The sequence below is a fragment of the Pseudopodoces humilis genome, chromosome 3, assembly GCF_049639895.1.
Source record: "Pseudopodoces humilis isolate 2021_Gansu_Grassland_sample_001 chromosome 3, ASM4963989v1, whole genome shotgun sequence".
Taxonomy (NCBI): Eukaryota; Metazoa; Chordata; class Aves; order Passeriformes; family Paridae; genus Pseudopodoces; species Pseudopodoces humilis.
Genome location: NC_142202.1, coordinates 94,600,022 through 94,744,200, shown reverse-complemented (window position 1 = coordinate 94,744,200; position 144,179 = coordinate 94,600,022). Strand labels below are relative to the sequence as shown.

Sequence of the window (144,179 nt, the reverse complement as noted above, 5' to 3'; positions counted from 1 at the left end):
GTCAAGGTCACTCATGTTCATTCTGTCTTCCAAAGGACAGGATGAACATCTGGGTGAGCATTACAGCTACCCAGCTGCCTTCTGAGTGCCTGCCTCCAAATCAATCGATACCTGTCTTAAATCAATACTTGTCCTAATCATGGCAGCCCGCCAGTTCATCACTCCAGAGTAATGTACCTGTGTTGTGATATCTTCAGTGGTCCTGTGCCTCTCTTCACTAGGCACAATTCCACTGCTGGTACTTGCTCTTCATTGATAAGTACATCTCTTTCATTTTTTTTTTGGCACTCAGTTTTGCAACTCAGCAGGGGTTCATTTCTCAACAATAGCAGTGGAAGGATGTGTGAATCAGATAGCGAAGGATAATTTAAACCATTAAATTAACCCATTGCCCTGCCATCACAGGATCAAGCAGGAATCAGTATAGTAGATAAGGTATACTGCCTTGGAGCAATTGATTTTGTGGGTCTGTAATGCAATGACATATTTTTGCTATATATGTCCAATAATGTACTTTCTGGAAACACTAACACATTATCTTCTGCTTTAGTTTCATTGGTTCTAAAACTGGATTTGTGTTATTGTCCAGATTGCTGGGTCTGGATCTAATTATATATTTCTAAGAGTATGTAGTCCACTTTTATTTGGATATAAGGGTTTGGATGAATCCTTTTTAATATCTTCTTTTATTCAGGTTAAGATACAGAGCCAGAATACTCTCAAAATTAATGTCTTTCCTTTCTTAAATCTTGAATGTTATGTCAACCAACTTGATAGACTTCTACAAAGAGATGCTGGCTTTATGAACAAGGGGAGAACAGCAGAGAAAATGCTGCTCTCCACAGCCTGGAGAACTTCTGGAGAGCAGATGGCTCAGGAGGTGGAGATCCTATCAGTGTATATAAATGCACGATGAAAAGGAGGGGAGAGAAGAGGAGCAGGCTCTTCTCAGTAACACCCAATGACAGAACATGGGACAATGGGCACAAACTGCAACCCAGGATGTTCTCTATGAACATAAGGAACCTTTTTACAGTGTGACAGTGGCACAACTTGTCTAGAGATGCTGTGGAGTCTCCCTTCTTGGAAATGTTCAGAAAGAGACTGGACCTGGTTCTGAGCATCCTGTTCTAGGTGACCCTTGTCTAAGCAGGTGGTCAGACTTAAAGGTCTCCTGAGGTCCCTTCTAATCTCAGCACTTGTGCAATTCTGTGTCCACCCCTCTTTCTTGCTCACTCACATCTTCTGTTGGTTTGTACTAAAGTCCATCAAAAGCAGAATAATTTTAGGAGACTTGCACTGCTCTCAGAATCAATGAAATTAAAATATTACTTACTAAACCAAATTCTCCAATTTATATGCTAAATATATACATTGAATAGGAGCACATGTATAAGTGAGGGCATAAACAGCCCCAGGTACTGTACATTATTTATGATGGAGTTCAACAGCTTTTTGTATTTCATTTCTCCTTCATCATTTAAGCCAGAGTGCTACTACTGAAGGCAAATGAAAATATTTACAGTAGATGATCAGGAGGGACAATTTTTTTTAGGCTCATGATAAAAAAACAATGCATAGTTTTATGCTTTGGGAATTCATCTCCTGTCCTGCAAAATATAGCACGGGAACAGGTTATAATGGATCCAGTTTACCTGGTGCAAATACTGTAAGATATGATTTCCCCTTCAGCTAACAAGAATTTGCTAATTATTATCATGGATGATTAAGTGTTTTGAAAGAACAGGGAGAAGGAAATTGCAGCGAAAAAAATCATATTAGAAACTTGCAGCAACACTTATTATTCCCATTAAATATGAATCATTTATTAGGAAAAGTGACTGTAAGTGATACACATGCATTCACAGATAACCGAGTGTGAGGCTTATGAAATTAATGGGAAATAGAGCAATCTTTGTAATGTTCTGTGTAATGGCTAGATGGCTAGTCCCTGCTAATATAGCATGAAACACTTTGAAGGGTCACGGCCTTATCTCCTTGCCTCTCCTCTTGCCACTGTACAGCAAACTTGATACTGTGACTTGCGCAGAAGTACCCAGGATGTGTGTCTTTTCCTTGATTAGATACACTGTATAGAAAAAACAGTCAGACCTGGTTAAGAATGAAATTAGAATGAGTAAAATTTTAATCAGTTGCCCTGGAAACAAGCAGAAATGCTAGTGAGTAAGGGCCATATCACAGCAGATATTTGGGGTGACCTACCTTTTTTTAAAAAACATATATAAGGAACTCAAGTTAAAAAAAAATAATTATTTATTCAAATCATATTTCACTAATATTATTAAGAAAGAAGATCATAAAATCATAGAGTGGTTTGGGTTGGAAGGGACCTTTAAAGGTCATCTGATCCAATGGTGCTGCAATGAGCAGGGACAACTTGATTCGGTTGCTCAGAGCCCTGTCCAACTTCTGAATGTTTCCCAGGGATGGGGCATGTACATATGGATGTACCATGGAAATGGTAAATATAAAGATTTTTCAAAGGATATAGCGTCAAATTACTCTCTCTGCATCTAACAGAGGGTGGCCATACATCTGCAATATTGAAGTTGTGTTTATAAGCATTTTGAACCTTTTAGATGAAATTATGGAGATGTTTTCCCTAGGTTTTCAAGCACCACACTGAGGCTTTTTCCTCCAAAAGATGGGTGAACACTGTGATATTTGCCAATACTGTGGAGGGAAGCTTTTTATATGTTGTAACCACTGGGCTGTTTCCTTGCCTTTAATCTCGTGTTCTCTGTACAGCTCCTGACTAGACACAGTCATAGACCTAAGGACTATTATTTATATTTAAATATTTATAATTTTTGATGAAAACAACACATGAAGAATATAAAGTAAAGCATAAAAAAGAAATAGCAAGATGATCTGACTTGAGCTCACTCTAGTGTTTGTTAGAGAAGTTATATTTGGTTCATTGAAACGTGTACATCTGTAAAAGGGTGTGGGTGCCAGGGCCCCTGGCAGCAGCGGTGGCTCAGCGAGGGGAGGCCGGGGCTGCCCCAACCAGACACAGCCGGACACAGCCGGTTCCAGCTGGACACAGCTGGACACAGCCGGTTCCAGCTGGACACAGCCGGTTCCAGCTGGCTGCCCTACTGCATGGCATGGCTGAGGACAGTGACAGCCAGAGGGGGGTGACTTGAAGATTATTTAACAAAGGGATTAGTACGCTGCACAGGCAGTGAGGAGTAAGGGAAAAAAGTGAGAGAAACAACCCTGTGAGGAGGGGAAAAGAGGAGAACGAGAGGAGATGATCCAGGCACCAGAGCAGAGATTCTCCTGCAGGGAGTGGAGGGAACATGGGGAGCAGACACCTACGCTGTAGCCTGTGGAAGACCCCATGTTTGGGCAGGGGTAACATTTATTCATTCATTCATTCATTCCCTGAAGAACTGCAGCTCATGGAAACCCCCGCACCAGAGCAGACTGAACCTGAGTGACTGCAGACCATGAACAGGACCCATGCCAAAGCAGAAGAAAAGAGTGAGGAGGAAGGAGCAGCAGAGAGGAACCACTGTTTACTTACCATGGATCCCTGCTCCCCATTTCCCCTGTGCTTCTCAGGGAGCAAGAGAGGAGTCAGGAGAGGGGGGAGGAAAAGTTTTGGTTTAATGTATGTTTCTCACTATATGAATCTATTTTTATTGGCAACAAGTTAAATTATTTTTCCTCAAGTCAAACATGGTTTGTCTGTAATGGTCACTGGTAAGTGATCTTGAATTTATCTCAGCCCACAAGCTCTCTCATCCTACTTTTTGCCCTGTCCCACTGAGGATGGGAAGTGAGCGAGCAGCTGGATGGGAGTTTGGCTGCTGGCCAAAGCTAATTTGCCATTGTACGTGAGTCTTTTTCATCTTAGAATTTAGCTGACAGATGAGCAATCCTCAAATCAAAAATATTCCCACAAAGATTTCTCTGTAAAATGCTCATCAGAACATGAATGCTTTCCCTTGTGACAAAAAAAAGGTAGATATTTTATGTCTTAGATCCCTTTCTGCAAACTAATATGGTTTAGATTTCATTAAAGCTTTCTCACAGGCTTTGGTTTAAGAAATAACATGGTTGAACAGTGAAGAATAATAGGGTTATGGTGTCCAGAAAACATTTCTAGCTCAGGAATTTTGTTATTAGTAAAGCTTGTCCTTGATTTTTTTTATAAATCCAGATATAAAGTCTGCCTTCATTATTCCCTTTCATTTATAATGACCTGATTTTTTAACAAAACATGAGTAATTACGCTATATTTTATATTTATTTGTCTACATTTTGTATCTGACTCTTTGCATCTGAGTGGACTGTTTACATTGGTTTGCGTCTTTCTGTTACACACCATTTTTTTGATTTATCAAAATGGTTATGTGCCTCTCAAGGTTCTTGTGAATTCTCCAAAATCGGCCTCGTCAATAAATTTTATCAAGCACTTTCATCTTTAAATCACTAAACACAGAATTTCTATGTAAGAAAAAGTATAAAGTAGAGCTTACATCTAGGAATTCCTCTGTTACAATGTAAGGAAGAGGCTTCTGTTTACATTAAAACCAAACATTTACTTTTATATCTAATTATAGTCAAAATTTGAATAAAAGTGTAACATAATATGTTGGAACTATAGCCATAAATGGAGAAGTGGTAAGGTATGCCCAATTCTCCAGTTTTTATAAGAATTATACCAGCCCAATCAGTGGTCTTTTATATTCCCTCATCTGGTTCTTCATTAGAGGTTCAAGACTACATTGACTCCTTTAACAAATTGAATCATAAACCAGAACAAACATAAACAAAAACATGTACTTTATAATAAATTTTGATCCTTCTTCAAATGCAAAAAGTCTTCCCTTATCAGGAATTTAGGCTATCAATTACCTTCCATGCCTTTCTCATTCATAATCTGAATCTTGAAATTATTATGAAGTCAAAAAAAAGGTGAGGACAGAATAAGATCACAAAACCCAGTAATGAATACATGGGCATGTGTGTTGCTTAGGGAATCTACCCAATCTGAGAAGTCCCTATTTATGGTTAAATGCAACTTCCTTCAGCATAAGGGCTAGTGTATGCAGATGACATACCCCATTCTCCCTCCCCTCCTACCAGCTGTTCCTTCCTACCCTACACTATCTCACAACAAAATCACACAGCTGTTTGGGAGGTTTCCTGTTTTATCATTTAAAAACTTGGCACCAATGAAAAATAACCCTTTAAAGATGACTCACTCAAGAAGAAATTGCTTCTGGCATTATTTTATGTCTTTTACTCAATCTACTCACAGTTTGACATTGAGGATTTGTAGAATGCTGGCCTCAGGTCCATGAGAATGTCGAAAGAACAGCTATTCCAGCTGAAGAAATTATATTCACATGTACAGAAGCTAAGGAAGTCTTCTTCAGGGACATTAAAAACAGGTTTCAGTTCTCAGCAATAAATCTTGCCTCTGTGTGATCATTTCAAAAATCCACAGATACACTCACTGAAAACTGATATATTCAGTATTCAGCAACATTACATTTTTTTACAACATATACATCAAATTTCTGTATCTATTCATCTACAGGGAATTCAGCTCTATTAGAACAGGCAATTCAAGGACACATAAGTGTATATATATATATATACGGTGAAGAATACTGAGGAAAATAGGAAGATGGTCATGGTGTGGTTCTAGCTAGAAAATATAAAAATATTTGAGTAATATAGGTAAACTATCCTACATATATATATATATATATATATATAGGGAAATGGGAACAAAGAAGGCTGGTATCATCATCAGGATAAAGGAAATCCAAAGACCTTGACAAAAACTAAGAGTAGAAGTTGGCAGCAGTGTAGCTTGCAAATTTCTTCCAGAGACTTCTACTACATGCCCTGGGATGCATTTTTATATGTTTCTTAGACATGTATGACTATAACCACAGACATGGTGTTACACATATTTAAAATAAAAAAAAACATGATATGATCCCTTGCAGTTAAAGTATAATGCAATGATCTGAGGAAGTGGAGAGAGCGTGAAGACTCTCCCTTATCATAGATATTTTCATTTACTGTGATATTGCAGCAGAGATTTTAATGGAATGCAAAACACACCTAAGTATGCAACTGATTTTTGTTTCAGAATCAAAATCAGATACAATTTCATCTGTCTTTATTTCACTTATACTATGGCCTACATTTTGATACACATCCATATTTGTACTTCTAAATATATTTACCTAGGTTTTTACTAAATGCATCATTTAAACCACCACAAAAAGCATACAAGAAGAAATTACTGTAAATAAAATTGTACTCAGAACTTTTCCACTGAAATTCTGGTTCTGAACTGTCTTTAGTTGAATGACTTTAACATTTTTTTTTAACCATTCAGTAATCAATACTCCAATCAATAATATTAGGCACTCAGAATTTTAATGATGGAATTATTAAGGTTTCCTTTCTTTCATACTGCCCAATTTCCATGGATGTTTTTAGGGGGAGAGTTATTACCTGATATTCTCCTGATTATGGAATATTTATTTCCATATCATCTTCATCTCCCAACATTACATTTTCTTCCTCTGTCTCTGATACTCATCCCATTCCCTGTTTCATTTTATCTATAACAGAACAACTTCTTCTCTTGAAATCTACACTAGATTTGGGTAGGGTAGAATTAATTTTCTTCTCAGTGGCCGGTACAGGGCTGTGTTTTGGATTTGGGCTGAACACAGGGTTGATAATACAGAGATGTTTTTTTTGTTGCTGAGCAGGGGTCAGACAGAGCCAAGGCCTTTTCTGCTTTCTGTGCTGCCACACTGGTGAGGAGGCTGGGGGTACCTGGGAGGCTGGGAGGAGACACAGCCAGGACAGGTGATCCAGATTGACCAGAGGGATATTGCAGACCATCATGCTTAGTATATAGAGTGGAGGGAAGAAGGGAGATGGGGGGGACATTTGAAGTGATGACATTTGTCCTCCTAAGTAACTGCTGCGTGTGACAGGACCCTGCTCTCCTGGAGATGGCTGAACACCAGCCTGCCCTTGCTTTGCTTGTATGTGTGGTTTTTGCTTTCCCTATTAAACTACCTTTGTCTCAGTCCATGAATTCTCTATCTTTTACCCTTCCAGTTCTCTCCTCAGTCTTGCTGGTGGGGGAAACAGCAAGTGGCTGCCTAGTGGTTGCTAGTCGGGACTAAACCATGACAACATCCCAAATAACCTGCTTAAAACACATCCATTGCTACAAATAAAATAAAATGACAGAATCTTCCTCTGCTGATAAAGCAAAGCTAGCAGTATAATTTTTGTTGTCCTGGTGGATCCAGGAAAATGGCTTCACTTGCGGTATAATGATTTGCCTCTACTTTCATTCAGATAAAAGCAATCAATTTTTTCTCTAAATCTATGACAAATTTGTATTATGAGTCACTTTCTGTAAGGTCACTGTAGGTGCATTACATCACAGGGAGAGGTACAACTCAGCATTGCATTTTTGTATTATATCACTGGAACAATTCTGCCAAGATTTGTCAGCAGGATGAAGGGTCAGTTTCAAAATCTGTGAGTTCTTTGTAAAATTACAAAACAAAACCAGATGAGTATTCATTCGAGCACCTGGGAAAATGAAACCCTCTCAAGGCCAAAGGTAGTCAATACTTTCCTCTTTTCGAGAGTTCATATTTTTGTGCATTTAGTAAACATAAAACAAACCAAAAGCATTGATATTAAGGTGAAAGAGAGCAAAAGCAGCCAGGAATTAGCAAAATGTAATGTATAAAGCAAATAGCCCAGAATTAATTTTGACAATAAACTTTTTCCTTTGATTCTTTTTGTACTGACACAAGTATCCATTGAATAAATGTCCTGTTGACACACTTATCTGTTGTTTTTATTTTCTTGTGACTTGGATTTATTTCTTTTAGTTAGTGAATGGTCAAACTCAGGAATTCACTTCCATGGGCCCATTTTGAGCTCCTCAATGGAAAAACTCAACGGCTTCTTTGGACATGCATACACAGCTCTTCTGCTCTCATTAGCAGAGCTTTACTACTAAAGTACCTAATTTATGATTAGCCCAGAGCCATTGTGTACATGGTCTGCTCACACAATGGACAGAGGGTCATTCTAAACTAGCTTCATAAGTGAAGTACACCCATTAAATGACCTCTGGACCACATCTTCAAGCATCTTTGCAATAACCATGAGCATTTACTTTCAGATTTGTAAATACTGTGCAGAAAATTGTTTGTATTTTTCCCCAGGTGCACTGCTGTAGATAACAATCTGTTACAATTTGCAGCAAAGAAATACCCTTTTATTTTTCATGCCAAAACTGTGCTGATTTTAGCTCTGTGCTTATTTTGAGAACTGGTTTAAATTCTTATTCAGCTCTTGATGCAACTTAGAGCAGAATGTGTCTTCCCTGTGATTTCTCCTCTTGATTCAGCTGTAAATTGCAGAGTACTCATGGTTTTGACCCATGAAAACAAATGGAGAAAAATGGTCCTTAGCTGCCACACATTTGCTTTTTCTCATTTCTTTCAGCTGTGTCTAGAAGTTAGAAGATGGCAAATCTATTTTCTTCATTTGGTGTGGAAGAATGACTATCAAAAGCTGAAACACTATCAGTCTTTAGACCATTCAGATTGGAAATACAGAATCAGTTCTGAGGTTTGCTGTTTGTATTTGTTGCTTCATATTCCAGTTCTGACCATAGTCTAAATTAACCAAATGTGATCATCTAATAGGCCTAGCAAAAGAATAAGAAACTGAAATATCATTATTTCAAGTTTCCACTGAGCCATAACCCATATAACCTCTGATACTAGAAATGCAGTTGGCAGCTTTCTATCAAAGAAGGTAGTTTTTCCAAGTTAAAAACAAAGCTACAGTTGGTTTGGGTGGTAAAGACCAAACTGTACATGTTTACATCTTAGAAGTGAAGGTCGGTTTCTGTTTGACCTCCTAGAAAACCTAAGGTTATAGTTGATTTGAAACAGATGATGCAGAAAGAAAAACAATGATACCACCAACAGTTAAAGATTGGGAATGAATTAAGGCTTCTTTCCATATGCTCTTCAGGAGGTAAAGGCAAGGTTCTTGGACTCACAGATCAGCAAATATGTTCTACTTGGTGGACAGTTTAATTCTTCCTTCATTGCTTACCTTCATTTGGAGGGTCCATTTTGTAGTGTGACAGCTCTTTTTGCTGTGTAAATAAAATGAAATAGCATAAGGCAAAAGAAGTAAATGGAATTTTAAGAAAATTATTTCCTTAAATGCTTTTCACTTACACCTTTTACCATTTTGTAACACTCTTATTTATGCTTATTTTCTACATGATACCTCATGAACTTGTATATAGAAATGAGAAATAAGTCACTTTCAAATCTGGAGAAAGATTTCACTTCAATACAAGGTCTTTTATAAGGATTCTGTTCATTAGATGATCAAAAGTTGACTATTCTGTTTTGAATTAATAAAAGGGATGTTTCTGCTATCAGCAAACAGTGTTTATTCCCTCTTTTCTGATAATCACAAAAATACTTCCTTCAATGCTATTGTTTGTTTTTTTTCTGCAGGGCACTACTCTGAAACATTTCCTATGATTTTTTTCCTGATCTATTTTCCTCTTTTCTAAATAAGCATGAAAATCTAGCAAGAAGATTGAAGAGATGACACGGTCTAGGAAGCATGTTTAGCATTGTATCTCTTCTACCATATCTATCCAGAACTTCTGAGTGACTCAGAATGTGGATGAAACTGTAACTCTATGAAATGAAAAGGTATCATCTGTATAAAACAGAAAGCTGGTAGAATTGACAAGAGGCAATTGTTATTGTCACATGAACCACTTTGCCTGTAATTCTGTGAGCTTTTTCACGTTTTTTTAGGCTGCAACCCATTGGCCCTTCAGTTCCTGGTAGAGATGGTTTGCCAGCCGTTCTGCATATCTGTTGTCACTACATCAGAATTAATAAACTTCTGAGGAAAGAAATACTGTCAGTAACCCTCTTCCTCCAAATACACCCTATTCTATTGAAGACCATGACTCAACAGTAATTTAAATAATTTTGGATAGGGGAGGACTGTTAAAGCTATTCAGGTCTCATGTTTTTTTACTGTCTTGACATTGTCTTCATTCACAGCAGAAGGTCACATTTTTTTTAAAGTGTATACAGCCTGTGGAAACAATATTTTAAGAAAACTCTCAAGCCCTTAAACATTCTGAAAAAACTATTGAATTATGTACAACATTTCAATGTGTAATTCTGACTTTGAAGATAATTTTATTTATTTACTACATATTATCTTTATCGCTGTTTTCAGGTAACTCAAGATCTATACAAATCTTACTCTTGTTTCCCATCTTGGTTAGCCAGCTGATCACAAACTTCTCCAACTCTCACCTCTCTTTGCCAATTTAAAGAACTAAAAATGTTGAAGCATAGTCTAAATTTTCAAAAGTGGATAATGATTTAGGATTGCTGAAACAGCTGGGAATCAAGCACATGAAATTTTATAGATGCAAGAGCTAGCTTTCAACCAGTGAACTGCTGAATGTTTTGGGGAAAATAAGCTTAAAAACAACACAAAAACTGAATTATTCAAATAATGCACTAGTAAACTCGGAAATACAACTGAGCATACCTTTTCTGTTCTTTATTCTTGTTCTGAATTGTTGTGCAGTACAAATTTACCATACTGACAGCAGTGGAAATATCAGGAACAGACAAAACAACAATAGATGTCATTTTTGTGTTCAAAGTGGCAATAGCAAAAATTAGGGATTGGCATAGTTAGCAGTCCAGTCCAACCCATTAAGGGATTAACTTAAGGATAGAATTTTGTGAAAACAAAAACCAAACAAACCCAAACTAACCAATCAACTAAAAAAAAAAAAAAAAAGAAGGGTGTACCAGGTGAAAACACAGCTTCTCTGTTTGATATCCCTTCCAGGTTTTAAATGCAAGCAAATTATAGTAGTCTTTTCAAAGCAGAGAGCAGTAGTTGTTTGCAGAGCTGTCATTCACAATGGCAATATCTTTTTAAAAATGTTTATTTTTACAGCATGGAAAAAAAATATTTCCTGTCTATCTCCAGCAACAGGAAAGAACTGTGGCATTTTGTCAGTGCAAAAAATAAAGAAAGATTAGAGCTACATCAGTCTTTGGGAGCCATGGAGAAAGTACTTTTGGACACTTGAAGGAATGTAAATTGATTTCTAAGGCATCCCTGCTCTTTTCTTGAATTGGTTTGGCAGGAGGAAGGGTTGGGAGGTTGGGACTCTTCCCCTTTTCTAGTCTCACTGAGACTGGCATTCCAAAGATGGATGCAGGTAAAAATCGACACTGATGGCATTTGTTTCAGACCCTTCTCTGGTAGAACTTGAGGAACAACCTCAGTTTCAATGAAAATTCACCTCCACAGCTAACCCAAATTTAGGAGCACATTAGATTTTTTACATTTATATACACTCACCTAAGATGACTGTTATCAGATGGCTGAGTTATCTAATCACCCAGGACTTTCTGCTTCAATGGTGAAAAGAAATAGTTGAATACAGTAATACAGTCTTACCTAAGAACACAGATCAGAGTGAAGTGCCTTCTGAAAATAACTGTCATTTCCTCTCATCAGTGAACAGCAAAGTCCCTCAGTTAAGCAGTTGAAATTAGGAGAGGTAAATCTGGGCCTATTAGTCCCAGAGGCACTACAACCTTTAAACTTCTACTAAAGGAATACCAGGGTTTTGCTCTTCTGCTTGTTCATGGTTAAATTGTTTTCTTAATGATCTTCTTTCTAGGATAAAAATTATAATTTAAAATTGTATTCTCGCTTTCCATTTGCTAAGTTTATGCTTTATACTGGATACTAACAACATTTGTTACTTGGAAATCCAATACTATGAAAAAGTGATGGTAGCACAGGATAGGATCTGCATTTGTGGGACAAAGTGCTGAATAAAAGCAATCCATTTTACTAACTGAGATAATCAGTAATTGTAACAGGTCTTGTTAATAGAGAACAGAGATGATTCTTTGACAGTTAGATCTAACATGTTAACATCAAATTGTGTTTGACTCCTTTTTGAAAGTTGATCACCAGTGAAATAAAGCAGCTGACTGAAGAAAATTCGTAACTTAAATTCAGTTGTCCAGGGTTTTTCCTTATAATCTCAAAACTCAGTCCAAAAGGTTGTCTACATGTGGAAGAAGGAAAAGTCACTGTCTTAGAGAAAGCCTAATGAAATGAATGACTGTTTTTTCACACTAATCTGGTACATTCTGATTTACAACATCCATTTTTTAGTAACAGTAACAGTTTCTGGGAGATAATAATCAACTGGGCAACCAGTGAGAATACATTTAGGTTTTTCCAACTCACAGTGTTGTTGTACCACAAATAATGATCAATAAAAATATTTACTTTGTGGATGATGTGTTTATTTAGGCACTTTTACAGTTTAACCGCTGGATTGAAAAAAAAGACATTACTGAAATAATAGTGCCCTTGAATTTGACACTCTCCAAAATTATAAGCATAGTCAAAAAATCAGAAAAGTGTTAAGTTTGGATGGCATCTCTGGAGATAGCCTAGTCCAGCTTCCCACTCAGAGGAGGGTCACCTGGATATGGTGCCCAGGACTGACTAACCTGTCGTCTGTGATAGGGCCGTCTGCATCAGTGACTAAGGAAGAGTAACTGATGCTTCTGTAAGGGCTTTGGCATGGTCTCACTCAGCATCCTTGTATCTAATAGGAAAGATGGATTTGAAGAAGAGCTGCAGTGATTTGATGTCCAAAAACAAAACAGTACCAAGTGGTGTAGCTCCACGTCAGGACCAGTACCGTTCAATATCTTTATTAATGATACAGACAGTGATCAATAAAATCTCTTCAGTAAGAAACTTGAGGATTAGCACTTGTTTTCCATTTTTTTTTTTCAGAAATAGCTAGAGAATGAGATTGTAACAATATTCTACTTGCACTACAAATACTGCAAATCTATGTGCACCCGTGCACTTTACCTTTACCTGCATAAGCATTAAAGATCAATAAACAGGCTTACTTATGCTAATCTTGAATGGAACTGGTTTTCTGATCCTTACCGTTTCTTTGCTTTTGGAACATATTACTGAGACTTTCTAACAAAGCACATGCTTCACTCACCTCATGTGCTAGCCTGCATAAAGATGAGTAATCTGCTATTGCCTAGTGTTAATGAAGACGACTGTATTACTTTATTGCTTGTTGTTATTACTGTAGATTTGCATACCTTCCAAAATGCAGTCTCATCCCTTAATATCAAAGGGATGATTTGTGATTCATCTTTATTTTTTTTTCTACTTAATGTGATAGAAAATTGGAAAATAATCTGTGTTCAGACTCAAGTTGGTAAAAACACATGGTTGCCCATATGCTACCATTAAAGTACTTTAAATATAGAAGTTTACCCAGGTCCATTCACAAATGATAAGAAATTCCTGCTTAGTGCTTTCTCTCAGTAAATCTGCTGAGTAAATAAAACCTTCATAGATTTTTTGGTCTTTTCTCCTTTGTCCTGTATTGTGGCTGTATAAGTAAAATCCTTGGACTGTGTAATCCCTATCTGTAATGTTCAAAAAGATCTTTACCTAAAAAACACATATCCAAATGTGTTTCTTTCCAACAGTTAGTAAAGAATTACATCTACAATGAAATGCATTTTTATGGCATTTTTCAAAGTATGCTTATAAACCCTGTCTGCTCAGTCATCCAGCTGAGTACTCATCCAGTTGAGTAGTGAACAAAATAGCAAACAATTTTAAGCTGAATTTCCAGAATGTTCCCCACAAATCCTGTCTATTAATGAAGTTTTTCTGACATATGAGCAGTATCACTTGCTACAACAAAGGCAGATAGACTCATGAGGCCATAGAAGGCACATGGCCTCTTCCAGCTGCAACAAGGCTGAAGAGCATTTCTAATACTCAGGCTCTGAAGAGGTTTTTTTAGTTCCAGTTATTTTCAAGACTTGATATAAAAATAAAGGCAGGTGACAGAATCAGAGTAAATCTAAAGTAGAGAAGACTTTTCCTGCTAGCAAGCAAGCAATCAAAGGAGTCAGCTGAGCAGAATGATTCTACATCAAGTTAGAATAAGCTGCTGGAGATATCCAGTGTACCAGAGTCTAGCATGCACTTAGAATTCTGGCTTTTTCAGCTTTGAACAAGAATTGCTCTTCATCTACAAGAAAATTGAGGAGACAGGACACCACCACTTAAATTTACCAAAATAGCAAGTGTGGCAATTTTAAGTCCCAGAGAGGTTTGAAGAAATATTAAAGGTATATAATTTTATTTTTGATTCCTAACTCTTGTAACTGGGGATAAATCTTTGATCACCAGCAAGTCCCACAGAGAAAAAGCCATGTTTTCTACCAGGACCAGGAACAGTCCTGTTCTGTTTAAGTTATCATGCAATTTCTGGATGTCAATAGTCCAAGACTGAGAAGCTTTACCTGAATTTTCATGTTTTCTTTATCTAAACCTTTTCTTGTACCTAATTTGTTCATTCATTCCTTATATCATAATCCAGATTTTACTCACCTCAGACTTTAATCTTTGGATTTTGTTATAACCTCGCTTACTCGATTTGGAAAGCTTTCAACTAGCAGTTTTCTGTTCCTCATAGACAAAAGTCAAGCCTCTCTTTCGCCTCTTCTATAGGCAACTCATCTTAGCATACACCAGAAACATCTGAGCAGACTTTAGTTAGTTTGAGCTCATCATTACACACTCTCCTATGGAATCATGACCTGATTTTCCTCTAAAAACTTCTGTTTCTACAGTATAGATGTGCATTGTCAATGACTTTCAGTCTCTTGTTGAAAGCACAGTATCAAATATAAGATCTTAGAGGAAACAAACATTTTACTTTCTATTCTAGAATTATGAAATTTATAACTCTAAAGCCAAACAATTTCTGTACAAATACCTTTTATTTTCAGTGTTTTCTTTTTCACTGTCTTATCTTTTTTTTTCTTTTTTTTTCTTTTTGTGAGAAGGGGGTTAATTTACAAAATCTTTTTTCCTTTCTCAGAATTCCTGCCATTCCCCATTCAGATTGATTCAACAGCTATTCAAATCAGTTGGAAAATTAGGCTCTTCTTTGGTGGGTTTCAGGCCAAAAATAAAAGTAGTTTAATTTTAATTTTTTAAGTTTAAAAATCATAGTATTTACACTATGATACTAAGTTATAGTGTTAGTTTTGAATACAAAGAAGATTAATTTCACCTGAAAATCTGTGTCTAAAAAGTTAGATGCTTGAGTCCAACTCAGTTACTCTCTTTATATATAATGGTATATAAGAAGTATCTTCACCAAATGACTCAAAGCATCATAAAATAGGTGTCTAAGATGAGTTAATTACCTGAGTCACCCTCTCTAAGTAGATTTTTCTCTTCACTGGCTATGGAAAGGATTATTATCCTAGATTTAGAAGAACGGCTTTTAGGTTGTTCAGGAATGATTCAGTTGCCTATACAGAGATGCTGAAGATTATCTGAGCTATCCTCATGGAGCCAACAGAGACAACATACAAGTGGAGGCCCACACCCATCTGCAGCACTCTGAGCACTCAAAGGTGAGTCTCCTGAGGTTTTGGGAGGGTAATTTGACCAGATCCATGAAGGCCATAAGCACAGTGGATGTATTCAGATGCAGGTTTGTGTGCCAAACCAGCCACTGAGCATAGATTTGCGTAGGTGTGCAAGTTAAAGCAACTTAATAGGAGATAAAAGCAAGGGCAGGTTTCCTCAAGATTAGTGCTCCACAAACACAGCTGTCCTCTGCCTGAGTGGTGGTATTACACAGTGCTGTGCTCTGCAGATTTACTGGTCACTAAGACTATGCACTACATATTAGTTAAACTTGAGGCATATAGAATCAAGCATTAGAACCTCAAAAGCTCTGCCTTATCTAGCTGATTTCTTGAGAAACCTACATTTATTTTAATCCACTTTTCTTGAATTAAATCACTGGAACAGTGAAGCAAGGATGAAAAAAGTTCTCTCATAATTCAAATAAATTGTCTGACCACTGGAATAATGATTCATTTTTTTTCCTTTTCCTCCTTCCCTTATGCTCAAAAACTAGCAATTAAATAATTTGAAGTAGAAGAGTTTTGCATTTCCTTCTGGTAACAAGAAGAATGCGATTAAATGGACAGGTTTTGGTCTCTTCCTACTCAGTAGGTCTCTTCCTACTCCTAACTCAGGGCTATTTCTGGTTTAGGCACTTAAATCAGGGACCAGATGAATAAAAATCAGCTCTAACTTAATATTATTGCTTGAAAGGATGCTAAGGCACATGGAGGACAGGAGGTGATTTGAGATAGCCAGCATGGCTTCACCAAGGCAAATTCTGCCTGACCAACCCTGTGGCCTTCCTTCAGTGGATTGACTACATAATTGGACAAAGCAAGAGCTACAGATATCATTTATCTGAACTTATGTAATGACTTTAAGTCCACAAAATATCCTTCTCTCTAAATTAGAGAGATAGATTTGATGGATGGACTATTAGATCAATAAGAAAGTGATTGGACAACCACATCGAGTGGGTAGTAGTCAAAGGCTCAGAATACAGACACACATCAGTGAAAAGTGGTGTCCCTCAGGGGTCCATATGGGAACCAGGATTATTTAATATCTTCATTAATGACACAGACAAAGTGATCAGGTGCACACTCAGCAAATTTGCAGATGACTCCAAGCTGAGTGGTGCAGAGACACTCCTGAAGGACAGGATGCCATCCAGAGGGACCTGGACAAGCTTGAGGAGTGGCCCATGGGAATCTCATGAGGTTTCACAAGACCAAGGGCAAGGTGCTGCACCTGGGTCAGGGCAAACCCCGGTACCAGCACAGGCTGGGGATGAACAGAGCCAGAGCAGCCCTGCTGAGAAGGACTTGGGGGTGCAGGGGGGTGAGAGGCTGGACATGACCCAGCCAAGTGCCCTTGCAGCCTGGAGAGCCAAATGTGCCCTGGGCTGCACCCAAAGCAGCGTGGGCAGCAGGTGAGGGAGGGGATTCTGCCCCTCTGCTCTGCCCTGGTGAGACCCCACCTGCAGTGCTGCATCCAGCCCTGGGGTCCCAGCACAGGAAGGACATGTTGGAGTGAATCCAGAGGAGGCCACCAAGGTGATCAGAGAGATGTAACACTTCTGCTTTTAGGAAAGGCTGAGAGAATTGGGATTGTTCAGCCTGAAAAAGAGAAGGCTTTGAGGTGACCCAGTTGCAGCCTTCCAGTACCTGATGGGAGCCTGCAAGAAAAATGAAGTGGGACTTTTTACAAGGGTGTGTTGTGGCAGGATAATGGGGAATGGTTTAAAAATAAGAGAGAGAAGGTTTAGTTTAGATATTAGGAAAATACTCTTTACTTTGAGGGTGGTGAGACACTGGAACAGGTTGCCCAGAGAAGCTGTGGATGGCCCATCCCTGGAGATGTTCAAGGCCAGGTTGGATGGAGCTCTGAATAATCTGATCTACTGGAAGGTGTCCCTGGTCAAGGCAGAGGGATTGGGATTGGAACTGGATAATCTTTCCAAGATTATCCAGTCCCTTCCAACTGAGGACATGGTTTGATGGATCAGAGTGAATCTATTGCACTGAGGTGCCCAACTCAATGTGCATTACTAGGCCATCTCAAATGTGTTTAAAGTGCATTAGATTAAACTTCCTTCTCTGAAAATTAAAATAATACATTTGTCTTACATCTCTGATGAATTAAGACTGTGTAGGTGGCAACATAAAACATATGGTTGACAATAGAGGTCTCTGCAGAGAGTCTCTCTACCTGCTACCTAGCCTTGAAGAAATTCAGTCCAGAATTAAGACATCCAAATGCAGGTGTTTACACATAAATGTCTATATATATGCTGTTACTTAAACTTTCCTTCAATTCAATACACTACTAGTCAACAGAATCAGTCAAAATTAGAAGTTACTCAGCTCACCATAAAATAGGTATCTGGTGGTATATTATGGAGTTGAATTTTGAATGCTCTCACTAAAGATCAGCAGTTGAACTACCACCATGAGGTGATTATTTCTCTGTTATGACTGCAGAGAGATCCTAGACCAGTATATTAGCTCAGAAGCCTAATTCTTACATGGCTGGAATTAGACAAGATGAATCTCACTAGTTTTATTGCAAGTTTTTTCCTTTGCCTCACTCTTGTATTCACCCTTTGGCCATTATTTCTGCAAATTTCTCTGCTACATTGTGAGTAACATTGTTAGCAGTGGTTGAAAAAAAATGGGGACATATCCTGATTGTTTTAATTTATTTTCTCAAGTTCCTGCAGACCATTTTCAAAAGGCAAGAGGTAAGCAGGTCTTGGCTTCTCAACGGAAAAATAATCTGATAAAGTGCTGTTTCCCTAACACGTATTTTTGGTTGCTCAGGACAGTCAGACTAAGGGAAAAAAAAGTCTTTGAAAGCAAAATGACTTGCAATGATGAATCACAGCTGAGAAAGGGGATATACCAAATCAGCTTCTTGGCTGTATTGATTTCAGTGTACAGACAGCTCAATCTCTGATGTAATGGGAAGCACTGTCCGTGGCATTTCCCTAAGGACTAAGAGGCTTTATGCTATTACATGAATGTCTCCTAAATGAGGATGAGGATTAATTTTCAGAACTCTGAAACAAAAACTATAAGTAAGTTTTGTTCTCTCACACTCAGTTGGATCTGAGTTACATAGTAACTCCTACTACGTTATTCTCCAAATTGCAGTAAATTGGCCCTGACTTTTTGAGAGTTGGCTTTAACTCATGCAACCCACAGATAAACTATTTTATTTTGTATTGTTTTTCTAATTTAAAATAGAAAATTATACAAATTAAAGTCCCCCCAAAGTGTTCTGTTGAAATATGCACCTAGACATTCTGAGTTGGGAAAAATATGAACTCTTGATCCTTTTCTCAAAATAGAGATCTGAAGTCAACAAATTTTGTTTTCAAGAGATACAGGATTTAGGTTTGTGTCTTTACTGTTGGAAAGCCATTGATTAAATTAGATACAATGCAATTTGGGATCTAGTCAAACCAAGCACAATGCTTTTCCACAAAGAAATCCTGAGTCCACTGTTTCCTTAATATGTTAGTGTTCAAATATATACGTACCACGTATAGCACCTTAATGCTGAAATTCACAATATCCATTTCCTGTCTTTGTCTTTCTTATTTGTATATAGTTCAGGGAATGGAATATAATAATATAATCTGTTGAGAGCACTGAATCTCCAAATAAAATGTTTCAAGCAGCATGATTCTTATTGGCTCAGCACTACTGAACTCTGACTTGGATACCCATACAAATTCAGGCTGTTAAATTATACGTTCATGTTTGATATTGTTAATGGAAATATATTTTTATGTATGTACAAATATAAATCAATGGAAAACAGAACAAAAGCCATATGCTACTTAGATTAAACCTTTATCTGAGTTAAAATCATGTTATCCTGAAACTTGGTCATTTATTTTTCTTTTGACTGAAATATGGAGATTTTTCTCTTTGTTGGATGTTTTGGTAGATATCTTAGAGAGAGGTTAGAGAGACTGACAAGGGAGACTCACACAGCATAAATTAAAAACAAAAAGCAGTTTTCATTTTAACAAACACAGATATTTTTAAAAGGAGATACCAACAGAGCTATGTTACTCTGAGTCTTTCATTAATAGCATGTGAATTGTCTTTCAGTATTAAGGCAAACACAGCTGAAATTCATTCAATATGCAACAACAGCCTGATGCTTCTATCACTCCATAGGAACCATGATACAGTTTCAGAATTGCATACAGCTTCATATAAATATGTTACTGAATCATTATTTTAAGACAGAAGTTTAATCTTCATAGCTATCTTCGTGATTAAACAGGCTGGCAAATCAAAATGAATGCTCTTTGAAGAACAGCTGAAGAATACTCTAGGAAATCCCAGGTGAGTTTCTGATCATGCATGAGATACTGCATGACTGACAGGCTTGTTTTTCCTTCATGTATGATGCATATAAAAGATCATGTTGGGTGACTTCAAACAGTAGGTAAAAGTCATTCAGAAGTTCTAGGAGGCAGATCTGTAGGAATTTCTGTATTTATGGCACTATAATAAGACCACAATTAGCCATGCTTGGCATGGACATGGAATTTATATTCTGATTAAAAGTCTATCATATAAAAAAATATACAGTTAAGAAAATATATCTTAGTAAAGTTATGGATTGGTCAACCTTAAATTGTGCCCCCATCTGTCATTTTTCATAAATCTCACACAGAATGGAGAGATAGTGACATTCCTGCCTGACTAGTGTTTAAAAATTATCTACCAAAATTCATTTTGAAATCTGGCATGGAAGACCAGATATTTACAGCAGCATGAGATCTTTTCTCCCCACATTCAGTGTTTTATGCACTTGTACTCAAAGACAGTCAAAAGTGCTTGCAAGGAAGTTGCCTTTTACACAAATTTTCTTAGAAAATTTAAGATGGCTACAAAAAAGGAAGGGATTCTACAGTGATTTTACATTAGTTTCACCTTCATATGAATGCCACAGGAATCCAGTATTACTAGTTAGATTGATTAGCCACTTATTCAGACTGAGTAAGAGAACTTTGGGAGAAAAGACCTTGTTAAGTATCTTTATCCTGATACAATTAATAACACTACTAAATTGGTCTTGCTTCTTCACTTGGGTTCTTCAACATTTGAACTATCTTCTTTGTAACTCAGATCCCTAAAACCTTGATTTCCAGTCCTTGCAGTAAAAAGCAGCTAATAATTATAATACTTTCTCAAATATACTCTTAAACATTCAACTTTTCCATCTCAGAAAACCTCCAGTTTCCAAAGGAAGAAACCAGTGTTTTAAATTTTCCAAGAAATAACTTCCACGTGGGCTGTGCTGAACTTTGAAATGTCTGCCTTTTATTTAATGATATTAATGATGAACTTGGAATATTTCAGCTTCCAAAACTGGCTTGACCTGAGCATGGGACTTTGCAAGAGAATGAGCTAAGATTGTGTTAGAGAAAGAAGGAAACAAAAGTGTGGAAAGATGGTTAGAGGTTAATTAGAGAACACTGAAAAGTTATGTTTACATCCTAAGAATTTATAAAGCTACAGGAATTTTAGGGTAAAATACAGTTGCCTTTCCCTGTCTGTAATGCAGTTGGCATGCTCGAAACCTATTCCACAGTGGTTCCCATTCACACACACCTGTTAAGGGGATGGAACAGAGGCTGGAGCAGAGTGGAGACACTGTGGCCAGGCTCTGTTGAAATCCTTGAAGGGAAAGGAACCTGATGGTACTTTACAGCTGATAAACCACACAACACCTGTTGGCCAGGGCAGAGAGGGGAGATGTCCTGCTGCTGAGCCAACAGTTGTGGCGAAATCTCTCTCTTCAGATGAACTTGGTTCATAATGGGAGCATGGCAGACATAATGGGACACTGGCAGACTGGTTGGGCACAAGGGTCTCAGTTTTCCTGGAGTGATGACAGACAAACACTAAGGGTCGAGGATATTTCCCCTTTTTACATGAAAAACAAACATGACCAGAGATTTCTTTTTTGGAACTCCAGATTTAGATATGATGTTTTCTGTTGCCTTTTTCCCAACCTGGAAATGAAACTCGAGATTATTTTAGTAAGGAGATACTGTAAAGGAGGATCTTTAATGAAGACCCTCAGGGACAGTTATGGAAAGATGCCCACAAAAGCCCGCCCCCCCAGGGTTGAGTACATTTTTATAGGTTTTAGAAAATTAGAACAATTGATAAAAATCACCAATCAGGAGGACAAGTGATGATGCAATTCCCCCCCAAGTAAAGCCCCTTCTCTGGAGTTCCCCCCTCGGCACTAGTTGTACTTTGTCCATGAAAATGTATCTCAAAGAGTTGTTCTTGGCCTTGGCTCCCAGGAAGAACCAAGGTTGCACTGGAGCCTTGTACCCACTGGGGCTTGGAGCTCTGGAATTTGTTTTGTATTTCTGCCTAGAGAAAGCCCATGGAAAAGTAACTACTAATAAGATAGGTGACAGAGTTAATGTGTGAGGAATACAGAGAACACATAACAGAAAAAAGACAAAACCCAAATGGCATCTTTTGGGCTGGTAGAAGCTAAAGGAACTAATGAGTTATAGCACACAGAATATCAGATAAGATGAGAACACAGCAGTAGGAGTGGCCAAAGGGGAGTGGTACAGGTATGGAAAGAGACCAAGACCTGGAAGAGAGGCTGGATGGGCGAGGCCAAGGCAGGCAGATCCAGGTCAGCAGAGAATACAGAAGAGTAGCTAAATGTTTTGTTCAGGGCACAATTTTTTTGTGCACAGATTTGAGAGCTGACTGAACAGGATAGGGTGTGACCATCCCAGCATCAAATCCCATGACTTCTCTAGATGTCTTGGACTCGCTAGAAAGGCTCAAAGTTCCTGCTTGTCCCAGGTGTCTTTCAAAAGGTATGTGAGCACCTCTGTGACTGTCAATTGTTACCTGTTTGTGCATCCCCAGATTGCCTGCTGTCATGACAGCTACAAGGACCAACACTACATATGGCTGAGTACTCCAAGGTCCATACATCCAGGCATTATATTCACAGACACCTTCTCATTGCTGATAACAAGTCGCCTTATTGGGGTGCACACCTAATAGTCTGACCCTCAGACTGTTATGTCACTTTCTGTTTATATATGGACATCAGGACTGTCATTCTTAAAATAAGTATTATCCATTAATAAGGAGTCAACAAAGGCCTTGCTTTCGATATATCTTGCTGACTGAATATCATACAACACATCAGAAGCATTCTCTGGAATCTGGTAACAATTTGAGTAGGGAAATATCTGTTCTAAATTTTGACGCTGCACTAATTTAGATTGTGCAGAAATACCCAGAACATAACCAATGTGTGGCCAGGTCTAGGATGATTTTCATTTGCTACTAATGAAAAATTTTTTAAAAAGACCATAAAGTAAGATTCTCATTAGCTAAAATTAGGGACTGCCTTCTTAAGAACAAAGCGAAAAAATCATAAGAAATGGTTAGATTATTGAAGTTCTGCTTGAAAGTGGTATGTTCAAAGTTTTTCCCACAAGTCATCTGAGATAAATGAAATTACATCTATTGTTTAATCAGACAAACATTCTTAATAAAACCAGATGCACTAACAAAAGATACTGTATACACCTATAACATATCTGCATCAATTTCTCCATATGAAAATAGAAACATATGGGCAGCATTACATAATTAATTCTGTAGTCACTTCTCAATTTTCAGTAGTAATCTACAAAGATCTGTGAACAGTATTTGACCGCCTTATGTATTAATGTGTACAATAACATTCTGCATTTCAGACAACCTTTTCTCCAAACGTCATAAACCTAGAGTCCTTATGCATATCATCAGTTTGCTAGAGGAAAGGATGGAGAACCTTCCTTTCCAGAGATTCATCATCTCAAAAACAATGATGTCCTGTCAATCAGCAGTACATACCATTTACTTTTAACATTGTAATTTTTGTTTCAATCATGTGCCAAAGAGGATAAAAATACTCAGGGTAGAATTATAATAAACAAATTACAGAATGGATGACATTGCAAAAGACCTGTGGATACTGTCTAGTCCAACACCTAGCTCAAAGTAGTGCAGGTAATTCAGGACTATGTCCACTTTGGCTTTGAATATCTCCAAGTATTAAGCCTCCATAACCTCTCTGGGCAACCTGTTGCAGCATTTGACTCTCACTATAAAATGTTCTTTTCTTATATTTAAACATCTTTTTCTCTGTGTTTCAAGTTATGCCCATTGCTCCTCGTCCTGCCAGCAGCTGCCAATGAGAACAGTGTGTTTCCCCTTTTCTCCATCTCCTCACATTGATAAGATCCCCCTGAGTCTTCTTTTCCCCAGGCTGAGGAGTTCTAGTTCTCTTACACTCTTCTGTCTATCTGACAGCTACTCCAAGCCCTAAATCCTATGGCCCTTTGATGGACTCTGTCTGGTATGTCTGTGCTGTCTTGTATTAGGGGTACCATAACTGGACATAGTACTCCAGTATGGCCTCAGCACCAGTGACTCAGTCATGACATTCTGCCAGGCCCATTTCTTCAGCTTGCTGAGGTACAGTACAACCAGCTGGTGGAACCAACCACTCTTCTCAGTTTTATATTGCCTGCAGATTTGCAGAGTGCAGTCTGCTACGCCATTTAAATCATAAAATTAAATGCCAAACAGAAGTGGGCCCAGTATTAATCTGTGGGGTACACTGCTAGTGACTGGTGTCCAGCCCAACTTTGTGTTGCTGACTGTTGCCCTGAAAACTCAGCTTCTGAGCTTGCTGACTTAATTTTCTAAAGACTTTCCCAGGACAGTAACTGTAAATATAGATATGTATACATTCTTTCTGATACACGTCTTGTGATGGACATATCTCATGGCCAGTGTGGTTGGGAAGGTGTTATCCTGACTATCCAATCCCTGGCCATGGTCAGAAACCTATAAATTCTGAGAGAAGAAATAAAGCTCTCTCTTCCTTTCACCACACCTCAAGCTGTGTTTATGTGATTTATTTCGTATCCAGCAGCAACAGCTGACTACAAGCCCTTTGAGTCCAGCAATGCAGTTTTCAGTCCTCCTCACTGTCTATTTCTTTAGCCTATGTCTCATCAATGTTTCTGTTAGGATTTGATGGATATAGTGTCAAAATCCTCATAAAGTCAAGACAGGCAACAGTCACTGCCCTCCCCTTATCTACTGACACAGTCATTTCACTTTGGAAGACTATGAGGTTGCAAAGGCATTATTTCCCTTTTGAATATCCATGTTGACTACTCCAAATAATTTTTCTGTCCTTCACATGTTTGGGAATGTTTACTCCCTCACCTTCTGAGGCACTGAAGAGAAACTACCAGTCCTGTAATTCTGTGGATACTCCCTCTTGCCCTTCTTGAAGGTAGGAGTGTTATTTGCTGTCCTTCAGTTGGAATGAGCCTGCCCCAGTTACCATGACCCTTTAAAGATAACTAAAAGTGGCCAACACGGGCATTGGCCAGTTCTCTTGACAGTTGTAGGAATATGCCATCAGATCCTGTAGACTTCTGCATTTCCCATTTTTTGGAAAGCTGGAGGAGACACAACCTGGACAACTGACCCCAGCTGACCAAAGGGATATCCCACACCATGTAGCATCATGCTCAATATATAAAGCTGGGGAAACAAGGAGGAAGGGGGGTACACTTGGAGTGATAATGTTTCCCAAGTCACCATTATGCATGATGAAGCCTGGCTTTCCTCAGGATTGCTGAGCACCCACCGGCTGACGGGAAGTGATGCATTAGTTCTTCATTTTGCTTAACCTGTGTGTGCAGCTTTTTCTTTCTCTGTTAAACTGTCTTTATCTCAACCCATGAGTTTTCTAGTTTTCACTCTTCCAATTCTCTTTCCATCCCACTGGTGCCGGACTGAGTGATCAGCCGTGTGGTGCCTGTTTTCCAGCTGGGGTTAAACCAAGAAAGTGCTACTGCAATTATGTATCTTTTCCTTTGACCATTGGGAGGTAGAATTTCTAGTGACTTCTTCCCACAAAGGCTATAAATATTATGTCTCAAGCCCCCTGAAGAAAACTGAGAAAGTAAACAACACTGTGTGGTTACTCAATAATTAATATTTCCTCACTTGAAAAAAAGCTTTATTTTGTTTGAATGGACAAAATAATCTCTATATATAACTATTAGAATATTTCCTGTTTTGTAGTCTATGATGGAGAAGTCCAGCTGCTGTACAGTTTTATCTCTCGCCCAATCATGATGTTACCACCATCATCACCACTTTACTGCTGTACTTACCACCTTACACATCTGCCCATTTTCTTCCAGCAAATGCAGCAGGGTTTCCTTGCAGAGGAACCTGAGGGGCTTGACTAAATTCTTAACATGACAGAGAAAAGAAATTGGGTTTTCCTTCACATTTTCTCAATTTTAGTCTTTTAAAACTTGATCCTGTCACAGGCTGCAGCATTTATGGGCAACAAAAACATCTGGCAGAACTTCCAAAAAGAGGCAGAAACTAATAAAAAACCCAACCCAGCAACTGTGCTGAAATCAGCTCTAACTGGGTAAAAGGAAATTCTGGCAGGGGAGGTCTGCAACCAGTGACTCTGGGGCAACTGACACCAGAAAGCCACTGACACAAAAGAAGAGAAACACTGAGTGTCAGGACTAATTAGCATGAGAGGCGAGACAATCATTAACCAACAGAAGACAGAATACTAATTAATAAGAGAACTAAGTAATTTGTAGCCAATGATCACTAATTCCTTTGTTTGATAAAATGTATAAATAGTAAAAAAAGTTTTGATAGTTGGCATACTTGATTTGAGGAATTCCACAAGCACCCAGGCTTGCACAACTCTGAAATAAATAATGTCTCACATAAGTGTGAATTATTGGCTTGTTGCACGCCAGGTAACAAACACAGTTCCTGCAGACAGCACATGAACTGAGATGTCTTGCCACGGGTTTGCAATGTGAATAAAAATTCGACCATGAAAACATACTGGAATGTTAAAAATGCCTCAAATCCTTACATAACTTGCTTTCAACTGGGGATTAGCAGTTACCTTTACTTACCAGAAGATGCTGGCAGAACACGTTTTCCCTGGGGAGGTTTCTCTCCATCTGCAATTTTAAGTAACTTTGTATTCCTCTTTTTATCCATTTATCAACAAAGGTCAAAAGCAAACTTTTTGTTTAATGTTGCAAACCAGCATCCTAGTAGGCAAAAGGGACATTATCACTGGGTAGTAGATATGTGTAATTACATACCCTTACTGGTTTTTTTATACTATAATTTGTTGCTTTTGTCTCGTCATTGGCACAACTGCTGGAAGAATGGATAAGGTTGTTGCATCTGCTCAGTCTTGTGGCTGGTCAATCAGGATATTCTACTAGGAAACTGAAGTAAGATGTTAAAAATGTTGGAAAGAACAGAAAGAGAGTTATTCAAATTCTAAAAGTGAGCACATACCTCTAAATCCTTAAGTTGTAATGTTTAGTCTAGGAATTCTTCTGCCAGGCTCACAACTAACACCTGAATGGATCTCTTCCTCTCCTCACTGAGCATCTTCCTGAAGGACAAAGACTAGCATTGTGAGTTCTGTGTTGGACTCTGGGCTGGGGATACATGCTAAATGTGTATTTTTTCCTATTGTGGCAGTAAAGACAGCCAGCCCTAGAGGATGGTTCAGTTGCATCAAGATAGGACAAGCAAGAACACTACTGTAAAAGTGTTCTTCCTTATACCTTTTACCTGCCCACTACTTCCTTATTTAGAGGCATTGTAAATTTCTGATAAACTTCAAGGTAAATTTACAGCTCTGGCATCTGCTAAATCATTTACATGTATACACTACAATGTCAGCTATGTTGTGCTTGTGATGATTGATTCTGTGCTTATAACGTTCCAGCTGACAGATAACACAGCTGAACAGATTGGAAAGATAGTCTTCCCTTAAAAGTCTGACTTCTGTGATAAAATAATAATTAGAGAAATTACATATTATGTTTTACACTGATGTCTCAGTACAGTTTTATATTTTCAATATTACCATTAGGTAAGCACCCTTCACAGTATGCCATTATTTACACTGCAGTATCTTTGAGGGTAGCATCCAAGAGCAGATGTCAGACATTCTAGCCTTGCAGCAAAAGCCTTCAGCATATGATAAACATATAAAAAGAAATGTTCTTAAGAAGGCTGTCAGTTCCCTGCTTTTCTGGAGCCTATGAGCCACATGGCACCCCGTGGAGCCAATGGAAATCTTTCCATTAACTTCAGTGAGCTCTGGATTAGTACTTTCAGTTTCCTGAGTCCTCATCAGCCACTATACGAATGTTAATGAGATGAACTGAACAATGCCCTTAGACACTGCAAAGACTGAAGGTGTTGTTTTATCCATCCCTTTCTGACAAGGGTAAAGTGCCATAATGGAGGATGTAAGGAGATACCACACAGTGTCTCAACACGGGAAATGAAATTGCTTATTATACTCTTTAAAAATCCTAAGGGATTTAGATGCATGAGTTTCTATTGGCTCCCTAATAATTTATCATAAGGATAAATCCATAAGAGGAATTAGAACTGTGATAATCACTGAGGTTGATATACATTTGCTGACATTTTTTTCTTGTCAGGAGCATGTCTATAGCCTTTTAAACATTTTAGTACCACTCCTGAAGTGGAAAATCATAAACGAATACTTGGAAGTAAAGTGATCACAGATGATCACTTTGTATTCTAAAAAACATTCTGTTTTCTCACAATGCTAACTCATTGCTACAGGAAATTCTGGATAATAAAGAAATAAAAATGAGTTCAAATTTTTGGCCTATTTTTGGAAGAAATGTTCTTCTAAGAGTATTGAAAATAATGGTATGGATACTGAGCCTTGTGAAGTTTCTATGAACAATGTCCATGTCAGGTCATACTTAGGAATACTATTTCCTAAGCACACATTCTTGGCTTCTATCACAAAGAGGCTGGAAGTCTTGGTTTTCAGTGCAAACCCTGAACTGTCTTCTACTGGGACAAAGAGCACATCTTAAATGTTGTGATTTTTCAGGCAGCGAGACAAAAAATAAGGAAGATAGTACAAAGACATTTAAAGACATAAACAGAACAATAGTGCATTAGGTGGAGGTTTCTCATTGACATACACAATTCATGTTACTCTTTTGCAACAGAAAACACCATGAAAACAAGGCAAGAAAACCACCATGCTGAAAGCAATAAAACTTGAATAGAATTCACATTCAGTTTAAGGTAAATAGTCCTATATGTCTATACTTGGTAAGGTTTTGTCCATTAGATTGTCATTTGCCAAGATCATATGTCCTGAAATATATATATTGTTTATATCTTGGAAAGCTTACAAATTGTTGTGTCCCTCTTTCAAGCAGGAAAGCCTCAGTGGAAGAAGTTTCTCACTGTTCTCATGTTAAAACTTCCTGTGTAAAAACAGAAAAATGTCACTGTACCTATTAATTTTGTGAACCCTCCAACCATTTCCTAATATGAAAAAAGAGGACACTTCAGAAAACAAAGACCTTCAGACTATTATAACATGAAGTATTGGTGATATCATGTTTATTTATTATTGGTTTAATGTTTGTTTATCTGTGCACTTCCAAACAGATTTTCTTCCAGTATGTAGTATATTTTTTTAGTATACAAACAATTAAGCTATTGGAACAAACTCTGTCAAAATTGTGAGAAAGTGAAAAAATACATTTAATTAGCAAGCAAGATTGAATGATTAAAAAACTTTATTTTAACACGAGAATGACTGGATGAAATTCTGCATACCAGCTGAATTAATTCTGTAATTTTGTTAGAATATGCTAGATACCATGCAGGAAAAAGAATTTGGAAATTTTAAACATACATGGCTGGAACTGGCTGTGTCTGGCTGGAACCGGCTGTGTCTGGCTGGAACCGGCTGTGTCCGGCTGGAACTGGCTGGAACCAGCTGTGTCCGGCTGGAACCGGCTGTGTCCGGCTGGAACCGGCTGTGTCCAGCTGGAACCGGCTGTGTCCGGCTGGAACGGGCTGTGTCTGGCTGGAACCGGCTGGAACTGGCTGGAACCGGCTGGAACTGGCTGGAACCGGCTGTGTCTGGCTGGAACCGGCTGTGTCTGGCTGGAACCGGCTGGAACTGGCTGGAACCGGCTGTGTCTGGCTGGAACCGGCTGTGTCCGGCTGGAAGAGGCTGTGTCCGGCTGGAACTGGCTGTGTCCGGCTGTGTCTGGCTGGAACTGGCTGGAACTGGCTGGAAGAGGCTGTGTCCGGCTGTGTCCGGCTGTGTCTGGCTGTGTCCGTCTGGAACTGGCTGTGTCTGGCTGGAACTGGCTGTGTCCGGCTGGAACCGGCTGTGTCCGGCTGGAACGGGCTGTGTCTGGCTGGAACCGGCTGGAACTGGCTGGAACCGGCTGTGTCTGGCTGGAACCGGCTGTGTCCGGCTGGAAGAGGCTGTGTCTGGCTGGAACTGGCTGTGTCTGGCTGGAACCGGCTGTGTCTGGCTGGAACCGGCTGTGTCCGGCTGGAACTGGCTGGAACCGGCTGTGTCTGGCTGGAACCAGCTGTGTCCGGCTGGAACCGGCTGTGTCCGGCTGGAACCGGCTGTGTCCGGCTGGAACGGGCTGTGTCTGGCTGGAACCGGCTGGAACTGGCTGGAACCGGCTGTGTCTGGCTGGAACCGGCTGTGTCTGGCTGGAACCGGCTGGAACTGGCTGGAACCGGCTGTGTCTGGCTGGAACCGGCTGTGTCCGGCTGGAAGAGGCTGTGTCCGGCTGGAACTGGCTGTGTCCGGCTGTGTCTGGCTGGAACTGGCTGGAACTGGCTGGAAGAGGCTGTGTCCGGCTGTGTCCGGCTGTGTCCGGCTGTGTCCGTCTGGAACTGGCTGTGTCTGGCTGGAACTGGCTGTGTCCGGCTGGAACCGGCTGTGTCCGGCTGGAACCGGCTGTGTCCAGCTGGAACCGGCTGTGTCCGGCTGGAACGGGCTGTGTCTGGCTGGAACCGGCTGGAACTGGCTGGAACCGGCTGTGTCTGGCTGGAACCGGCTGTGTCCGGCTGGAAGAGGCTGTGTCTGGCTGGAACTGGCTGTGTCTGGCTGGAACCGGCTGTGTCTGGCTGGAACTGGCTGGAACCGGCTGGAACTGGCTGGACCCGGCTGTGTCTGGCTGTGTCCGGCTGTGTCCGGCTGGAAGAGGCTGTGTCCGGCTGGAACTGGCTGTGTCTGGCTGGAACTGGCTGTGTCTGGCTGGAACTGGCTGTGTCTGGCTGGAACTGGCTGGAACTGGCTGGAAGAGGCTGTGTCCGGCTGTGTCCGGCTGTGTCTGGCTGGAACGGGCTGTGTCTGGCTGGAACCGGCTGTGTCCGGCTGGAACCGGCTGGAACCAGCTGTGTCCGGCTGGGGCAGCCCTGGCCTCCCCTCACAGAGCCCCTCAGTTGTCACGGCTGCCTGGGCCCCCATGTGAGAACTCTGTAGAGCGTCTCTGGAGAACATGGAACCAGCAGCTCTGAGCACAGACACCCTCTTCAGACCGGCAAAAGCCACTTCCTTGACTAGAAGAGATTCTTTAAAGTATGCCTTTGAGGATTACATATCTTCTAGACACCTGAACGATTTTCTATCACTATGGATACAGCCTGCCTACAGCTCAGCATGGATACAGTGTGCCCAGAGAAGTGAGGCTCTGCAGTAAAAATTAAGATGATTTTTTTTGTAACTGCACTGCCCACTGTATGATGGGGCCTGGGACCTAGGAAGGATGTTGTCAGGAGGCTGTCACTGCTTGTCCAGCCCTCAGACTGTTCCCCTGATTGCTCCACTGGTATGGACATGCTGGTCAATAAACACATTACCAGGGAAGACCCAGAGTATGCCAAGCATGACTGCAAGACTCTTGTGGCAATGGTCAAGGGCATGATGGCCCAGAGTTCTTCCTCTGTAAATCCTCCTGGGTGAGAGGGAAGAGCTCAAGGATGATTGGAAGGATCCTGTGGGTAAACAACTGTTTGCAGACCTGGTATCACCATCAGGAATTAAGCTTTCATGACTTTTTTTGAGGATTTGAGGACTGCTAGGAAGATAGAGAACCCCCTGAGCAAGTGGGACAAAAGTGTCTTTGCCAGCTGGCTTGCTAACCTGCTGAAGAGAGCTTTCAGCTGGGAAAGATAGAGAAAGGAGGTAATGATCAACCATCAGATGAGGAAATCAAAGATGGGTGGCAAGCAAAGGATGCAGGGTAATGTGGTCAGGAGAGATACAGTAATCAAATCAAAATCATTACGGTAATCATGATGGTGAGATTCAGGGCTGAAGAAACAGGGCTGAAGACACTATTTATGATGCCATAAATAAGGGAATTATGAGAGGGCTGCATTATGGGAGAAGATGTCACACTTCTGGGAAATCAGCACAACCATGAGCAGTACACTAATTCACATAGCACGGGGAACAAGCAGGAGGAATTAGAGGACCATGTGCAGTCTCTAGGCCTCTACAATGCTCATTAAAAGAAAGCACTCATTCTGATGATTCATATGTACTTTGTAACTTTGTCTCATCCACAATACTGTTGTTTTGAAGATATATCAATGAAGTGGTGCTAAACTGAACTGTTGCTACTTCTTAGACTCTGATCTAGCTTCTTTTGTTCTCTGAAGTTTTGAATGACTTCTCTGTGGCTACAGCAAAGGATGAGCTGTATGAGTGTTGTTAAGTTGGGTGGAAAAAAGAGATAGTGGGAAAGAGCAGATGTCCTTAGAGACAGCATCCTTTTAAAGTTTGGAGGACTATAACTGACACAATAGAAAAGGTTTAAGTCACAAGGACCTTTCTTCAGATTTAAACTAGAATCCTTAATCAAAATTACCTCATCCCATTAACACTGTCAAATGTCTAAAGACACACAAAGTTCAGTTTTAAAGACAGAGATCACATCTATAAAAAAAAGGAGCTTTTGCAGATTAGTCCATATTTTGAGGCAGCTCTTTTTAGATGAAGTTCATTCTTTATCAGTGTACTGGATCTGACAAGCTGGAGCTCATTTTCACTACAGCAGCCCTCACAGTGCTGTGCTTGGTATTGGTATCTAGAAAGGTGTTGATTACACACCAGTGCTTTGGCTACTGCTGAGTAGTGCTGGCACAGAATCAGTACTGTCTCTCCAGGTGGGCTAGATCCATCCCCCCCTTGGGAGGAGACACAACCAGGACAGCAGACCCAAACTGTCCAAAGGGACATTTCATACCATATGATGTCAACTCAGATGCAAAAGCATTCATTATTACAATGCTTGTCTTCCAGAGCAACTGCTACACATACTCAAGGCCTGCTTCCCAGGAAGTGGCTGATAAGAAGAAGAGAATAAAGCTTTTGTTTTCCTCTGCTTCTGTGCCCAACTTGTTTTCAAGTTTGTTAAATTGCCTTTATCCATGAGGTTTTTCCGTTTTATTGCTTGGCACCATGGATAAGAGCCCACATCCATCCTCTGACACCTCCTTTCACATACTGACAGACATTGACAAGGTCCCCTCTCAGCTTTCTCAACTCAAGCCCAACTGTTCTTTGTAAGAAAGATGTTCCAGTCCTTTAATCCTCTTCACAGGCTTCCGCTGGACTTGCTTCAGGGACTTCTTGGCCTTCTTGTTCTGTGGAGCCCAGAACTGGATACTCCAGATGGAGCCTTACTAAGGCTGGGTAGAGGCAAGATCACCTCCTTTGAGCTGCTAGATAAGCTATGAGGAAAGTGTTTTATGAACATCTCCATAGTCTAAATTGTCCCTGCTGTGCTTATTTCCACCCCAACAAAGAGATGAGGGATTTAATGTCTTATTCTAGAGAAATACTAAGATTGTGATCTCTCTGTCTTTTCCTGATTACTGCAGACTTGCATGCACATCACTTGTGAAATGTGGACTTTGCTCCTCAGTTTGGATGGACCTTCTAAGGAAACACACACACCTTAGAGTGACTCAGGCAGTTCTCTAAGAGTTGCCATTTTGCAAGAGGAAAGGACACTCTTCATATCTCCTGTAGATTTTTTCCTACCTTGAAGGATTTAAAAATCATCCATGATTTCTAATTTCTGAAACAATAAATATTTAATCCAAGAAGTAAAGATATAACATTGATACCAGGCAGCTAGGACAATCTTCTCTAAATGAGGAGGGTTGTTTATTGAGCTGGTAACTATCTAATATAGAATTTAGATGGTGAACAAGGAGCAGAATTACAAAGGAGTTGTCTTCTCAGAAGAGATGCCTGGTCACTAAACTATGAAAGCACAGTGCATCCTCTGGTCTCTCTCTCACTCTCTTAATCTTGAACCATTTCTAGAATGGAAAAACAGCTTCTGTAAGGATGCAGAATGCCTGGTCAACACTACCCAAAGCAGCCTTAAAATAATATTGTCATGGAAATGTAATCTCCTGGACCACATGATTTCCCTTGAATTGCCCATGGCATACAATTCAGGTTCTCTGCTTTCTTGATGGAAGCTGTAACTATGTGCCATTATACAGAGGGGAAGAAAGATTGGACTGAGCTTGGTTAAGCTTGGCACAAAATTGTGCTCATGTTTGCAAAGGCTTCAGTTTGTACAGGGCACCTTGCACAAGCACAGCATCTACCTAAGCCACACAATGGAACAAAAGTAAAGGTTTAGGCTCAGAGTTCTCTACATTCATCTAAATGTTTTAAGCACGTACAAAATGGCAAAAGTGCAGGGAAAAATACATGTCAATTAAGCATTTAAGCTGTTAAATTTTGTCTTTCTAAATGAAGAAATATATGAATGCATGAAAATATTTAAAAATAGCTAAAATGAAAAAGTTTTGCACCATGCTACTGAATGTGAAACTGGGGGCAGATGTGAATTTTAATACAAAAAAGTTGATAGGGTCAATCTGAGAAGTAAAATTGTCTACATAGAAATTGGGCAGTTGCTAGAACTAATACAAGTATTTTACACGTAACAACTAATTATGATAGCTGTTACTGCTAGAAGAGAGCTCTGCACACTTAGAATGTGATTATTTTAATTATTTCAACTCATTTTCATTAAAAAAACACAAGAGGCTTTTTTTTTTTTGCTCAGAGGCAAAGAGACATAAAGAAACACCCACTCTTTAGGGGTATAAAGTAAATATTAAAACAGAACTCATATCTCCCCAAGATGAAATATATTGGCTCTACTTAAACATTCAGAAAGCTCTAATACAAATAAATAGCTTATTTTCAGATACCTAAAAGAGCTACAGAAAAAAATAACTCTACTTTAGTTTCAAAGTCAAACAATCAAAAACTTGGAAACAGCTACATTAGGGTTTCCTGTGCTCTCTCAGTTTAATTCTTTATATTCATATAATGATAATGTTTTTCCTAAATTTATTTTGTTGAAAACAAAGCATAAAATGACATGCAACTATTTTTAAGTGCAGACTTAACAGATGTTTTTACTAACATTTATTTGTTTATTGACACTGAAATTGTGGGTGGAAATGCAGTCTTGAGAAGATTTTCTTGTCAACACCTGTTAGTTTGCTAGGACTAAATTAATATATTAAATAGGTCATTCTTAGAATTGTGTTCTGCTGTTGAGGGTAATTTTTAGGGAAGGCAGTTGGAGAAACACTAAAAAAACAAACAAAAAAAAATTAAATGTTAATAAAGTCTTGCAATATTTCATAAGATCTACAAGCAATTTTGGATTTAGTTCAACACACCAGTAAGTCATTTTAATATATGTAACATATATTGGCAATATAAAGATCTCAGAATCTAAAGGTCTAGTTCTCAGTTATTCAAAAACAATGAGTGTTTTGATCTGTCAGATAATAAATCCAAAATTGGTTTAGTTACACAGTCTAAGGTAATGAAGGAAGTATTTTATAACTCGGTATTTTATCATAGCACAGAATGTATTTATATATACTCTACCATAGTGAAGTGAAAGGTAGAATTTCATCTTGACATTTTATGTAGTAAGCATTTACACAAAGTTCACACAGGAAAAAGAGAAAGTCACACCCACATCTTTATTTTGTCCAATAATTCAGAGATTAGTGTTACTTTTTTTTTTGTTTCTTTAATAAGCAAGCAAAAGAATGTAAGTATTTTTAGTAAGCATCAATTCTGTATTCTGAAGTCTCTTGGGCATGTTATTTTATTTAATAACTCACTCATGAATAGAAAATACAAGGAAGCATCTGTTAAAAGATAAAAAACTTAACTCTGATACAGAAAGCATAACACAATTTTAATTAAGTTAGGCAACTGAGTACTGCATTTTTATTCTAAAGGTGAGCAGCACACTTGTTTAAACAGTGAATTGGGCAGGCAAAGTCTATTATTTAATGCATGTGAGAAGTTTTGACTTCAGAACATGGAATATTTTAAAACAGTCTTATTACTAGGAAAAAGAGATTAGTGTATTTTGTAATGAGGATATATACACATCTATGATAAGGATGTAAGTATAAGATAACCCCTGCTTCACACATTTTTTTTCTTAAATAGACTCCAGCTGGGAGGGAACCTCACAATGCACTTCAGAAGTAAACTTACCATAAGTCAGATTTCAGGCAAGCCCTGTGGCTGAGAACAGAAATGAGACTTAGCGCTGTGCTCCCTGGAGTAGCACTGGCAAGCTCCTGACACTGACGCCACGTTTGGTACCAGCAGAGGTTTATGCAAGCACCAAAAATGCTTAAATTACATTTAAAATAAGCTTTTCATTGGACATGAAAAATCTTTATTATTACACATTTCCAGGTCCTAGGGAGAAGAATCTGAAAAGCTAATTTAATTGCATTTGCAAGGCCCATAATGTTGGTACAACAGTGAAGGCCAATAATAATTCTAGCTAGTTCCTTATCTTTTTGAGATATTTGCCTGCCTAAATTTGGAGTTACAGTTATAGTTGGACTGAAGATCTAGTTTTATTTTTGGATTCTGAACACAGATACCAGAGAACATGAGAAAATAGTACTAAATGAATTAGGGAAGGGAATTCAACCTCTTAGTAAGGCTAAGGCTGGTTTAGAAATAGATTTAACATCTCAGAAGAGAAGGCTGAAGATCTAGGTTAATTTCTGGATTCTTCAGTGCCTAGGGAGCTAATCCAGGGATATATAAACAGACAATGGCTTTTGCATACTTTGGAGGCAGATGTGAACTGCTGGTTTAAGAAAAGTTGTTCACCCCAGGAGGGATGAAGTACCATAGTGTTATTGGCAGCACTTGAAAAGCACAATGGGCTGTGAAAGACTTGGTGCTAGAGAAGCAAATTGGTTTTGGTTAATTGTCTAGATGTTATTGCATTCTGGGTTCAGTTATCAAAAGGAAAAAATTTAGCTCTGAGAATATGAGCAGAATTTACCAGCATGTGAAGGGTTTACCACCAATGCCACATATGACAAGTATGAATTAAGTTTATCTGAAGAAAGCCTTGATTTAATGTTGAGAACATGAAGAAGTGAAAAAGATTCTTTTCAGGTTCCTGCAGCTCTGCACTCTAGAATGAACAATATCAGAGGTTTGAAGTGGGTCACATACACAATATAGTATAGTGCACAACTGTAGAATACAAATAAAATTTATATTTTGTGTAGCAGTTTAACTTTGAAAGCAGGAACTAAATTCTTCTGTTTGCTATGTGTGATTTACAGGCCTAGGATGATATGTGTAGCAGAGTCAAACATGTCAGAATGAGATGGGCCTGGCCAACAAGTCTATTGTTTGGTTTATATTTCATTTCAGTTCAGAGATTCAGACCAAGACGTACTGAAAATGTGGGCTATGTGTAACCCCTAAGGCTCACAGAGTCAGGGACAGAAAGGGTTAAATTGCTAAGACTATTTTTGGAAGAAGCACAAAGGCAGAAAACAAGATCCAAAATTTGTAGAAACAAATTTCTTTTAGTTGACCTCCTGTCTTTAAAAATCCTAACTGTAATAAATAACCTTTTACCAATAATCAGTGCCCACATCAGGATTAGACAGGCTTTCCAAGGCCATCCCTCATCTCATTTTAGAAGATCCTGATCTATACTGTTACCAGTTTAGCTCTAGAGCATTTCCTTTATAGCACCATGAAACAAGCAGAATTATTGCTTTAAATAAGATATACAATGTAAATATGCTTCAAACCTAAAGAAAACTCACTCACCCCTATTGCTAAACATTTATTTCAGATCTGTGAAACTTGTAGTTCCAGTATAAACATAGATTTTGGGTATCATACCTTCTAGTTCCTGAGACATTCACCCTTACTCTAGCCTTAAACACTGTTTTCTTTAAATACCAGCTGTTTTAGTCTATAGAGACTGGGCTAATTAACTTTTTTTCAGCTGCTGATGACCTGTTGTACTCCCTTACAATCATACACTCATCCTAAATGTATGTGATATACATTTGAACAAGAAATAAAAAAGTTTATCCAGGCCACTTGTGGGATCACCCTAATTCTGAAAGAATTAAACCAACAAAATTCCCAAAAATTTTCAGCACCTCTTGCACAGAACCTACATTTCCTACATTTAAGGACCCATAAACTCCTTTACAAAACCTCTTGGTCCTGTGTGCTCTGCTCAGTTTCACAATAGGCTTAATTTCTTTCTCTGATCCTCTCACCTATTTCTATTCCTAAACCTCATTAGAACAGTAAATTCTCCAACACAGTCATCATACAGACTCAAAAGAATTCACAACATTCACCTTCATTCAGCCTCTTCAAATTACATCTTAGAAGACTTCAGTCCCTGTTGTTCTTAGTACTACCCCATATCATAAAACCAGCCCCAGACTTTACCTTACACAGAGAACTATACTGCCTTCCCTTGCAGAACTAAACTTCTCATTCACACCAAACTCAGCTATAATTTGTCTGGTCCTACAAATTTCTCAGAAAAGATAAAGCCAAAAGCCATTATCCTAACTCCGTAGTCATTGCTACTATAAACCTTCTTATTTTTAAACTTGTTAACATTAGTGTGTTCCATAGAAAGGAGTCTCTAGAGTACCTTCTAGAAGAGAGCTCTGTGGCTACCCCAGCCTGCTACAGTGCAGTTAAGACAAAGGAAGAGATTGTGGTTATGGAAAAATTCATTATATTATCAAGGAATGCTACTTGGTAAACTGGGACTTGGGCTGGAACTGGCAAGATCTTAGATCTTACAGTTAAGTTCTAGGTTATTGTAGGCTGATAAGTCTAAGAATAAGATTTGACTTTGGTGTTGGTAGTACTACGGGGGAGAAGAGATCATAGAAATTTTGGTATCTAGCCACATTGCTTTCACCTGCTCTCCTGGCACCTCTATGTGCAACTCTCTCCCAGTTTTGAGATTAAATTTAAGAATAGGGGTGATTGATTTCCTGAGGTTATTGCTGGATCTTGATAAACATGCAAAAATTTGATGAAAGCTAGGTCTGGAATGACTGTATCCTTTTTCTTCTTAACCTGATATTAAAGCATATATCTACCTTTAACCAAAAACAAAAATGAAGTGCTTCAACTTATCTTAGGTCTTTATGGCTTGCAAGATGTCTTCAGTATCAAGTTCTTCAATATCTCTGCTGCCTGCATTAATTGCATCACTGTTCCTAATCCTCGGTCTCACTTCACATCTATTAGTCACAACTGCCAGAGAATGAGCCGTGACTCCCCCACACCTGTTGGCACCAGCTTTTATTCCAAGACTCTGAGCCTTTTTTCCAATACTGTACTATTAACTGTGTGGTTCCACTTTATAACACTTCATAATGTGGTGGGCACTACTATCTTACATAAGGTTTAACGAAGGAACAAAATCTTCTGGCTAAGTGTCTATGCTTTTGGAAAAGGTGTGAGGTTCTCAAATAAGACACAATAAAAACTTAACTTTTCCTACTCTCAAGGGCCAAAAAAGCAGAACTTTTTGAAATGACAGAGGTGGGTGGGTGCCATTTAGTAATTTCCAGTGTTTAATTCCCATCTATTGAATTCTCAGTGTTATTGATTTATTGAAAAATCTGTTTATGGTTTTAGTAAAGGTTCTACTTTAAAGCATAACAGATATAAACTCAAAATGAGATGTGCTGGATGTGATACACATACATGTTTTAGAGCTGTTTATCTACTTACTAGAAGTATCCTTTGGTATAGTAAATAGGTAAGGGTCTGATAAAGACCAGGGACAAGGGCCTGAACTGGAATTCAGCTCCTGAGCCAGCTGAGGCCTCCAACACAGCTTCTCACAGCTCTTTCACAAATCCTTTTGCAGCAATCTGATACCAGGTCACACAGCTGCACTGTATCAGAGATATCCTTGACCATGCGTGGTCAAACATCTCGGAGAGGGGAAAGGAACGAAGGGGTTGCTGTTGGCACTCAGGGCCCTGACAACAAGGGTGGGTGGGGAAAAGGTATCCATGTTTTTTAGCAATAAACTCTTACAACGAGACTTGAATGAATGAATTAAATGAATGCTAACAGAAAAGAGGCACCTAAGAAAGACGATCAACCTCACAACTCATTTCTCAGTTGTTATTTGCTGTCAACATTGTTGCAGTCCATGCAAAAGACAAACCCCAAGTTAGCCTGCTGATACTTCATCTGAGATAAAGACATCCAAAAGTTCCAACATACACAAAAGATGATTGTGGCATGGTCAATACACAGTCATATCTCCTGTCACACTTCATAACTAATATGGTTCGTCTAATCTATTCCAGATCTAAATTTTTAATGTTCTTAACACCTGTCTTTTGCTATTGTTTTACTCTATGCTGTAGGCTTTCTATATTCAGAAGTTCTGCAAGTACCTGTAAGAAGTGTCCAAAAACATGCATGTCTTTTATCACAAAATAAATGTCTCTGAAAACTTCGGAGGCAACTGTTTATCTTTTCTCTTATCCCAAGGACAGAATCTTCATGACTATTACTGTGCCTCATTCCTGAAAATCAGATGCCAGTTAAGGCATCAACAACTTTCTAACCATAAAAGATCCAGGCCTTGTATATTATAGCCATCCTTTACAATATGCCACAGAATTCCATGAAGATCAACAAATTAATCTCTCTTAAAGAAGTAAAATACAGAGTTGGTCCATGGATGTTGTAATAGCTCCTGAGAATGCTTTTCATGTTCAGATCAAGTAACTAGTAAGATCTAGCCTTTGCTTTTCGTCAGTGCTAGACCACATTTGACATGTGACCTTACATTCTCTGCATGAATTCCTGCAGCAGATCTGGGATTTTCCAAACTGTCTTCCACAAACTGGACAGTTTGACAACCTAAACGTGTCTGGATCAGATTTAGCCACTTGAAAGCTCTACAAATTCTTCCAGTCTACCTTCAGGATGATTTTATTAGGAGACAACAATTCCCTGTGAGTTTCAACATCATTGTACTTACCCTGTGTGCTCGTTTGCTATTTTATTGTGGTCTGCTGATCAGAGCAACAGCTTTCAATCCTTTACCTTACTTCTGTAGCCTCTTCTTTTTAATATTTCTCCTGTAGCAATTGCTCTTACTGTGCTGTAAGTTCTTGCAAGTGCTCACAAGTTCTCAAAGCTTCTACTGGGTCTGTTGCTGCCACCTTTAACTGCACCTGTAGGTACATTTGCTGCAACTCTTGCTGGTGGTTTGCTGCTACCTCCTGGTTTTCTCACCAAGGAACTCTGAATCTGCATTTTCTATTGGTAACAGCCTTGCTGCAGACATTCTTCCTCTCAGGTGGTCTACCTTTGCCTATGGTCATCACAGGATCACTGGTATCACTCCACTAAACAGTTCTTGATCAGTGTTTCAACACAAAGTAAATGCAACAAGGCTACCCAGGGAGCAACAACAACAAAATCCTCCTTCCTTGAGTAGACAACGTTTTTCCACATATTACAGAAGAATCAGGACACACACAATGACAGTCCCACACATTTAAAATCCAAAATACTTGAAAAATTGGTATGCAAGCTCTTCTACTCCTTCACTGGGGTAGGAATTGACAAGCATGTGTGTCTCATTTTATTATCAAATACAAACAGTCAATTTGCTAGATTCAAAAAAAACAAAACCAACACATGAACTCCATTTGAGGGAACTAACAAAATTAGTTCTTGTGAGTCATCACTGTATTGCTGGCAAAGTGAAAGTATTCAGAACAGGAAGAATAGATTGATTAAACTTGAGCCCTGCAAAGCTCACATGGCTAAGATAAAACCAGGAAGCAGCAGGCATAATGTGGATTTGATTTTATTTTCTAGCAAGTATTGATAGGTGGTTTATAAGGCTACCAGATTTGAGGAGAGGAGAGGAGATCGGGAAAAGAATCAAAATCATTAGAGTCTTCAGCTAACAGACTTCAATAAACTGCAAGCATCAAAAACTTCATTTGAAACCCAAAAAAAAGATCTGCTGCTCCTGCCACTGTCACATATGTTTATTGCAGTCTGTACTGAAGTCAACCAAGATGGCCCAAAAAGAGACACATAACTGAGACTGACAAGCTTCCTCTCATGGATAACATTGCCAGGAACAAGAAAAACCACAAGGAACCTTTGCTCACCACACAGAGGAAAGTGAAAAGAAATCACACAGAACTGTCAAAGGGCGTCAAAGGATCTACAGGAGATGTCACAAAGCATTGCCCAGTGCTTTCTTTATTAAATGCTACCTTCAAGTAAAGGAGGCCTCTAATCAATTCTGAAAAACAGTATTCAAAGGAATACTACTTAGAAAAGACCAAGAGGCTGAAGCATAAAGCTGATGCAATGACTGACAAGGCTAGAAATGCCCTTAAGTACCCATCAGAAGCTGCCCTTTTATTCACCAAATATGGGACTGCCTTGAAACTGGATGCCCTACAATCAAAATCAGTTTACAGCGTATTTAGCAACACCATAGTTCTCATCAAATTCATTATGACTTTGAAACCATTTGCAGACTCCTCAGTATCTTCACATGGAAAAATCTTTGCCATGTTATGAAGGTGCTGCCAGTCCATTTTGCAAATAGCCATGTTTGGTTACATTATTCCAGGCTCCTGAATGACCACTTCAAGAGTAACTCTACAGTAAAACAAGAACCTTCTCCAGATGCTGCAAGAACAGACTTGCGTCCTCCTCTTTATCCAATACCCTCTTCCTGCTGGTTTTGTGAGTTCTGTGATCAAATATCAACAACAGCATTGGCATGAATGGCATTGTCTAGAACATCTTCACTTCTGAATACATTTAAACTCTTACCATTTTTCTTGTGTCAGAGTGTTTTGCAGATAACCACAGGTTAAGAAACAGTTCCTCTCACTGGTTTTGAATCTAAGGCCCTCAAAGCTTTCACTGGATTTTGAGCAACAGGATGACATTCTTAACAGAACAATTGATTTTAATTCAGAGACAACATTCAAAATAGTAATAAATTCAATCTCCTTTCTCTGTAAAATCTGTATTATTTTCCCCATATATTTTGCTGAATATCAGACCTATCTGTACTGAGTTTCACCTGCCATTGCAATGACCATGCAGTCTTATATGGCTCTTTCCTACTTTTTTGATGGTCAGGCTTTCTGAATACTTTAGTATCAGTAAACACTGTCACATTTCCCAAGGAATGGCTCATTTACAAATATGCTGGAAATTATCGATAATAGCACAGATTCCTGAAGGGCTTTTTCAGTAATTTTACAGAATCACAAATTTAACCAGGTTGGAAAAGACCTTGGAGATCATCAAGTCCAACCTATGACCTAACACCACCTTATCAACTAAACCATGGCACTGTGCTACACCCAGTCTTTTTTTAAACACATCCAGGGATGGTGACTCCACCATCTTCCTGGGCAACCACTCTTTCTGTAAAGAATTTCTTTCTAATGTCTATCCTACCCCTGGCACAGCTTAAGACTCTGTCCTCTCATCCTATTGCTGGTTGTCTGGGAGAAGAAACCGACCCCCACCTGGCTACAACCTCTGCTCAGGGAGTTGTAGAGAGAGAAAATTTACTGCTTACTCCAATTTATTGCACTGTGAAATTTTACTGCTTACTCCAGTTTCCATTTTCTGCTGTCTACACATCTACATGTGTAGCAACTTTTGTTCTTATTCAGTGGATGTTTTATTTATGTTGGAGGCTTTGAGATGGTTTGTTGACAATATCAGTCAGATTTCCCCGATGTGTGCTTGTTTCTCCAACAAAAGCACAACAGGTATTATGTAATTGTAAGGTATGACTTTCCTCTGCAAATTTTGTGTTAATATATTGCAACACAAAACCCACCTGAAATAAAACCACCTGGACCATAGGAAAGCTAACAACAACAACAAAAAAAAACCATCTGCAGCACAGCTAAGAGTGAGGAATTCTAATGCACTGAAAAAGAAATGAATCACGGCAATGAAACGGCCTTTTAACTAGACATGGATTGTTAAATTATTAATAGTGTAGAAAAGGAACATTTATTCAATTAATACTTTTGTTCTGTCTTTAAAAGAAAGCCAGATAAGATACATGGGTCACGTAGGATTAAAGGAAAGATTCTTAATTCACTAGCAGCTGAGAAAGATATTAGACAACATTACAAAGAAATAAGCATCTTACAGGTGCATAAGATGTTTCCAGTAACACTAAATTGGTTGCTGAGGAAGTATCTGCCCTCCTAATTTGAATTTTACTTATTTATTACAGTTACAATTAAACTGTAGAAGTCTGAAAACACTGATTATTTTTTTTGTCACCATTCCAGATGAGGAAATGGAGTGTTAATTGATTAGTCTGATTCCAGTCAGAAGTAAATTAATCAAAAATCATTTCAGAATCAATAAATAAAGAATTAAAAGACAGAATTCTAGTTAATCTCAGTCAAGAAATATTTTATTTTAAAACACATTTTTTCAAACAAGAGGGGATGTATTTTTTTAAATAATATAGATCTATGGATAATATTGATAATTTAAAGTATATCTATTTTAGATATTATATTTTACAAAAGTCTGTTAACCAGATACTGTATCATTAAGGAATTAAGTATTTGCTATTAACATAATAACTCAATGACATCCTGTAGCAAAATGACTGAATGAATTGCACTTTGGTTTACTAAAAAGAGATACACAACTGGAAATCCAGATACAGGAGTGGTGAGACTGTTACTGTCATATTATGACCACATGATATTTCCTTTAAGAAAAGGTTGCAGGGAAAATATGGAAGTCCCAAAAAAGAGGGAACATAAAAATAATTAAAGGGTTGTAGAAAGTGTGAGAAGAAACATTCTACATAAATTAGAACATGAGTCAGGTGCTCTTGCCTCAAATAAAATGAAAATCTGTGAAAATAGACAAGTGCAGTAACTTATCTCTGTAATCTTCCATTAACCCATGATTAATCCACTGATGTTTAACTAGTTAATTGGGCTAGCTTCATTAAGATCTTTTCTGGAGTCATAAAATATATGGATATTTCATCAACTGAGAGAATTAGGATCCAGTTAATGTGTAAATATTACTGAGTTTGATTTTCTCTATGTATTCTTTTGGGTAAGATAAAAAGGAATCACCCAACTTTACTCTCATGGAAACAAAAATGTACCTATTTTACATATTATCTGGAGCAACTAATCAAAGCATTCATTTGTTCCAGACATGTATATTATCAATATTGGAATAATGTTTCTTTTCCAAAATATGCTATATAAAACTGCTTGTCATTCTTGTGGGATATACTGGTGACCAGGTCATCTCACCTTGAATATAGATTAGGATGAATACAATGAAAAGGCTGATTTTTTTTCATGAATATAAGAACTTTTTCTGATATTTTTCTGATTTTTCTTCTTACTTTCTGTTCAATACGTAACTTCTTGCCTACACAAGGACTTGCTTGTTCAATGCAATGCATTTTACTTTGTGTCCAGAATAACAAAAAAGCCACAAACAAATAAACAGTGGCGACATTTAGTGTTCTGCTACTAAGAAATACCCAAAGTGGATCATGCTTATTTAATTTTTTTCCTTTACTCAGTTTCTTGGACTGAGAACTTCCTACTACATGAAGAGAGCTAGTAAGAAATTTTCAAACATGGTAATATTTCATTCGAGGAACACTTCCCTGTTAAAGTGGTGCAGAAATATTTTGCTTTCTATCAACCTCTGATGAATCACAAATGCTGCTTCCTAGTAAGCTGCACGAGACAGATCACCTCAGAATCCAGCAGCTGGGCACTCAACAGATGGAACAGCCAATCTCAAGTATCTGAGCACAGTCAGAAGTTGCAGAACATTATGCAACCAAGAACACAGCAGCCTTGGGAAATCTATATTCAAGCTTTAAAGAACCTGGAAATATCTTCAAGGCATCCTGTTACACATGTTCATTGTGCTAGTCCTAATTCTGGGGAATTCACAAGAATGCTCCCACTTCTGAATGAGATGTGTGCACTGTTTAATTTTGGAAAAATCATAGAATATTCTGATTTTCTGAAATTATTTTAATATTTATTTTCCATTGTCAATATCTTTGAAGGTTTTTATTTGTTTGTGAGATTGTCTCAGATCAAAACTAAAATATTTTGAAATGTTGGACTTTTTCAGATAATGGAAGTTCCGTATTTTATCTAGCTTCTAATCATTATTACTGTGGTCATGATCCTTTTCCTTTGAGTATTGTCCTCTTGCTGCTCTAACGTGTGAGGAACGGACAGAGAAAAGGTGATAAATAGCTTCATCTGAAACAAGGTGTTTTTTTGTACTATTGTGAACCTCATGTTTTCAAATAGAATAATTGCAGAGCTCACAGTTGCATTGCACAGTACTGCCCAGGGAACATTCTCATTCTATGACAGCCTCTAACAGAAACATCTGCCTGCAATTTGTTACTTAACCGACACACCAAAGTAGTTAACACCAAAGTGGTATTTCAACTAAACTAGCACTGCAGAGTAAGATGGGCATAAATATTGATATCAAAGTACAGTACCTGATGGCTGTGACAGAAGTCCATCTGCATTCCTTTAATCACAGAGACAAATTCTTTGGTATATCAGAAGAACATTTTACAAAATTTGCATATAAGAGAATTAATATCCTAGCCAGAAATTAACATTTTAAGACAGAAACCCTTCTCTTGTGGTATTTGTCACTAAATCTAAACAAAAATGGATGAAGACTTCCCCAAATGAGTATGCCAGCTGGAAAAGGGGAAAATAATTGCGCTGCTTCTATTACTCAGGCTGACCTCCATGTAAAATTTAAATCAATGACATAAAACTGTGAATCATTAATTCCATTTTTATCTTTTACGTTAGCCATATAGATAATAATTCAGCAATACTTCTCAGCAGATCTTCTCATACCTGTAGCTGTTGCTGTTCCATGCTAAATAGAGTGAAAATTTTAGAAAATATTATTATAATGTGATTTTTTTGAATATGACACTGCAACACCAACAATAAAACAACCCTTAAAGATTAGTCCGGTTTTGGTAGGAATGACAGACTCAAGTCAATTTCCAGTTTCAGAACCATTTGGCATCAATGTTCTGAGACAAACCTGGGCACATATGACATTTAAGCTTAGAAAAAGACAAAACCAGAAAGTGACCAATACTACTACTACTACTACTACTACTACTACTACTACTACTACTACTACTACTACTACTACTACTACTAAATGACCTCTCAAATGAATCAAATGTTTTGACTGGCCTCAAAATGGCATTATTCTTTTATGTGTGAAAATTTCTCCATTAAAGAATATCTGATTAATTTTGGTGGGGACTGGGGAGGGGATGAGGTTAGGAAAGAGGCTGAAAGAGCAGTCATAATACCAAAACGTTCAGTAGGTGTGTGGCATGGTTTGACACTGGCCGAACACCAGGCACCCACAAAAGCCGCTCGCTCACCCTCCCCTGCCACAGCTGAGCAGAGGAGAGAAAAAAAATTAATGAAGAGTTCATGAGTTGAGATAAGGAACAGGAGAAAACACTTTAAGGGCATAACAGGCTCAACTAGAAGTTGTGAAGTGAATTTATTACTAACAGAATCAGAGGAGAATAATGAGAAGTAAAATAAGACCTTAAAACACCTTTTTTCCCCCCTGACCCCTCCCACCAACAGGGAACAGGGAACAGACAGGGTGTGGGGGTTTTGGTCGGTTCATCACCAAGATTTTCTTCTGCTGCTCCGGGGGAGGAATCTTTCCCCTGCGACACTGTGGGGTCCCTCCCACGGGAGAATTCTCTATTAATTTCTCCAACGTGGGTCCACTCTCTCAAGCAGCAGTTGAGAAATTCTGCCAAAATTGCTACAATGTGAATTCTCCCCTTGGGCACACAGTCCTCCCAAAACTGCTGTGGTGTGGCTCTCTCTTCCACAGGGTCAGTCCTCCAAGGACAGGCTGCTCCAGTCTGGGAGCAGGGCCCTCTCTCTCCAGGGGTCTCCCACGGGGTCACAGCCTCCTCCAGGCACCCACCTGCTCTGGTGTGGGCACCTGTCCCACTGTGGGTGGATCTCTGCATCCCCCGTGGATCCCCAGGGGCTGTGGGTGGATCTCTGCATCCCCCGTGGATCCCCAGGGGCTGTGGGTGGATCTCTGCATCCCCCGTGGATCCCCAGGGGCTGTGGGTGGATCTCTGCATCCCCCGTGGATCCCCGGGGGCTGCAGGGGCACAGCTGCCTCACCATGGTCTCACCACGGCCTGCAGGGGAATCTCAGCTCTGGTGCTTGGAGCACCTTCTGTCCCTCCTTCTGCACTGACCTTGGTGTCTCCATGTTGTTTTCCCTCACATGTTCTCATCTCCTTCTCTCTGGGTAGAAAAAGCTGTATGACTTTGTTTTGATTTTCTTCTTTACTATGTTATCACAGAAGTGTTACCAACTGTGCTGGTTTTACACCTGTTTGCATCTAAACCACTACACCAACCTCTCTCCAATTGTCCCAGCTTTGGCCAGCAGCATGTCCATCTTCAGAAGCATCAAGGATTGGTTCTGCTGGACATGGTGGAAGCTTCCAGCAGCTTCTCAAAGAAGCCACCTCTGTGCCCCGCCCCCCCCCCCCCAAAAAATAAACCCAGCCATGCAAAACCTATACAGTATGTTATAGTTTTTTAAAAATAATGTAATGTGAAACAAAGTAATTCTCTGTCTTAGGAGAAAGACCAGATTGTAATGGTCATATAGATTTTTTTTTTTTAATAAAACGAAAGATATTGTTAATTTTGGCCCATTGCCATACAAGATCTAAAATATCTTACATTTATAAAAACAGAGGATTAGAGGGCAAAAGAAAAAAACACTTTTTATTAAGTTGTGTAACTAAGTTGATTTCACTGTGGTTCTGCCCAACTTGCATTGATTCTTTGCTGCCTCCAGTGGAAGCTGTGTACAACTGCCTGACCATGAAGACATGGAATTATTTTTTAAAAGTGATTTCAAGTCTTGAGGTTACTTTTTGAACCTGCTGCAGTTCCCTGATTCTGATGCTTATTTCATTCTAATTATGACATGATGCAAAAAGACTCATGTCAATTCTACCAACTGGTAAGAGTTCCCAAAGCTTTTGCCTCTACCCCTTGCAATACAGGTGGGACCCACAGGTTGTGACTATACCGGAAGACAAATATGAAAACTGCCAGGGACGTTTCCTGGCACTGGAACCCAGCTGTCAATACAGTTAAATTGTTAGGGCAGTCCCTGGAACGTGGTTAGTCTGTGACAACTCTCCTGATCGATCCCTGTGTACTGTTGGGAAGCAAGGCTGCCCAGGAAGTGTTCCTAATGAGTAGTTTGCGTAAGGCTGTCCTCTTGCTGGCAGTAAGAAGGATGGACAGAATGGATGTGGCCTATCCTGTGCCAGCTGGCTTAAGTGCCACAGACTTTCTCAGTGCTCTTGAGCGCATTATATTTATTCCTGCAGATGTATCCTGTGTATTCCAGATCCTTGGCTTCCCGCAGTCAAGCTGAACCAGGATGTATTCTCTCCTCTAAAGAACAGCAAATTCCCATACACAAAGAGACAATATTCACAACCTTCATCTTGTGGATGTACAATGCAGTATATTGTAAATATAGTCTGCACTTTAATATCTTTGCATCACCTCAAATGCAGAATCAAGAAAAGGTACAAGTTTGACTCTGAAATCTAAAGACAGCTCTTAATAGCCATCTGTTGCTGTTGAATAACCTTTCCGCCTTTACTGTGAAGACAGCTTAATCACATTATGAAGCTGGTAGTGAGGAAGCTGCCCAGGTACAATTTGGGACTGCAGTGCTGTTTTCTGTGAGAAAAAAAACTCTGGTCAACAGTGAACATGTGTAGGGAGCTCAGTGCTGCACAGTAGTTGTAGAACTGTTTATGGCCTGAAAAATAGCTGCCTAGAAAGGGACTAACCCCGCTTCCTTCCTCAGCAACTTTTGTAGGCACGTGATCTTCCACAGGGTATGCTTGCCTACAAGAGGTCTCTGGAATACAGTCTGGCCAAAGGGTCTGCTCTCCATCTGATCTGTAAAAAGTCATCCAGCTCTCCACTGGATAGTCATGAGGCCTGCTCACTAAACCAGCAGTGTGCCTGCCTACTGATGACCTGCAGAAGGAAACAAGTACCTCGGCTTTTTATAGTTCTCAATGTTTGTACTTAGCATTCATATGCTGATGGTGAGTCATATGGGATATCCTTATGTTGCCTGAGATGGCATTTGTTTTTCAGCATAAATTTTTTAACAAGTGGTGCAAAGACAATGTGAGATAAAATTCTCAGATTTAGAGTACACTATCAAAACATGCCATCATTTATCAGTCATGGCTGTAAAAAACACATGTGATCCACTTGTCTCTGAGCTGAGAACCATGGCTCTGATGAAAGACGAAGATACTCTGCTTCTAAAATTACTAAATTCTTACCTACACTGAAGCTATCCTCTTTCCTTTGGCACAGAAAGACCAGAGTAGGCCAGAAAATGTAATGCACTCTATCAGCTAATGAGACATCAGCTAGAGCTTTTACTTGTAATCTTAATTTGATGTAGAAAGAGTTTCTGTGGCTGCAGCTATATAATTCTAAGTGAACAGAGAGGAGTCCACAGTAAACCCACGTGTAGCAGGCTCAGAGCTGCACAGTAGCTATGGAAGGTAGTTTTGTGGAATGGCATTAACCCCTACCCTCACTAACCTGCTTGAAAGTTTGGGGTCTGGTCTATGTTAGTGTATTCCTGTAGGCAATAGTCTACAGTTGGAGAGGTTTGACTTGCTTCGCTGAGGCATTTATCTTTACTGTGTAAAAGAAAGTATTCTGGAAAACCTAAATACAGAATAATTCAGAGGGATGGTCTCTGGAGATTTCAGGGGGTATCCTGAAAACCATGAAAAGCATCTAAAAAAGTGAGACTATCCTCTCAAGACTTAAATTTCCTCCTGATGGTTCAGTAGGATTCCCAGGGGAGCTTTGTGCTGGTGCAGCACTGTTACCCTGCTGCAGCACTGCAAAGCTGATTGAACATAACTTTAAAACTGTCTCAATAACTGTCTCAATAACTGATGCATTCGCCAACTTAGAGCTGTCTTTAGCCTTGAATTTACAGGCAGAGAAAAGTTCTAGCCAAAAATCTGGTTGGGAATTTTTGTTGTGGTTTCTTTTTTTTAACTTACTACCAAATATGAAGCTGGCCCTGGCTGCAGTTCTGATGAAACATTTGGGAACTGTATCAAAGTTCTTCAGTTTTGGTTGCAGTGATGATTAATTGGAGTATAATCTTGTTGGCATGTGCATCAGGTAGGAAGTGGGGAAAGCCCTTAAAATGCTCAATTGGCTTTAATGCCCCTAACATCTGTTGAAGTTTTTGTTCTAGTTATATACGTTCTCTGGCTGATTTCAGTGCTATAGGAATTCTTACTGCCTCATCTTTAGTCTCCCCAGCAGATGTCATTGGGCATTGCCTCTGAGAGTTGGAGGCTCAGAGAGATGACCGAGCCAGGTGCATAAATATTATTTTATACTTATGTACAATACATTATATGGAAAACATTCTGCATTTTCATTAACTAGGAACAGAGATTGTGGAAAGTATCGTCAGTTCTGTTGGATGCAGTGCATGTATTTTTCTGTAGATTTTAAAAGTAACTATCACACATGCAGATTCCATGTGTGTGGTCAACATCTTGTGAGTTGAATTGCCATGTCAACCGATACCCACTCAACCCAGCAGAATTACCATCCCCATCTCATTCCATAATACTAACCTCTACTGGGATTGGTGTGTAACCTGAAGATTAAATACGGCTTTTCTTTTCTGAGGAGTGAAAAGTCTGTTTTTTAAACCAAGAGTTTTGTAAGTTGATGTGATGTTTAAGAGAGAAAATGTATTTCAAAACATTTTTTAGGTTCTGAGGTCAATAAAGAGCAATGCAAGAAGCATTTATTTAGCCTAGTCAAATAAAATATCCATTGGAATTTTCTTCTAAGCGTACACTCAGTTCATATATTGGTTATGAGCCTGATTTAGACAATCATCTCTGCTCTGCAATCACTTCAGAAAATGTTGCACTTGCTATTATTAAATATAGATAGGAACCCTTATGTCTGTTATAATCAGCTGGAACAAGAGCATGCTTAAAACTGTAGGGCTCTTAGCATGAAAATTTCACCAGTCTTAGACAACAGAACCAAAGAGAACACATTTTCTTGTTTTCATGTACACCATGTAAGTAAAGGAACTCAAGATATCTTTCCATTTCTGTCTTAGCGTGGTATACTAGAATGGAATACAAGAACGGAATTGGTGAAAACAGTGACTAATGCGTGTTATTTAACAAAACTAGAAATTCTGCCTGGCATGTTCCAAATCCCAAATGTAGTGCCTTTGTTTCATAACCACGGGAACAAGGAAGGGTTCACTGGCTAAAACTATCCACCAAATGCTGCATTTGATCTCATTTGTACATGCTTACTTCATGAAGCCCTTATCCTGAAGGTCACAGTGTTTAGTTTAAAGACAGCACATTTTTAGTAACATTGTAGATCAATCTACGCACAGATTTTGATTGTGGAAGGGTTAACTAACTTGATGTCCTGTCAAAATAAGACAAAAAAACATCCCATCGCTTTTAAATGAAAACCACTCCTCCAGGACAAGCCAAAAAAACCTAATTGCATAGCATTAACTCTAGGGATTTGCTTTCCCGGGTACATGTTTCTTTTTGAGACTGAGTTTCATATGTCCCTCTCCACCTTCTTTCAAGGAAAGCAAGCAGGTTTTTGTCCTGGCAGGGAAGGTATGTTCATCTTTCATCTCTTCCTGAAGGGATTAAAACTTACATCTTGCAATTCCTGGAAGAATGCTTCCTTCACCATCCTGGCTGTTTAGTGTTGACAAGAGTCAGGCACTTCCCAGCATCCAGGGAAGAAGTCCAAGAACCTGTGAGCAGCCATGACAAACAGTGCACCTAATCACTTTAGAAGCCTCAGGAGTCACACTGAGGGTGGATGGAACGCTTGGGGATTGTAGTTTTAGGCAGAGTAGGAGCTTGGTAGCATATAGGCATTTATCAAGTAGATGGCTAGCTTAGATGGAGCCCTAAGAAAATATACTTAAGGAAATATAACCTATTGGAATACTAATTACCATCCTAAACCTATCAGCGGGAATTTCAGTTTAATTCTAATGAAGTCATGGGAGCTATTCTGTATCTTTGTATAATTTAATGTAAACAAATCAGAACAGACCCTTGCCCCAGAGTCTACATGCAGAAAAAGACAACAAACTGTTCATCTACCTCATATCTCAGCTAATACCATCATTGTACTTTGAGTCTATGTTTACATTAGTAAATTTAAAAGGAGTATTCCTGACCATTTGAATTCAATTGTTTATGACATTAGCTTGTCCTTGGTGTGTCTTAGGGCAGTTCCAGCTATCCCATTCTCAGAGTCATGGTAGAGATATCTCATAAGACGGATTAATGCGGTTTCCGCTAATGTCCACTGTCTTTTCAAAGGGAAGACAGCTACATAAACCATATTATTCAACAATTTTCTGGTTGTTCCTTGACAGCTGGTCTCCATGCCAGACATAAACAGGCATGTCTGGATACATCTAAGACAGAAGAAAACATGCAGCCTAGTATTCCTGACTTGAATTGGTGTGTATTCAAAACACAGGCTGCTCCTTCCTTACATGATGGTGACCAAAAACAACATGGAAATTGTAGCTGCAAGGAAGGGGAGAATCAATCTAGGTGTTTAGCTGAAATCCCCTTTCAATTCTTGTCTTTTCCCAAAGAGATTAGTTTGGGTGAAAGAATACTTGCAATGTAATCTTAGGAACAGAACACCAGGCTGCGTTCTGCCTGCCTCGTTTTCCATCTTCCCTGTCTCCAATTGGTGACCTCAATGTGTCAATATTTGGAATGACTAACATGTAAATACAGCTATACCAAGTTATGTCATGCAAAAGGACATTCTTTCTAACTGTTGCACTGATTGTTAAATTTCTTTTCTCCCCCCGTGTCTTAAGGTGACTGGAAACAAACCATGAAGCCAAGAGGAGGAAGGATTCTGGAAACCTGACAAAGCAGTCTTGCTCAGTCTTGCCCTGGATCTCTTTCTTCATCGTGTGGTGTGTATTTTTTATTTTTTATATTTTTAATGTTTTTGTACCTTCACTGTGACAGCACAGGCCGATATTTATGTAGTTAGAGCCATGTGCCATCCACATATTGGTTTTGAAGACAGATCGATTGATATGATTCAGTAGCTGGGGGCCCGCCTGCAGGCACTCCAGAGGTGTCCGTGCGGCCGCCCCGCCCGTGCAAGCGCCGCAGGCCCGGCCCGCCCACAGCGCTGAGGGGCGCGGGGCGCCCAGCGCCGCCTGGCGGCGGGCGGAGGCAGCGCCGGGCGCGCGCGGGGCGCCGGCCGCTGGGGGTCGCTGTTCCCGCGGCGCGCGGCCACCGCGGGGGTCGGGAGGCGCGCGGGGCGGCACGCGGGGCAGCTGCGCGCGGCCGAGGGACAGCGCGGCCACACAGGAGAGCGAACACCGACAGCTCCGCCGGATCGGGTTTCACCTCCCACCGCCGCGCCCCGAGGGGAGAGCGGCAGCCTGGGTGTGCTTTGGGGAAGGGCTCTCGTTGGAGGGGGCTCGGCGCTCTCCGCAGACTGCCCCGCGTTTCCAGTGCCCTTCGCTCAGGCTGTCACCTCTGCCGAGGAGCCGTCAGCTGCCAGAGCGGACAGGGCGCTCCCGGCGATGGCACTGCCTTCGTCGTCCTCCTCCTCTTCCTCCTCCTCTCCCGGCCCCGCTGGGAGCGCTTCCAGGCGGCGCCGCGCCGGGAACCCAGGAAGCCGCCTCGCCACCCGGGACCGCCCGTGCCAAGAATCGGCGAAAGAGGCGGCACGCCCGCTCCCTCCCTCTACCCAGACCCACTCTAGCCGCTTCTTCACGGGCTTCCCGGCCGGAGGGAGCAGAAATAGCCTTCCCCTTCCCCGCCAGCTCGCCCCCGCCCCAACACCTCCCCTTCCCCGCCGCAGCCGGGCCCGGAGTTCCCGGTAAACAGGCGGCTTCCCCACCCGCCCTCCGCGGGGCTGCGGCCGCGGGCCGGGGACCCGCCTGACGAGAGCTGCGCCAGGGACATCAATATTTCAGTAGCTCCTCAGCGCGGTTCTAATTAAAGGCTCGGGCGATGCTCGCCCCCCCCCCGTCCCCATCTTCCCGCCGCCACCCCCTCCCACTCCAAGCACACACACTTGGGACCGTCTCCTTACGTCGGAGAGTAGCGAAACAGTGACTGAGCCCTGCCCGGGAGAACCGAGCAGGGGGAGGGACGGGGGGGACCGGGGCGGGAGGGGAGAGAGGGCGGGAAGGGGGGGCTTGTGCAAGCAGCGACGCTCCCGAGGTTGCCAAGTGGACTTTTATTGTTTTCCACCCACTTCCAAGTCGATACTATCTGCCGTCTCATGTCCATCCTATAGCCTATATAAGCGGCTGCACTGGGGCTGGCGGCGATGGAGTAGTTTGTGGATACGGCGGGAGCACAGGGACGGGAGGGGGGCGGGCGGGCCAGCCGCGGAATACTCGGACTCCCTGCCGTTCGCAGGCTGCTGCCGTCCGGGGAGCGGCTCCCGGGGGAAGACACCTCGGCTTCTAGGACAGAGACACAGGTAAAGCGGCCGGCGACCGCCAGCAACCTCCTTCCCCTCTGTCTCCCTCCCCACGCCTCCATCCCTCCCGCCCCTCCGGGCCGGAGCGCTGCGTGCGGCGGGACCGGTGACAGCCTGCGGGCGGGAGCGGCCGCCGCCGGACCCCGCCAGAGTTGCCAGGGCAGAGCCGCCGCACGGAGCGGCCGTGTGTGAGGGGCGGTCAGTCGTCCGAAAGCGAGGGGCTCCGGGCATGATGCTGGCCGCCGCTCCGGGCTGCTCCTGCGGGAAAGGGGAGCGGGAACAGGGGAGACTGGCGGTGCTGTCCCCTGCACCGGCTGTTGCCCCCCAGCCGCTCACCTCCCGTCCCGCCGCTTCTGCCCGCAGCCCGGGCGCGAAGCCCCGCAGCGAGGCTGAGGACAGGAGCCACGGCTCTCCGACAGAAACTTCGGGGAAAGTTGTCGCCCCTCGCCCGTGCTCCTCCGCTCCGCGGCGGGGCGGGGAGAGGCGGGGCGGAACGCCCGTCCCGGCCGGGGATCTGCTCCGCCGGGACACCCTCAGCCTGGCCCCGCTCCGGAGCTGCGCCCCCGCCCTCCCGCGGGCCCGGCGCGGGCTGCGGGGAGGCCGTGCGGGCGCTGCCCGCGGCGCTGGGGCGGCTCTGCCCGCGGGGCGGGTGCTGTGGGGCACGGGGGCAGCGGCGGAACCCCGCGGATCCCCCGCCCCGTCCCACTCCGCCAGCCTCCGCGACCCGGAGCGGTCTGTGTCCCCGCCTTGTGTAACCTGCCAAGCGGTCGCCGCTCTTTCCTCCGGTAATGTTTCCGATTTCACCCCCACGAGTCTCCCCACCTTCGACCCACCCCCAATTTTCTCTTCCAGTGAAACAGGAGACCTCACAAAGCAGCGGATCCTGCCACTTCATCCGCTCATGCACTCTTCAGGTCGGACTGCAATGAGTGGACTCAGGTCTTCTGGGCTGCTGGGGCTGGTACTCTTAATGCTCTCAGCAGGATACTGCAAAGAAAAAACGGACTCCACAGATCTGAAGGACAAGCAAAGTCTCTTAAATCTCATCATGGAGATCATTCAGGAACTGAAAAGGTACCACCTGGAGAAGGACAGTGGGATGCAGTACTTCTCCAAGCATGACTACAACTTGGATCGAAGAGAAGTGGCTGACTACGGAGGATACCAGGATGAGCAGAGAGTTGGTAAGTCACAGTCCATTTTTTTTTTTTCCCTAGGGTACGTCTGTGAATGAGATAGTGCATCAAGTTACTAATTTTGTATTAAGAATTCACCACTCAAAATACCTGCAGATTCCTTTTGGTATCAGAAATAGACACAGATGGCAAATTTGGAATAGAAAACCTCCATTCACCTCTCTGAGTCTTTTACTCTTTGGATAATGTATTCAACTGAAAGTCCAACCTCCTGTCGATTTGAACAAAACCTAATAATATGGGAAAAGACTGAAATGGGCTGAGATCAAAGAAACAAGGAATGAAAACACTTTTTCCTGGAAAGTTACCACTTATTATCATGTGCTTGGTTTAAGTGTTTCTTGGAAATGACCCTAGCAAGAATTCTCCTGCAGGACTGTAGTATCTTCTTAAAGAGCTTATGTACAGAAGTCTTCCCTGCATCTCTGGCTTCACTGAACTGTTCTCCCTGCTTGTTAATTCCTTTTGTACTCCAGAAGTAGCACCTTTGAAATACTAGGGAACTGAGACAGTACTCTTCTGTCAGTGTACAGGCTGTGACCAGTTTGGGACACTCCTGCAGTCATCCTTCTGTTGGCTTGATTGGCTCTTCTCTAACCTGCTTAGTTAGGTGATGAACTACCATGCACACAGTTGAAACTTGATTTAGTTTCTCCTGCTGCTATGTCTAACTTAGTGTTCCCTGTCACTCCCAAGCTCCCACAGCGTTACTGCTGCTCATCTGACCCCTCCAACTGAAAGTGACTTTCTGAATATTTTCCAGCAAATATCTACTCACTTATTCCCAAACTGGCTTTCGATAGTATGCTATTTATTTTGTCTTTATTGATCTCGGAAAGCTTCATTGTACCTTTTTGTCATTCTCATTCATACTCAAATATCCTCATAATTTGCAATTATTGGTGTTTGTCATGAAGATGCTGCTTCTCCATCTGAATGATTAATGAATGCACAGAGGAAGACAATTTTGTTCTACTTAAGGTCAACACAGGAAAGAACATTTTATTTTACAAACATTGAAGTGTCAAAGAGGCCAGACTAAGCAGGGAACTGTGATCTGCAGAACTCTAAATCTCACCTTGGAACATGGGCATAGTTTTTGGTCACCCTCTTGGTGTGAAATATCTGGCTTGTGTGGAACAGTAATCTATGAAATCAATAATCCTGCTTCAGAGCAGATTAGTTGGTAGTGTTGTTACTGGTTCTGAAGCAGGATTTTTCATTCTGTTATTATAATGGAGTTTTTCCCAGCAACTCTGAAAAGGAACTACTAGTTAGAGTCTTTTATTTCAGTTTTGGCATCACCTTCCTAGTGAGCTTGTCTCATGGGAAATTTCTGAGTGAAGCATGTGTGTTTTTAATGCTCTTCATGACATAATTAGGTCAAATAGGATAAGGTCAATTTTACTTACACTGACTAAAGTTAGAAGTAAATGAAGAATGACTTTCGAGAAGTGTCTAAATTCACAAGTGAATCGGATCTGGATGGAAATGCTCTCTGCTTTATATCTGATAAGAGGTGCCAGGGGAATGAAAAAGACTGCTCAGGCATTCATGGTCAAGTAAATAAATAAAGCACCATATAGTGTATCATACACAATCAGCACTAAGCTATCAGCATAGAGTTTGTAACGGAAAGCAATCAAAGATAGCTGTAAATCAGGAAGTCACAAGCAGGGGTTAGGGCTAAAATGGATTTCAGTAAACCAGTTTCATTTTGCCATCTGCTGAACACAAAACACAAGGCGGTAAACCACAAACATAGGGAGCCAGAAGAGAGCAATTTGCTTGGAATCATTTCCTGTGAATTTTATTTACTGCTGTGGGGAGGGAGGGAAGATTCCTGTAAGTAGATCAATCCAGCTTCATTATTACAGTAGAACAGTGCTTCTACAGACATACCTGGGACAGAATAGTGGTTACATTTGCATAAGAGAATTAAAAGACACAACACCAGACTTGAAAATATCTTTGGGTCTTTACCACTCGTGTAATATGAAAGAATTTAAATCTAGGTAAACTTGATAATGTATTTCACAGAAAGCTAAGATCTGACTCTTAGTTAATAAACATGGTCATTAATGATTTCTCACCTAACAGACGTTATTCTATCAGTACTGTGTTTCACAGAGCATTTTACAAGGTCTCCCTATGTAAAGTGAATGCTTGAAATTTGGCCTACTGTATGCAAAGGACTTTTGACCTCTGTGCACCTGTCAAGACATAGTGGTGATGTTGCTGGACAGATTATTCCCTGTCCTCAAGCTATGCTTAGCAAGCATAGGTCCAGTGCAGCAGAGTAACTATCCTTTTTTCTGTCCAACAGAAATAGTTCCCAGAGATCTGAGGATGAAAGACAAGTTCTTGAAGCATTTAACAGGTATGTTTGAATTTTGCATTGGTATCCATATTTCATACACTTACCATAAGCTACACTGCTCTACCTGTGAGCTATGCTGATTCATAACTTTTTTCTTTATATTTCAGGTCCACTCTACTTTAGCCCAAAATGTAGCAAACACTTTCATCGGCTTTATCACAATACAAGGGACTGCACCATCCCAGCATGTAAGTAACAAAAGCAGACACTTCCCTAAAACAAGAGGAAACTCTAAAATTTATTAGCTCTATCAAGTATCAGTAGAGATACAATGTCAAAATGCATTCCCTGCAAAGAAAAACTTGGACTGCTCAAAAATGTGCTAAGCATTGTACGTTGTACCAAAATGTACTCTAGAATTGCCAGAACAGCATCAGCATAACAGAGAGGAAAATGGAAATAAAACTTTCTCATTGTAAATACACTATGTAGAATGTCAGTAAACACTGCATCCTTAGGTACTGATGTATTTGTCTCATGGGTTCCAAACCAAGTGTTTGCTTTTCATAGGAACACGACTCCTCTCACAAATATTTCATGTTTAATTTCTAGTGCCGTAAAGTCAATCACAAATCCAGGTGGGGTTATTTACTTTTCATTGCTTATTTATGTAAGACTCATTTTATAGATATTTTCTATTTTCTATTCAGCTACCAATCTACCAGTGATGTGGACAATGAATCTTTGCAACACTTGTCTTTAGTGAATTATTAAAGTACAACTTCTTAGCTTAGAAAAAAGAAATAAAAGTGCTGATAGACCCAACTAAGCAAATGCAGCTTATGATACCTCATCACTGTTGGCAGCACAGAGAATTAAATAAAAATCAAACACTGACATTTATCAGTCAGTAGATGTGACTCCAGATTCATACTGAGGTGGACCTGTTGAGTAAGCAGATGCTATTTTAGTACAGTCTTTTCAGAATGGAAGCACACTTTATTTTATTTGTCTGAGGTCAACCAGTTGGGTCAGTAGCAGAGCTGGGAATAGAAACAAGAGTTAGAGATTCCAAGTTTCAAGTATTAATAAATATTTCAGCCCAGTGCATTTTAAAGGCATATTTGGTAAGAATTGTGGACATTTTCTCTATTTGTAAGGCTTCAGATTAGGAATTCCTTGGAAAGACAAGGATTTCTAGATGACAAGTAGCCAGATCACACTCTGTTTACATGGGTAGAGATATAAGTTGTTCGGAACTTGTCTGTTCTGAACAAGCAATGGACATACTACCTTTTTCATAAGCTTCACAACACAAACGTCATTTGGCTCAGCATTAATGAGTACTCCAAGCTGTGAAGTTAAAAACTAGTCCTTTAAAGCTCTAAATTAGCCTTTTTCTTCTGACAGGTTACCTATCCACCAACATAATGTCTGGTTAATAGAGGATAATTTGTATGAGTGGCAATTATACCATAACTATGCTGTGAGCTGGGGATTGTTAACATTTCATCTCCAGAAAACATTAAATGTAGTTACTCATTAATGAAATAATGCCTAACAAAAGTGAACATCACTTACTGGGCTAGATTGACTAGCTTCTTTTTAAAGTAACTTTCTTCTAGAAAAAATGAGACCAACAGCCTGCTTTAATTCTTCATGCACAGAATGATGTTACTTTTTAAAAATACCTTGACTTCAAATTATACTGTTCCTTCTGTGTAGAAATCTGAAGGTCAAACAGCAAAGAAACTGTCTCTGATGCTGCAGTGTGGTGGCTACTGCTGTAGCAAGTACAAAAGCTTTGTGTTGGCATACTTTCTAGTACTTTGTACAGCGTAGTAGCATTGGTATGTAAAAAATAATTTACTTTTCTGTCTGTCCATAACCAACTTTCACAATATTTGCTCTCAGTTTTTCATGTAAATGGAAAAAAAAACCCTTTTGAATAATTTCTTTAGTTTTGCATTGGTTCAGTGTCTTACTATGAATGCATCAAAATCTTGAAAGTACCTAAAATAAGAACAATGAACAAAAGGACTACAGAGGAAAAAAACAATTTTACTAGTTTTAAGATGAAACTTCATGCTCTTATAGATGTTTATGATGTGGTCATCTACTTGGGCTGGACTTAAGATTTGTATGACTGCAAGATGTTCTTTGTCTAATTTAACAGCTTTCCCAGGAAGAAAATCTATTGGAGAGTAGCATTAGTTAATATTTAGTTGACAGACTTGCTCATTGAAGGCTGTATTTCAAAGGTGGATGAGCACTACTTATTCTTTCTCTAATATGGAAATACTACAGTCACATGTTTAGATCCCACACAGAAGCACAGGCACAGATGTATAAATTTTTATACATACCTACATACACATGGAGAGCCTCCAAGCACATTCATGCTGTTTGTTTACAGATAGAACATGTGCAGAAGTCAGTTGCACAGTTACACGTGCTATTAGACATGGCTTTTAGTTTTTACCCAATCCTTACACATTCCTCTTTTAAGTCAAATGAGTTGATTTTTATTCTGTTGCAAACTAAGGCATTCACTGAAGTATGCTATGACACTAATTTGCACACTGAAAACTATTTTGATTTTTAAAGGCAAATTTGATTACTTTGGTCATCTGGTCATGCTTTTTGCTTTTCTTTTTTTTTTTTATACAGACTATAAAAGATGTGCCAGGCTTCTTACTCGATTGGCAGTAAGCCCTATGTGCATGGAAGGATAAAGGTAAGCTTTTTCTTAGAAGAAATGACATTCCACTGCATAGCAAAGCAGTAGATGTTGTGTTTCATACATGAAAATTCATGGAGTATAATCACAACTGTCCTTTAGATAAGGTATTCCCCTCCCAGAGGACTTCAAGTAACTGGCTTAATCTGGCAAATTTTGGCATTAAGGAAAGGGTACCCCCTACTGGAAGTCATTACATAAACGCCTGTATGCATCATCTGTGAATTATTTATAGCAGCATACAGTTAGCAGATAGTGAATTTGTTGTTACAGAACAAAACACAACAGCTGTGGCTTATTTTTCAAGAGTTTACTCAGTACACAATTGCCTGTATTGGCAGCAGCAGCCGCCCTTTTATGTGTGCAGCTGTAGATCCGCACTGTACTCAGTAGTACGAGTTAATACATACATAGCTATACACATCAAAGCTTTATAAATGAAGATAGGTCGCAGGTGCTTTTACAGTAATTCAGTTAAAATGTATTGATAGAAGCATTGATAAAGTAACTTCCAGCTATTTGGATTTTTTGTGATATCCTTGTGTACACCTCTCATGTCTAGAGGTTAATTCCCTCCTTCTTTGCCTAGATGAGCCTCTATTTCCCACAACTACTTGGGAGATTTCATCATGCACCAAAATAAAAACAAAAGCTAATCAACCAAACCAAAAAGTACTCCTAAATTATCTGTATTTTAGAGAACTGTAAAATAATACAGAAAGAATAATTTACATTCTGTCCTCAACTTTTTACCTGAGGCAAAATGTCATCTTGGACAAAGGGATAATTAATAACCATGTAGATTTGTCAGTAACAAATGCTGTCAAGACAAGATGCTTTAACTCTGAAAAAATAAACATCTTGTGGAAGGAATCAGTGAGAAAAATAATAAATATAAAAATAATGAATATTAACTATTTTATTTTATTTTATTTTATTTTATTTTATTTTATTTTATTTTAAGCATTGACACTTTTGCACATCACTCTCACAAGCAAGCTGGGGAAATAGGGTCAAGATAAATTTAAAAATGACTGGAAAAAGTCATTACATAAGTAAGTTGTTAGTGCTTCAATGTCAAAACTGGAAAAATGTACTGATCAGTGTCACACAGCTTCATTATAGGTTTGATATTGTTCAGTATTTTCATTAATAACTTGGGTGATACAACACTGTATTTATGTATTTCAGTATTACAGGACAAGCAACCATGATACAGTACAACCTTGAAATTAAAAGTAATCTTGGAAAATAAGCCAAATAGTCTAAAACCGTGATAACAGAAAAAAAGCAGAAGTATGAAGTCCAGTAAAAAAAGCTTTCTGTTTCAATGTCATCAACAACTGTCCACTTCTATTCACACAGACACAAATCAGTAGTGGTAGACTCCTTAAGCAGCCTCAATTAGCAGAAAGGAACACTATCCTCTACCACTTACATCTGGAGATGCACAGGTGTCTCTGCAAGATTAAGCCTCTTTTCTCCTCAAGGCTTTTCTACTGCATCAGTTCAATTTGTGTGAAACAAATTTGGTTTCCTGTTTTGTTCAGTATCTGATTTATGTTTCATTGCAGGTTTGTAAGTGGGCTGAGCTATAGATGGAGTATTAATTTGGCAGGCTGGTAGTTTTTTTGATTTTTCAGGTCCGTGGACATCTATCCATGTTTAGAGATCAATTTGGAGACAATAAACCATATATATTTATTTATACTTAAAGTGAATTTTGGACTAGCACAGCTTTAAAGCACATAAGACATTGAAACTCAGAGCTAAGATCAAACAAGAAAATAATATGTGAAAACAGGAGTTAAGACATACTGTCACAACACATACCTGTGTGGGCATGTGTGTTTATGGTACGAGGTGTCTGGGGCTAGCACCAAATGGAACAGTAAAAGCTTCATAATCTTCAATGCATGGATCTCTGTGATCACATTACAGCAGAATTCCACCTGGGTGTGCACACTTGGGAAAATTTTTTTTTATGTAAGCATGGGGAGGTTCTGCTACAAAATCATACTGACACTATTTTAGTTTATATTGGTATTTAAACCACTACATTCTTCCCATATAGATTAGCTTTTTCTTACAGAGTTTATCATCATGCACAGGTAATAACCAGAATCAAATTTGGAAAGCTGTAATATGCCTTTACAATAGCTTTTATTTGTGCTTTTAAAAGTAAGCACAATTGGCTGGGGAGTTGTATAGTTACCTGTGTTCTCAACAGAGGGTGTAGTCAAATTGTATTCAGGATCTCCACTAAGATTATCCATCATCCTTCAGCTAAGTTCCAGCCTAATATTCCTAGACTGATGCATATAACAAACTATATTAAATAAATAATAATAAAAAGTAGATTTATGAATGCTAAAAATCTGGGGTCTACTCAAGGGTTTCTGAAAACTCCAGGGGTTTAGAAAACTGAGTTACCTGATACAAAACTGTTAAGTTACCCATACAAAAGCAAGTGTAGGTGAGATGACAAATGAGTATCCTAACCACTGTTTTTTCACCCCCAGTGAGCTGCATATTCGCATTAGAAATAAAAAAAGTTTTTATTGAATTTTCAGTGTTTAACTTGTAGATTGTACCACACACTGATCAAACCAAAAGCATGTTAATTTCTCCTAAACATCACTTTTTAACATCATAGCTTAAATAGGGTACAGTAGGAGCATACTTACAGAAAATAAGCTAGATGAAAATGCAAGACAAAGAAAATTTACATCAGTTTCCCCCTCTAAGGAAGGATATTAAAAAAAAATAAAAGTAATTGTCTCATCTGCAAAGCCAGAAAAAACCCTAGATTACATTAAGATTTTCTGTAACATTATTACATATCCTAATAGCTTTCAAAAATTGTGAAACTAAACATTTAAATACTACTAACAAGTATTTCTGTATGCACCAATAGCTTGATTTTCAATGGTTTATGTCAAGTCCAACTGACTTTGCATACAAATGATTCCATTACAAATTATGCTTAAACAGTAGAAAATGTAGAGAAGCTCAAGAGTATCAGAGAATTCACACTGATTATGGGGAAGACAGTTACCTATGTTCAGACAGACAATATGAAAGTTTTAACTGTGAAAAATATAATCAGCGGAATTCTAGTATCACATTACCACTGTTTTTTAATCTTCCCCATGAATTTTTGATGGCTGTAAGACACCAAAGCTTCATCTGGGTCTGTTTGCATGTAAGAGTCTTTCAGCTGTGTAGTTCCTGCTGACTGAAAAGACGTACACTTTTTTACTTCTAAATAAGAACAGGCATAGAAACACATGAAACTGGGTGGACAGACTTGTAGCATTTAGTGCTCACCTGTCTAGGAGAGGGATAGACTTCTAGATATGTGTATATGCAGTTACACAATATTTTCTTAAAAGCTTTAGAAGTGTGGGGGAGTAGGGTTATGAAAACCTTCACTGCTCACCTTTGAATCAACATTTCATATGCATTACATACATAAGCAGTCTGGAAAACTGTAATTTTGTATTGGTGATTTTGATATCAATGTCATAGGCATGGTTGTGATTTCATTCCAATAATCTCTTCTGGAAGACTTAATAGAACAGGCAGCAAATTAAACCACTGCAGCTCCTTAGTTTTGTGGTGGCTCAGTGTTGGCATGGTCCAGGGTCTATAGTTATACAACCAACTCTAAAAAAGGTACTTCTATTTGTTTCTTGTTTATTTGTCTCCAAGTTTCTTCACAAATGGGCCCAATGAAACATCAGATCCTTCCTAGATCCTTCAAATTGGACATGCCATCAACTGCTCCTGACACCAAGGCGACTAGACAGCATTTTGCAATCTGTTAATGCTATTCCTGAGTTTTATTCACTTTTTGACTTCACAGATGCAGTCATTGGAACAGATTAACTATGACCACATTTTTGATATGTAGAACTGGATTTCCCTAATGTATCCACCAAAAATGAACCATCAGAAAAAGTGATGCTTTCCAGAATTTTAGCCTTGATTAATAAAGAAAGAATTAATATAAGAGTCAGGCTGATATGAGCCGAGCTAAATCTGGAATTCACTACTGATACTTCCAACATTACTACTGAATATTTTCACATTCTGAAATACATGTATGTGAGTATAAAAATGATGAAAGGCTATTTTCTTCTTTCTTTTAATCCACCAGATGTTATTACCATGACAAGAAACACCAAGAACCAAGAGAAGTGCCTTGGAAACCAACAGGGAAATAGAACTTACTACCTTTTAGCGAATTCCATTGTGAACAAGAGATTTATTTTTGCAGATTGACTACTTCCCATAATTCTTTTAACATACATTTTGTATGTCATCAACAGTTTGCAGATTGACGTTCTCTACAGTAGCATAACTGCCAGTAGTACTTAATGCTCCATACTTAAAAACACACTACAATTGATGTGTAATGCTGCCAAAAATTATGTAAACACAAATACTTCACCAAGAAAATTAATGTTCTGTTGCTTAATTCTACAGTTTTAAGGAATGTTTGTTTGTATATCTAGAACTACTAAAGATCTGCTCCACAGTAGTTGTGGTCACTTGATATCCTTCATGCTTATACAATTTTTTTAAAAGTTTGGTTAAAACAGACTTGCATTGGGGTCACATTGTACCCTGGAGTACAAATTGCATGACAAATAGGAACGTAATTCCAAGTAGACATACTTTTTGGGACAGTGGAGCATGGATTTTGTACACAAACACAAGCTGCCATTAATTTACTTTATATAATAAATGTATAAAACATTCCAGCGAACGTGCAATATGTAAATAATGTAAATAACAAGCATAAGTAATAAAGTGTTTGGTATTAAGTTGTTCTCAGTTTGCTTTCTGTTCACTGAATCCAGGTATACAAACTACATTCTGGTAGCTACTATCATTTATCCACACTTAAAGCTTCTTTACACAAGAGTTCACTAGTGTAAGAAGGAACGGTGCAGTAACCTGGACACCCTGGATTTTTGAGGATGCACAGATCTCTGTTTCAAACCCACAGAATGCCCAGACTACAAGGCTGCTCAAATTCTCTATGGCATTATAAAATGGAATATTTTTTGAGACTAACAGATGTTCTGAGATTTTTGTTTGGGGTTTGGGAGGGGCCTTTTGTTTGTTTTTTAATAATGTGCAATCTGATAATGATTGCAAGGCAATCTAATCAGAAAATATGCAGTAAATCATTAGTATTGTAGAATTTTTAAGGAATTAGTGTTGTTCCAAAAATCTTGACACACATTTCCCTTTTTTTAAATCAGGTATTAAATCCAGTTGTTACAGTAAAATTGCTCAAACAGGAAGAAAATTTATATGTGCAATCTATAAATCTATGTACTGGGTTTGAGCAGCCAAATTTTGGTAGCAGACAGGCTACAGGGGTGGCTCCTGTGAGCAGCTGCCAGAAGCTTCCTCCATGTCCAGCAGAGACAATGCCAGACAGCTCCAGGATGGATGTACTGGGCCAATCAGAAATGGTGGTAACACCTATGGGATAACACAGCTGAGAAGGGAAATGTTATTGCACAGGTGTAATTGCAGCCAGAGAAGAGCTGGGTGAGAACACGAGAGGAACAGCTCTGCACACACCAAGGTCGGTGCAGAAGGAGGGACAGGAGATGCTCCAGGCACCAGAGCTGAGATTCCCCTGCAGGCAGTGGTGCAGCCCAGGTGAGGCAGCTGTGCCCCTGCAGCCCATGGAGAACCACAGGGATGCAGAGATCCACCTGCAGCCCATGGAGAACCACAGGGATGCAGAGATCCACCTGCAGCCCATGGAGGGGACTCACACCACAGCAGGTGGATGCCTGAGAAGAGGTTGTGACCCCTGGGAGGCCCGTGCTGGAGCAGGGTCCTGTCAGGGACCTGCAGACCTGTGGAGAGAGGAGCCCACACTGGAGCAGGTTTGCTGGTGGGACTGAGAAGCTGTGGGGAATCCACGTTGGAGCAGCCTGTTCCAGAGGGACTGCACTCTGTGCAAGAGTGACCCACTCTGCAGCAGTCTGGGAAGAACTGATGCCTGTGGGATGGACTCATGCTGGAGAAGTTCACAGAGAACTATTTCCAGAGGGAGGGACACCACACTGGAGTAGCAGAAGGACTCCTCTCCCTGAGCAGCAGCAGAAGGAACATGTGATGAAATGACCATAATCCCCATTCCCACCTCCCTGCACTGCTGGGGGATGAGGAAGAACCTGGGAAAGAGAGGTAGGGGAAAGGTGTTTTTAAGGTCTTATTTTACTTCTAATTACCCTGCTCTGAATTTGTTAGTAATAATTTCAGTTAAAATCTCCAGCTTGAGCCTGTTTTGCCCATGACAGTATTTGGTGAGTGACCTCTCGCAGTTCTCAACCCATGAACCCCTCCTTTTATTTTCCTCGCCCTTGTCCAGTTGCATAGGGGAGCAAGAGAGACTGGTGGGTGCCTGCCATCCAGCCAGGGCCAACCTACTACAATGAACCACAGGTACTTTTATCTTAATACTGGCATTTGCAGTTTCCATTCCATCCTCAGTCTGAACCACAAAATGTAAAACTAAAACCAAACACAACGTTCCCCAGCCTGAGAACTACAGGAGCTGAGATTCTGGAAACTGACATTTCAGAGCCTTTAGCATCCAACTCTTAAGAAGAAAAAAACCGGCAGAAGTACAAAATCCTATCCTGGAACATGGCTGTATTTAGCATGGGAGAGGTACATGTTTTTATTTGCTTTAAGTGATAACTAAATGCTAAGTTTCATGTCTCAATGGATGTAATATATGCCTGAAGAAAACCTGGTTGTAAAGGAATCAACTTCTACAGGATCCACTAAAGCTGCTTGTCTACAGTAAGCATGGGTGGAACTCTGTGCTCCACTGTTGTTCCACTGACCAGACCACAAGCTAATATTTAACATGGGAGTTTAAAATACTGTGAAGCTTTCTTTTTCTAGTAGGATACCTGAAATCTGGCTAAACGTAATCTTCTAGAAAATCTCATTGTAAAAGGGAAATAGCAACTTATTTAAGGTTTTAATCAATTAATATAAATAATCCCCTATTAGTTTTCTCTAGTTTTAGCAGAAATCAGCATGCTCTGACAGAAAACACACCTATACTATAGCCGACTTTTCTCTTAGACTTAACTGTACCATTTAAAATATAACAAGCTGTGGGGGTGGGGAGGGAGAAACAGGAGTCAGTTCTGTATTTTTTCATTCAAAAATTACATTTTTCATGAGTGGTATTTTGGATGTGTGAGCGCTTAGTCATCTGTATGATACACGATTTGTATCTTAATGCTGCTCACTGTTTCTCTTTGAACACAAATAATGGTTCTGTGCAACTGTCCTTCCCGAAGGCAATCCCTCTTCTATATTCTGGGCTTCTACAAATTTGTATAAAATTCCATAGTGCTCCTTCCCCTCTTCCACAAAGTAATTATTAATTATAAAAATAAACCAGCTTATTCCTCCCAGTAGAGGTGGTGAATTATTACATCACTAGATTGCTTGCTGAAGATCTGTCTCAAGGTTGAAACTTTTAAAATGTGAACTGAATTTAACATGAGTTTTGACTTAATATCACTTTACAGGAAGATTCCTAAGCCTAGTGAAGGTAAACAATGATATTCTCTTATTTCTTTGTTACCCCAGAAGCTCAAAGATTTAAGACCTTTCAATCTTAGCATTAATATGGAGAAAAGTATAATATGTAATTCCTACATAACCATGAATGGGAAAGCACAAACAATCATGTTCTCAAATTTAGATGTTATTTTACTTTCACTGGAATATTTGAAATGGTCATTCTGGCAGAGAATAACATCAGCTTATGCCTAAATACTTCCACCTTTGAGGTTAGTGCATCAAACCACATTTAGGATGTTTTGTCCCTAACTGCCCATCATTTTCCCCTATTTACTTTGTTGAAACACTAATAAAGGAAATAAAAAATAGTTTTTCCAGAGTCAATACTTAATTGGATCTGAATTAGTGTATTGCTGTTTGTCCCTGAAAAGTGAAACCACTATTAGCTTGCTTGTTTTTTGGAAGTCAAAACTGATGGTAATGCAATAATGCACAAGGATTCTGATTTCTGTATTTAAGTATTCCTTTTACCATCTGCCTTTTCTAGGCAGGTTCTGAAGTTTTATGTCTGATTGAAATTTTAGCACAAAACAGAAACCTCATTAACACAAACACATCTATTCTACAGCCATAGTCTCAAGAAACTTAATCCCCACTGTGAAGTCTGCAACACACACAGAGTAACACCAGGATTCCAACCTCCCCAAGAATAACAGGATCTTCTGCTGAAATCCATCTCTCCCGGAAGGTTGAGCAGGTGTCAAGTACAGAGACTACAAGTTTGGATGGCAGCAAGAGACAAAAGCAAGGCCAAATAAGAAAACAAATTTTATAGGTCCAGTTTTACAGATAATGTGGTAATGCTAGTTCATACCAATGCTGAGAATATTCAAAACAGGAAAATCATCATGGCATCGCTTGTATTACTGGTCTCAGTACATTTACACGTCTAAGGCAGACAGGAAGCGTGATGTTCAGAAAAGCAGGCATAAACTCTTACAAAGCATTCAAATTTTGCCCAAGAGCAAAACTGTCTACTTACTGGCCTTCTGCTAACTTAGTACTGTGTTACAGACAGACTGTCTTTTACACTAACTATGCTCTCAAAGAACACTTCTGACAGGCTGTACATTCTCTTGAGTAAATCTAGAAATACTGTCTGACCCTCACGTAGGAACTGGAATTACAGCAAATTTCTCATCCATTGTTTGTATGGACCAGTATTTTAATACTGTGAGATACAAAATGTGATTTCACATTTCAGCTTTTAAGATGGCATGTTTTCTCCTCAAAATAAATGCTGTGTTACATGTGCTTGTGTCAGTGTCCTAGGAACTGACCAGAGGATCAAAGGAAGACTCAGCCAGTTCTATCAAGCAGCAGATCTTTTAGTCTAGCAGACTCCACATGAAACAGCTTCCATCCAAAGGCTGCCTAATGACACTGGGATGACACATCTAAGTTACACATCAATTATTATCTCACAGACTACTATTTAAAGTTGACTGAAATCAACTCACTGAGGATGGAATGACAAGACCTCAGTTCAGTTAGCACTACATATAAAGAAGCAAGGTGTTACTTTTGCAGTGCCTGTGAGAAAGCACTGGAAGAGTTTACAGATAAATTTATCCTGAATTATATACTTTATAACTACATTGATGTGTGACAAAATGGTTGATCATAGAATCCAATTAAAACTGTTCTATATTTTTTCATTAGATAACCAAACAACTAAAATACAAAATTAAACTAAGTATTGAATGTAGTGGCATAATTTTACAATTTAAATACATCAATCAAGTAAACTTTACATATTTCAGGAGAAGCTAATTATTTTCTTTTAGAAATTATACGATGAAGCATTAATGATACTTCTCCAAAAATGCTTTACAGCATCTAAGACACTGCTCGTAAACAGTTTCAAAGTCCTTTTCGTTCCCCTAGAAAAGAAGAGAGGAAAAAGACTGTAAGAATAACAATACTGGCTGAAGAGCAAATACAAATTGCAGACTAGTTTCTCCACTGTCAGTAATGGCAAACAACAGACATTAGAAAAAAAATTAAAACAGTGCAAATACTTGATGATAGCTTTGGCATATTCTCTCTAATTTGAGCTCAGGAATTTTCCCAGATAAACGCTGTGTCTTTGTATTCAACAGTCCTGCACGACTTTCTTTCATGTATTTCTTCCACTCACTTTTGAGCATTTTAAGTATTTTCCTTTTTTATGTTCACACTAACCTCTCATGTTGAGTTTCACAGTTTAATCAAGCACTGTGTGGAAATAAAAACCCAAAACAAGCCCCTTTTTGTTCTGAACCTGCTTCCCACTAATACTATTTCATATTCTCTACTTCCTGGGTAATGAATAGCAATTCCTTATTCAGCTTTCCCCATGATATCAATGTTTTGTAGAACCCTACTGCATCCTTATCCACTTCTGCTTCCTAAACTGAAGAACATTAGTCTAATTGTTTGCTCTTGCCTGGTATTATCCAACTTTTTTACCACCTGTATCAATGGCTTTGTCTCTAACTTTCCTGATCACATCCTCTTTGCAAGGAGGCTGATGAAACAGGGTTTCACCCAGTATTGAAAATATAGGTGCACTGCATTATTTAAATTTATTTAACTATTATAAGCATAATAACATTTTTCTTTCCCATCCCAGGAATATATAGTTTTCTTAAGTCATTAAAAAAAAAGTTTACATTTCACTTTGTGTATTAGCAGATTATGTATCACATGACAGCTGTGGGATCTGGGAAGATTATATACTACACACACACAATTTTTAATCAAGCCACTCAAAGAATTTCTTACACATACATAGTACGGATCTTCAATAATAAGCTGTTTCTGTGGATCATAAGTTCCAAGTAGCTCAATTTTGGCCTTGCAGTCTTTAACTTGGTTGCTTTTCCTGTTCAAATCTCTGTAAAAGAGAAAATAAAATTTTCCCCTGAATTTTCCTTCAGAACTTTGGCATCAGTATGAGATGTTCATGACTATTTTTAGACAACACAGGCAAATAATATGTCTGGACTCCATCAATCCTCTGGACTTTATGCTGCTCCTTGTTTTTGTTTTTCTTGTTATGTGGGGTCTTTTTTAATCGAGTATGTAAGACTTAACTAAATTCAGAGCATAAACAACCAGTCAGGCACTTGACCCATAGCTTAAAAAACTTTGTAACAAAGTTCATCAAGTCCTTCCTCAAATCAACCATTAGTACTTTCAACACTCACCCTTAGCTAGTATTGAACAAAAAACAACAGAAATTAGCCAGGTAGTTTTCCAGAAGTACAAGTAAGATTATCCAATTTGCTCAAAGCCACTGTTTTAGATTGGTATGCTCCAGCTCATGTGAAATCCTACCATATTCATTAATAGAAAATGGCAAATCAGTGAGCTACACCTGTTTTCCTTCTGATATACTGTAGCATTTCTCCGGTTGTCACATCCTCTTCCTTCTACATTGCCTGTCATTGATAAAACATTTTGGTTTTGAGATCATATTTTCCCTACTTGATTAAAAATGGTCATTTGTTATCCCAAAGGCACTTAAAATGCACCTCTCATCATCTTCGGATTAAAGGCAGCTCAGCACTATCATCTTCACAATGAACTCCCAGAACCTACTAAATTATTTTAGTATTACACATCTCCATACTAAATCATCATTTTACTCACCATTTAAAAAGGCAAAGAAACTCCTTGTGAATACTTAGTCATAACCATATCGGTTTAAAGAAATTAAATTCTAATTATTAATTCTGATTAAGAAATTAATTTCAGATAGTTTAGAAATAGCAGTGAGGGCACAGTAGTGGTTTTGCCTGAAGAAAAATCAGAGATCCTCTATCAAGTTATTGCTTGAATTTACAGATTTTTCAGTAAATTCTCTAGCCTTTTATTATTAAAAAAATGTCAGACCATCTCCTTAAAGGCTTTTGGCATACCACTTAATGAACAGGAGAGGGTCAGATGGCTCTGGTACTAAAGACATGTCCCAAATCTTCCTTTTCCGATATGACAGGCATTCCATCAACACCTGGAATCTGCTTGCCCTCCTAGAGCTACAAATTAGCATTCCTAGGCAAAATGGTTGAACTCGGTGCAAGCTGAAGGCAAAACTTCAGCACAGCAACAGCAATATCCCTGTTATAGTTCTGATGTTTTTTCTGCTCTAGAGCTCCTATCATATAAATTGTTAATTCAAATTTCTGTTTAAGAATTCAAGTGAAAATAGAAGGAAGCCTTGTCACGTCATTGACTGAGACACTGCAATCAAGCTAAGTGTTACATACCCTTCATTCATGAAGACTGTGGAAGAGAGGTTATTTAAGACATCATAGAAAATTCAACAAAACTATACTTATTTCACTTAAGTGGTACTGTTTCTAGAAGACTTTATGTGCTACTAATAGGGTCCTTACTTAGGTTTTGCTGTTGGTTGTGGTGGTTTGGTTTGGGTTTTTAAACTAACTTAATAGCCCTTACAGGCACTTTGACACTTGTAGTTTATTAAATTCCACTCCTTAATCCTCAATACGTATGAAATTGAAATTTTGCTAGTGATATCCAAATTTTTACACTAGGCAACTACTTAACCAGATCTTTTTAAAGTATGCTTAACTAGAGCAGAGCTAACAATAAAACAAGACTTCCCCAAGCTAACAACCTTGCTTATTTCAGAGTTCCCTCTCTTTCTATAAAAAAGTAAAAAAAACCCGCACCATATTTAATCCCTTCCAAGTTCTCAGTTTGTCTTTTAACTGCCATGCAATTAGAAAAACTGATCACTTCAATCAAGACAGTAAGTACATCCTCATTCTTAATTATACAGGCATCAGCTGTATATAGCACAAAGTAACTAAATTTCCATGTCCTTAATCCTTGAGAGGCACATATCACACAAATAAACCATTGAGTTCTGGCTCATTAAACTTATTAGAAGTGAAGAATCCATTCATTAGCACATCATTCACATACATGTAAAAAAAAAAAACACAACAAAAAACCCCAAACAAAGAAACCCCAACACAAGCAGTAAAATGTGACATCTGTCTTCAAAGTGACTTATGAGACATCACTCCAAGTAGTCCATATGAATTTGTTCCATTTCTTCATACATTACCTTAGATTGCTCTCATCCATACAAAGTATATGATCAAAGGTCTGGAAATCCTCTTTGGTAATCTAGAAGTAAAAACAGGTGCTTTAGCCTACAAACTGAATTTGATTAATAAAAAGGGAAAAAAAAAGTGTTTTCAAATTCTGTAGCTCTAATTTATTAAAAAAGACACAGGTGGAAAGAACAGAACTGCACCTTCATCAATTTTTACAATAACTTACAACATTTTAAATGTAATCTACCATGATTATTTATTTATTTCTGCAAGAATTTCACACACAAATAAAAAGAAACCAAAACACCCCTCAAGTCAGCTATTTAAGCAACCTTTCATATTTTTTTTTCTTTTACATTTCATGCATCAACTTAGAACATCACTAAAAGCAACATTTCCAGAACTTTTCAACTACTAGAAGTAAAGCAATTTCCAGTCATGGGAACCATTCAATAAAAATGGTTAAAAATAGAAAAATTACTTTCTTGATAGCACAACAAAAATGTAGGTAACCTGGAATCAATTGCAATACTTCCAATCTAGAAATCTGCTGCTGCACAAGAAAAGATACCAAGTGAAACTTAAAGCTGAAGTATGATAGTATGAGTTACAACCTCTTAAAAAACAATGAATCCACAGTATTTTAGACCATGTAAATCACAAAATTTGTAGCATGATGTGAAAAGTCCAGGATTTATTCTACATCCTCCTACCGTCATATCATCTGTTCTTTTTCTTTCTTGTAATTTATTGACTCCTAAACATGAATAACAATTAAATTCAGAGATCTGAGTTCACAGTCATGTAGGCAAACACAGCAGATAAACCAACGACTTAAGTACTAATGTCACCTTCTTGTTATAAGGATGGCTACAGATGTTTGCCAATTGTCATTTTATTTCAGTTTATATTTAAGACTTTGTTTAGGGTAAAATCTTCCCAGACCATGCCCACAATGCTTGTATAAGATATCTGAACCAGGTGTCCATAATGAGGATGAAGAAATGGAAAATCTTTATATTCGAGTTGATTAAGACTGCATTTCATGCATAGTCCTGTGTGAAGCATCATAAGCAAGAAACTTGGGAAGGTCATTCTGAACAGGTTTTTCTGGCAGGCATCCCTACAAAGGATGGGCTAGAGAAGTGAGTAAGCAAGTAAACAGCCAAAAGACAAAGCACATTATCCTGTAAGTCAGAGTTTTAACTTGTAAAAAATATTTATGTATTAAAAAAAAAGGTTTAGATAGCAAAACAGCCACTATTTTTTTTCTGTGCAAACAGCAAATAGGTACTGATTAAGCTCCTATAACAGGGAGTAAGAAAAGACAGACATAAATAATCATCAGAATAAAGCCATAAATGAAGCATTACACATAAAGAGAACTGAAGAGGTGAGGTATGTCAGGAGTGCATGTAAAAATTAAGGGTTAATGATGAAAACTAATGCAGACTTCTTTATTTTCACTGTAAAAATATTTGCTGTATTCATGCAGTGCCTCTGACCTATGAGAATTTTTTTGCAGTGGAAATAGCTCTGTTTTCCTGGCAAATCTAATCAGGACTTCTACAAGCTGCTTCTGAATGCTCTACACAGCTGAACACTTGCCCCTGTGAAAATACGAGGGCGCAGATCTCTTTGTTGTACAGACAAATGGAAGCATGAACTAGGAACACTTGACAATGTGACGGTTATTACCCTATGACCAATACAGCCCTAAAACCAAGGCTACCATTTGGCTTGTGCTTTTAAGCCCTAACACAGAGTCAGATTAAGAGAAAAAAAAAACCCCTTTAATTGAGCAAACTGCAGTGAACTGAAGGTACACCTCAAAACTACTAAAACTAGTACTTTGGCAGATAAAATTGAGGATGTAAAAATTTAGGTACATTTTGAGAAGTGTAGTGGAGAGTTCAAGTAGTCATCTTTGGATGAAACTATACAGATAACAATAACTTTACATTTAAAAAATGCACGTAACAATTAATAAATTATTAGTGAAACATTTCCCTTTATTTACAGAAGGGAAATCTCATTTTCTCTGTCGGAAATACACAGAGTAATTCTCAAATTTATCCAGTTGTGAAACAGTGTTTAATACAACCTTCTTCTAATCTCTATTTCATACTTAAGGCAAATGCACGGTATGAGTCATACCAAAATCAATTTTTGCCTCAGTATGAATAAAAGTGAAAATAATTAAAACCTCTCTGGTTTGTGCATGAAGAAAAAGAGCTGAGCGAATTTCATACAGTAACCTGCCATTAACTAAAATGATAACAACTTTATTTTATGTATAAATGTATACATTTATTTTTATAATTCACTTTTAACTTAGAATATTACTGTGTATGATGGTAGGACATGACCAATTCAATACTCTCTTTTACATAATCCATTCTTGTAGTGCTGAATTAAAAAAAAAAAAACAAACTAAAATCAGTGATTATCATAATTATGCAAAAAATTACATGAGAAAAGGTGCCTTCCACTGGGTGGGTAAGAGTTTTGCACAGGACTGAAGAGGATAATTGTACAAGGTACTTAACTTATGACAGTACTCCGAAGGCAAAAGAAGATAAATCTTTACCCTCTATTTCTGCAGCTCCTGTATTAAATCTTCCTTAATCTGTTCTGAAACAAGTGTCACACAAAATTCTATCCTTAAGTTCATCTCTAATAATGAAACAAATACACTTCCACTTGTACTAACCTGACCACTCTGAAGTCCTGTTCTACACTGTCAAGTACCCTTTATTTCAGAAGTACCGCAAGACCATATCAAGTCTGCAGGTTCAGAGAATCTGCTCAGACCATTTGACAGAAGTTTAGGAAAAAAAAATTAATTTGGAATTACATTGCTGACATCATTTTTGACATAAAAAATGTCTCATTCTTTAATTTTCTCTCCTTGTATATGTAACATTTTAAGGTCTTCTAAATGAAAAGTCTCTTCATTTGCCAGAATGTGTAATTGAATGTCTTTTCATTCCTTCTCTTTCAAAGAAAGATTTAGATCAAAGAAAGATACAAAGATTTGCTTCAAGACAGAATCAACTTGGTTACGGTCCTTTGCTTTAATTTAACTGCTCATAAACCACTCTAGGAATACCTAGAAGAACAGTTCCCAAGTTTCCAAGTTGTATCTTCTAAGAAGACAAACATGTCACACTACTGTGTAGTAACTGAAACACTGACTGAATAATTTCAGTATCATTTAGCTTGTATATTGACAAGTAATGATGTTTGTAAGCACTGCTAAAAATTAAATCCAGGCACTGTAACAGGAAAAGATCACAACAGACTTTTTTCGGTATTATTCTAATAGTAAATTATTGAAAAATATGAAATGGTGCTGTGCTTAATTCTGTTTCATATAAACAGAGATTAATATCAGGAAAGGTCAGCAGAGGGCAATTGACTAATTGAGAGAATTTATTTTTGAAAGTCAAAAAACTAAACATGTAGTCTTTGAAAAGTGAAGAAAGTAAATATGACCTCAGTGAGGTCTAGAACAATTCTGAAGGGAACAGAAATGTAAGATAATAACAAGACTACTTGATCTTTTTGTCAATACAAAAACTAGTGGTGTAAACTCAAACTAAGTAAAGGTCATGCCCTAAAGGAGTATCTTGTATCCAGAGAATAGTTAACTGAAGTAAATTATGTGCATTTATATGAGTGTCTGAATGATTTAAATAGATGCAGACACATTTACTTCCAATCTCTTTGGAATGCAGTGTGGAAATACATGTTCTTTTGTTAATGAAAACAGATATGAGTTTTGCCTAAACTTAGAGGATTTCACTAAGTGGCAAACCTGCCTCTGACTTAAGAATGCTTCAAGGGTATGTTTTCTTCTGAAGTTACCACCAACTGTGCTACTAATCTCAGGTTTGAGTGCTTTCATTCTAATTTAGCACTCTTGATATTTTTAAACGATCTACATGCAAATGCAGAAGCTTTTTCTGATGGATGAAGAGGTATTCTACTTTTTTTTGGACCTGTGTCCTGGTTTAGGGAAAATTTGGGAGAGAACCTCCAAACGGGGTCCCCCCCGAAAAGCAAATTCAAGAGGCCCGTCCCCCCAACTGGTTCGGGAAGAGATTTCCTTGGAGACAAGTGGAAAAAAACTGTTTATTTAACAGAAATTGAATAATATTATACAATAAAACCTCTCACTGTTCGATGAAATGGCAAATCCAGAAAAAAAGTCCTTTTCATGTGGTGTAGCTTGGCTCGAGCCCACGACCCTTAGATTAAGAGTCTCATGCTCTACCGACTGAGCTAGCCAGGCTAAATAAATATACAATTCCTTGCTGAAGGATGCATCACAGATTACTAGAGTAAGTCCATTTTTAAGAAGTATTTTAAAAATGCTCAAAATTACTAAACATTTGGAGGCAGGAGTTCTCTTTAATGAAGAAACTGGTTCAATTCCACTTGTACTTTCAACGAACCTTAATAACAAAAAACTCATTAAGCTCAACTAGAAGAGTTAAGCCACTTTGGAGTCCATTAAAAACTGCACAAAGTATTTACTAATTGATGCTTAACCATGCATTGGTAAAATGACTTCTGTGATTGCAATGGTGAGGGCATGGGTATGAATAAGGAAGAAAATACACTCTCTTCTACCTGTCGTGCTTTATGTGCTGTCTCAATGCCATGATTTCTTAGACAACTTAAAGCCCTTGAATCTGGGAAGCGCCCCACGTTCCAGTCTGAAACAGCGGCACTGTCTGTCCTCCACTGTAACAACAGAACAAATACATACAAAGATTTTAAGAAAATTAAGGTACAGTACCTGCCTGGCAATATGGTTCATGGTAATGCCATGCTTCTTCATGCAATTCTGTCCTCGATAGTCAGGAGGGCTTCCTATTTCATAGGCAGATGTTGCTGCACTGTCTATCCTCCACTACAGAAAAACAAATTCATATTTTTATGTTTCTTTCCTCACTGCTTTTATTTCTGACTAGCTATGAGAGTGGTAAGTTATTTCTTGGAACAGAAATAAATAGCTTACCTTACGTTCAAGGTTCTCATCAGTTACAAGTTTTCTGAAAACTGCTTCAGCTATTGGAGAGCGACAGATGTTTCCTATGGAAACGAGATTCAAATGAATTTTCAAACTATTGAAAACAAAAACCAAGTAATTGTGTGGATTTTTCAGCCCAGATCAAATTAAAGATTTTTATTTACTCAGACAGAATGCAAACTGTGTATGAGAAAACCCAGAGTCCTGTGCCTGGGTTGGGGCAGTCTCCAATTTCAGTACTGTGGCATGAAGGGATTCAGAGGAACCCAGTGGGGGACTTGGGTACACAGGTGGGTGAAAAGTTGGATATGAGCCAGCAGAGAGCACCTGCAGCCCAGAAAGCCAATCATATCCTTGGCTGTATCACAAGCAGAATGGCCAGGAGGTCAAGGGAGGGGATTCTGCCCCTCTACTGAGCTCTCATGAGACCCCTCCTGGACTAATGCATCCAGTTCTGGGGTACCCAGCACAAGAAAGACATGGAGCTGCTGGAGTGGATCCAAGAGGGCCACAAAGATGATCAGAGGGCTGAGCACCTCTGAGTGAGAACTGAGGCTGTGCAGTCTGAAGAAGAAAAGGACTGTGGAGTTCAGATCTTACTGCAACCTTTCTATATATAAAGGGGGCTGTAGTGATAGGACAAGGGACTACAGTTTTAAGTAGAAATGGAGAACACTTGTAGTGGACATAAACAAGAATTTCTTTTTTACAGTGAGGGCAGTGAGACACTGAAACAGGCTGCCCAGAGAAATTGAGGTGTTCCGTTCCTGGAAATGTTCAAGACCATGCTGGATGGGGCTTTGAGTAACCTGGTCTAATGGAAGGCATCTCTGTTTATGGCAGGACATTGCAACTGGATGAGATGATCTAGCTGATGATCCCCTCCCACCCAAATAATTCTGGGATTCTATACTATCCACCAGTCTCTTGAAGAAGTCCAAAACACAGCTGCCAGCATTGTGAAAATGCAGTGAAATGGCTGAACAACCTGTAGTAAAAATGCTCTTGGTTACTGAAGTCAAGTCACTACAGGTCAAACTGAGCCCTCATCAAAAGCATCATCCAGAAACCAATTCTAACCACCCAAAATTGAATTCAATTACACAAGCTCTAAAAACATCACGGGAAAAAAAAGAAATCCAGACATTTCTGCCGAAAATACAAAGGATTAGGAACAAAACCTAACACATGGCAAAGCTTAAGTGCTGTCAATCAGCCAACAAACAGTTAAGATATTTATACAAACACATAAACAAATCTCCCCTTCCAATGGTCTCCAACTGGCCTTGTCATTTGATCTGACCTTATTTTCAAAAAGAACCTATTCCAACAATGCATTACAGCCCTATTAAAAATAATGGATCTACAGCATATTTGTTCTGAAACCGTAACAATTTATGGCAGACCTCTTAAAAATGCATGCAGAAATTCATATTTGAAAAGAACGAAGTGTGTCAACAAAGAGAAAAAGCCTATTCAACTATTACTTCAGCTCTTTCTACCTTTTCATCCTTCAGAATTTTTCAGTAACTAGATGGATATGCATAATATTTGATGTCATGCAGGTGACAGTAACTCTTGTATACACATAAATCTTCAGTTTCCCATCAAACAAAAAGTGCAACTTTGCTCGTCTCTGAGCACGTAAGTATAAAATACCAGATATGGGAAAACTCATCTCTGTACCTTTAAATAAATCACTCTCCTACTATTGATTAATTTCTTTCCAAATCTCAAACTGTAAAAAGAAAAAAATGCCAATGAACAAAGTTAAATTTCCATCAGCAAAAAGAAATTTTCACATGAAGCACTTAATTTCATTTTCAAACAAAACACCAAGGTAGATTCTTCACTGCTAAAGAGAGAAGCTGCTATGACCTGGGCATTTCATAACTTGCTGTCACATGTCAACTATAAAAATCATGAAGAGGGAAGTGAGGGTCTGAAGCAAATTGACTGTCAAAGATTTAAAGAACATCAAATCAACTAAATGGCAATAGGAACAGGCTAACCATTGAAAAACTGATCTTGCCAAAACACTGAGTTTTGATGTCAGTAGATCTTCCAGGAGAAAACATACTAATTACATTGTTTGAATTTATTTCATGCCCAGAAATGAAATCAGTCTTGGAAGAAAAATAAAGCAGGAAAATTTTGGGGCTCCCTATGTGGTTAAGTGAAAAAAATAAGTAAGGACTATTAATTATGAAAATGTTTAAAATATGGTAATAAAGTAAAAAAATAATGGCAGTTTTTGAGTGAGTTAAGCATTAAACAAAACAATTTCAAAACACGGTAACATATAGCACAAGACAGAAAATAACCTTCATATCAAGGAATTCAATTATTTGATATTGCAAGCCTATACAGCATCGCTCCTCTGACAAACATATCAAGCTCCATTGAAAAAGCATCATCTATCTTAAAAGGCTATTCCAGATACTAATTCCCTGCAGCAGCATAAGACCTTGCAGTTTCAATTTAGTATTTATTCATGGAAGTCTCTGCTCATCTGATCTTGGTTAACACCAGTCTCTATGTTTCCTTCAACAGATACAGAACCCTTGCCAAGCAGAGCTGTGCTAAACTAAACAAACCAAGCTCTCAATCTCCTCACGAAATTAACTGACCTTATCTAATCACTCCAGTTAAGTCAGATCTGCACATCTAATTTGAATTCACTTTTCTTGAATACTGACAAACAAAATGACAGATTACACTACAGAAAAAGTTTGTTCCAATCTGTTTTTTTTTAAAAAAAGTGTAATAGGTAATTAGTGTTTTTGAAAATAACCTGAGAACTTCTACAATCACCTTTGACTCATTCACAAGTATTAATTTATGATTATAACACCCTACTCCTAATTTGTCCATTCCTTCTCTTTCTTATTACTTCAAACAGGTGATCTTTAAGTATTTTTTCTAAACTATTACATTCTGTTTCCATTACACCAGCTGTTGAGGCCATCCATTTCTTCCTGAACAAAATTTTTTCTCTGTATGAATGATCCCACACAACTGTGCATGAACAGTAACTTTCATTATGACACTCAACATTTCAGTAATAAACAGTGATTAATATTCTTGAACTTAGTAATCCATTAACTAGCTCCCAGAATTTCAAAATGGTGGTTTTGAAATAAATCCCTAATGGCTTTTTCCATTTGTTTAATCTTCTGCTTTACATGGAACTTGTTCCAAATTTTCACTATTCTACAGCTTGTTCACTTCTTAAAATAAATGCTATAATCTTTAATGATATCATATACCATAATGAACAGCACCGTGATCACCCTTGATGAAGCATATTAACTACCAATTCTAGCAGTAACTAGAAACTTCAGTTGTATCATTTTTGAAACCAACACTTAACCCAGTTTGTGACTTGAAAATTAATGTCTTTCCTGATGACACATTCCAGATATTAGCAGAGGTATTAACACTATTAGGGAACTTCAATCAGAATTCAAATCTATTCTTGGTAACTATGGACAGAATTACAGAACTGACCTAACAGAAGCCCTTTTCCCCACACACTCTTTAGTATTATTTTCATTCTAAACAACTTTTACCCATTCTACTCCTTGTAACTGTTATCATTCATCTCAAGATTGATGTAAAGCCCTATCTTATCCCACTAACATATGTGAACTTAATCCTTGTTTTCCGGACACTTTTCTCACTAATTTCTATCCATTTCAGATACAGTTTTACATCTCACATTGGTCTTTCCAGGCTTTGCTGAGGTTCCTCACATACGTACAGTATTTCCTAAGTTATGGACTGACAGCCATAATTGGAGAGTCAATGGGAAAATTTCACAATTACCTTCCTCCCTGAACTTCAACCATTCTTTTTCTTAAATCTTATCTATACATTATCTTTACTACCTATCCTCTGGGGTTTCTTTCCTCTGCTGTATTTCTAACTGATCTGACCATGCTGGCTTTATGTAGAAGACAGCAGTATTCAAGTTCTCAAAATCTCCATCTTCTCCCTTCATTTTTTTACATATCAAGTTCTTTGAGTTGTAGTGACATTTTCAAGCGCAGAAAACTAGTGCCCAAGGTACCTAGTGTCCACCTACTGAGATTAATCCTACAAACATCTCCAAATACGATGATTCAAGGACAAGAGATTTCAACCACAGGATCAGTACTGGAACAATTTGTCAATCACTTTTAAGAAGTCATGTTTTCTCATTCATTTTCCAAGCACAAGGCCTCCAGTGACAGTGACCTAAGCCAACACCTAATTTTTTGAATTCTTACTCTGGTCTCTGCACTAATCTTTGACCCACTCCCACACAGAAATGGAAGCTCTGCATCTACTGGCAGGAGAGACAACTTGAATCCATTTGATGCTCAGTTCCACTGCCCATCTCTGAGTATGCTGATACAATTATTTACTCTCTCATTTTGTATCTTGTTCCCTACTTCTTTCAGAGCTTCCCCAAATGCAAACAAACCCTTTTCCCTGTTGGTAACAAAAGTTTTACTGGTTTTCATCCTCTCACATGCAAAAACCTGATTTTTATTCAACTTACTTTTCCATGAATGGTCACTTCATGCTTCCCAGCATCATTTGCATCATTCATCAGGTCCCCTTCTCAAGTGTTTAAAACTGACCAGTCACTTTATTCCATTCTGTACTCAAATTCCTGCCAGAACTTCATCACAAGTCCTAGTTCTTTCCATCTTGTCAATACTCACCACTCAATTACTTTTGTGAGGAACCATTCAAAGCACAGATTTTAGTTCAGATTCCCTGGTCTTTGCATTTGTGTGTGTATGCGCGTATGGCTCAAAAAACTTTCCTTGCAGTAGGAATAATTATCCTGAATTATTCAACTGCTGGTACATCATGCTTTTCTAATAAACCTAAAGGTTCATCAGAAAAATGCAAATTTTCAACATATAAGCACCTCGTCACAACAATCAGACCCTTAGCATGTTTTAATCATAGATCATCTTTTTCAATTCCAAGATTACTTTTTACAACCATGCTTTCAACTCTAGTACTTCTGCATAATTTTGAAACACAGATTAAGTAAGACACTGCATTCTTACAGCTATATTATCAATACTGCATAGAAGAAAGGTAATTTTCCTTACATTTATCTAATATTTTCTTCTTTATAAAAAAAAGGCCATCACTTATTTTTGTCAATTTGCCAAGAATCCTTATTACAGCAACTGTTTTTCATGAGTTCCTCAATGTCTTATCCTATTGCTTTCCCATTATGCAGGTATAAATAGCATTCTGTCCCATGAAACCTAGTATTTGGCAATATCTAAGTGCATACAATGAATTGTGAAAACCGAACCAGGAAACTTAAATCTCTCTATAACTGTCATCTAATGTCCTCATACCCACTAAGTTAGTTGCCATTTCAGAAATTATTTTATGCAGTCTAGATCCCTGGGAACAATACTTGTACTCAGTGATTCACAACATGCATTAATCTTCTGAACATCTAGCCAAACCAACTTTGCTCAACAGTACACCCATCTTACAATGGCTCCTCCATCTCTGGAGATCAGAAAGCCAGTGCCCGGTCTAAGGTGCCCAGTCAGCTTGTTGGGTTATAGTGGAGAAGTCATCAGAGAGAAATAGGCAGACTTACATAACACAGCATCATATTAAGCCCATTTCTGGAGCTCAGCTATTAATTACATGAGCTATGCAAGTGTAAAATGAGCAAACTGCATTTTGATTCACCTCCACTTTTAATTATTTCTTTGCTTAAATGAAAAATAAAATATTTTTTTGTGCCTTTTCAAATGCTGTAATTACATATGTTGCTGGGTACTTCAATTATTTCTCAGTGATGAGGAACCCTTATCATTAATGTAGTTATGCACATTAACTAGATTGTATTTTGTTGTGTAATGACTATCTGCTTATTTCATTACAAAGAACACAATCAACAGATATTTCAGTAATAGGTTTCTTTCAAAACAATGTAGAAAGAAAATGTAGTTTTTTTATGAAGAAGTGTCCTTTCTGGAATCTGCTCTCACTAGATGTGGCAAACTTTAGAATTAATGCACTACATTAAGCAGCAAAGAACACTACAGTTAAATGCAGTTCTAGAAATCTGTTTAGTACTCTTTTCAGCAATAATCTCGGCTATTATTCCTAGTAAAATTTAGGACGGAAAAGGTATCACTCTTGAAGAATAACCAAAAAAAATTAAGAAAACTTAAAGCAGGAACAAAAAACAAGTTGCCTACAGAATTTAAGCCTAATAATTAATTAATATAAACTATTTTATTGTGTTACACTAAAAAGAGCTCCTGCATTAGAACCTCATTACAGTGCAAATCGCCACTGTGGGCCTAGAGACCCACACATATGAATTGTTTCACAGAATCATAGAATAGTTTAGGTTGGGAAAAACCCTGAGGACTTTTAACTGTTAACTCAGCACTGCCAAGTTCACAACTAACCCATATCCTTAAGCATCATGTCGACATGTCTGTTAAACACCCATGGAGCCACAACTATTTCTCTGGGCAGCCCCTTCCAATGCTTGACAACCCCTTTGTAATGAAATTTTTCCCCAATACCCAATTTAAACCTTCCCTGGTGCAATTTAGGGCTGTTTCCTCTCATCTTGTTAACCAGCTCCCATACTCACCTCTCATCAGATTTGTGCTCCAGATCCTTCACCAGCTTTGCTGCCTTTCTCTGGACACTCTCCAGCACTTCAATGTCTTTCTTGATTGAGGGCCTCAGAACTGGACACAGCACTTGAGATGCAGCCTCACCACTGCTGAGTACAGGAGGACAATCGCAGCAGGAGGTCCTGCTGGCCACACTATTGCTGATTCAGGCCAGGATGCCATTGGCCTGCTTGGCCACCTGGGCACATTGGTTCACATTCAGTTGTCCTCTTCCACCAGGCAGTTTTCCAGTCACTCTGCCCTCAGCCTGCAGCACTGCAGGGGGTTGCTGTGATCCAAGTCAGGACCCAGCACTTGGTCTTCCTGAACCTCATACTGTTGGATTCGACCCAACCTGTCCAGTTCCCTTTGCAGACCCTTTCTACTCTCCAGCAGATCAATACTCCCACCCAACTGAGTGCTGTCTGTGACCTGACTACAGCAGCCCTCAGTCCCCTTGTCCAGATTACTGGTTAAGATATTAAACAGAACTGGTCCCAATACTGAGCCCTGGGGAACCACTACTCATGACCATCTATTAGCTGGGTGTAAATCCATTCACAACTTTGGGCCCACACATCCACTTTTTTACCCAGAATACAGTGCACCCACCCAAGCCCTAAGAAGCCAGTTTTTCCAGGAGAATGCTGTGGGAAATGGTGTTAAAGGTTATAACAAAGTCCAAATAGACAACATGCCATGTTTTCTCATCCACTAAGCAGGTGACCTGCTCACAGAAGATCAGGCCGTTCAAGCAAGATCTGCCTTTACTAAACTGATCCTGGCTGGGCCTGATGCCCTGGTTGTCCTGTGCCGCATGATGGCACTCATGACCTGCTCTATGACCTTCCCTGGCACCAACATCAGGCTGGCAGGCCTTCAGTTCCCCAGGCCATTCTTTCAAACCTTCTTGTGGGTGTCACATTTACCAACCTCCAGTCAACCAGGATCTCCCCAGCTGACCAGGACTGACCGTAAATGATTGAAACTGGCTCAGTGAGCATGTCCAGCAGGAAACATGGCTGGAAAGCATCCTGGCAGAAAAGGATCTGGAGGTGCAGGTTGGCACCCAGCTTACAGCAGTGCGCCCAGGTGTCCAAGCAGGCCAGTGCCATCCTGGCCTGCTATCAGCAATACTGTGGCCAGCAGGACCAGGGCAGTGATTGTCCCGCAGCACTCAGTACTGGTAAGGCCACACCTTGAATCTTACATTCAGTTCTGGCCTCTCACTACAAGACATTGAGGTGCTGGAGTGTGTCCAGAGAAGGGCACCAAGGCAGGTGAAGTATCTGGAACACAAGTCCTGTAAGAGACAGCTGAGGGAGGTGGAGCTGTTTAAGCTGGAGGTAAGGAGGCTCAGGGAGACCTTATGGCTCTCTACAATACCTGAAAGGAGACAGTAGACAGGTGGGAGTCAGTCTTTTCCCAGGCCACTCGTAATAGAAGAGGAAATGGACTCAAGCTGCACCAGGGGAGGTTCAGGTTGGACAAAAAGAGGAAACTTTTCACTGAAAGGGTGTCTAGAAATTGAAAGGAACTGCCCAGCAGGGTGAGGGGAGTCTTTGTCCCTGAAGTGCTCAAGAACTAACTGGATGTGACACTTAGTGCTATGGTTTAGTTGACAGATTGGTGTTTGGTCAAAGGTTGGACTTGATGATCTTCAAAGCCTTTTCCAACCTTAGTGAATCTGTGATTTTATTCTATGAATCTGTGATACTCCCCATCTCTGTTTTCTAGCTCAGGGAGCAGGTACACAGAGATGAACTGGTCTTACTGTTGAAGACTGGGGCAAAGAAAGCACTAAACACCACAGCAATTTCCTCATCCTTTGTCACTGTTTCCTCCTGCATCCAATAAAGATGGAGATTCTACTCAGCCCTCCTTTTGCTGCTGATGTATCTACAGAAATATTTTCTTTTGTCTTTTATGGCAGTAAGCACTTTAAGTCCTAGCTGGGTTTTGGACCTTCTCATTTTTCTCCCAGCATAACCTCATGACATCCTTTAGTCCTCCTGAGCTGCTTGCCCCTTCTTACAAAGGTCATAATCTCTCCTTTCTTCCTTCAGTTCCAGCCAGAACTCCCTATTCAGCCAAGAGAGTCTTCTTCCCCACTGGCTCACCCTTCAGCACATAGGGATGGTGATGACAACCGTCTTTAGAATATTATGTTTGGGAGGGAGGAATCATATTAATTAAGATGTTTTTATACAAAAACATTTGTATTGATCACTAGCTTCTAAACACAGCAACTGATAATCCCTTACTAAAGGATGTTTTCCCTGAATTATCATTTGGGGTTGATTTTACTCTAAGGTAAACATCAGAACATATTTCACCAAACTAAATTCTTATTTTGCTATTCAATTAATCTGCATGTCTCCTATTACAACAACAAAATAGCAGATAAAGTCCAAACCTTAACTAATGGTTTTGCAACTAACTTGGCAAAATGCCAAGGGTCCATAGCACACAGGTAAGATTATATAAGCTAGGAAGCAGATAATGATAACAGCCCCCCTAGATCAGAGCGGAGAGCCATCCAGCTTGCTATGCCCTGAAGAAAACAGAAGTTTAGAGAAAGCATGTTCAATATAGGGCATGGATCTGTAATCTATGTAGTCAGGTTAGCTATTTGCTGGTTGTGATTATCTTGCTTACCAGTAACTGATTGCCCTAAACACCAGAAAAGCATTCAGGAGATTTCTGATCTCATCTACACTTATGTTTTCTGGGACTTTGCGAGACAATATTAAACATACAAAATATCAGTAACAGAAAGTTTCCTATTTCTTCATCCTGGCAGCCTTTCAAAAAAGGCTTTTTTTTTTCCACTCATTTTCATACCTGAAATTCATTATTAGATCAGAACTAATCAAGAATATATCAAGAATTTCATTATTAGATCAGAACAGATCTTCCTCCCCCAAGTTCTTTTTCTTACTTAAAGTCCTACCCTTCTTTCCCTCTTTTTACAGCGGCTCTTACATTAACTTCAGTGGTTCTTACTGTGGTTTTCGCTCCCTTTTCCATGTCAGGTATTCCCAACAGCAAGCCTGCAGGCAGTCTCCCCGTTCCCATTCCGCTGTTCCAGAAGCCAAGTACTGCACGGCCCATCTCACAAAGCTGTTCAAAGCCACCTCTCCGTGCCGCCCCCAAGCAGCAGCCTTAGGTCAGAGTTAGTTTATGCCTATTTAGGTGTTGCGATTCCCTACACACAACCTTCACGTTTGTCAACACTGTCATTTTACTTCCTTCCCTATTTCCTACTGATTTCACAGAACTCTTAGGGTTGGAAGGGACCTCTGGATGTTATCTAGCCCAATCCCCCTGTCGAGGCACGGTCACCTAGAGCAGGTTACACAGGAACGCGCGCAGGTGGTTTGGAACGTCTCTACAGAGGGAGACCCCACGATCACCCTCCCGCAACCTGTTCCAGTCCAGCTCTGCCGCTCTCTATGCTAAACCCTTCCCCGTTGTTCCTATCACAGAAAGGGCGCAGGTGTATTCCGCCTTTTGCCTCCCTTCATGCCTACTACTCCGGCCCTCCCCGACAAGGCAAACTCGCGGAACCGTCCGAGGGCGGGACGCCTGCGGCACCGCGGCGGGCCTGCCGCACTTCTCCCGGTCCTCGCGTCACCGCACTCCCGCCCCGCCGGTGCCCCGGGCCGAGGAGCGGCGGGCGCAGAGCGGGAGCGGCGCGGCAGCGACCATCCCTCGTCCCGCTCACCCAGGCACACGAACAGCACTGACTTCGACTCCCCCGCCGCCATCTTCGCTCCGAGGACCTCGCGGCTGTCGCGCCGCCCGCGCCTCGCTTTACGGCACTGGCTGTTATAGGCGGCTTCGGACTTGCCTGTATTGAGGGGGGAAAAGGAGCGAAGTGTGGAACGTGCCCGGGACAGCGAGAAGGGGGGGACGGGACAGGACAGGACGGGATGGGATGGGATAGGACGGGACGGGACGGGACGGGATGGGATGGGACGGGATGGGATGGGATGGGACGGGATGGGATGGGATGGGACGGGATGGCACCGGGCGGTGCCGGTGCCGCGGAGGAGCCGCTGGCGGAAAGGGGAGCGGGCGCTTCGCAATCGCTCCGGCCCCGCCCGCCTCACCTGCGGCAGGTGCGTGGCTCGGCGGGGCCGTCCCGGCGCCGCCCAGTGAGGCTGCGGCGGTAGCGGTGGCAGGAGGAGAGGAAGTGAGGGGGAGCAGGGGCTCCCCGACCCGGGCAGGAGTGAGTATCCCGCGAGGGCAGCAGTAAGGATCCCGCGGGGCCAGCTGGGCTCCTCGGCGGGGCAGGAGCGAGGGTCCCGCGGGGCCAGCTGGGCTCCTCGGCGGGGCAGGAGCGAGGGTCCCGCGGGGCCAGCTGGGCTCCTCGGCGGGGCAGGCGCGGCGGGCACGGAGCCGCCCTCGCACCCCTGCGGGCAGAGCGAACGCGCTCGTACAGCACGGGCAGGGCTGCGCTGGCTCATCGCAGCCCCTTCTCGCCCGGGGTCGCAGCATGTGCTGCGTCCTCCACGTAAAAATCCGAGAAGCGTCGAATGCGGCTTTGGCCTCTTCAGGCTATAGGTGAAATTGAGCACACGGGCGCTTTCCAGGGCATCTGAAGTGTCTGTTTTTGGTTTTATTTAGTTGTATTTTATATCTGTGTATAATATAGATAGGTTATATATACCTGTTATGTATTGTAGAAGATATATATTCGTATTTTTTTTTTTTAATTTCAATTTATTTAATTATATAACATTTTTAACATTTGTATGAATTTATTTCTATTTTTTCTCCTGGGCTGTCTTGTACACTGTGTCTGTGTACCTGGCTGGGTTTTGTAACACCAGCAGACGTAGCCCCACCATGGCAGGGTGTGGCCATGACTGGATTCCTCTGCTGCTTTTTAAAGACTTGCCTGGCTGGTCTTCTGGTCAAAATGCAGCACTTTGGGGGTTAAATGAAAAATGCCAGATTATTAATTTTGTGGCAGATCTGTGACTTGCAAATGAAAGCTGAAGAGCTTATATAACATTTGCTGTGGAATGAAACAAACTGTGCATTTCCTTTTATGCAGCTCAAAATGATATCTTGCATATGCCACTTCTGTAAATACAGTTGGACAACCACATTTTTTAAAATTATCTGATTATTTGACTTGTGGAAGTGCTAGGTGATCAGCAGTGTGGTTTCTGTCCTCGGTGCCTGTAGCATCCTGCCCTTGTCAGGCCAGTTCACAGGTGTGAGGTGATGGAGCCAGTCAGGGGCCATGGCTCTGCTTGCTTGTCAGACATGGTCTTGGTGAAGGAGGGCAAGATGAGTCAGTTGTGGTATTCTCACATGTGGTTCTGCCATATTATATAACTGAGCAGTGTAGAGTACCTTTAGTCCTGCTCTCTGTCATATGTAGTCCCTTGCTGTGTTGATATTGGAAGCAGATTTCCTCCCTACATCCCTGTTCCAACGTTTGTTGGTTGGGGAATGTGAGGCTCTATATAGAAGCAAGTGCTTTGAAAGGCCATCCTGGCGTTCCTATAAAACCTGATGTTTGTAGCTGTGTATGTCACATGTCGGCACATGCCTAGCTGTAATTTTGAGACAGTCTTTCATGTTTCCCTGTCTTTGGGAGGGGACTGGGGAGGATCCTTATCTTAAGTGTTATCCCACATTCTTAATTCAAGGGATTGCCAAGCGTAGGAACAGGCTGCCCAAGGAGGTGGTGGCGTCACCATCCCTGAAGGTACTCAAGGAACAGCTGGACGTGACACTTAAGGCTGTGGTCTAGTTGACAAAGTGGTGTTTAGGCAAAGGTTGGACTTGGTGATCTCAGAGGTGTTTTCCAGCCTAAATGATTCTGTCATTTTCAGCCCTCAACAATGGAAGAGAGACACAGATTTTTGCTTTCTTCAGCTAATGGCAGCTTCATACCTTTGAAATGGACTGTGACAGAATTCAGTGTTGTCATTTGCATTGTGTCACGGCTTCTCACCATTAAGAATTATACTTTCTGATGCAATAAGCTCTCCTTATTTTGGGGGCTTTTGAAACAGTTATTGCATTGTTGTAAAAGAGCCTGTAATGCAGGGCTGTTATGAAGGATAACTTCTATGACTTAGTGGAGAAGAAATGCTCTTGTGAACAAGACAATTTAAGAACTTAGGCAGAACTAGGGCTCTTCTAATTTTTGATTAATAAATATCAAGCACCTTCACTTTTTAAATGTTTATTCCTTTTAGCTTGAAGAAATGTTTCTTGTGTGATTAATTGTAGGAATTAATTAGTTGGGGGAATTAGTGACTTAGATTGATCCATCCACATAGTGACAGTTTTCTTAACAGAAGTGTTAAGTATTTTCATTGGGAAATAAGTAGAATCTGTGTTTTGTTTAGGTAGTTAATATTTTTTCATGGTAGCAAAGAGGCTGTTGTGTAGTGCACATCTGGGTTTCATGTTATATTTTTATTCTCTCTGTACTTCTGGCCTTGGTGAGAAGATAAACAAGATGTTTGTTTAGGATTTTTGTATAAAAACAGCCTTGTTTTAGTTAAAGCTTTCATGTGCAAAAGGTAATAACGTTAGTCTGCTTGGGTTGCCTTGAAGTTTTTTCTTCATGATTAAAATACAGTTAACAAGTCAAAATTAGGATTCTCTTTTGAATTTTCCCCTTACCTCCCATCTAAATTTCACATACCAACTCCTGTATTAAGATGACATGAGACAGGTATATCTGAATTTGTAGCTCTGACTTAGCTTCAGTCATGCTATTTATCTTGGTGGGTAGGACCCCTTTGGTGCCAATTGTTTACACATCCAACATATTATAATAAGCGATATTATTATGAAAAACTTGCTAAAAGGGTTTCAAGTGGACAGCATCCTAGGGCATAGGTGTAGGGTGGATAGGTATGGTGGCATGTTTGGAGCCAAAGCCTGCAATTCTTGTAGTACAAATTCTTGCTAGAGTTCAGACATGAGTCTTAGTCAACCCCCAGCACAACTGTGCCTTTCATGCAGGTTTTAGAGCATGTCACTGCCTCTATATTCTTGAAAATGATGTTTTATGATTCTTTTTGCACAAATGGAGTGATTTCTTCCTCATGACACTTGTGTGTATCCTTTCTTCTAGTGCAAAGGCTACAACTTGATTGTAGGACTCTGGACTTGGGATTTTAATATTCTTGTAATTGGTAAAAGTTATAGGAATCTCTGAAGACTTTTAGCTATAGGTATTCCACTACTCTGCCTCCTGTGCAGCTGAAGAGATGTCTAATGTGCTTTTTGGAATAAATCCTCTGTGCCTCAGGCGGGTATCAACTGTCTTCACACACCACAGTTCCTTAGAAATAAGGAACATCACCTAGTTGAAATATCACACATCTACAAGGGGAACATATTTTTCTTTAATATATGTTGTTCAGCTTAGTCACTATCATTTTACCATCATGTATTCCAGCTTTCATCAGAAAAGGAGATGACAGGAAATTCTGCATCTCTAATTAGAATTTTCTCCAAGCTGACTTCAGTGCAAAAACTGCTGGGAACCCAACTTGTCAAATGCTTTTGATAATGCAAGAGACTCTGTATTACAGGGCTTTTTTTCCTTGACTTTTCTCAAGGAAATAGTTCAATGTGAGACTGAGGTCTTATACCACATAAAATTACAAAGTCATCAACTTTGTGTTTGGATTAGTTAAGCTCTTTCCTCTCTTTGGAGAAAAGTTATAAAAAAGTTATAAAAATTATGCCACAATGAAACAAGGCATGGGTTTTTCACATGTTGTAGGGTGATTTTTTAGCATTAACAAAAGGAATATTTCATGTGAAAAATATTGAGCTCCCATGGTCTAGAAGTGTATGCATAATGGTTGCAAGTTTTGAAAAGGCAGCCTGTAAACACTAGAGCTGACCAAAAATCTTTTATGCTTTTGGGCACTATACATGACAAGAGTTGCACTGATACAGCTAACAATCATTATTACTTTTATCACATTTCATACCATTTAATTTATATCAGGGCCTAATCTTGTTTTGGATGTGTTATTTTATGTAATTATGGCGTTTCAAATAAATTTTGCTTTCCAAAATGTCATCAGCTAACATCTCAATTTCTATCTCTGTAAGCCTGAGTTTACAAAATACCTTTGCTTAGAGGACAACAGCCTAAAAACTTGACCATGAAGTTTACTTATTCCTTTAAAAAGTCATTGTAGAAAGCCTTAAACCTAAGTACCTTCAGTGCTTATCCTCAGCAAGTTTGCTGATGGCATGAAGGTGAGCACTGCCATTGATAAAACAAGGATGGAATGCCACCAAGAGGGACCTGGACAAGCTTGAGAAGTGGTACCACGAGAACCTCATGAAGTTCAACATCTGGCTCAAGGCAATCCCAGATACAGCTATGGACTGGGAGAGGAACTCATTGAGAGTAGCACTGCTGAGAAGGACTTGGAGGTTCTGGCAGAGAGATGCTGAACATGAGTTGGCAATGTGGCAATATGCTCCTGCAGCCCAGAAAACCCAACTGCATCCAAAGCAGCATGGGGAGCAGGGCAAGGGTTGGGATTCCTCTGCTCTGCTCTCATGAGACACCACCTGGAGTGCTGCATCCAGCTCTGGAGTTTTAGCACAGGTCAGATGTAGACCTGTTGGAGCAAATCCAGAGGAGGGCAACAGAGTTGATCAAGGGGAAAAAGCACCTCTCCTATGGAGACAGGCTGAGAAAGCTCTGTTTGTTTAGAGTGGAGAAGAGACAGCTCCGGGGAGAGAGGTGATGCCTAAAAGGTGACTTTGTACACAGACATGTAGTGTACAAGAGGTAGCAATTTTAAACTAAAAGCGGGGAGATCTAAATTGCATGTTATGAATGCATTCTTTACTGTGAGGGTAGTGAGGCACTGGGAACAGGTTGCCCAGATGAGCTGTGGCTGCCTCGTCTGTGGAAGTGTTCATGGCCACACTGGGTGGGACTTTGAGCAACCTAGTCTAGGAGAAGGTGTCCCTGCCCATTACAAGGGGCTGGAACTGGATAATCTCTCAGGTCCCTTCCAGCAGAAGCTATTCAGTGTTTCTCTAATAAAGGCTGTGAAGAGTTGCTCATCCTAGAGTACCAGCTCATGGTAGACATAGGGCACATGTGGGTTGGGGTGAGATGGCTTGCCTCTCCAGGTTTACAGTTACCACATTTACGTGCTTCTGATGATTCTGGCTTCCTTTGAGTTATCTTCAGAAGTATTTTAATTTCTGTAACTCATAGTGATATATTAAAAGAAAACTTAGAAGCGCACACACGAAAACCCCTCAAAATTCAAACCTACAGTCTTCTAGAGATGAGAACAAAGGAAGAAATCTGATCAACTATCTCCATTACTTCATTTCTATCAATGAAAGACCTTCTGTATTTAAAATGGTTCTTTTTTTTTCAGTAAAGACTTGTGGTTCTTTGTATTTTGGGTTGATTTCATACTGTGTATTTGCATGCCAAAGTCCAAGTGTAGATGCCTGTGTTACTTCTTGCTGACTCCTTTGCTGTCTTGCAATAACCATACAGATGTAATGCAAGTTTGCATAAAGGTTTTGAAAAGTATTAATGGCATTTGTTAGTCCTCCCTCCACACAAATTGCTGTGATTTAAATGTAGAAATATGTGTAATTGTGGAAATATAAGCTTCACAAATTCTGTTATAATTTTTTATTATAATGTTCTTTATTAAAAAAATCTTTGAAATTCTGTAAATATCTCAGCTTTCTATATTGATAGCAATGTCTGAGATTCTCCTCTTTGAAATATAAAATTGTTGGGCTGTTTTCCTTTTAGAGAAAGTTCTGTCTTCTGATATGTGTCATTTCTTTTGCATATTTGAGTTCTTGAAGGCTGAATTTAGTTGTAACTTCAGTATGCTCATGAGATTTTTTTCTGGTCACAGGCTGTCATCAACAGCTAACTTTAGCAGGTTGTTGCAGGTAAAACAAGGAAAAACAGGCTAACAGGCTGGTTTTAACATGGATAAGAGGAGTTTTTTTTTCATTTTCAGCTTTATTTTTTACTTTTTTACTTTTGCTGAACTGTTTGGACAGAGTATATTTCCATCTGTCTTAGGTAAACCTTAAAATACTTCCAACTCCTTGATTTCTGTATGCTTGATTTCAGCTGCAGGTTCTGCAGACCTTTCTGGTCTGTTCTGCCTCTCTCACCACTACCAGGAGCAGTTTAATGCAATGCCATCCAGTAAACAACTTGTAATCCAGGGTGGGGAAGGAGGAAAGTGTAGTTACATTAATTCCCTGTATAAAAACCATTAGGGTTGTGAAAGCACACAGAATCTTCCAGTGCAGCTCAGCTGACGCTCTTCAAGGCCACGTAGTGCTTGCTGTAGTACTTGTATCCTACCATAGCTCATACTGTCACTGACAGATCACTGATGTCTCACATCAGTGTTGTTGATAAGCAGTGAGGCATGGAAGCTGGTCAAACTTCAGGAATCCAGGTGATAAAAATCATGGTAGAAATACATGAGCAAATTGCAAATCTTCACTGTACAGAGACCCTGTTTTCTTTTTCTTTTCAGCTCTGCTTCCATCACCTTGCACTGATGTATTTTCTTGTCTCCTTTGCTGTTCTCAAGTTGCCTATGTCAGAATTGTACAACCTTGCCCATTAGCTAACCAGTGTGTCAGTAATGCTTTCTCATTCTCTACTACTGCTTTCGTAGACTCCTTGCCTATACCATAACCAGGATGTTCAAAGTGTACATTCTGAGCCTTTCCTTGCTCATGGTTCTTGGAGTCTTGAGGAAACAGTATCTGCTTGGTTGGTTCTAAACCAGGAGTAAGGACCTCAGGCTCTGGCATTCAGCTAAAGAGGGTTGTTATTGCCTTTATTTTTTAACATCCTTTTCTTGTAGGTTCCTTTTCGATTTACTCCGCTATTTCCTTGAACTCCACGGCTCTTTTCTTGACATTTCATTAACCTGGATTCTTTGCTTTCTGTCATCGGCTTCAAGTGTTGGAAATTGTAAATGGAGACGCTATGATAAACAGAGATGTGTTTAGCATAGGCTGCTACTCATCATCTACATCTCTGTATTGCATCACTTTTTCTTTGGCTGGGCAAAATGCTTACGATGCACATCTGGCTTGCTATTCAAGGAATTCCAAGTACCAGATGAATCCCAAGGCTGGAGCTGGCTACCACAGTATCATGTTGTTACACATTTGTGAAACCAAAATTGCATTAATCTCTTTGATTGTAGTGCCAAATTGAAATTTCTTGTTTAGGCCCTTTTCCAGTGCTGCACAGTCTTGTTTTTCTGGTTTCTCCTTCCCATTAGAGTGTTTTTCTTTAACTTTTCTTGCCTATGCGAGTTTTCATGTTTATGAATGTTCCTAATTTTGAATGTTCTTTGTTCATATAAGCCTTTTAGCATTGATGTTCCTGATGTAATCATGGGTATTTGCAAATCAGCTATGCCTTAATGTATTCTTGTGCTGTTTCTGAACTTTTTAGTGAAATGAAAGCAAAGACTGAATTATTGTTTGTGGCTCTGTCCTGGTTTACCTGTCATAGAGGTATTTGTCATTGTTTTTTCTTCTTTTTGTAGCCAAAAAACCCCACTAAACCACTTTTTACAAAATACTTCAAAGCTCAAGCATACATGGGCAACATATGTGTGAAATCTGCATGCGAGTCTTTGTCTCCCCTTTGTCATCCATTCTTTGAAACTGTACTTTTGATGTTTGGGTTCTCGTAATGCCACTAGGCTTTATTTCATCTGTTCATATTCAGCATAATTTTGATTGTATCAGAATTAGTTATAGTTTTTAAGTAAAAAGGCTTTATTTATTCTTTAATGCACCTTGCTCAGATAATTTCACCAAATGTTCAGCCAGCAAATTATTTCTGTTAGTCAGAATGTAAATTAGAGGCTGACGCACTTGCCTCATCAGCTTACAAATTAAGCAGTTAATCAATTTTGGTGTGATATTCCCCCATGGGGTTTGTGTTGCTGACTCACATATGCTCAATATCTTCTCCTTTCAACAACGAGCAGGAGTGCAAATGAAGCTTGCTCCCAGCTGAGCATTCACTGGTCACAGCATTCCAAATCCATCAGTCAGTGTATCCTCCTGATAGATATTATTGTCTTATTGCTCCTGGTTACCTCTTTCCTGAGCAGTGCTTGAATACAAAACAGAAAATTAGATATGCATACTTATATGCTAATAGTGAAGACAGTGCTACAGGGTTATTATGTAAACTGGTGTAAACTGAACATGGAAATTCTGCTTATGTCTAAATATTTCATACAGTATTTTTGTTAAAAAGCAGATATGTCTATATGATTTTTTTCAATAGACTTGCGATATTAAATGAGTTTATAAGGAACTAATTTTATAGTCCAAATGCTAAGGCAAGCTTGAGGGAGAAGAGAATAATTTGACAGATGAACAGAAGTTGAAATAATTTTTGAGGTCACAGAAATCCCACTTACAAGTCTGTTTGTAGAGTGAATAAAATAAATAGAAGCAAAATTTACTCCTCCTATAACACTTATTTTATTTCTACTGTATTTTTGGACAAATGCCACCGTTTCATAGTGCAAACCTCCATGTCCTATTTTTTAAGGTGAATAGTTTTGAATTGTCTCACATATTTGTGCTATTTTTGATTTATTAGGGTTTTTTTTACTAAAAAAAAAATAATTTACTTTGCCTTTGGACAAAATTTTATGAAATTGATTGATCTAAAATTATACGGTAAGAGTCAGGCCTCAGCCATACCATATATACACAATATATAGAACCATTAAACTTTGTCTTTTTAGTGTTGATTGTTGACTCTGTCCTTATGTAATCCTGAACTCTGCCAACAAAATCCTGAATGTAGCACAGCCCAAGAGGGAGAGTCAAGCTTACCCCTTTCCGTGGTGATAAAAATGCTCTATTTCTTCTGCTGCTTCCAAATGGGAGTCCAGCCAGGCCTTATCAGTCATCAAATTATACATAATTGAGGTCAGGGTGTGGATTTGTTCGTGATTTTTTTTTTTTTTTTAACCAAGTCATCGGTTCCTCAAGGCTCCTGTAGGCATCCCACCAGTTCTTTAGTATCTACACAACGTTATGGAAGTAAATAAAGGAACTCAAAGTGAGCTACTGGGGAAAGAATCATGGTTACTACTTCGAGTAACTGTGTTGGTTTGCAGCATGAAATTGTTTAATCAGGTGGCTTATTCATCTGGCCCACTGTTAAAATCTCTGTGCCATGTTTGCTTGCCAATTAATGTCACTTTAATTTTCATACCTTCTACTGTCTAAATGAAAATCTTACTTGCAGCCCTTCTCTACAAGGTGTAGCTTTGATCTCTTCAGCTTTGGCATGTTCAACCTCTTTCTTTTTTTCTTCCCTTTTTCCCTCTCTGTATTTCTATTGTGTTTTAGAAATATCACCCATTTATTAGCTTCTGAAAGTGCACAAGTCTAGCCACATACAACGTAACTGGCAAAATGCTGTTGTCAAATCCACCTGCTGTGTCTTAGTCCATAAAAATAATCCTTCATTACTTCAGTCTGTGGCAGGAAGGGAAAAAGCAAGGGATAATGGAGGAGTGAATTCCTGTAACTACCTAAGGAATGCAGAAGAAATAATAATGCATGAAACAAGTGATACGGGGAGAAAGTGAAGTTGCTGATGTTGGTTTGAGGATGGGAAGTTAAGCTTTCCTGTGCTTGCTGTTGTAGTGTACAGCTAGATTAATGTCTCTTCAGTTTGTCCATTTCCTGGTGATAAAGGTACCCCACTATGTGGCACCAAAAACAAAAAAACAAATAAACAAACAAATACCTTTTAGAAAGGTTAGAGTGGAAATACCTAATTTTTAATTTGATTAACTAATGCTATTTTTCTGTGCAAAGTTTGTATTTTAGAAGGCAGGTTTTTGAATCATTGTGCAGGAAAGTCATAGAATGGTTTGGGCTAGAAGGAAAGAGGACATCTAATCCAACCCCTCCTGCAATAGGCAGGGACACCTTTGACTAGAGCAGGTTGCTCTGAGCAACCAGATATGTATTGAGAGGTGAAGGAACAGTGAGGTAGTAACAGTATTACTTTTCCTGCTCCTGAAGTTCAGCTTTGAATTGTCTTCAATTAATTAGTAGCTCCTACATGCACAGTGACATGCACAGAGGTTTTTGTGGTAACCATCAAATCTTTGTGAAGCAATTCTGAATCTGAAATCTGCAAATGCTTACATAAACTGTAATATGATTTTATATTTTTTCCCCACTCTATTCATCCTATTTGCAGACTTTCAGGTCTGAAAACACCTAATTTTCTCAATGGATTTAGTTAAGGGAGTTCTAATCTGTATGAAACACAAGCTGTTTTGCTGTTTTTTATTTTTTGTTTTGTTTTGTTTTTTTACATTTAGTAGTAGGAAGAATAATTGGAGATGTTTCTCTAAATTCTGAGATTAGCCAGAGAGAAGCAAAGGGGAGGAGGGAATGCATTGGGTAAACAAGGAAGAAGAGTATGAGAAGAGAAGTTGATTTTATTTCTCTAATCTAGAAGCTGGATAATGCTTGTTTTTGCTCAGTAATGTTTTGTGACTCCCCAGTGTTTTCATCTCCCCAATGTTTTTTTATCTCCAGTGTATTGGTCTTATTTTAATTGATCATGTGATCATTTTCTTGATCACTTTGCTAGAAGTCCTGCATGGTCAGGCACATAACTATCCATTTTATCACAGTCTAATCTTACTGAAGCATGAGAAAAATGAAGTACCATGAAATGTGTATTTTGGATAGACTGAGCAGGTGACCCTTCCCAGACCTCTAGACTTGTAAAGTATCTTAAGTGAAAACTTACATACTTACATTGAATAAACATGTACATATAATTTTATAATTATATAGTTATATAACATATATATATATATATATAATGTATATAACATATATATAACATAATTATATAATATATAGTTATGTGATTCTATGTAAGTGTATATATAATATAGACTTTCCTAGAATTGTTCACCTGAATTTGGAAATGGACATGCACTGTGTATTACAACGTTAATGATTATTTACAAATTATAATATGCTGGCTTTATTCTTTGCACCTTCTTGAGAAGACTGTTGTTGCAGTATGCTTTTTGAGACTGCCTCAATTTATCTCTGTACAAAAGCAGAAATCTTGTTTTTCTCTTACAACATGCTGGTCATGTTTGCCCTGTGATCTTGAAAATACAGTGTGAAGTACAAACATCAGAAGTAATGGAAACATTTGCTCCACCCCAGGTTGTTAATCTACCGAAAGCACTCATGAGTTCATGTTTTATTTGAGTTACACTGGCCTCACCTCTTGCCATGTAGCCAGGTTCCAGCCTGGGGAAGCCTTCCAGCCACAGAAGAAATGCATGTTCAAAACTCCTGCAAGCAGTTTGACAATTTTAGTACTGTAACAGTCAGAGAAAATTCACATGCCAAGAACTTTTCAAAATATCCTGAGATCTTAGAGCTTCACCTTCTATCCTTTCACGCTCAGGGTCTTGACTATTATCTTAATTTTCTGAAAAGAGAAGGGAGTTCTCTTCTAAAAGAGAAGTTTAGAGTCTGTTGCATTCTATACATTTCCTTTTGTTCCCAGAGAGACAGGTATTTCTGGACAGCCTTCTGATGAATGATGTCACTTCAGACTCTCCAAGGTTGTACCTGCTACATCTTCACCAAAGCCAGATGTTGCTGCAGGCTGTCTCAGAAAGCACTAATCCAGACATTCAGCTGTCAAAATCTCATTCTTGGAATCTTCCTTCTTGCCTGGAGAACATACTACAGGAGTATTCTTCTCTTCGAAAAATGGAGGTCTATCAACTTCTAGTCAACGGAGCCTGGGCAGAAACCTGGCTGACTTGCTGCTATGCACTTCACTTGGTCTGAGCTGAATTTCTCTCTAAACTTCATTGATGTAACTTCAAAATGCATTTAGTCCTCACCTTCTTGGTTTTGGGTGGAAATGTTGCCCAGAGTGAAGAGATGAATGAATATTCAGAGAATGTAAATTTAAAAAATAGTCCACTTTCGACTGAATGTGTTTTCTTTATGCACAGTCTTTTTTATACGTTTGTGAATTTAGGAACAGTAGAATTTGATGGAAATGCTGCCACTATTTTTTTTCAGAGATGTGATGTGAGACTAGATGCATCTTTGATCTGGCAATATAATGTGTTACCTGGATGGTTTGGTTCTGATAAACTTGGAAATAGTGAGTGTTGTTATGACCAGACCAGGAAACAAGAATACTTTAAGTAGCTCTGAGGGATTTTAGTAGATGGAACAATCAAGACTAATTCCTGTCTCTTTAACTTCACTAGGGCTTCTTTTTTTGCAAATCTACAAGTGAAACATTACTATTCTTGCATAAAATGGTATTTATAATGTTGGAAAATACTAATAATTTATAATACTCAATTCTGTCTAGTTGTTAACTAGTGACAGCAGATCTGGTGGATCAAAATGGAATAAACACACTTCCGTAGACTTTATGATCTCATTGGTTTGGAGAGTAGATTTCAAGATTTTGTATGTTTGATACTCTGAAGCTTTATAAAGTAAACATAACTTATCTCTAATCTGTGCTTTTTCCTCAGTTGAAATACGTGAGTGTCTTATGTTAGATCATATTGGAAAGAAAATCCTGATAAAACCTTCAACAGGAAGTAGATCTGTAAAGGAAATTTCTTGGTCTGAAACAGAATTTTGTTCACTTTCAGAACATGCCACATGTTTAGCTCTGTAAGAGAAGAGTCCTGAAGAGATGTGAAATTTTTAATGTTCATGAGTCAGCAGTTGCCAGTTGCTCTGCTGTTTGAAGGACAGCAGAGTTGATGGTGGTGTAGAGAAGAGCAATTAGAGTGGTCAATGATGGGGCGACTACCCTGAGGAGAGACTAAGAAGGCTGAGACTCCTGAAAGAGTGGAGCAGGCTGGGGGCTTTGATTATTTGTAAAAGCATGAAGGTAGTAGATAAGTTGAATGCATTAGGTATTCACTAGAACTTGTGAGACTTGAGCTAGGAGGCATTCAGAGTAACTAGTAGATTAATTTAAAATAGAGCACATATTTCTTTAAGGAGGAGGTGAACTGCTGCTGCAGGAATTCCAATGGCAGAGTATCAGCAGATTTAAAAAGGCAAATCTATAAATAAATAGTGACAGGAACAACTAAGGATGTGAAACACCCCTGCTGTTACCAGTGTGGATTCTGAACTCATGCAAGAGAAAGAGATAACGTACAGGAATCAGGCTTGTGTGTTTTATTAATTGGTATCTTCAGTTAAAACTATCAGAAACAAAATGTGGATCTGATGCAGAAGATAACTTCTTATATTCATTTGTTCTGAGTTAGTTTGATTTACTTTGTATTTGTAAAGAACCACTTTTCCCATACAAATGATACTGGGTTTTTTTTATATGAGATATCCTAAACTGACCATTATTTCTTTCATGTTTTACAGTGAACAACCCTATACCTTCCAACCTGAAGTCAGAAGCTAAAAAGGCAGCTAAAATACTACGAGAATTTACAGAAATAACTTCCAGAAATGGACCAGATAAAATCATACCACGTGAGTAAAGAAAATGCTTTGATTCAGCTAAAATCTTCAGTGCTCCCTGTGTTGCACTCATGCTGTCTTTACCAATTCCCTCTGTTTTCACTGACCACAACTTAGAGATGAATGAAAATTTTGGGTGCCATAACTTCTTTGAAAATATTAAATAAAGGGTTTCAGTTTGCTGTATTCTTGGCAGATGTTACTTACTGGGAGATCTTTTGCATGTTTACTGCTACAAGGTACCTGCACTGTAAGGCTTCCCCCAGGATGGATGGACTGTCTCATGCTCAACCCTGTAAATGTATGTTCTTAAGAGAGAACCTGGAATAGTAGCTCTAGCTCTTGAATATCTGTGTTGATTAGAATTAGCTAGATGAAAATAAGTTGAAGCAAAGAAATCGGGGTGCTTTTCCTTTTGATACTGGTTCAGCACTCTTATTTGCCGCTGTTCTCTTTATTTTTACAATTGTTACTCTGTGTTTCTCCTAGTGTCTTCCAGGTGGAGACATAGTTCTCAGCTATGTACTGCCTGGTTTTCGTTTATCTTGCCAAGGGTGCTTACACAAAGCGTGGCACTAAACAAACTAATTCTATACAAGCTAATCAGAACAGGTGAAGCAGTTGTGGCAGTGCATGGATTGTCACAGGTTAATGTGACCTGCAGCTAGGTTTGAGGTTCTCTGTGGTGGAGGCATCATGATCACTTCAACTTTTTTTGCAGTTTTCTTTAAGCTTTTGCTTTGATTATTTGACTCTTGTGTTCATACTTGTTAAATGTTTTGTTTTCCCCTTCTCTTAGAACTTCTCTTATGAGGTCTTGAATAAACGATTTTGCTGTTTCAGCTCATGTAATAGCTAAAGCCAAAGGTCTTGCAGTTTTGTCTGTTATCAAAGCTGGATTTTTGGTCACTGCTCGAGGTGGAAGTGGAATTGTATTAGCTCGTCTTCCTAATGGAAGTAAGTGGATATTTTCCTTTTGTACTTCATGAGAGAATTAAAAGAGATAAAAATACATTTTTTCATTATTCTTTCACAGCATAAAATGGGAGATGTGTGATGAGTCAGGCAAATAGGTGACTGTGTTTGGTGTGAAAGCTGTTTTCAAATCTTTGTACCTTTGTTTGACCAAATGTAAATGTTTTCAGTATCTTTGTGGAAAAGGATGAAATATAAAAGTACATAGTATAAAATTCATTAGAAAAATTGATTATATCTGATTATGAAGAAGTATATGATAAATAATTTGTAAGAAGGAATTGTTTAGATCATGAGGGTTTGTATTTCTTAAATCCTTTTCTGTAAGATGAAGCATTATAGTTATGATTCTATTGTAGCGTTTTGAACATAGTTTTAAATAAATAATTTGTTAGCATTTTTTTAACTGCAATAATAAAATGAGTATTGCTTGTAATATATGTAAATTTATCTTGTGTTACATGACAGCCTGGTCTGCTCCCTCTGCAATAGGAATTGCTGGTCTTGGTGGTGGATTTGAAATTGGAATTGAGGTATGGTTTTGCATTTGATATACTTGTTGGTAACTTTTTTTGCAAGAAATTAAAATACATTGGCAAAGATCTAAATGTTAGTGAGATAGTAGAATCTGCTTTTATGTACAAAAATATTATTATGAAATCCATTTATGCAAGACAAAAAAAGAGGGATTTTGTTCCCATCAGTCAAATTGTTAGAAGACATTTAGATAAAAAGTGACATGACACTAATTTCCTTGATTTCTCTCTGCTAGCTGAATTTTTCACTTATAAAGAGCCTCCTGTCAGTGTTCCCATATAAGACAATTAAAGTTAATTGAAAAGGCATCCTATACTTAATACTGTGTCAAATGCTTTACTAAAGGGCACAGGGACTCCATCTGGTGAGAAACAGTGTAAAGAACTTAAGTTGGAGTAAAATGGACTCCACTTAATGTTACTGTACTTAACACATTTCCCACTCACACTTGTGGTTCCTGACACGACCTTTCAGTTTGAAAGCACCAAAACTGGTGATGCTGCTTCTGAAGGAATACTGTAGAAAAGGAGCCAGTTCCAGCCAGCAGAAATACTTGAGTAAAGGACTCCAAACATATTTAGGGAAACCCTTGTGAGCTGAGCCCTGACAGCACTCTACCTCTGCTTCCCATTTCTTCTTCCTCATAGCTCCTTCACACTTGCATGTTTTCATCTTTCCTCTGCTTCCTCTCCCTAGCCTCCAGATTCAGCCTTCTCTTTGTTTAGCTTCTGTTCTGCTGATTCCCAAAGAAAGCAGAGTAACATTACGCTGCCAACAAGATCTCTTGCAATGGGCGTTCTGCTCTTCAGAAGAACCCACGTACAGCTGATCTTGGTGATCTATGCCAACCCCCAGTACATCTACAGCTAGCCAGCTGTCCCTATCCTGGCCAGTCAGCCAGCACTCACATATTGAGCAACAGATCAATATTTTATTCTCTACTCATTGTTCACTGTGTGATCTCAGGCATTATTGCATGCACTTTTTAAAGGATGATGTGAATACAAAATCATTAATTTTTATAACAGATTTTCATTGGTTTTCATGACTACAGGATGAATGCATTATAACGTTTGAGCCCCAGAGTTTGTTTTGTTGTGGGATTTGTTTGCTTTTTTTCTTTATTTTAAGCCTCTTTATGTGTCTTGATTAATCTATGAAAATTTTATTTTAATTATCCCCACCTGATATTTTAGATAATGTAGACATTTCCAATTGATACTGAATCAAATAATTTCAATATAGAAGCTGTTTGTGAGAGTAATTTTTTTCTGAGTAATACTGTGCCCTTCATTTGAAATTTTAGTCAGCTTACAAAATGCTGTTTCCTTACTGACATTATTATAATGCAATCTTTTTTATTTCTTCTAGAAAATATATGTTATTCAGAAATACCTGAGTGACTTAAGAGCCCAGAGTCCCATTTCAGCATTCTTCTAGTCCTATATAAACTTAGATGTTTTAGAAACTAGGTGAAATTTATTCCTGTAGGAGAGATGATAGTTGACATAGTTGTAGTGGTACTTATCGATGCTTTTAAGTAACAAGAAGGAGATTACAGGCTTCAGAAGTCACAATGACTTGGTATCTCAAATTAAAGACCAATTTTAAAATTCATATAAATGCTTTCCTTGAAGGTTTTCTCGCTATGGATTTGCTTTTCTTCAACAATGAATTCATCCTCTTACTGGGTAAGAGGAGGAAGCAGTATCCTGAAAGACATTCTTCGTCCATCCCTGGATAATTCACAAACTGCTCCTGTAGCTGTCTTTTTTGGGATGGGGTGGAGGTTTCCAGGGGGCTAATAACAAAGACTTCTCTTGTGCTCTGTGTAATACTTCTAGGCCAGCCTTGTTTTGCAAATAATCTGGTATTTCCTCTTGTATTCCCTGCTGTCACTGTTTGGAATGTGGGGTAAGTTGAAAGTTATTTTCTGAACCTGGCTTTCAGTCAAGTCCATCAGATGAAAGATCAGGTGCAGTAGTCCTTGGGTATATTGCTACCTCTTCAATTATTAGATTTAATAGGTTCTTGAAGCAACTAACTAAATCTCATATCCAAGTCTTAAAAAGTTAATAATTCATATACATGTACACAGATATATAAAACTCCTGTCATGAAAATAAAATTTTATCAATAGCACCTGTATCCTTTTTGCTTTTAATTCTTTGGACAGGAATTTTTGTTTAGTAAGTTCTGTCTTGCCTTTATTAGTTTAATTATTAAAGGATCTAAATGATTCACATCTGAAAATGTGCCTTCATAATTGTTTGTATAAGCCATAGAAAATAAGAAATTCTCAATTAGGAATTTTGAATTAACATAGAGTTTCTCTTATATCTCTTGTTTATCACATACTGACCATATCAGCACTTTGAAAAAAATCAGTCAAATTTGATTAAAAAAGTAGTTGAAAGGATTTTTCATTCAAAATACCTTGCAGAAAAAGAATCAACTTTGTAATGAAAGCTGTTTCAAAATAATCCTTTACAAGAAAGGAAGATCATCTCCTGTGCTGTTCTTTCTTCTTAAAAAGTGTAGCACTTTTATCTGATATTTTACAGGTCTCAGACTTAGTGATAATACTGAATCATGAAAGAGCAGTAGAAGCTTTTGCCAAAGGAGGGAATCTTACACTTGGAGGAAATCTGACTGTGGCAATTGGACCTCTGGGGAGGTGGGTAATATGTTTTCCTAATAAAGCATATATGGAAGATAATTTTTAAAAGCCACATTGATGTGGAATTTTTTTTATATCTTACAGAACAACCTGGGCAACCTATATGCTGACTGGACCATTTTGTTCTTGCTAATCACTTTTTTGTTCTTTTTTTCTTCTTTCCTGACTAAGTAATTTATTAGTAGAAAGAAAGTGTTCTGAGATTTGCTCTCTTTTTGCAGGAGACTGCTTGGCTAGGCTCAATGAAGACCACAGGTGCTTCTGTGCCTGATAGATATGATTTTTAGTAACATATGAGTGTGTGCTTTCTGTTACCACAGATTTTCCCAACATTAAATAAATTTAAATAAAAACTACACCAAATAATTCCTTTTAAACCTTTAAGTGGTTAAGCCTGTTTACTTTGAAGGATGAGGTGAAATAATTTTACTTGAAAATGAGCCTTGCAAGACAGCTACTCCAACCTCCTGCTCCAAGCAAATTCTATTACGACTTCAGATCAGGTCACTCAGTCCTTTTTTCCAGTTGGATCTTGAAAATCCCCAATAAGGGAGACTGCTTGGTTCTCTGGGCAACCTGCTCTACTGTTCAGCTCTCCTGCCTGACATCCAGTCAAAGTATTTCTTCCTTCTATTTACGTCGACACTATTTTATTTTTCCTCTGTATGCTGCTATAAAGAGCCTGGCTTCATACTCTTGATTACCTCTACATAGATACTTGAAACCTGCTGCTAGGTTTGGGCCAAGTCTTCTGTTCTCCAGGCTTACCAAGCACAGCTGCCTTAGACTCTGCTTATGGAACATATGCCTCCTTATGGCTGTTTTTTTTATGATGATGAAGTTTTTAACTGCTGTTTTTTAATCTTTTCTAACAAAATAAAAGGATGATACTTACTGCACAGAAGAGGGAGAGATCTGTGGATCAGGGAAGGGCAGTGAATGTGCCCTACAGAGGCATTTAGTACACTGTCCTGCAACATCTCTGTGTTCAAGCTGGGACATAGTTGTCAGAATGGGGAGACGAGCAAACAGGCGAAGATCCCGATCATGATGTTAGAAGAGCAGTAGTAAATGGTTCATATTGAAGTCTGAAGCCAGATTTCTTTGGAATTCCACAGGAGACTCTTCTAGGACCTCTCCTGCTTGGTGTTTTTATCAATGACCTAGAGGAGCACTTGCAAAATATCCTCTTCAATTTGTGGATGACTCCAAACCAGAGGGTGCAGCCAATGCACTTCAGGGTAGGGCCACCATTAGAGAAAAATGGACTTACAGAGTGAAAAGATCCAACACAAAACCTCATGAAATTAAACAAGGACAAGTGTAAAGTTCTGCATTCCTAGTTGGGTGAACCCCCTACCAGACTGAGCAGCTTCCCTATAGAGAAGGTGCTGGGATCCTGGTGGGCAGTGGGGCTAAGCCAGCAGCTAAAAAAACACAGACAGAAAAAGCAGTGAACAGTGTTGGAGGTTGCACCAACAGGTCTGTAGCCAGTAGATATGGGAAGTGATTGTTCACCTTTACTTGAAGTTTCATAGACCATGACTAGAATATTGTGTTGAGTTTTAACCCTGCAGAAAGTTGTTTATAAACCTGAGTGTGTGCAGTGAACCACTACCTAAATGGCCAGGGAAGTGCAGCATGTGAACAACGAAGCTGGGGGAGCTCAGCTTATTGAACCTGAAAGAGAGAAGACCTTCTGAGTCTGCATTCCCAACAGAGCATCACCAAGACAGACCCCAGTTCTTTAGAGAGGTGCATGGCAAAACAATGAGAAGTAGTAGTCATATATCAAGACAAGGAAGATTCTGACTGGATATGAGAAAAAAAAAATTTACATGATTAAAATTAAGTGCTGATACAGGTTACTCAGAGTGTCTGTGGAATTATAAACCTAGAATTCTTCAAAAACTGGCTGGACAACATCCAGAGCAACCTGCTTTCAATTTGATATTATATCCCTTTTGAGATGACTGTCTTTTAACCTAAAATATTATATGATCCTGTGAAGGACAAATACTATAATCTTACAAATCTGTTGAGGTCCAGTAAGGCCTTACTCAGAGTGTTTTGTGCTGACCATAAAGTCTAGGAGGATTTGGAAATATTGAATAGAATTTCTGTCATCAGTCCGAACATAATCAGATCATTTTAAAATGTGATTAAAGTGTGGCTTAACAGTTTTCAAAGGAGGCTGTTAAGATCCAGTTATTAAAATTATTACAGAGATGCCTCTGCCCAAATAAGATGTAAGTGAGACTATATGCTGAAGTCAATAGTATGGATTTTATTTAACAGTAAATGTGAGTGGGGGAGAGAGAGAGAGAGAAAGAAATAGTAAAAGAGGAAGAGGGAGAGAGAAAGAGTGACAGAAGGACAGACTGAGGAGAACCCGTCAGTGTTCTGTTGATTCTCCTGATTTTCTTGGTGGTAAGGGTTCCACGAAGCTTAGATTATATGTATATGGATGTATATTCTATGGATATGTTCAGGCTAATTGGGAGCACCCAGGTACCTCCCCTGATTGGGAAGTTTGACACTCTCTCTTGCCACAGGCTCTGATCTGTTGCATCCCTTTGCATCACATTCAGTCCTTTGGTACAAGGCCACAGGAATCAGCCTGAGGCTGCTTTGGGGGTCTTTGATAGTTTATGATCGCTTCTCAGACATGACAGCTGCCTCTCTTGTCAGTACATTGAGTCAGTTATGCCTCATCAGACCTTCCCTGGGGAAGGGATTGGGAGTTGTCTAAGGGAGAACAATTACCTTTGTGCCATCCCGCCTTGCAGGATTTGCCTCATCAGCCCAAAAGCCTTGGCTTGCAGCCTCCCCCTCTGTCTTACATGAATCTTGCACACCAAGCTCACCTCCCCTCAAAGGATGCAAACCTGGCCTCAGCAAATCATCCTGGAGCCTCCTTGATTGTTTTGAGTCAAAACTATGAAGAGTCCAGTCTCTCAGAGACCTAATGGGGAACATTCTTATGAGGCAGTGTTGTTCTGTGATTCTGTTTGAAAAAAAGGACAAAAAAAAAGGATTAAAAAAAGAAAAAGACAATTGCTGTTCATAGTACAAAACTGTATTGAAGAATATCAACCAAAACCTTTTCCTTCTAGAAATTTGGAAGGGGATGTTGCCCTGAGAAGCTCTGCTGCTGTCTATACATATTGCAAATCTCGAGGACTGTTTGCAGGCGTATCTCTGGAAGGAACCTGTTTAATTGAAAGGAAGGAAACAAATCGCAAGTAAGCTCTCTTAATATCTGAAAGGTTCAGTGAAAGCATGGTGACAGAATTAACTAAGATACATTCACTTTGGAAAAAGAGGTTTTTTTGAAAACATACTATGTTCAGTTAAGAATTTTTTGAGGGACAAGGGTTTCTTCAATTTAGACATCTTGCAATGGGTATTGAGATGATGCTAAATGTTTAGGGATTATTTATCTGTGGCAGGTTGATCTAAACTAGGCACCACATGCCAGACCAGTTGCTTTGTCACTCCCCTTCCTCAACAGAGGAGAAAAAGAGAGGAGAAAAAATATGATGACAAACTCATAAGTTGAGATAAAGGCACTTACCAATTGGTATTTCAGTCAAAAAAACTCCACCCTCATCAAGGGGAAATGATTTTATTTTCAGTTAATAAGAGAATAGGATAATGAGAAATAATAATAAATCTTGAAAGCAACACCTTTCCCCCACACACTTTCCAACTTACTGGGCATTTCAATCACAGCTTCTCTACCTCCTCCTTCCAAGTGGTTCAGGAAAATGGGCGCTGTGCTCAGTTTTTGAAATCTATAGCTTTGAAATAGTTCTATCATTTCTCAGTATATGACCAGTAGGGAAAATGCAGGGCTAGAGGTGGATATAGGGAGCATTTGCACAAAGTGTATTTATCTAGAAGTTGAAGTGTAATAATCAAATACCTGAAATCTTTTTTCTTCTTTTTTTTTTTTTATCAGGTTTTATGGGCAAGACATTCGTGCTAGTGCCATCCTGCTTGGTGACGTGCCTGTCCCTGCTCAAGCAGATGATCTTTATGAAACCCTAGCATCCTTCACTGAAGTGTATGAAAATGAAGAACAAAAAAACAATGCAGGAAAATCTGTAAGGGAACAAAGAAGGGTTTGTGCACTTCTTTTTCATATAGGCTTGCCCTGTTCCTGAGCTGTTCCTAGTCAGTGTTAATGATGATGTTCATGTGTCATTTTTAACTTCTGTATTGGATGACCGAAGGCATAACACATGTCAGTTACTGCATGTGGAACATTTGTTCAAGTATTTCCCTGCTAGGCTCTTGGGGGCAAGAATGTTGCTGGGTTTGCTTTGCAATTTCCAGAATAACAAAGTATATCTTTGTTTTGTAATTGTGTATTATCAAATCTGAAGTGGTGATTAGGAATGTTTGATCAAGTATTTTTAGTCAAGTTAATTGCAAATTGGATACTCTTAGCTTTCCTACCTTTTCTATTTTCCATTCAGGCAGTCACATTTATAGTGTAATATTGGGACTGTAGAAGAAATTTTCTTACAGATATTGATATTATTGATAGACAAGCATTTACTTTCAGCTTTGTTAAACCCATGGTGATTTACTTCAGTGTCATGTGTATGTCACTAGTATTTAGTATGCTTCTTGAGTTCCTACAGGTTTAGTGGAGAAAGAGTAATTTTAATTTTTTTTCAGTGTAACTTGATATGCTTCTAGGCTCTGAAGTCACAATCTATGTCTAGATGTGATTCTATGTTTTTTAAAAAATTGTGTACTTTAGGTAAATGACCGACCTGATAGACCATCATCCAGACCAGAGCCACCTAAACCCACTGTTAGACCTACACCACCAGGTGAAAAATTTTCATAATGACTAATTAATTATCTTCATAAAATTAGGGCATTAAAGCTAATTAATACTATGCAGGTATTATAGCAGCTGCCTCTACAAAAACATTTTTTAAATATCGTTCCTTGGACAAACACTGAAAGCATGTTGATATAGGGCCATGAGTGATAAAGACTAAAGCATTTGTTTGTTTTATATTAACAAACCTTTTCTCTCTGACAGATAGAAACAGTGTTTTTATAGTTACAGAATCATGTAATAATTCAAAGGAAATATTTGTGTTACTGGATACATGGAAACCCCATAGTACAATGAAACTTCTTAGTAAAAAGAACAGTCCTACTAGAAATTGCTGGTCCTAGTTCTAGAAATTTCTGGTTTCTAGAAATCATAGCTTCTCTTTAGGTTGTCATTATCCTTTAATCATTAGAGGTTTTACAGTAGAGCACAAGAGGCAGAATTTTGTCTCTTTAACAGTTTGTCTTAACAAAGTGCTTTCATTCGAAGTGAGGCTTTACTGTGCAGCTCCTCTTGTTAACTTAATTCTCTCGTTAAGGGTATGAGGCAAAGTCTGTATTTCTTTCTTCTGCACTGCTCCTTAGTTAACTGCAATCATTTAATAACTATTGAACTTGTATTAGAAGAGCAGTATAGGAAATAATATATGTTAGCATGTGATATAAGTTGCTACTTTATTTTCTCTTTCAGCTAAAAAGAATACGAACAAACTTTATCCTGAACTTCCCAATGATTACGCATCTGTGGGTAAGTACTAAGCTTACACTTATTTTATTAATTCAGTGTAGAATCTGAGAAGTTCTAAAAGTACTTTGAAAGATATGTAAAAATATCTGGCCATTGATATTTTCCTTTATTGTCCATGTGTTAAAATGAGATTTAGGTCTTGTATGATCTCCTGAAAATATTTCATAAACATTAATCTTATTCCCTGGCTTTACATTCTAATGATGATGTTCTTTTTCTGAGCAGCACAAGTTCTTCTGTTTTATCCTGTATGCTTGAAAAATGCACTTGAAGTGGTAAAATTGTTTTATGTTACCACCTAATTGAAATGAAAAAGAAAGGTGATATAACAAGTTTCTGTCCAGGTCCTTATGCAATGTATAATAATTCCCATTTTAATTTTAAAAGTGCTTCCACAGATGATACCTGATTATGCTGGAATAAACACAGATTTACATTGCTTCTTCATGATTTTATAACACTGTGTTACACTAAAGATATTACTTGTTTATTGTGCTATTGATTCTCTTATGTTTAAAGCACTTTCAGCTCTTAACTCTTACTGTGCAATATTTGTGCCATATTTTATATATATATATATGTATTTACATTTTTATGTATTGCATGGTCACTTGAAAATAAAATTAAACAAAATATCTCTTTTTTACTTCTGCAAATAGATCTAAAATTGAACTTGATAATAGATCACAATGAAAAGTCTGTCTCAGGCAGAGTAATTAGAGCTTTTCACTAAAAATTAAGATAAATTATGTGTCATTGTCTTTCCATTCTTTTTCATGTCTTTTCTTCATACACGTTTTTGATATGTGTGTCTCTTGAAGGGACCAACATAGGAGTATCCTAAGTTGAGCTGTCAATGTGACTTCTGCAGATCAGAGACTTCCCAAGAATCCAGATTTGTTACTGTGTTGTAGGACTTTTACAAGGAAAAGAAGGATGACTCTAGTGGTCTGTACTCAATAGCTGTCACCCAGGAGAGAAGAACTGGTCTTCTGGCCATTAAAACTAAACTTTCCCAGTCTTACCAAAGCCCTGACCAACTGAGAACAGATTTCTAAAGCTTGCACACATTTGGTATATTGAAGGGAGTGTTCTTCTATTCATGTGCAAGTGACAAGGTAAAAATATTCCAGAGCCATCTGCTGAATGGCTTTCAAGATTCTTTGAAATCAAAATACAGACTCAGTCTGCTACTGGGGATTTCTAGCAATTTCTCAAAATGCACAAGTTTATTTTTGGGGAATGTGAGGGGCAGTAGGATCTTGTCTAAATGATGGCATGATATATTTGGCTTTCTGTTGCAGATTACGTTTCCACAGGTAACAGTTCAAATGCTTTCTGAATCCACAGAAATACTCTTAATGTTTCTAAAGGTTTTTTCTTATGGCAGGGGGCAATCAAGATTGAAGTCAAGAGTCACAGTCCTTTCACAGAGGATGCGTTAATGCTGAGGGATGAGATAGAAAGAGCCATAAGGCCATACCTCCTGTCAATAATCTGTTTCTGCCTATTTATAGTCCAAATTATTTCAACAGAGCTACCTAGCAGCTATAGCACATACATATCAATCTTTATTGCAGGAGTAGTTGCTGCAACAGATGTTCTTCTACAATGATCTGTAAAAGACATATCCAAAATTTTTTGTGTGTTTCTAGTTTAAAAAATACATTTAGATAACCAATAGATGAGTGAAGGAATCTTATCTTAAGGAAGCTATGTGTTAGATATAATGGCTGGTGTGGAGGTAGGTTTTGATGTTGAGCAACAAGCTGGTCTGGGTTGCAAGTAATAAGAATTTGCCTTTGACTGGGGAAGGGGCAACTTGGCATTGTGTTACCAGCATTTGGTTTTGCAACAGTTATACAAGTAGTAGAAAGGTTGAAATATTAACTGTTCTCATTAGATGAAAGAAGAGCTACACTTGCGGATGAAACACTTTTAATTATTTTCTGTGTACTTGAATTATACAGATAAGTAATGTAATATAACCTATTTCAAATGCAAGAAGAAGGACAAATGAAAAAACATGATTTTCTAAACTGATAATGTGGTACTTGAACTCAGATGCAAGGAGACTGTTTTCATGTAACTGAATAATGCTTAAGGTAATGCATTTAGTTGTAAAATGAGCTTCAGTAGTATTCTAAATGTTTTCAGAAACTTGGGAATACCACACATTTTATTTAGGTGCAGTTTAAAAGTTACACAGACCTTTTTCAATTCTGGGAAATAAGACACCAAAACAACCAGAACAAAACTGAAACTAACAGCTGACACAGTTATTGTAATTCAGTGAAGTATGAAGTAGCTAAACTAGTAGACATTTTTCTGAAGACTCATTAAATACAGAATTTTGATTTGCTTATGAGTATGAAAGTTCATGCCTTCTCCTTTACTAGAATTAGGAATTTGCATCTTTGTTTTTCTACTTGTCCCCTCTTTGTTGTAAAATCTACTAAAAGGGCTGACTGGCCCTTCCAAGATTTATTACCACAACCTAGCTTTTCTTTTTCTGGATGGATGATTCTTTGAACTTCTGTACCACATCTATAATACAAACAACCCATAATTCTTTAGTGACTGCTTGGACATTTTAGATTCAGGAGTTCAGTTCATTAGGCGTATTTTTTTTAGATACATCAAGTTCACATTTTGTCACACTGGTATATCTAATCCTAGATTTCAGATTCTCATTAGTATTATGATTTGTAGTTTTTTCTGCTTGTGGTTCTATCATGAAGTAGCAAATAACTGAAAATGTAGCTAAACGGTTACTTACCTGCCCACTCTCCTAACAGTTTGATGAATAGTACACAATTCTGAAAATGTTATAGTGATGTGGTTTCCCAGCTGAACTGGTAGCAGCAGGAGTAATGATCTGCTAGTAAAAGTTGGACCTGGGTTGAGGTAAACGTTTGTGAACTGAATCAATAACAGGCAGTTTGTTCAAATCAGAAGTCAGATATTTTTTCACTTTTTCTTCAGCTCAGCTTATCAGAAAAAGACTGTTTCACATGTTTGGAAAAGAATTAATTAAAATTGCCAAGATGCTGAAACAGTCAGGAAACAGACTTGAGACCAGAGTGGGATGAAAAATGGAATTAATTTCTTCCTTCCAAGCAGTGTTCTTTCACTATTCATTCACAATTATCAAATCTCACCTTGAGCTTAAATTCTTACCATACTCTAGGACAAACTACTCACATTAAACACAAAATTTTTGATAACAAAGTAAGTGTTTTATGATAATTTGGAGAAAGTAATGATGTTGTCTGCATTTTTAAGGGGTCATATGATTTGCTTAAGAACCCCATAGGAACGTGTGGCTGTGAAGCCTGAATATATAAGGATTTTTTTATTGCACTCAGAAACACTGTCTTTCTTACCTTCCATGTTTAAACTAAATATTTTAAAATTTTATCTTGAGAAAAATATTTGCTTTCTTTTTTGGATTTTTGAATACAATAAATTACCTGCAGCCATTGAACTTTTTAACTATTGAACATAAAATCAACACACCCCAACAAGATTACAGTAAAACTAAAAAAAAACATAATAGGAATTTTGACTAGATTTTTTTCAGCAGAAACCCTTAGCTTCAAAAATAAAATAAAAATATTAACAGATTTTTATTGTCCCAATAGGCATATTTTTGTATTCTTGCATACTGAAAGAAGTGCTATATCAAGCCTACTGATGAGGATATGGAGGCAGATGAGAAAATTGTCACTGTTTTTAAGAAGCTAAAAAAAAAACCCTTCTTCCTTCAATGATGACTTGAGTGATTTGTCAACCTCATTATTAAAAATTCATGCCTTCCTACATGAATTTGTCTGCAGCTTTTAGACAGTATTTGTTGTGGCTTTCTTCACTATGTTAAAGAACCCTTTGCTACGCAGAGGAGCATTTTTTTTGTTCCCCTCTGGTTCTCTTTGAGACACTTGTGCTGTAATCACTTTTTGGTCTTCCTTCAATTTTCTTTTGATTGCCAAACAGATTGATGAGCTCTTTCTCAAAAGTCATTTTCTCTTTCCTCTCAAATTTTAAGTAATAATACAAATACCAAATTCTGAGCTGTGAGGTCAATGAGATCAGTAAGGTTTGGGCTCCTAAAAGCTCTAATGAATTTGCACTAAACTCTAGTCCTTATATTTTCTATTATTTATTTAATTATCTTAACCTTCTTGAGTGTCCCTTATCTATGTTTAAAACAACTGAGGCAATATAAACTCTTTTTGATTAGGTGGTACCACGAGGTGGTAAATTCAGTTTGTGTTAACTAAATGCATCAGAGATGCTGCTTTTCATGGTTACAGTTCTCCAGGAATCAGGCCTGGCCTACTTCTCTATAATTTCAGAGATGATCTCAGTGTTTCTTCCAGTAATCTATGAATGCCAGATGGTTCAGTAGATCTGTGAAAATCTGCTTCCCAAGAGAATTCCAAGACAGATTTTCATGCCTCCTGAAGTGTATTTTGTCAAGGAAAATGAGGGTCTGTATGTGAATTTGCCTTTGTTAGTACATTATGGATTTTTTTGTGGCCAGTTACAAATGTGTTAACTAAGCCAATGTAATTATATGGATTAAGAATTTATAGACCTCTTCTGGGGTAAAAAGTGTTAAATTTTTTTTTTGCTTCTGATTTCACCCCCCATTTCATTTATTTTACTCACATACCTGTTCTGAAGTTCAGTTTACATCTGACTTGTTCTCTTGTTATTTTGAAAGCTACTGCTCTCTAGGACAATATTGATCAAACTTAGAAAAGAAAATATAAGCTGGAACATGGGCACCACTCTAGCAGTCTCTGCATTAATTAGAACTTCTACTTACATGTGGTGCTGGGCCTTTTTAACACAGTATAATGAAGAATGGAATTTTTAGTTAGAACTGCTGAAAGAAAGCATCACTCTATGTGCTTACAACTTTAAAATAGGATTGCTTTGGTAAATATGTATTGAAGCAATCACTTTACTTTTGAATATATGTATTTCTCAACCTAGGTTTAATAAAACCAGTGCTATTTTAGAACAACTCAGATTTAACTGGAAATCTAACATGCAACTATTTATATTCACTGGACAGTTCCATGTTTAGAAATGCCCACTGACAAAAAAATTCTGACAACTGTGTTACAAGAGAAATATAAGTGTGCGCAAATCTCTTGATGAGTGACTTTTGACTTGGGCATTTTTATTTTAATTAAGACTAAGCACTAGAGCAGAAAAGTAAAAATATTTCACGAGTTTCAAAACAAACAAAATCAGCTATCTCTGTGGTCTCAGATTAACTTTTTCTCAGTGTAATACCTGAATTTTTGCTTTTTCTTTATTGTTAGAAAGCATATCTGTTGAGTCTGCCTTTCTAGGATATTGCCAATATTTGCTTCTTTCTGTCTGTTCTGGATCAAGATGTTTTAAAATGGTTTCATCATTCTGAAGTTTCCTTTTGCCAACTTGAATTGTTGTAAAATTGAATGAAGCTTTTAACTTTTAGTTAAGTAAGATTATAAAGTGTTTTTTGTATCTGATATCTGCATAGACCTGGAATGGAGAAGGAGTCCAGAACCTTTTGTTTTTAAGGATGAAGACACTATGGTTCACAGTGAGGGGAAAAATGCATTTGCTTTTGAACTGAAAGATAAATCATCCATGAAAACACAATAAAATCAGATGCGTACATGCTCCTTTAGGTGTTTTGGATATGTGTTGTTTATCTGAAACTGGAAAAAAAGCCACTTTTTATTCTTCAGTTTATGAATTGCCCCTTTTCCAAGAAAGGAAGAGATTTTCTGTAGGATCAAGTAGAAATATAGTAAGGAGGAACCCTCATCAAGCTGTGCAGTAATCTGTTCCTTCAATACTATAATTTCATGTGAAACTCTTAGCAGATTATAAACTATAAAATCAATAAGACAGCTTGGTGTGACAAATAGGTATTTATTTTAGAAAAATTTTACAAAGTGAGACATATAATGTGTCTGCCATGATCCTTTATGACATTGTCTACTAATTTGGTAAACTAAAGTATGGGCGTTTTTGTTTTGCTTTAAGAATTTTAGCTGAGCTTGGTCTATTTTTATGTTTTTCGTGGCAAGGCTTGTGACATGTTTATATTTAGTTACTAGAAAAATAAAACATCCATCTGGTGGTCCCCCACAGTATTAATTTTCTTGCTATTATGAGCTCTTTCTTAATACTAACCAAACCCAGGAAATCCCAGGAAATTATTTTTGAGACTATTTTTATCCCTGATTCACTTTTACTAGGATCGTACTATTGCTGTCATGAATGTGATAAGTCAGATAATCAAGCTGCTTATGGCTTATGTTGTGGCAAGCTGCAAGGAAAATATGCAGCATGCAGGCCTTCACTGGACGTACTGAAACAAATAACCTGATGCATATAATCAGCTAGCTCAAAATACAACAAGGCACAGAGAGATTGAGGTCAGACATGCTAGATTGAAATTGGGGTCTTTCTGATGTATGTGTACATGTGTGAGTAGAGACCTGTTGTGCCAAGTATGAACCAGCTACTCTGGCATGGATAACAGTATTTTTTTCTTGGCATTTTTTAATGGTTTGGAATAAAAAATATGAAATTAGAGATAAAGCACAGAAAAATTTCAGTGCAATCTATGTGTAAATATGCATATATATATAATAAATACACATTAAGTGTAAGGCACCACTAAAGTGATAATTCTGATTCACAGAATTAAAACATTAAATTGTTCATAGGACCATGTAGATGTTAAATAGTATAGATTGAAGTCTTGTCTGAAGCCATTGTAACGTGCAGATTAATGCTTTAGCATCTGGAATACATGCTTTAAATGTTTCAAAGCTGTGTACTGCTTTAGTATTTTCTTTGGTGTTGTTCAAGCAGTAGGACTAAAGCAAGTTTAAACTGCTGTTTCAAAGCTGTGTGCTGCTTTAGATAGTATTTTCTTCTCTATTGTTCAAGCAGTAGGACTAAAGCAAGTTTAAATTGCTTTCCTGTCTATTATCGAGAAAAGCCTTTGGGAGTATGGGAACTTCTGCTTCATTTATAGTACTTGAAGACAAACAGAAATTTTGACTACCTCAAGGAAGTGATAGATATACAGGATTTCTCTCCAGAGTGTGGTGAAATGCCCTGTGCTTGACTGACTTGAGATAAATGCTAACATTAATGTAAGAAATGCAGGTCTTTTTGCAGTAATGGTGAGCTGACACTTTACAGATCCATCCTTATATCAGGAATGAGACCATCTACTTTATATTAGATGTTAAGGGAAAACTTTCTTTTCTCTGGGAAATTATTATTTTCACCCTGATGGAACACCTGCTTTAAATGTATTTTCCCATGAGCAGTAAAATTAGGTGCCACAGTTCCCCAAAAAGTGATTATTCTCTGTCATGGAGGGACCTGGAGTCCTGCATCTACCTTGGCTGTACTGGTTCAGTGTTACATCATGCAGGTCAGCCAGCTGGATATTGCTGATTGAACCAAGAAGGTCATTCACCTTTTGTGGAAACACTGTCAGTCCCTGAATAAGAAATAGGTGGCCATGGGAAAAAAAGTAAATAAACCAGACACTAATGTAAGCTAGATGAGTGTGAAATAACTGTTCTAGAAATGGTGTAATAATGCTTTTCACTTCTACAAAAAGACAAGATTTCAAGAAACTTCTTACCTTCTCATGGAGATGTCTGGCAAGGTTTACATTGAGACTTCTCTGGTTGTTTTTCATTTGGTTTCTCATTAACATTTTTTTTTTGCCATATTAGGTAACCTTCAAATATTATTTTTCCATTTGTTTTTTTCTTGAAGAAGCTCAGCTGGAAGTGACCTCTACTCTTGTGTAAAGGAAGTGTTAATTTTTTTATACACAGTGAGACTTGCACCCCTCTTCCCCCTTTTCTCTCAGTGGTAAATGTTTGTGTTTCTAGCAGCTCCTTTGCTGTGTAGCAAGGAAGTTGTCAAAAGACAATTAAAAATAGGAAAATAGAAAATTCTTCTGTAAGGAAAAATATAGTGGGTAAACTTACTCTGGTCCACAATTTCAAGTATTGGTCTTTACCATTAGATTTAGGCTGTGTCTTCTCTACTCCTGACATTTCTGCGTCTTGTCAGCAGCTACAGAAGGATGAGACAGAAATTGAGGTTGAGACAGCAGAGTAAGTTTGGAGACACTATTGAGGGAAAAATCTGCCCTGCCTTCACATTTGTTGTACATCAGACAAATTTGGGCCAGTGGTAGAATCCCATCTGCAAGCTTGAATTTCCTCATGATTGATCCATGAGCATCATTTTCTTTTTAAAAAGCATCCATAAAGTCAATATTTCACTTGACTTAAAAGCATATGTATTAAGAATACTGTTAATACCATTCTTAAATTTCAAATGAAGATTGTTGTACTGTTCTCTTTTTCATTTCAAGAACTTTATCATACCTGACTAGGCTGATAAAATGAGTATTCTGCAAAGTTTGGTTGTGCTTAGCTGGGAAGTGTAATATCAGCACACCATGGGTGATAGTGGCTGTCCAAGATGCTTCATCCATGTGATGATGGATGTTCAGGTTGGAGAGTTTGCACTGAATTTTATGAAGGAACATAAAAGCAATGAGAATTAGTAATTGTGGCAAGAATAAATCCTAGCATAGATTTCAACAGCCTCTATGTTCCTTAGTGCAGCTAAAGTTAAAAGGAGTTTTCTATATATTGCAGGTGTTCATATAATATAAATGCTATCATAAAAGTGCTAGACTTTGTATTAAAACAGGACATACTCGTTCCTTTTACAGAAAGCAGTTTCTGAATCTTTCACAATGACTTGAAACTCTTTCTCCTTTTCATCTATATTTTTTTCTTATCAAGATTAATTATTCTTTTCTCATGCTTTCTAGCTCTCTAGCAAAAATACTTTTCTGTCTGATTCCTTTGCATGGTAGTAGTAACATCTTTAATTTGTTTTATTCTGTGAAGCTCATTTTCACTTTGCCTTGAAAACAGGTTTTCTGTACTTGTCCCTTTTTTTCTCAACCAGTTTTAAACATTGATGATAAGGATTGTGAACAGACCTTCAAATGAGGCCTTGTACAGTATTATTATTTAGTATGTTTCCATATTTAAAAAAAAAAAAATCCATCAGTATTTCACAAAGCATTACCCTAAGAAACTGGCAGAAACTGTAAGAATTGTTGCATTTTATTACTTTTGTTTTTTTTCTTGAGGCTGTAGATTGTTTCCCAGACTGTTGTAAAAGCTATGACTTCTATCAAATGAACTGGCTTATGTGCTAATAATATGTTTGGCAGAAATTTTGAAGCTGACCCTAGAGATTTGAGAATCAAAATGCAGAGACAGTGTATTGAGACTGAGATACTAACTCAGTATGTGTAGAGGAAACATGGAGAAGTTTGTCAACATAAAAGAGCCCTAGATCATTCTTAAATCATCAGTTTGACCTGAATAAAACAAAGCTCAGTTTTTGTCACTGTACTTTGCTTTTCACAATATGAAAGCTATGCTTAGTATTGCATCTCAGCTTTTGCAGTATGATTTCAGCACTGGCATTGTTTGCATCAATGTAGTCTTGAGTACGATAAAGCCCTTGACATTGATATGGTTTATTTGACCTTTTCACTTTGAATGAAAATCTAATTGTTTTTTGAAAAGACAGAAAAATCCAAAAAGTAATCAGCAAAAGTACTGTTATGGAATAGACTCTTGCAAGCAGGAGGTAGGGGATTTTTATATCCTAAATATCAAATACATCCACAGATGCTTAACCAAAAAGGCACTTCTTTAATGCAAAAGCTGAGTGTGCTGAAACAAAGATAGAAAGCATTCCATCAGCAGCTGAAGATGATGAGCCAGCATGTTCCCTAGTAGACCAGAAACTCAAAACCAGAGAAATACGTTTCATACTGAATGAGCTAAATTTTTGCAGTGACTTAAACTTTAAATATAGTCAGGTCTGTTTCAATCACCAGTTTTGTTTGCTAGACATGACACTGTTCAGTACCAACATGAGTTGGTATGTATGGAATCTGCTTTGAAATGATCCATTTCTAGCTTATCTTGAAGAGGTCAAAAACACATAAGCCTTTTCCTGGGTTTTGTGAGTATCTTATAAAATGGGTATAAAATCTTCATTCCATGCATACAGATTTGCAGCTGATGATGAACTTTTTATCTGTTTTGCTGCAAAATTGAGGGCCTTGTACCTTATATGGAATATCTGTGGCTAACTTTGCCTTGAGTAGTTTTTTCCGGACACTGTTTCTTTGTTAACAGAATGTAGTTATTAAGTTATTCTGAAAATCAACTGGAGGGCTTCGTAACGCTGGAAACCTGGACAAAGTACCCAGTTAAAGTAATACATAACATCTAGCACTGCAGCCAAATCAAAAAATATGGTTTGCTGAGGCAGTCCTCATGGAAGTGAAAGAGGGCTTAACATGTGGTTTTGCTTTCCTTTCAAGAGCTTGGGTGTATACATTTAATACTGAAACATATTGAAGGGGATAGTTCCTGGAATGATATGGGCCTTCCCTGATATTATCAGTGTACCTTGAATACATTTTCCAGGTCACTGAAAAAAGGAAAACATGTACACCTCTTTAAAGAGGGTGGAGGAGAGGGCCCCAGGAATTACATACCTGCCAGCTTCACCTCTGTGCCTGGTAAAGTCATGGAATAGATCCTCCTACAAGCTATACTAAAGTACAGGGAGTCAGGAAGGTGATTTGAGACAGCCAGTGCAGTTTCACCAGGGGGTAAGTCCTGCCTGACCAACCCCATCAACTTCTATGATGGAGTGGACAAGGGAAGGGCTACAGATGCCCTTTATCTGGATTTCAGGTCCCTTCCAAGCCAAGCCATTCTTTGATTTTGAAATTGCCTTTAATCTACTGCTGCTGTAACCATACAGCCTTCAGGTGTTAGAAAGACATTGTATAGAAATATTCTTTGCCTGTAAGTGAATGTAGAATAGAGTAATGCAACTTATGCCTTCTCTCCCTCCTCAGAGCAAGTTTGTCTAATTGAACTCAAATAGGCATTTGTGGGGCATTTAAAGAGCACTGTTTTACCCCACTGACAGTGAAACTCACTTAATGCAGAAAGTCCATCATAGTGATGAAGAACTGATTATTTGCTGACTTCAATATTGTATTTAAATACTTGAGTGTCTTAAGAAGCTGTTATTCAGAAAGTAGAGAAAGACAGGTGATTTTGTTTACTTGCCCAAAACAAGCCATATTTATTGGGAAAGAAACAGCTAAGCAAGAGATTATTTGTTCTGAGTGTGATTTGCTGAATATCATGTCTCCTGACCTTTGATCAGATGAGCATTATTGGAGATTATTTGGATCAATGGTGGCATATGATATACTTCAAGTATCTGTACAGAATATATCTGATTATAGCAGATTAGTACCTGTAGATGTAAAATGTCAAATCTACTGTGCATATTTAGGCCTTCCCAAACATCTGTTCAGTGAGATCTGAGGTTGTTGTTTTGTGTATGCTGAGGGTTTTTTGAGGTAAATATACATTTAAAAAACAAAATTAAAAAGGCCATTAAGGAAATTAGTAGTTTAATGGGAATAGGACATTTGAGATTTCACTTGTAAGGCTTGGTTGAACAAACACTTGGTTTGTTGTTTGTCCGGAAACAACTAAAATTAAATTTTTAAGTAAGTATACATCTGCTCAGCTCTAGAAGCCAAGATAAACCCCTTTTTTCTTAAGCTAAAAGCTGAGAGGTGAGAGCTAAGAATATGGAAAATGAGCACATTGGGTAGAGAAAAGAGCTCATCTGTATACTGGTGAGATTCAAGAACTGAAATTATTTTCATGACTTTCAGTATTTAGCATACAGTTAAGCTACTATTTTTCTTTCTAAATGGGAGTTGCTTGAAGACTTCTCTAAGTAGCCGTTAAAATGTGTAATATTCTGTTGCCATTTGGAGCTGAAAAGTTAATTTCTGCAGAGTCACAGAGTGTAGTACACTAAAATATGGTTCTTTTTTACTCCATTTTCCCCAGTCCTCACTGGCTGATGTTTTGTCTTGTCAAAAGGGAAGAAAACAATGAAATCTTTTAATTTACTGACTTCTTATTCTCTGTGTAGTAATTGATATGGCATTTTTTAATCCTTTCTTTGACTTTTCTTACTTAATTTCCTTCATAAGTTTTTAAACAGATCACTTGCCACTTTCCTAAGATGCTGCTGTTTTAGGCCTATTCAGGCCTTTAGACATAGTGAATGGTAAAACCTGAGAATGGATATTGCCCAATAAGAGCCCAGAACATGAATTTCAACATTATAATGTGTGTTACTTCTGCTTCTCATAACATTGTAACTTAGAAAACTCAGTAATTTGACTTAACTTTTTTTCATCCTAGCTGTGAACATTAATTGAACGTCATCTCTGTGGCTCTGAGCTGCAACTTTGAGCCAAAGCTTACATTACCTAAATTTCTTAGAAACCAGTTACAAATGGTAAAGCCTTGAAATTCAGACATCATCAGAACATGGGCTATTACTTGCATTAAACTTCTTCATCCATAAAATATTAAAAAGTATACATATTCAGTGGACTATACTTAATGACGTCTTAATCTCCAAGATGCCAATTTTCAAGAAGTCATATGGAATGAGATACTGCCTCTTTCATGTTCTTATTACTGTATGTGGTCATAAAGTGAACATTTTGAGGTAATGTTGTTTAACTATTTCATGACTTTAGAACTTTATTTTCTTTGTTTACATTCCAGTAAGTAAATGATCCAGTCCTTTTTCATACAAGTATTACATAATATGTACAAGAGGCTTTCAATTTGAGAAAATATTCAAAATGGTAGCCACATCCATTGAAAACTATGTATTTTCTATTTAAATAACAGAATACTGTTTTCAGTTGCAGTTTTCATCATTTTGATTGCTTTCTAAATTCACGATTGGAAAATAAGTTGTAAAAAGAGATTATTTTTTTTTAATATGTGTATGTAGTAATAAATGTACTTCTGTATTTTTAAACTATTTCTTTGCAGATGAGAGAATCTTTTGCTGTGTTTCCAGAGTTATTCAGTGAAAATTTGACTGTTATAAACAAAATTTTTTTCATTGCTTTGTTTCTAAGGAGACAAGTTTAGTTACATATATGTATTCTTTCAGATACTGACACAACTTTGCTTTTATCAACAGATATATATTGGTTTTAAAATATCAACAAAGTATCTTCATTCTTTTCTTTGCTATAATTGTGTGACTTATCAGACTTATTATGACCAAGACTACCATAATTCACATATTTTGAATTTAAGACTACTATTCTTTGCCACACCTCTCTCCCAGTTCCCTTCCAATGTTTCTTTGACTGTTCCTGATGCAATTCACCTAAGAAATCAAATCCCTTTCTTAGCTGCTCTTCTACGTAATAGCTCAGAAACAGACTTAAAAGTGTAAAGAAAACCAAGAGGGTAAGTTTAGATTTAGTAAAACGTAGATATAGATATTCCCCAATATGACTGATCATGCATAACCAAGATGTTGAATTTGTCTCATTCTTGAAAAAGGTACTGTACCACTGAGGCTTTGGTAGTTTCAGCTTCATAATTTGGACAAAAGAGCGACGCAGAATTAGCGCTGTATCAGACAATGCGCCATCATATTTCTCTCTCTGTATCAGTGGTCTGGTACATAAATAATACCTTGACTTCAACGTGATTAATGCTGTTCTTAAATATTTTCTAAATTAATATTGACAGGTCAGTTTTAGGCTTGTTTCCTTAGTCTCTGGAGCAGCTGCACCATTTGCTTTAGTATGCTAGCATTTTTTATGGTCAGGGAACAGATCAAGGTACTAATCACAAAGACATCTTTATCATCCCTCTAAACTCCCATTTGTTAACTTATTTTTTTTTTATTTTCTTCTTTTTTTTTAACCTTAAAATAGATTCCATTATTGTACATATAGACTTCTCTCCTTTGAAAACCCACTAATATTAAAGCAGTTTATGAAACCAATGACTTTTTTCTGGATTAATGAATGTCAAACTAATGAGTAAGATCTCTATTCAGTGTTATGTTGAATTTTAATTTGACTCTAGGTTTAGAGTTCTGAGATTATGGAATTGGAATACATCAATTCATTCTCAAAATCTCTGTCTCTATATTTAAGTTTCTTTAAAATATGTACACATTGCCTTAATTTCTTGATTTTTGTTATTAGTTTCTGTAACTTCATTAAGATTCTTCTAAATGGATTTGACCCCTTAGCTTAGTTGTCTAGCTTTATCATGTATTTGACATATAGCTCAGCATTCAGCTACGAGAGTGGCTCTGCTACATCACTAATACTGCTCCTGTTCTTGTCCTTCACCTTTCTGTGGCTTCCAGTTCCTCCAGTATTCTCTGCCCTCCTTTCCCTTCCATTTTTCATTTGCTGATTTCTTCACTGATGGTTATCTCCTCATAAAAAAACACCTGTTCCGACCATCTCATGTGCTGATTCATTACAATTTTTTGTTTTAATTACAATTTTCACATTCATATATAAATGCATGATCTCCACAAAGTTAAGTTCTGTGTTCCTTCTGTTCCTTTACCCTTCCATTTAAACAACTCTTCATTTAATAGTAATGTCAAAAGTCAGTTACTACAGGCCTTTTACCTGATGATAATATACTGTTTACTCATTTGCAAGAAAAAATAAGTTAATCTGAATAGATGTGGAGAAGAAGTTCAATGAGTGAATGAGTGGAGTAAGGAGTCCCTGAGATGTGGTAGCTACCTTATTTTTAGTGTAAGTGTAGTATTTAGTGTAGTGTAGTATTTAGTTTAGTGTAGTATTTAGTGTAGTCTGAAGGTGTGAAAAAATAGATTTTGACTGTAAAAGCATGAGTCAAGCATATAATTGTCAAGAAAGAAAGGTTTCAACCAAAGGCCAATGTTGGAGAATAAAAAGAAAAAAAATGTATGTCAGTACTGAATTACTAGAAGCTAGACATTAAGAAAGTTATCTTAGCAACCAGGGGAATACAGCTGTGAAATAACCTTCCCAGATGACTAATGGGGGTAAAAAAAGAAGTGGCAAAAAAGGCCATTTATTGTCTGGCAACACACCAGACTCTAACCTAGGTCTCAGATGATGCGCTTCATTTAGTTATGAGCTGCTGGTCTCACCTTTTTGGAGGCCTTGCATTACCAAACCATGCTTCAGGTCCTAGCTGGTGTCTGTCCCCTCTTACCAGTTCATACTGTTTATCTTTCAGGACGATACTGATGCAGATATGATGGTTTTACTCATTCTCAGTTCATATCTTCTCTAAACTTGAGAGCTTTCACACATGCAGGAGATTCTCATTGTTTTGTCTCCTCCCTCTCTCTCTGTCCCAAGTATCTATCTGATCTAGTCGCTTCTTTTTAATCCTCCAACTCACAATATCTCTTCTCAGTATTATCATCTCATCCTTCATCTCGTGAAGTCCAAGGCTGATCATATTCCTGTTACCTAATGTTTTATCTTGTTTTGGAGTTCTTCAGTACTGGGCTTCACCTTCTTTAAAGCAGTTTCTCTTGCTCCCAGTTCAAGCCATTGGCTTTATCTGTGCTGATAAATCAGTCTTTGCTAATTTATCAGCATCAATAATGCCAATGTGATTGGGTACTGGAACCTGGACTGATTTGGAGACATCAAGTTCAATAACATGGAAAGGAACCATTCACTCATATAGATGTAACTGTTACAAGTCTCTGCTGACCTGTGTATAACCACATTTTAAAAACTGCATGCCATCCTTCTATATGTAACCTGGTAGATTAATATTCATCTTCTGTTTTCTTTGGTAATACTTGTGATCCCTAAATTCTATTGCTAGGCTATGTCTGTAATCACCTTTACATCTATATTTTGTTTATCTCACTGAGAAGTCTTCCTTATTCAGCCTTCTATTTATTTTTCTGCTATTTTATTTTCCCAGCTATCTGTCCTTTGTTACTTCTAACTTGCAAAATAATATTTTCTGCAAAGAACTATTTCTCCTTTATTCAGGTATTTTTTGTTAACTAATTAAGAATTCAAGATTAAAATTGTCAAATAGAATCTGAAACTTCCTCTTGCTGATCACTGCAGAGCTCACGTGTTCTTCAACTTGAATTTCTTTAGAAGTTCTCACTTTCACTATAGGAACAGCAAGGCCTACAGATGTTCTCTGTGTACCATTTTAAAGATGTAACCTTTTCTTTCTGTCTTCGCTTTGGTCCGTGCTTTCATCCTGTTATGATTCAATTGTTGCAACATCCTTCTCTCTGACCTTTGCAAATTCAATATTTCTTTACTCTCATCTACATTCAGTTCTTGCTTCAAAGTTAATTTCCTACCCCATCATTTTGTCCATCTTTTACATTCCCCCACTGTCTCTCAAGTATGTCTTTGAGCTCAGACAGAACCTAAAGCACCCCCCGACAGGTCGAGCTTTCATCTCAATCTTGTTGGTATCACAGACTTAACTTAGCAGTTCACCTGCCTACTTCAAAATTGAACTTTAACCATTTCTCTACCTGCCTTAAGGCATTGTCAGGGCCCAATGCTGCTGTATTTCTTAAGTCAGAAATTTAGATCCTTAGTTCCTTATATCATGAGCCCTAACACTCCTTCAGAAAACTATCCTTATCATTAGTAGTTGCCCTGTTGCCTTCAGAATTTACTACATGTAATTTTCTTTGCCAACCCCTTGCCTTTCATATTCTAATGTATAATATGCTGCATCCAGCATAAAACGTATTTCTCTGGGTTTTGTAGTCCCTACCCAAATCCTACCTGAAATAAAACTCAATAAAACTTGAGGCTTGTTGAGCTCAAACAGAACAAAAAGCACTCCCTGACAAATCCACCCTTCATTTCAAGGTGTACTGAAGGCATTATAAAGGAGGGACTGAAACAGTGAGTGCAGAAGCTGAATAACTTTTACTTTCTGGATTCCATAGTATGATTTTAGTTCTTCCCTTAAAGCTGCCTTTGACTGCAATGCAGTAACTCACATGGCTTGGAATAAGCCATAAGACAGTTTTTTCTCTTCTGTCCTTCACTTGACCTGCAAGGACCCAGTGTTACATTTAAGTTTTTAGGTCTAGCTCTGTCTGCAGAGGATCACAGCAAATGTTGACATACCTGTAAGATAATACTTAGTCTTACCTCATCTCGTTTCTTGTTCACCAATGAATCTTTATCTTCAGCCCCTTATTTTACTAAACTCTAATCTAAGAGTTTCTCTATCATTGCTAGGCTGAACTGATTTGTTGGTGTGCCAGTGCAGTTCCCTTTAAAACACTGATCCATATGTTGGCAAGAAGGCCCTGCCAGGAGGTCACGTTCTCAGTGTTGGGGAGGATGAAACAGGGAAACCTTATGAATATGATTGTTCAGCAAAAGATTCGGAAAATATGAAGCCTAGAATCGAAGTAGAAATGAGAGCTAGCTTTGAGTCATGGGATACTGAGTGCTAGCCAAAGAACAATAGCCTAGCCAGCTAAAGGAGAATCCCGGTTGATGAAACAATGTCCTTCTGCTGATAAAGAATCCAAAGGTCAAGAAGCAAGATGAGAATTTGTAAAGCTTTTAGAGTTTGAAATGTAACACTGTATGGTAATGTAGTAGTTCTTATAGGGTATATGTAAATTCTTTAGTAGGTGTGTCTCAGTGATTGGTTACTGGGAATTAGAATATTCACTATAGAAAGACATATATTGTATTGTAACAGGAACTTGGCTCTCTTGTTCTTGCTCTTACTCTTATGCTCTTACTCTCTTACTCCTCCCACCCTCTTGTGTTCTCCCCTCTCTCCCCCACACTCTCTTTTCCCCCTCTCTCCTAAGCCTCCCTTGCTCTCCCCACTCTCCCTCTCGTGCTCTTGTTTTCCTCCCTCTCTCTCTTTAACCTCTCTTCTCCCTTCCCCCGCTTCTCTCTCCCTCCCAGACCACATGGATGCCGAGGCTGGACACGGGTCTCTCCCTGTTTACCCATATAATAAATTGCTTATACCTGAACAGCTTGACCCTGGAGAGGTCTCTCACCACAAGCGAGCGTTTTCTACATCTATACTCAGAGAGATGTTGGTCCCTATTAGGTGTGGCACTCCCCTAGCTGGATACAGGGTAGTCAGTGTCTGACAGGAAGCCTGCTCTGTCTGGCCTGACCATCAGATGATGCTGACAGTGTCACTTCTACTAGTGTCAAATTGGATTTTGATTACACCTGTTCAGTCCAAGTTCCCTACAATTACATATTTTCATGCTGCTTTTATACTTTCAGGTAACTTTATTTCAAAAGTCTCTTTGAAGTTTTTCACCAAATTGCAGACTGCTGAGGTTGAAAAAGGCCTCTAGATATCATCTGGTCCAACCCCTTGCTCAAGAAGAACCGGATCTATATAGCTTTTGAATAACTCCAGGGATGAAACTTCATCACCTCTCTGGGAAATCTGTTCAGTCACCCTTGGAATAAAAAAGTGTTTCCTGATGCTCAGTCAGCACCTCCTGTATTTCAGTACGTGTCCCATTGCCTGTGTTGCTGGACATCACTGGCAAGAGCCTGGCTCCACCCTATTTTTATTGTCCCTTCAGATATCTATAGATACTGATAAGGCTTTTCTTCCCTGGGCTCTCTCAGCCTTTCTGCATAGGAGAGACGATCCAATGGCAGCTTCAACGTGACTCTTTTCTGGATTGTCTCCTGAATGTCCATGTTTCTCTTGTACTGAGAAGCTCAGAACTGGGCTGCATTCCAGGTGTGGCCACGCCAATGCTGAGTGAAGGAGATCACCTCCCTTGACCTGTTGTGAATACTTTGCCTAATGCCGCCTAGGATACAGTTTTCCTGCTTTGCATAGGCTCATCTATAGCTGTTGAATTAAGTTAATTGTTGTCTTCTTCTTTGACATGTTTGGTTGGGGCCCGATAATAGTCTTCCTTTTTAATATGATCATTTGGGGCAAACATCCTTCAGGCATTTTAGTGTAACCAGTAAATGTATACACACAGTATTTACATTCACAGAGGTATCTTAGCAGGTGGTGTAGTCCAGACCATTTTCTAAGATTGGCATTAAAATTTCCTGTCAAATCTTCATTGTTGAACAAAGCACCAGTTTTCATTTTTTACTCAGATTTGCAATGGGCCCAGTAATTGACCTAGTTCTTTAACCTACTTTGTATTCTTTCCTGAATTCTGATTATAAACTCAATACTAACCCTTTCCAAACAAAAGCCCATAATAGGTAAAGAACTAATATTTATCTGTTCACTGTTAGTTGCATCTCTCATACTAAACCTATGAGCAATACCTGATCCTTTCAATGCCTCTGAACAGTGTACTAGTATATTAAACCTTTCTGATACTTGATATGTTTGTTTTCAAAAGTACAGATTTTTGCATCTGCCTAATCTGTTAGATGTTTTCCATCATTTGTTCTGTTTATTGGTTTTATCTTACTTCTACACAAACAGGGTCCATGTGGTTGCTTAGTTTGCCAGGTCTCCATTTAAGCAGTGAGCATTCTATTACAGCTTGGACAGCTGACCCCAACTGGGAAAAGAGATATCCCATAGGGTCATGCTCCGTATATAAACCTGGGGGAAAGTTGCCTGGAGGGCCACTGCTTGGGAGCAGGCTGAGCATCATTTAGTTGGTGGTGAGAAATTGCTGTTCATTCGTATTGCCTACTTTTCTTGAGTTTTATTTATCTCTCTTCTTGTTATTTTTCTTTTTATTACATTTTTTAAAAAAAAAAAATATTTTATTTAAGTTGTTTTCATGTTCTTATCTCAACCCACGAGTCCATGAGTTTTCTTTTAGCCCTGCAGTTCCCCCTGTTCTCCAGTTCTCTTTCACATCCCACTGAGGGGACAGAGAGTGAGGTGTGTGTGCGGCACAGAGTTGCCATTTGGCATCAAACCATTATGTTAGTGCACAGATGACCCACAAAATCATGCTAGCTCTCAAATTACTGACAATTAGTGAAATTTGTGAAGTGGATGTATCTGTGCTAGTAAAATTAAACTTGGGGCCCGCAGCTGAACTGTGTTCCAACTATACTGTGTTCCAACCTAGATCTGGGTTTTGAAAGTATCATAAGTTCAAGCCAAAATGATTACAAATGTCTGTTCTTCTCTTAAAACCACTCTTAGGAACAGCCGATGGCTTTACTAATATTTTATAAGCTCACATTGGAATATGAAACTAGTGGCTACTGTATCTACTAGTAAATTAAACAGTGTGAAGGCATGGGCCCAAGTACTGTAACTCATTTACTTATATGGTTGTGTTGTTAGAAAATGCCTTGGCATTATTCTCACCTTGCACTTTCCCAAGTAATTCTAAGATATGGTTTAGTTGTTACTCCAGTATAGGAGCCAGTAGGCAGTTTGCATGTGGCTCATCTCTCTGGTCAGTGTTTACTGGTATGTATGGCCAGTCTGTGCCAGCTGCCCTTGTAGCCAGACTGGCACTCTTAACTGAGTCACAGAAGTGTAGACAGTGTATCTGTTCTACAGCAACTTTATAGAAAATGCTTTTATTATGAGATAAATGTGCCATAATTAAAAATGGTTTTATTGCTCTTTCATTCACTCTGGTGCTGTATTGTAGCACACCCAAGAGGCCATAAATTCACTCTAGTTTATACCCCACAAAGTCTTTTATCCGTAGCAGTGGTCCTTCACAAAATTCTCAAATCATTATGGTATGTAAAGATGAATAAAATGGAAGGAAATTGTGGTCAGAGTAGTTTGTCATCAAGCACATCCACACCTGTGTATGCAGGAGCATTGAATATATATGCTGGCTACTGTACTAATTTGTCTTCAATCAATGGCTACTTTGATTGTCTTCAATCAAAATTTCTATATTTCTGTTTTGACCACAGTGTTTGTGAAAGTGTGTATTCAAATAGCAATAACAAATAAGGATTTTCCACAATCTAGTTTGTTTTTCTTGCAGTGTGCATACTCATGAATCTCAATGATTTTAGTATCATATGCTGTATGTAGCACTGTAGCACCATCTTGTGTGAGCTGCAAATGTCGTTTCTGTATATGCATTCAGTGATTTTCATGTGGAATATAACAATTTTATTTAAAACCCTTCTATGTAAAACTGAAATTGGGAAATGAGAACACAAAATACATCCTCCTTATAATCCATGTGGTTTCTATGTAAGATTTCTTAACAGTGCATTCATTTAAGGTACCTCTCTGTTAGGATGATCCATATAAATATGAAGCATGGGATGCTGAACTTCGCAGGCAAGAAATATGCATTCTGTCTGCATTGTGGTACAAAACTACAGAATTAAAGCAGAGAAATTGGAAGCTTTATGGGAAATGAAATTAAATTAAATGATAGTATGGGAAAAGTCAGCTAGGGAAAATTAAGTGGAAATGGCTGTGGAAGAGCTGACAGGAATAAAGCTGAAAAATGCTTTTAAATGACTGCACATAGCAAATGGGACAAGGACACAGAACTGAACGTTCATATTCAGCTGTACTGCTTTGAGTTTTCTGTATGTTTGGAAAAATGCACGTGTGTAGGGACAAAAAATTGGAAGGGAAACACATAAAACAATTTTGTTCGTATGACAGAGAAAACAATAATTGGAGGCATGTTTGTGGTGCAATGAATACATTCCTACCCTTTGATATCTCACATATGGGTCTTTTTTCCACCTTTTCATGCTTTAATTTGTGTTGTTTCCTTTCATTTTTCTTCCTACTTTTACAGAGCCAATTTCAGAATACTCAGCAGTGTGTATAAGAGGAATTATAGTCTTAATGCAGGTTCAGCCATGGAGGTGGTAACTAATGGTGGTTACCATTGCTGTGAGTCCAGTATATCATAGTGGTCTTGACACCTCTTCTTTTGAATGTAATGAAAAGAAGCTGCTCCCACATCACTTTTACCACTTTCAGTCTTTTCTTTTGCTCTCTCAAGTATCTACTTTGTCCATATATATTTTAGGCAGTTTTAAATATGTAGTAACTCCAATTCTCTTTGAGTGATTATTCATTTACATGATGGAAGCACACAGGTTTAAGAACTCAGAGCACAGGAATTTTTTGCCTTCACTGTAACATATAAATACATTTTACCTATGTGTGCTGGCTGAATGTGGCATAGGGGTAAAACACACCCCTTCTTCCTTTTTATATGGAACTGAGTCATAACTGTTTCCATTCCATGGCATCTAAAGTGTCCTGGGCCACAGTATTTTATGACTATTCTTCAGTTAATGCTAGGAGTAAAAATATTTTAATTCTGTGGGTTTTTCTATGATTTCCTCAATCAAAAAATCTAGCTTCAAACCAACACTGCATGAGAACACATCATACCATCCCAACTGCAACAAGTGCTTAGACTCTTGGAGGGAAATCATGTAATTGCTCAATATTCAGTCTGTCAGGGTTTCATATGAGACAGTAAAAGCTATTTGGAAAAGCTGCAATGCTGCTTTTTTGGTAGGAGTAACTGGTGGAAATATGGACCTGATAAATTTGGTTTTATTTTCACAGTAAAAGAAATAGATTTGTATGACTTTAGATCATGACTATAGGTATCAGGAGATGTATTGTGTGATCAAGAAAGATGGCATTTGACTTCTCTGCAATCAAATCTCTCCCACCTCATGGCCAAATAGTTTTCTATTAGTCTTTGATAATTGCTAAAAATGCAGATCATGAAGAGAAAGCACTAACCTGTAAAACATGTATTGACAGATGCTGGGGAAAAAAACCCTGAGGTCTTTATGCATATATTTGTGGTCCATTGTTCTTCTCTGTCCTCTTTGGTTACAGTTTGTGTTTGTGAGCCTTAGGGAAAGGAATTTTTCCTCTTTCTTTTGAAATGATAAAAGCAACCAGAAGAAAAAAATCTGTGGGTACCAGTTTCCGAAGACAGACTGCAAAAAATAAAACACCAAAAAAACCCCAACAACAAAAAAAAAACAAAAACACAAACAAAAAATCTTGTATCAATGCTTCTCTCACCACACTTTCTAGCTGTCTGCTTGCAATGTGTAGACTAGTGAGAGGTAGGGTTTCCCGTTTTGCAACAATTTTGACGGCAAGCAGGTGCAGCTAATTTTAAAAGCCTTTAATCTAGAACGCTTGAGCATTTAGGCAGCCATCATGTCCAAATGAGCAATACGTCCTGAAATCTACCTGACTGTGTAAAGATTATTTCCTCTTAACTAATCTTCCATTGCACCTTCCATTTTTCACTGTGAGGTTCACTCATGTGAGGAATTTAACTGTTTTCTAAATCAACATTAATCTAATGCAACTACATCCTATAGCTCAGACAGTAAAAGGAATTGAGAGAAAACATAATTATTGTTAAACTGAAGATACTCAGATTAAAGTTCAGTGGTAATAAAAACTGGCTAAATAAATATTGGTTAAATTTTTCTATAGGCATGGAGGACGGATAATAGTATCCAAGATTTTGATAGTTTTAAAACTACTTTAGAAGACTCATAGCATGATTCCAACCCCAGACTGAAAGAGTTATGTAAGAGACTGGTGTAAAGAGAATGAAAGTCATTTGTATATGTGGTTGAAAATACTGCTTTACAAACCAAGTCACTTCTGGTGCATCAAACCATAATCAGATTTTTTCCACTGGCACATTTTATGAGTTCTGTTTAATGTCTGAGATACACCAAAATCCCAGGTACTGCAAAACCTATGGGACAAGAAGGGAAGTGCTGTGGATATTTTGTATTTTGCCATCCTATATTCTGAATTTTGATTAAAAAATCAAATTTTCTCCTTTGAGTTTTGCCGTTTCCATGAAGAAGCTGTCACAGAGAACACAAACCAAAACTCAAACCTGAGCAGTGGCTCTAATAGCAGTCATTCAGGAAATGTTCATGCTTTCCTCAATGCACCACTTCTGTTCCCACTGTCTCTGACCATATGAGGCATACAGAAAATTGGCTGCTCTTTACTATGCATAGAATATTATGCTATTATACTGATAGGCTGAAATTCAAATTTCACTTACCTAAGATTATAGTAGAAATGGAAGAGATTTTTCATTAGTGGTTTATATGCTCATATAGATTATTTTAGTGTCTTTTTCACCCCTTTCTACTGTCATTTAAGAATATTCTATTTAAGAACTTAATGTATGTGCTGACACTAGTAATTTCCTTTAAGTAATTTCCTTTTTATTTAATTTCTTTAGTTTCAGATAACTCTTCGAGTGATCCAGTAGAAGTTACAGCACTTTATTCATTTGAAGGACAACAGCCAGGTGACTTGACTTTCAAAGCTGGAGACAAAATCACAGTGACAACTAAAACAAATTCCCAGTTTGATTGGTGGGAAGGAAGAATAGGAGGAAAAACTGGCATCTTTCCAGCCAATTATGTTGCCATAAGTAACAACTAAATTTGTACAGAATAAAATGTTGGGGCAGTAATATATTTACACTGAAAAATATATTTTAACTTTTCCAATTTTATTAAAATAATATTTTTGATCAATACTATTCTAATAAAAAAAATTAAATGCTTTGAATGACCATAACTTTCCCCTAAATTTATTTCCTAAGTAAACAGCAGGTGATAGTCAATTTATGAGAGTTTTATTTTTGAGCAAATTGCCCTGTAAAAAGTAACCCAATTTGTGTATAGTTTCAATTCTGTCTTCCTATATGGATTAATTTTTTACATGAGGGAAAAATTGGAAACACTTTAGAATTAGATATGTTGAAAAAAATGTTTAATTTCTATTAAATTGTAATTTATGGTCATTTCTTTAATAAATGCTCTTAAATTTGCTTCAAACCATGTCTGAGTCAGAGTTCTTTACTTAGAAAATACTTTTTTTCACTGGTATGGCAGATAAAAGTACATTCATACTTTATTTTTAAAAAAAGTTTTTTTTTTTAAAAACCAGTAGATATTGCGGGTTTTTAATAACTAATTTAGGTCTGGTCTGTAATGTTTCTCATTGTTAGGCATACAAAGACCTTTTTTAAAACAACTCTGACAGTTAAGCAGTTCAGCTTCTCTGATATCTTGTCTTATATTGCCCTCACCTCTGGAGAATTTAAGCACTTCTGAAAATTTGTGTGGTAAAATGCATGAATAATCCCTCAGAAAGCATATAGGCTTATCCTTGATTCCTGTAGGAACTTGTTCTCTCTATCTACAAGACAGAGAAATTTCTGGTTCACAAATGAGCTTGAATTCTTCCTGCTTCTTCCCATTTAAAACTTTTTGAATCTTTAAGAAAAGAGCAACATAAAGTAAACTACAGATTTATAATAGTAAGATAAGGAAGATATTTATGTAGGATAGATGTGATAGTAATGTATAGCACTATCATTCTCAGATTTCAACTTAATTCTGAGTATATTCAATCAACTTCATTTTGCAGATAAAGATGCTACCTTTAAAGTTGATGTGACAAATCAGAGCAGAGGTCAGAATGAGACTTCGGGTTTTTTAGAACCAGTTCGGTTCCCTTCTCAATGCTGAATATGCTGAATATGCCTCTTATAGGGAGTTAATGACAAGATGATAATTATGCTTCATCAGTCTCAGCTTTTCCCCAATTTAAAATGTATTAAGTCTTTGTTTCTTCTATGAGGACCAGAAATTTAGTATGTGTGATCTTTCCAGCAACCAAGTTATAGTTGATCTGTTATGCTCTATTAATCCATCAGGTAATCTTCAGCTTTAAGTTGTACCATCAGAATGGTAAGGCTAAGCCTAGCATAGATGAAGAGTTAACATCAGGAAGTTATTCAGTTCTGCAAACATTTATTTTTGTCAGACTGGGCCAAAATACATTTGATAAAGTTGAACTGAGACAGAAGAGACTGAAACCATAGTCAAATGCATTTACAACCTTTAAGTGAAAATTCTTCATATGCTTTGTCTCATGATTTAGACAATCTGTCTTCAAATAAATACCGCCACCAAACAGATCCATACTTCTTGCAAATGTTTTTTAGTGAGTATTTTCCAGCTAGTGGGAAAGAGTTACAGTCTGAGGTGAGAAAGTAGCTTCTGTGTTTACCTATCTTTGACAGACTGCATCTATTGCTTCTTAAGCCAGAAAACACCAAATAAGCCACTATCAGGACTCAGTGAACAGGATTTATAATAGTGTAATAGTCCCAGAAGCTAGATATTGTCACATAGTCACAAAGAATAACTCCTGCATTTATGATTTCCCATTGCTGCACTTTAGTGATACACTATAAGCTGAAGCATGCACTAGCAGAATTCTGCTGTAATACTTCATTAGTTATTTCCAGAATGTTGGCTGCTTTTTCAGCCAGTGTACTTGCCTTTATGTGGAGTTGTTAAAGCTTCTTAAGTCATCTCAAGTGTCTTCTTCCATGAAACTGTCAGAATTTATGAACTTGCACAGTAAAATCTTTTTATTGTTTATGTAAATTCAGTTTCTTGGATTGTCTTAGCTGAGTTTAGGAAAAATGAGGATTTTCTAATCTCAGGATTCAGGATAGTCTGTAGGCTCTGCAGGATATTAACGATTAATTACTAAATCCAAGCTGCATTTTGAGAGGGAAGTATTAAATAGAAAGCATATCTTATGACTGGAATGTGTCTTACTTCATTTAAATGTAATATAGGAAAGAGAAGATTCAGCAAATTAGCCTAATGCAAGAAAAATCATTGGTTGTCAAAAACAATCCCTGAAGCACTACAGAACTCAACTGCCTGATTCCAAATGTCATTGACACAGGTTGTATCAGTTCAGATCAGTGGGCTTAGGCTAGTTCCAAAACTGCCTTTGTCGTTCTAATTAGGAACGGCGAAAAGAACGACATAGACTCTAAAGGGAGTCAGAACAGGAGAATCTCTTAGTTTATTGCTCCAGGCCTTTTTTATAGACAGATACGTGGAAAGTACAGAAAGGAAACTCTTATTGGTTAGTTAACTGCTACATCACCATCATTGGTCAGTGGGGCTCACCACCCCCCTGACTTTCTCCTGCAAGGAAAACAAGGAATAGAAAACAACACCTGCAAGGCTGTTTTGTGTCCCTGAGGATTGTTTTAATTCCTTCTCATGTTTTTCCCAGACTACTTTCTCAGGCAAGCCTGAGGAGCTATGCGGCCTGTAATTTATACAGGCACTCTGGCTCAGATTTAGCATCCATATGCCTTTGCAGTAAAAACACTTTACAGTAAAAGGCAGTCTGCACATTTCAGTAAACTAAGTTTACTGTTCTGTAAGGAACAGCAGTTGAATGTCAGGTTCTCTGCAGCACGTCTAGGAACAAAAACCTAGAGATACAGAGTCACCTATAAGACACATGTTCTGGTAAGAGAGGTTTTCCATCAATGAAAATCCATGTGTGTGTTCCTACAGGATGCCTGATGAGATCCAGAAGAAAGATATGAAGAAGATGGTGCTCTGGCACAAAGTATATCATGAGTTATGAGGTGCCTGGTATCCATCTATTAGTGGGGGTTGGGAGATGTCTGCCACACCAAATCAGTGGTAATCTGTACTGGAAAGAGAAAAAATGAGTTATGGAGCCATGGGATTCCCTCAAGAGGATATTTAGCAAAAGATACAGAGATTACAGATTCCTGTGTGTTGTGCAGGTTCAATTCATCATTCTGCTTTTATAAGCAGTTACCTTCAGCATATAAAATAACTGCTTTATTGTTGAAACACAATTAATGAGAAAACAGTAATTTCTATATATACAGTACAGGTACTTCCCATATTTATTTTGTGATTATATATGGCAGCTCAGTTTCCTGTCAGTCCTCATGGGTTTTATTTTGAGCAAGGTGATTCCTGAAGGGTCATAATTAGGACTATGTGCTCTCTGTGTTCAACACAAAAACTGTGTGCAACTATTGTTAAAAGATCTTTCTTCCATATCCATTTCAATTAATGCATCCACTTTAATTAACTATTTAAAATCATATCTATTCAGAGATTTTAAAACTTGTTTTGAAAATCCTTTTCAGTTTATTGAGAACTGGCTAAACAGCAAATCCCAAAAGGTTGTAATGAGTGGTATGGGGTATAGTTGGGGACCTGTCATTATTGTTGCCCCCAAGTTTCAACACTGGGCTCAGTATTTTTTAATTTATCAACATTTATTTGTTCCTGACTTGGACAAAGGTGCAGATACATCCTCAGCAAGTTTGCTGACATCACAAATCTCTGAGGAGTGGCTGGTACCCCAGAGGGCTTTGCAGCCCTTCAGAAGGACCCCAGTGGGCTGGGGAGAACTGTGAAATTCAACAAAGGCAAGTGCAGGGTCCTGCACCTGGGGAGGAACAACCCAATGAACCTGTATTGACTGGGGGCTGATCTGCTGGGAAGCAGCTCCGTGGAGAAGGACATGGGGGTCCTGGTGGACAACAAACTGTCCCTGAGCCAGCAGTGTGTCCTTGTGGCCAAGAAGGCCAAATGTATCCTGGGGTGTGTTGGGAAAAGCTTTCCCAGCAGATCAGAGGAGGTGATTCTGTCCTTCTACTCAGCCCTGGTGAGGAACATCTGGACTGCTGTTCAGTCCAGTTCTGGGTTCCTTAGGACAGGAGAGATGTGGAGCACCTGGAGCTGGTCCAAAGGAGGGCTACAAAGATGATTAAGGGACTGGAACATCTCTCTTATGTGGAAAGGCTGAGGGGGCTGGGCCAGTTCAGTCTCCAGAAGAGGTGACTGAGAGGGGACCTCATCAATGTCTGTCGGTATCTGAAGGGAGGCAGTCAGAGGATGTTTCCAGGCTCTGCTCTGTGGTGCCAAGCAATAGGACAAAAAATGGGCAGAAACTGATGTGCAGAACGTTCCCCCTGAAGATGAGGAAGAACTTCTTTTACTTTGCAGGTGACTGAGCACTGGATCAGATTGCCCAGAGAGGCTGTGGAATCCTGTATAGTATGCTCTAGGATGACCCTACTTGAGTGGGAACTTGGACCAGATCACAGAATCAGCTTAATTGGAAGGGACCCACAAAGATCAAGTCCAGCTCTGCACAGCACCATCCCCAAGAATGCCCAAATGTCCCAACACTTCTTGAATTCCATCAGGCTGGTGCTGTGACCACTTCCCTGGGGAGCCTGTTCCAGTGTCCAGTCACCCTCTAAGTGAAGAGCCTTTCCCTGGTATCCACCCTAAGCCTCTTCTGACACAACTTCAGGCCATTCCCTCAGGTCCTGCTCACCACAGAAAACAGATCAGGGTCTCCTCCTCCTCTTCCCCTTATGAGGTTTATCAGTTATCATTATCAATGAGGTTTCACCTCAGTCTGCTGTTTTCCAGGCTGAACAGAGGACCCACTGTGGTTCCTATCAACCTGACCCAGTCTGTGATTCATTGATTCCTAACCTATCTTAGACAGCTTACATAATTTTGTCCCTTTATGTTTGTTTATGATACTTTAAATATATGACCAAAGCCATAATTAGACAGTGTTCAGATTCTATTCTTTATGATACATTAAAAAAATAAAAAATCTGTTCCTTTAATAGTATTTTAGCTTTAACTCATGATTTTAAAATTTACTTTGGTAGTGCATATAATTGGAAAACTTTTCACCTCTGTTCATGTTTTTTTTTCTTTCAGGCCATTGCAAACCAGAAATATTTCTGTTATGTACAGGTGTAAAGTTCCATCATGGCTAATATCTCCAGGTCTTCGGCAACAAGCAAACATGTAATCCCACACTCCCTTCTCATATCAAGCTAAACACTCCTGTTTATTGAACCTTTCACAAAATCTTCTCAGGTTGGTCTTTCTTGATTAAGTGTTCTGTTCCATTCTTTCTGTATGCACACACACACACACACACACACACACACTGGGTGGTTATTTTGGAACTGTGTCAAATTTTAAAGCCAGATTTTTACAGATCAAATCAAATTTTAGAGACTTAAATCCATTCTGCATACATTGCTGTCAACTCTATACATAGCATATGTCTAGGATCATAAGAAGGACAAAAAAGTTGTTCATGTTTACAATTTATCTTTAGTAAAATTGTCTGATATGAAGGGAGCTAAATGTCATGTGTTCATGCTGATTTATTGAGGGTACTTAGATGCAGAGAACTTTTGAAATTTGCACTTTCTTCTGTATTACCTAAAGGCACAGACACAGCATCCTACATATAAGCATCCATTTCTGAAAAACTTGGCCAGAACATTTTGAAATCAAATTAGTTTTTATTGGGAATCTAAATTTATCCAACACTTCAGTCTAAAAGTTCATGGGAAACCATTTGACTTTTTAATTAGTTCTTGCTCTTAATTGAATTAGAAATACTACAAAGAAAACCTCTTGGGCTTTTCCCATGCCATAACTAAT

The 144,179-nt window shown here is 38.6% G+C and overlaps 3 protein-coding genes across 8 annotated transcripts; 2 read left to right on the top strand and 1 right to left on the bottom strand.

Moving 5' to 3' along the window:
• Positions 1 to 55,697: 55,697 nt before the first annotated feature.
• On the top strand, positions 55,698 to 71,385 carry ALKAL2 (ALK and LTK ligand 2). The gene is made up of 6 exons (XM_005521897.3): positions 55,698 to 55,736; positions 56,589 to 56,920; positions 59,259 to 59,312; positions 59,420 to 59,500; positions 61,923 to 61,989; positions 66,155 to 71,385. The coding sequence occupies exons 2-5, from the start codon at positions 56,638 to 56,640 to the stop codon at positions 61,985 to 61,987; spliced, it is 483 nt and encodes a 160-aa protein (XP_005521954.3). The 5' UTR covers positions 55,698 to 55,736; positions 56,589 to 56,637; the 3' UTR covers positions 61,988 to 61,989; positions 66,155 to 71,385.
• ACP1 (acid phosphatase 1) lies at positions 70,392 to 90,303 on the bottom strand. Of its 2 annotated transcripts, none has more exons than XM_005521934.3 (6): positions 90,148 to 90,303; positions 79,741 to 79,814; positions 79,350 to 79,463; positions 74,720 to 74,781; positions 72,409 to 72,514; positions 70,392 to 71,519 (listed from the first exon to the last, which is right to left on the bottom strand). In XM_005521934.3, exons 1-6 carry the CDS (start codon positions 90,188 to 90,190, stop codon positions 71,442 to 71,444), a joined length of 477 nt encoding a protein of 158 aa, XP_005521991.1. In that variant the 5' UTR covers positions 90,191 to 90,303; the 3' UTR covers positions 70,392 to 71,441. The 2 variants fall into 2 exon arrangements, with proteins under 2 accessions (XP_005521991.1, XP_014106966.1); XM_014251491.2 differs by lacking the exon at positions 79,350 to 79,463 and adding an exon at positions 79,519 to 79,632 and having other exon boundaries at positions 90,148 to 90,292.
• A 220-nt stretch (positions 90,304 to 90,523) lies between these two features.
• On the top strand, positions 90,524 to 138,659 carry SH3YL1 (SH3 and SYLF domain containing 1). Of its 5 annotated transcripts, none has more exons than XM_014251404.2 (10): positions 90,524 to 90,654; positions 103,917 to 104,027; positions 104,859 to 104,972; positions 105,459 to 105,523; positions 108,092 to 108,204; positions 111,324 to 111,452; positions 112,172 to 112,334; positions 112,982 to 113,054; positions 113,759 to 113,815; positions 138,056 to 138,659. In XM_014251404.2, coding segments are annotated over exons 1-10 (1,032 nt in total). In that variant the 5' UTR covers positions 90,524 to 90,653; the 3' UTR covers positions 138,262 to 138,659. The 5 variants fall into 5 exon arrangements, with proteins under 5 accessions (XP_014106879.2, XP_087908604.1, XP_014106876.2 ...); XM_088052478.1 differs by lacking the exon at positions 90,524 to 90,654 and adding an exon at positions 90,716 to 90,989; XM_014251401.2 differs by lacking the exon at positions 90,524 to 90,654 and adding an exon at positions 103,626 to 103,708 and having other exon boundaries at positions 112,172 to 112,316.
• Positions 138,660 to 144,179: the final 5,520 nt, after the last annotated feature.

Excerpts from the sequence above, each read along its gene's own strand:
- SH3YL1 (XM_014251400.2), top strand. The coding sequence starts at position 103,672 with ATGCAAGAGAAAGAGATAACGTACAGGAATCAGGCTT. Across the intron at positions 104,973-105,458 it reads AGCTCGTCTTCCTAATGGAA|CCTGGTCTGCTCCCTCTGCA; the intron begins GTAAGTGGATAT and ends GTTACATGACAG. Across the intron at positions 111,453-112,171 it reads AGGAAGGAAACAAATCGCAA|GTTTTATGGGCAAGACATTC; the intron begins GTAAGCTCTCTT and ends TTTTTTTATCAG.
- ALKAL2 (XM_005521897.3), top strand. The coding sequence starts at position 56,638 with ATGCACTCTTCAGGTCGGACTGCAATGAGTGGACTCAGGTCTTCTGGG. Across the intron at positions 59,313-59,419 it reads GTTCTTGAAGCATTTAACAG|GTCCACTCTACTTTAGCCCA; the intron begins GTATGTTTGAAT and ends TTTATATTTCAG. Across the intron at positions 59,501-61,922 it reads GGACTGCACCATCCCAGCAT|ACTATAAAAGATGTGCCAGG; the intron begins GTAAGTAACAAA and ends TTTTTTATACAG.
- ACP1 (XM_005521934.3), bottom strand. The coding sequence starts at position 90,190 with ATGGCGGCGGGGGAGTCGAAGTCAGTGCTGTTCGTGTGCCTGG. Across the intron at positions 79,464-79,740 it reads ATGAGAACCTTGAACGTAAG|TGGAGGACAGACAGTGCCGC; the intron begins GTAAGCTATTTA and ends CTGTTGTTACAG. Across the intron at positions 72,515-74,719 it reads ATGGATGAGAGCAATCTAAG|AGATTTGAACAGGAAAAGCA; the intron begins GTAATGTATGAA and ends TCTCTTTTACAG.